We start from the raw sequence: 132,835 nt of genomic DNA, 5'->3' as shown, positions 1-132,835 counted from the left end.
ATGACAATATTTCAGCTGATAATATATGCAATAAAAATATTTTATGCCAACAACTGCCTGGGGTGAACTTATATAACTTTGTAGGTTAAATTTAATCTCTTAAATTTATTACTTGAAAAATTGAATGTTCTGAACTAGTATTTAAGGGAGATCAATTGCTTTACAAAAGAATATTACCTGAGATTCTTTAGTACATTTAACGTAAAGTATGGTTCACTGAAATTGAGATGTATGCCCAATTTTTGACCATGTTATTTTATAAAATGTCTCTTTGTTGTTTTATGTTGTTTTGAGTCTCCTCAAACATTCATCTGCTAATTGTTTACAAAGGAAAAATGAGATGTAGAGAGAAGCAGTGAGTTTATTCAGTATCACACAGTAGGAACTTAGAAGGTATCATCTACTCTTCTGAGTTATAAAAATTCATGTTATCAGTATCAAACAGCTATAGTTATTTCACAATAAGGCAATAGTATATAATAATAAATAAAATCAAAAGTGGCCATTTTTACATGATCTGATGCTAGACTCAGCATATGTGATTGCTGCTGAAAAAACCTATCAGTTCTACTGACCACTGATAAAGTTGGTACTGGCAGCACATACAGCATCCCACGTGTGATGTGGTTGAAATAGGTTTAATAACAGATGGAAGGAGACACTTTTGTTTTACTCCTATGTCTCTGATTTGTTTAATGTCAAGTTACATCAGTGGCATGAAGAATCAAGAACACTTCACCCTGGGACTTGGTGCTTAACTAAGTCATAGAGTGCTTGCCAGTATGAATGAGGTCCTCGATCCATCCCCAGCACCCTTTTTCACTCACTTTCCATCATTGTTTGGATAGTAAATTGAGCCACAGAGCTGGGATTCCTAGAGCATTAAGTACAAAAACTCAGGTATCTTTGCAAACTTACTCTGCAACCTAGGCTGGAAGACCGAGATCATATTTTCCCTAGGGCTGCTGTTATTTAAATTACAGAGCAATTACTGAGCTTCCCCTGGCATGCCCATTAGATGCATGTTGCTCTCTTTCTTTTCACTGCTCAGATTGAGTATCTGGGTCCCAGAGAAAAGCAGAAAAATCTAGGAAAATCCTAATGGAGAGGTGGTCTATTTTAGATATGAATAGTAGAAGTGCCCCGAACAGTTGTCTTCAGGGCTGTAAATCACGATTTACTATCCGAAGTTGCATTTCAATATCACATGACTTAGCTGCAGAAAGAGGATGGGGAGGAATGTGAAAAGATTTGGATAACAAAGAACCATAAATCATCTCTGGTACAGTGGCCCCCATCACTCAGCCTGTGGGCTTTGTCAGAGGAGCTTCAGGGAGAAAGATGAGAGGGAAAGGGGTCTTTAAGCTTTGGGGCTGCAGCAATCTCAAGTCCCTTCAGAGAGATTGTTTACTTACTCATTTTGGAAATATCTGTCAAGAGCCTACTATGTGCCAGGCACCATTCTGGAGCTCTTAGGGTAGGAGGAGAAAGGGGAAGGAGGTAGCACCAGGTGAGTAAGATACAGTACCTGCCTTACTGTTTATTAGGCATGTCCATGACAAGAAGCTGACTTCATTAGCACCACCACAGGTACATAACAAAGGTGTGCCTAACTTTATTAAACAAATGTATTTCTGAGCCTTTATGGCATTAAAATAAATTTTCATCAAGTGAGTTTCTGTTTTCCATAAAGCTGTCCCTGTTATCATCAATTGGAATGAATTTCTTCTGTCCCTCTGTTTCTGTTACCCTTTCTTTGCGTGTATACCATCTTCCTGGGTAGGTCTTTTTGAGGCAATTGTCATGGAGTAGGAAGTGGAAAGATCATGGGCTCTGGAGTCAAACAGGTTCAAATTAGAATCCCAGTTATTTCCTCAACTTCTAATCCTTTTCCTTCTCTGTAAAATGGGGATCATAGTTCCTATTTACTAGGATTTTGTGAGGATTAAATGAAATAAGGCATGTCAGTGTCCAGAAAAATGCTCAGAATAAGTAAGCATTCAGTTGTTCGTCATTGATGTTATGTGCTTTAAAGATGATCATTTCACAGGGAAGGAAACCAAAGCTCATAAAGGTTAATTAGCTTCAGTACTTTAAGTCGGAGGAAGCAGAGCTCTGGACTTAAGAACTCAGGAGTCGCACATGCCTTGTTCACGTTCCTTTCTGCCCTTTACCTCTTATATAACCCTAAGCCAATAACAATTTCATTTCTCTTGGCCTTCATTCCTTTATGTGTAAAATGAAGATGAAAATCGATCATAACATCTAACACACTGCTTATTATGAGGATGAAGTGAGGATGTGTATAAAGTGCTCGGCACATAGGACACACTCAAAAAATGGGAGCCACTATTATTACCAGAAGACACCCACTTGACAAGTGGCAGGTCTTGGATTTAAGCCCAGTGGGTCTGATGCCAAAGCACTTTCCTTTTCTGTTAAAAGGGGACCACCAACTCCTTTTCTCTCCAAGCTGGCACTCCAAAGAATTAGCTAATGCTATCAACACTTGAAAGGCTTTTCTTTCAAGTATAGTAAAATTAATGAGTAGATTTCTTTTCTTCTTTGGATGATTGCTTTAATATTTGTACACAAATATATACTCACCCATAGTCTTGAACTAGCTTTTCCCCCTTAATCAACAGACTATATATGCATATATATATTTACATATGTATGTGTGCATGTGTTTCCCACCTCACAGAGAACTAGCCAACATCTTAAATGAACATACTGATGATGTCACCCGCGTGGACTTTTCAAAACACTTGTTTTTCAAAGAAGTCATAATCCCAGGGAAAGCATTCCAGGACATTCTTGCAGAAGGATCGATGCTTGTTTGTGGAATGAAACCCAAGTGGAAAGGGAAAGCAGAGCTTGCCTTCTTCCTCCCAGCAAGCCCTGCCTTGGAGTACTGACCCTCCCCAACCCCAGGAGGGGCAAGAGCAGTAGGGTCAAGGAGTGGTGATCAGGTTAGCAACAAGGGCAACAGAGGGAGGAGACAAAAGAGCAAAAGTGGAAGCTGCTGGCCCAGTGCCTGAGCATGTCTCTTTACTGAAAGAGAATGGCAGGACAACAGCTTAAACGCAGAGAGAGGAGGGTGGAAGGGATGAAGACAGCTAATAGATGAGGTGGCCCAGCAGGGGTCAGAGGTCATAAGGGCACCACAGTGAACTAATTGGCCACTCTGCATATTCACTTTCTGCTTCCAGCCTACAGCTGGGTCCAGAGAGGAAAGTGTGGGACAACGCTGGCTTTATTTATGTTTGCCCCAGATTTAAGGCCAAATCAACTGGTGTATAGCAACTGAAACTGAAAAAGGTGACAGGAACCCTCTTTGCTCCTTTCAGAACATCTAACCAGGGGCAGCTATCTGTGAGGGTAATATTAAAGATTCTACTTCTTTCATTCATTCATCCAAGCATTCATCCATCATCCTCATTATCATCTCCACATACTAATTAGATGCCCACAGAAATGTGGGTGAGGCACACTCCAGATAGAGGAGGATGATTGACAACTTTAGCTTGGAACATAGATCCCCAAAGTTAGACTTGGGCCTTGTAACTGTCTAGTTCAGCTCTCTTGTTTCCTACTTAGGGATATGAGAAAAGCAGTTTGAGCTCACAGAGAAAGTAATAGAAGAGGAATCAGAACTCAGCTTTTCTCCCAGGACAAAGTTGTTTTATTTTATTTTATTTATTTTTTGTTTTTCCCTATAAAACACTTCTCAGAAACACATTGACTTTGAAAACTTGTGCAGAATGCTATGGCTAACAGCTCAGCCTCTGGGTCAGACACCCTGGGCTAGAAAGCTATCCACTATCTCTGTGACCTTAGCATAGTTACTTAATCTTTGGAAGTGCCTCACTGTTGCCGGGGCTGGCTTTGGACTCTCAATTCTCCTGCCTCAACCTCCCAGCCACTGGGATTACAGGCCTGTGCCACTGTGCCTGGCTTATCTGGCTTCTTTTGTTAAACATGTTTTTGAGAAAAGATTCATTCATATTGTTGCAGATACAACAGTAGTTTTTCCTTTTTATTCAGTTCTGTGAGGAATAAATGCTTATTGATAAAGGCACTCAATCTATGGTATTTTTTTTTTTTTTTGGTAGCAACCTGACCTGAGACAGAACAACCTGTGACTTCCCAGCTGTTCCCACTTCTAGGCTGGATCTAGCTTTCTTAGGTTTATTGGGTCAGTAGCTTTCAAAATTTTGTTGCTATACACTTCTCTCTCTTTCTCTTTAGTCATTATGAGTTTATGATTTTCATAAAAATAATCACTAAAATATGAGGTCTTTAGAAGAGAAAGCTATATGTACGATCTGCTATTTTCCTAGGAATCTCTCTAGTGATTTTTTTGTTTTTGTTTTGTACAACTGGGGGCTCTTTACCACTGAGCCACATCCCCAGCCTTGTATTTTTTATTTTTTGAGACAGGTCTCATTACGTTGCTGAGACTGGCCTCAAACTTGCGTCCTTCTGACTAAGGCCTCGGAGTCGCTGGGATTGTAGGTGTGCACCTCCACATCCAGCTCCCTTTTGTGGTTTGAAGTTGTAATTCTTTAAATAGTGGTGAGGCCAAGTATTTTTAAAAGATACATTTTTTGGCCATTGGTTTTGCTTTCCTGTTCATACTCTTTTCACATTTTTCTCTTATTTATTTACTGGCACTCCTTTTTATTAAAGTTTAAAATTTAGGAATTGTTTATTTCTGGAATTTGAAATTTAATGTTTCTGAACTGCAGTTGACCATAGGTAACTCAAGCTATGGAAAGCAAAACCACAGATCAAGGCGGGGCTACTTATATCTCAGGTATGACTTCAAAGCCCAATCTTAACTATAGAACTGAAGTGTCTGCTTCTCCTCTCCCCAATTTGACATAGCTTCAGCATTTGCAAGAACATTAACAGTAATAGATACACCATGATTTATTTCCCTATTCTCCCATTATTAGTTAGATATGTATGTGAACTGCTGTTATAAATAACTCCATTTTATATGTATGTGTATGTATATATTATTATTGAAGATGATTGAACCCAGGGTTTCACATATGCTAAACACATGCTTTACCACTGGGCCATAACCTCCATCCCATAATTTATTTTTTAAATCTGTCCCTATTTGTTTTTTTGTTTTTGTGGGGCTGAGAACACATGTTAGGCAAACACTCTACCACTGAGCTACTTCCCCAGTCTTGTTTCTACTTTGGACAATCACCTTATTGCCAAAATTTATTTAAAAATAAGTAGGGAAAATGGGCTTGCACATACAAAACTTATGAGTAGCAGATAAATATTTCAATGCAGCTTTTATCTACATTTCTTACTTTTTTTTGGAGATAGGCTAGCCTTGAACTTGAAATCTTCCTGGCTCAGCCTCCTGGGTAGCATGCACCACTCTATCTGGCTTTCTTTCACACAGAATGAACAGTTATTGGTTGGGGTTGTGGCTCAGTGGTAGAGCACTCACTTACCATGTGTGAGGCACTGGGTTCTATTCTCAGCACCTCATGTTAATTAATTAATCAAAGGTCCATTGACAACTAAAAAAAATTAAAAAGAAAAAGCATGAACAATTACAGGGCTAAAGATGTAGCTCAGTGGTAGAACACTCTTGCCCAGCATGCTGGCTCTGAGTTCAATCCCCAGTGCTGCAAAAACAAACAAAAACAATTACAAACATAGGCAGAAAGGGAACAAAGGGATTACTCAAATACCACAGGGACAGCCAAAAACCGCATTTGAAGACAAGCTTGTGTTTCTCAACTTTAGCAGGCAGAAGGAATAGGGGGAAAAAATAAATAAAAGTGAGGCCACCACAGAATAGCTAGGTTTTATGAGAGATTACACATCATATATCAATGGTCTTGCCAATAATGATTCCCATCTGTAATCAACACTTCCAAAACTGAAAGTTATATATATGTATGTATGCATATATGTGTAAATATGAATTATATAATACAAATATTTTGCCTGTTCTTTAATTTCTAAAGCATACTCACTCATTCAGACAGTGACTGAAATACATAGAAACATTTTTTTATGACAGGCCAGAGTATCTACATTATCTCAACTATAAAAAAAGAAATCAGGTCCAAAATAGTGTTAAGGGACTTCCTTAACAAAATAACTACAAAATTAAGTGTATATATTTTTAAATCCCTTCATTCTCATTTCATTCTTTTGGCTAAATTTTATAAAGATAATATCTGCTTTTATGTTTTCCATTCATATTAAAGGTATCACTACCCAGTCACTCAAGCCAAACCTCCTTGTCCTTTACCAGCCCCACTCCTGTAATCATCAAGTGATAACAAGCCATCTTCTTAAATTTCTTAGGAACTTATCTCTTCATTAGAGCTCCCTCTTGCCAGTCCATTTCTTCATGAGTCTGGCATGTGAGATTTTAATTGCTCTGTCACAGTTTTCTCCTCTTGAGTCAGTGTTGACAGCTCCAGGCCTGTTTGCTTTTGTAGTTCTTGTATCATGGTCATAGTCTTATTCAAAGTAGCATAAGTGTGACTCTTAGTCTCTTTCTGCTCAACAACATCTGGTTTAAAACATGCATATAGAGCTGGGGTTGTGGCTCAAGTGGTAGAGCACTTGCCTAGCATGCATGAGGCACTGGGTTTGATCCTCAGCACCACATAAAGATAAAATAAGGATACTGTGTCCACCTAAAACTAAAAAGTAAATACTTAAAAAAAAGTGCATATAAAGACTTTATCACTGATAGTTCCTTTAAGACTGTAACTGGATTTTTCATCAGTGTGAGCTTATTGACCTCTGCCTCCATGTTGACTAGTTGACCTAGCACTCCTTTTATAATTTGGAACTTAACCATTTTTTAGTAATACTCATTGTAAAGATTTCCTCCTATTTGGTGGTTTGACTTTGAAGTTTGTTTGTGGTGACTTTTTTCCATTTTAATGTAGTTAGCATATTTAATAATGTATTGAATTTTTGTTTAAATACAGTGAAATTTATTCTTTCTGATATTGTACTTTTTGGATCTTATCTAAGAAATCCTACCCTACCTGAGGGGAACAAAACTATTCTCCAAATTTTTCTTTTAGAGCACTAAATTTTTCATGCCATGCTATCTGTACATATAAGCCATATGAAGTAGGATTCTGATTTTATTTTCTTATATTGATAATCAGGAGTTCTAGCACCATTTATTAAACTGTCCATCCTTTCTCTGGTGATCTGTGATGCCATCTCTGTAATAACATTAATTTCTATTTTATTTTATTGGGGTAAGAACACGTAACATGAGATCTACCTTTTGAACAAAATTTTAAGTGTACAATATATTATATTGACTGTAGGTACAATGTTGTACTGCAGATATCAAGGGCTTATTCATCTTGCTTGAGTGAATGAAACTGTATGCCTGTTGATTATGACTACCCGTTTGTAGTATGTAGTTTATATGAATGACCACATTGTGAATGAATGGGACCTATGTGACAGTGTAGCAGCATTGGAAGATACTGGTTCTTGATATTCTCTTAAGGAGAAAAGTTGCCTTCAAATTTGAACCTGGAAAGTCACTGAAATAACTGAAAAAGAATCACACTATAAGATTGTTTAGATTTTTGGTACATGCATTAAGAATTGTTTATAAAGTGAAATGTCTGTGTACCGATCCTCAATGCGACCAATAAAATATCGATTATGAAACAAAAAAAATCCATTCCTTTTACCCGTTTTTACTATAGCGCTTGGGAGCTCTCTAGGTCAGGATGAGGTCTGTGGGGAAGCAACCAAAACAGTGGTAGCATCTATTCTGGGGTAGTGTCTATAGTTTGGTGGCTGCCAACAGGTTACAGGAAATATCTGCTTGATCAGGGGGCAGGGATGAGGTTAGTAGGACTGCTGTTCCAAGACAGGATGAAACACTGTCCTCGAATTTTAGAACACTGGTACTGTGGAATTTTTGCTGTAGAGTTGAAATTAAATGTTTTACATGAAACCAAAAATGTCATGATTTCTTTTTAAACCTTAATTGATGATGGAAGAGTCACAGGTAGGGAAGGAGCATCAGGAGAAAAAAGCTCTGTTCAGCTTAGCTCTAGACCCCCTCATTTAGGAATTTAGTAGGATTGCCTTTTGCCCTTCACTGGACTAGCACAAATCCACTTCAGGGGATATCTTTGAGACTGAAATTCTAGTTACCCAATCTCCCTCGCCCCTGCCCTTCTCACAAATCCACACTTGCAGATGCATCAAGATGCCCTCACCCCAACAAGTCCTCATATTCACCCTGTATAGTATCTACAAGGACGGTGTTAGGTGTATCTAGTACTGGAAATGTAATAAGTTACAAACATGCATGTGCTACTGTGTGCTGCCCATTGTTCTAGGTACTTTATATACATTCATTCATTTCATTCTATCCACAGTTCTTTGGGTAGATACTATTGTAATCTTTGTTTTACAGATAATTAAGAAACCAAGGCACAGAGATTAATGCTTACTGAAAGTTACAAGTGACAGAGTGTGATTGGACCCCTGATAGTCCAGCTCTACCATCTGGGCTCTTAACCACTGTGCTACACTTTCTCTCTATGCTGGAAAGGGAATAGCATTGGGCATGTACAGTCTGCAGCCCTGGACCTGGGTTACTGCCTAAGAGCTATTTTTTTTTTTTTTTTACAAATTATTTCACCTTATAATCACCAAGAGTATTACTTTCTTTCATTGTTGTTTTGTTTTCAGGACTAGAAAATTGAACATTATGCTCAGCTTTCTTTCTTTTTTTAAGTCTCACTAAGTTACCCAACCTGGTCTCAAACTCATGATCATCCTGTTTCAGCCTCCCAATAGATGGAATCACAGATGTGTGCCAGTATGCCTGGTAAAGAACTTTACTTTCTTTTTTTTTTAATTTTTAATATTTATTTTTTAGTTTTCGGCGGACACAACATCTTTGTATGTGGTGCTGAGAATTGAACCCGGGCCACACGCATGCCGGGTGAGCGCGCTACCGCTTGAGCCACATCCCCAGCCCCAGAACTTTACTTTCTTAAGGCAGGATCTTCCAGAAGATTTTAAACCTTTACAGATGAAGACATACAATATTCTCAGGAAAATAATGTTCTCGGGGTCATATAGAGAATAAGTGGCAGCTTTGGGTGATCTTTGGGTCCATATACCTCTCCCTACTCTACACTGCATCTGTTGCAGGGCCTTGTCTTCATAAAGAGCAGGGACTCTCTCCATACTGTTTTTTTGCATGGGGTGGAGAATGCACAGGGGCTCTTCTATACGGAAAAATCATTATTGTAACTATTACTCCCAAATCCTGTGGAAGGTCTGATTGGTTGCAGGATGCTGCAATTGGGAGCACTTTTCAAATCTCAAAGTGAGTCCCAAAAGGATGTGTGTTGCAGAAGTAAGCTGAAGGGAAACTAAGGCTCCAGCCCTGAGAGAGGTTCCTCTGACTCTTGAGCTGACAGGTTGTACTGCTTTCCTATACTGTTCTTTGGCCCTTGCTTTTAGATCAAGCATAAATATTTGCTTTCAGAATGAGTCAAGGGTGTAGTTCTGAGAGCTCCAAGTGGTGGTGATAGGGATCACTGGGATATGCACACTCCTGTGCAGACACACAAATATGACACACATATTTCTGGCATAGACAAGCATCACACGATCACATTTGTGATGAGAGGTCCCTGCACACAAAGAGGAGCAAAAAGTGCCTGGTGTTGTGGTCTCCATTCCTAGTGCATGGATGTGGCCAGTCATGCCCTGCTTTGGGGTGGGACTGTGGAGGAGCCTATCTTCTCTATCCTGAGACCTGATCAGTCTTTTTTTTTTTTTTTTGGTACTAGGAATTGAACTCAGCAACACTTTACCACTGAGCTACATCCCCAGTCCTTTTAAATGTTTTTGTTTGTTTGTTTGTTTAAACAGGGTATCACTAAGTTGCTTAAGGTATCACTAAGTTTTGAAGCTGACCTCAAACTTGTGATCCTCCTGCCTTAGCCTCTAGGGTCACTGGGATTTCAGGTGTGTGCCACTGCACCCAGTTGAGAAAGTCTTTATAGAGTTGTGGGGACACAATTCCTATTAGGCCTGCTCAACACATTCCGCTGGTCTTAGATCAACCATGCAGGCTGGCAGGAATACCCACATCAGAGCCTGAGCAGGATTCCATGCATAGGTAGGCCTCCTGGCCAGTAGTTGTCTAGCAATGATGCCAGGGATGCTTTCTTAGGTCAAAAGGGAAAGCATTGTTGCTGCCCTGTGTTCCCTAAGCATTGTTGTTCCTCAGGCAAACAAGCTGCTGGCTTTGAAGTCACAGGGGGGATTTGCTCAGGCTGGAGTTGGGAGTCTGAGGGAGAGGACTGGGAACCTCCCCCAGCCTTGCTGTGTTTGTTAACTCCTCCCTGCCTGCCCAGGCCTGGTGTGTTTGATGTCTCTGGAGAAGCAGGAGGTGAGAGGTGCACCCTGGGGGTCCTCCAAGGACATCTCCCAAATCCTGCTGAGCCTGCAGTCCCACCTAGGAGCAGGACATATACTAGGTCCACATCCTGAAGGGCTGATGACAGGCCTGCTGTGGAAAGAACACTTGATCCCTTCCTTCAAGTGGTCTGCAGGGTATGATCCAGGGCACAAGGGGGGTTTGCTGCTTGCCTTGGATACTGCTTTTATTTAGGCAGCATCAGGTGAGAGTCAGGGGAAGACTTGAAGGAAGAAAGAGGCATCCAGAGGCAGCACTGGGGCCTTCAGGAGCCAAGGACAAGTATATGTGCTTTGCCTTGAGGTTGACTCACTCTCTTCTCCCTTCTTACCCTCCATCCGTTGTCTCCCTGACTCCAGCACGAGGCCCCACCCCTTTTCTTCCAAGCCAAAGCAGCATGGGCAAACAACTTGCCATTTCCCAGGGACAGCTCTGCTGAATTCCTGCCTCCAAAGCTTTAGATTATAACCAGAGATACTGCCACCTGCCTTCTACCCACAACCAATAAAATGAACTGGAGAGAAGTCCTGTAGGGGCCGGGGAGAAATTCTGTGAGAGGAGGGACCTAAGTGAGATCGTGTTCTCATGAGGCTGGCTCCTTGGGCTTGCTCCAGGATTTCACCATGTTCCAAAGCATGGTGACTGGACACAGGAATGGGACAAGTAAAACCTTATTATTAACCAGTTCAATGTCCCATACGACAGTGAGCCATGAACAGCTCTACTACCTCTCTTTCTTCTCTCTCTCTCTCTCTCTCTCTTTCTCTCTTTCTTCTGCCATATCCTACCCTGCACATGGTTACTAGATTCTCACCCCCACCCCCATCCCCTCTCTCCAGCTTTCCCTATCTATTTATTCCCCTTACCCAGACATGTTGCAATTGAGAAAGAGCTTGTTTATGATAAGACCTTGAAATCTGGAGTATAAATCCTGCTTAGGATGACTGCCTATCTCTGTGCTAATGCTTGTGGTGCCAAAAGGAGGCTCACCTGGTTGTGACCCATTCACTCTTACTGCCTGGAGCTCCTCGCTCCTCCTCTGCAAATACAGGACAATGGGCAAATAAGAGTTACCTGTCTCAACAGGTGTTAGCTGGGCCTCACTTTCCTACAGGGTGATGGGGAGGTCACCCTCAGCCCACCCACTCTGGGCATTCCTGTGATTGTGAAAACCCACCTTCAAAGTTGACCCTTCCTCTGCCCCCCATGACTTCAGCCACCTTGATGGCTTCTGGGTCCACCCACTATTAGGAGGCAGGACCTGCACTGTTTGGAAGGCCCTGGTGTTATCCCTTTTATTTTTGGACATGCCTCTGTTGTGGTACTTATACAATGGGCACTGGGTCATGTCCACTACACTGGGCATTTTCTGCATTAGTCTTCTCTACTAAGCTATAAGTTTCTTGAGGGAAGGAATATTTTTTTCCTTGCTTTCATTTTTTTTTTTTTTAATTTTTGGCAGCTCTGGGGATTAGACCCAGGACATCATACACAGGAGGCAAGTGCTCTACCACTGAGCCACATCCCCAGCCCCAAACTATTTCCTATTCTTATGCCCAGTGTAGACAGCACAGAATATAAATATTTGTTACGACTAGGTGAATGCAGTTGTCTCATATACCAGCAAATATTTATTGAGGGTATCTTATGTGTAGTGACTTCACTAAGAAGTAGGGGCACAGTGATTAATGAGACACCGTTCCCACTCTAAGGGGCTTGTGCTGGAGTCAAGGAGGTGTAGGGAAATTTCTCTTGCCTGGGGGCCCTGAGGGCCCTGGGGGCCAGAGGAGGGAGATAGGCTATGGGGACCCTAGGGAACCTGCTTTGACAAATTGGAAATCTGCGGTCTTAAGAAAGTTTGCCCAGGGGCTGAGGATGTGCCTCAAGCAGTAGCGTGCTCGCCTGGCATGTGTGCAGCCCGGGTTCGACCCTCAGCACCACATACAAACAAAGATGTTGTGTCCACCGAAAAACTAAAAATAAATAAATAAATATTTTAAAAAAACTTAAAAAAAAAAAAAGAAAGTTTGCCCAGAAGGAACTTAGAGATTACCAGATGCCCCAGACCCAGGTAGATACCCATTCATCCTCAACCTCAGTACATTCCAGAATTGCCCTGTTAACTCACCTACCTGCTGCAGGTCTAGCTGCTCCCTGTGATTTTAGTATCCTCTCAAAAATGTGGATCAAAGTTTTTTCTTGTGTCTCTACTTGGAAAAAATTTTTTCAGCCCATTAGCCCTGGGACAAAAAGAAGTGAAATTTGTCCCCACTGGGCCCCAGCTGGAGCTGCATTTGAGAGCTGTGCCCATGCTGCCCTGTGCGCTCCCTGTGGATTCAGTATCAGAGCTGCCTCTGACCTCAGGAGGAAGGAAGGAGGAGACTGTTGCATCTGCCCAGAACTCAGTTCATCCCCATACATGTTTATGGAGTGTCTCACCTGTGCCAAATGCTGTCATGGCCAACTGAAGCAGAGAGAATAATAACAGAGGCATACACGGGACTCGTATCTGAGAACCTGGGAGAAGAACAAGTTGATCTCTTGGAACCAAGGGTCAGACCAGGTGATAGAGAAGTTGTTGCAGTACCAATGTCATTGTTGCATGAAGGGGACCTTTACTGCATGGGATGAGGTTCAGCAACACGCATGGACAGTGCCCTGTATGCACAGTATTCCCTGCATGGTTCTCTCTGGAATTTCTTGATTGAAGTACCACTAGTGGCACAGAAGCAGGGATGAGTGTTTCTCAAAGGGGTCTGGATTTTAGAGCACTGCAAACAGGAAATTTCTTTGAAGCTTCATATTTTATCTTAAAATGCATTTAAATTATGTTTCCTACCGCAATGTATGAACTTGCTTTTATATATAAATGCAGTTAAGACAGGTGTTGGTGGTGCGCACCTATAATCCCAGTGATTTAGAGGCTGAGGCAGGAGGATAGTGAGTTCAAGGCCAGTCTTGGCAACTTAGGAAGACCCTAAGCCCTTCTCTTTTAGTGAGATCTTGTTTCAAAATTAAAAAATAAAAAGGACTGAGGATGTGGTTCAGTGGTTAGGCACCCCTGGGTTCCATTCCAGGTACCAGAAGCTGAGCTGTTTCTCCTGTGGCTTAATAAACTTGCCTTTTAGGATAGAGGGCCCAGATACATGTACCGCATTTCAGAGAGCCACCGCAATGTGGGCCTCTAATACAGTAACACAGCTCTTGCCCTTGATCCCAAATTACTCCTCCAAATTTGTCCTATGCCACCCTGGCCACACACTCCTCCAGTCTGATAACTGAATGATTGTCTCTCTACTTCTAGGCTTATCCTGGTCCCTCTAGAAGGGTTTAGAGTTTATGGATCCTGCAATCCTATTTCCCAAGTATCTGGGTCAGTGGCTCTAAACATTTTTCCAAGCCAAGTGTAGTGGTGCACACCTGCAATCCCAGCTTCTAAGGAGGCCGAGCAGGAAGATCACTTGAGGTAAGAGTTTGAGGCCAGTCTGAGTAACACAGGAAGATCCTGTCTTTACAGTTTTTCAGAGAAAAAGAGCAGGGCAGGGGTAGCAGTGAGTTTGGGACCCCGAGGGGAGTTTAAAACTAATAATCTGGACTAGGGATTGTCCTTGTATGACCTTTGGGATAATGCCCCACTTTGATTTTCCTGACAGGACTGCTTTATCTGTTCAAGGAAACTAGAAATCCAGACTGCCTGCTTATCTGATGATGTAGAAGTAAGGCCTTCCAAAGTCCATAGTAGGTTTGTTATGGAGTCACTATATCAGCATTTTTCACATTTTTAAAAGAAATGCAACCCAGTTATTGATTGATTGATGCTCTCATGCCCATGCTTATTCACTCAGCAAATCTTTTTAGAGAACTTACTATGTAGCGGACACTGTGTGAGGTGCTGATGAGAGGGTGGGGAGCCAGAATGGCGTAGTCTGAGTGCCCTTAGAGCTGGAAAATGGGCATTGAATCAAACAGCCTCTAGGGAATCAAACCAAACAAGCCCAGGTGGGGTAAGCCCAGGGTTTTCTGTCGATAATTTTCCTGCCTCTGGGTGTTCTGCCTGTGTAAAGATACAGCTGGTAGGTCTCAGACTAAATCAGAGGTAATGAAGAATTGTCTGTGATCTCTCATATGAAGGTTGAAAAATCATAAAATGAAATTCTCCTCCAAGCCCCTCCACCTGCTCCACAGCCACAGAGACCATCATCAAACCCTGCGCATAAACACTAGAGAATGAGGAAATCCATTGCTTCATTTCATTCTCACCTTAGAACTAGGAGGTTAGTGACCTGGTGCTGCCCATTGCACAGATCAAGAACCCAAGATCTAAGAGAAGTGAGGCAGCCTGCCAAAGCCCAGGGCCAGGCCAGGACTGAGATGAGGTTTGCGAATGAGACGGGAGGGAGTGGGCCCAGGGCATGACTTTTTTTTTTTTTTGCTACCAGAGATTGAACCCAAGGGTACTGAGCCACATCCCCAGCCCCACCCCATCCCACCTTTTTTTACTGTACTGGGGATTGAACTCAGGGGCACTTGCCCACTGAGCCACATTCCCCACTCTATTTTTTTGTGTTTTATTTAGAGACAGGGTCTCACTGAGTTGCTTAGTGCCTTGTTTTTGCTGAGGCTGGCTTTGAATTTATAATCCTCCTGTCTCAGCCTCCTGAGCTGCTGGGATTACAGGTATTCACCACTGCGCCTGCCTCCCCAGAACTTTTTTATTTTATTTTTTAATCTTTGCACACCTTTATCAGCCCTGCAAATGCAAGGCCTCAAAAATTTGGGTTAAGTCTCAGAATTGTTCCCCACAGAAATTGTTTCCCCACGGTAAAAGGTGAAAGAGTTATATGATCTGAAGAGAAACCAGACTATCCCTAGCTCTTTTTAAAAAATGTTTTATTAGAGACAGGGTTTCACTAAGTTGCTCGGGTCCTCACTAAATTGCTGTGGCTGGGCTTGAACTTGTGATCCTCTTTCCTCAGCCTCAGGAGTTGCTGGGATTACAAGTGTGGGCCACCACACCTGGCCAGGGTGTGACTCTTGATTCTTCTCAACAGTGCTGGGCAGGCAGCCGCCAATGACTTGCTAGACAGACCCCCATGGATCTGGAGACTCTAACCGCTGCCCTTTATCTCTCCTCCGGATGGTGCACACAGATTGGATGGCTCTAGGCAGCAAGATCTCTGGACTCTAGAACACAGCTAAGGACGTGCACAGCTGGTGGGACAATGGAAACACGGGCTTTGAAACATATTCAAACAAACCACACTCCACACCCTCCTCTGCCAAAACTGACCAATGACCCCAGAACCGGGACTGGATTGTTCCTGAGAAACCTGGCATGGCTTTGGCAATTGCCTGACAAAGGATTGCAGCTCTTTGCCACCATTCATCTTTAGAGTATCTTCATCTAAGCCTTTACTGCCATAAAGGAAAAGTCAGCTGCATTTGGAGTGAGTGGGATTGTTCAGCTAGTCATGTTTAGAGTCACCTTTCTATGACATTAAGATCTCGAGGAGAGTCACTGGAAAGTCTGTGAGGCCGGCTAATTCCACTGCAAGTGAGGAATGTGTTTATTCTTCCAAGGGGCAAAGATCCCCCACTCAAAGTGACGCTGCTGCATTGTGTAACCAGGAACACGGGTTGTTGCTGATGTAAACAAATAGCCAGGGCAGAGCTGCCAGGAGCCTGGGTCTCATTTTCCCAGAGGTGTTTCTTATGAATGGTTGTGCCCAGTGAAGCAATTTCCTGCCTTCTAAACTTCTGCCTACTAAACCACATCTCCTATCTATCACTGCCTGGCTCTGGGTCATAAAGCAATTCACCCCAAGCCAATCAGAGCCTGGGCAGAAGTCCTTGAGTAACAGGAAAATTACCCTCCACCTGCAGACACTTTGCAAGCTAGTGGCTTTGCAGTTTCTGAACGTAAATATCACGTGCCTTACCCCATGGCCTACCTCTGCTCATGGGAGATGTGGGGCCCACAGATTTGTTTCTCAGTCCCTGGTTCACTCTGTCCAGGTACTGGCTGGCTAGTGACCCATTACCTTGACCTGGGGACCCTACAGCCTGAAGAATATTTTTCACTGTGTCAGATACTAATTTATAGGGCCAGAGCCAGGGAAGTTCAGACAGGGTCCCAGGCATGCAGACCTGGTGGACAAAATCAGTGAGGACAGAAGAAAAAATTGGACGAAAACAATTCCAGGAACTCTTTGATTTAGACAGTCATTTTGAACTTGTGGCTCTTTCATCTGGAATGCCTTCTCCACCCACCCCTAACCCCTAATCTGCCTGGTTAACTGTCACTCCTTCTTCATGACAGCATTCATGTATCTACCAAGGAAGCTTCTCTGATTTCCACCCAAGCAGAATTTCCTCCGTTGTTCTACCACTATACTTTCTAACACATATATATTGTATTGAAATCACTTGCTAATTTGTTTGTCTCCCCAGCTGGGCTGGGATCCTCTTCAGGGCACTTTAGAATCTCCAGCTACCACCACAGTTCCTGGCCCAAAGTTGGTGTGTAAAAGAGGTACTTTTGAATAAGAAAAACTTTCCCGTTCCACACTAGGTGCTTTGCTTATTGAAAGTGAATGAAGTTTGAAGATCTAGTTAAGCTGGTAAATAAGGCATAACAGAGGATCTCTGCCTTAAAGTAGTTTGTAATCTGAAATCTGATGAATGGTAGGCATATTTGCAAATGGGGTATAGAGATTGGACCTATGGATAGATGGAAGTGGTTTTTAATTTTTCCTCCTTTCTTTGGGTGTCAACTTCGAAGCTGAATTGAATTAGAGAAGAGGCCTGTTTCTCATTTAGCTCTTTCGATCCTTTTAACTTTCACTTGTAGGAAAGCATTAAACAAGCTGCAGGTCTAACTCTCCAGAGTCCTCATGAGCTATAAAGTTCCACCCTGAATAGTCGTTTTTTTTTTTTTCCTCTCTGCTTTCTCTTCATCCCCATCTACAAAAGTAGTACCAGTGACTCACTCGTTTCTTTGAATCTCAGGGGTGCTCAGAGAACAGTGGGGGTAGTGGTGGGGATAGGTGTGTACTTGGGTCATTGTCCAAACATAAACTGGTGAAGTCCATAACGTGCATACATATATTCATTAAGAAAAACAATTACTGGGTGCTTCATATATGCCAAGTGCCAGATGGGGACAGACCAGCAAATAAAACGCTGTGTCCCTGCTCTAACAGAACTTACATTCTAGAAGAGGGAGACATTTGATGACCAAAGGAGGGAGACCATCTTGCTATATCATGTTGTCCTCCTTGTAGGGCTAGATCACATTTACCAGGCACTTTCTCATGTACAAGGCAAAGGACTTTATGCATTTTTTCTCATTTAATCCCCAGCCAACCCCATTTTCAGAGATGTTAAGAAGGCTTCCAGCTGGGCGAGGTGGTGCACATCTGTAATCCCAGTAACTCGGGAGATTGAAGTAGGAGGATCACAAATTCAAAGTCAGCCTCAGCAATTTAGCAAGGCCCTAAGCAACTTCGTGAGACCCTGTCTCTAAATAAAACACAAAATGGGCTGGGGAAGTGTCTCAGTGGTTGAGTGCCCTGAGTTTAATCCCTGGTACCAAAAAAAAAAAAAAAAAGCCAACTATCATATGGCTTGTAGGTGGTAGAGTCAGGATTTGAACTCAGATTCGAATGACTCCCTAGCTGAACTCTTAACCACAACTCTTTATGGCAGCAGTAAATATTTACTAAATGGACAAATGAGTAGATGAATGGTTAACCCTAATTACGGTGGCAACCTGTGGTTTTGTCACCGCGATACAAACATGAGCAACATGTTTATCATTTACTTATTGATTCGGGTTGTCCCAAATCATGGCTCCTGTTAAGATTTTTTATAAAGATTAAGGAACAAGTATCTTTCTTGTTACTAGCTATGTTACCTGGACAAGACAAGACAAGCTATTTTATAAAAATAATGATGAATTAGAATGGAAAGGGCTATAAAAAAATAAATGATCACCTTGTCTTTCTGGGTTTGAATTTCTGAGTTGGCTGTAAAGTCTCTGTACTAGGCTGAGCAATGACCCCCTAGAAGTGTCAGGTCCTACTCCCTTGAACCTGCAAACGTTACCTTAAAAGGAAAAAGGGTCTTTGCAGAGGTGTTTAAGGAAGAGAATTCCACAGAACACAGGCGAAAACTAAATACAATCTCATGTATTCTTATAAAAGGGAGGAAGAGAAAGGTTTGACACAGAAGAGAAAGCAAAATGACCACACAGGCAGAGATTGGAATTATGTGGCCAAAGGCCAAGGAATGCTGACAGCTACTAAAAATATTCTCCTTTTGAGCCTTGAGAGGAAGTATAATCCAACTGACAACCTGATTTGGGCCCAGCAATGATAATTTTGGATTTGTGGCTTCCAGAACTGGGAGAGAACACATATATTGTTGTAAGCCACCAAATTTTTGGTCATTTGGTCATTTGTTTTGTTTTTGGTACCAGGAATTGAATCCAGGGCTGCTTAACCACTGAGTCCTCTCCACTCCTTTTTATGTTTTATTTTGTGACAGGGTCTCGATAAATCCTTAGGCCTCACTAAGTTGCTGAGGTTGGCCTTGAACTTGCAATCCTCTGGCCTCAACCTTCTGAGGCACTGGTATTAGTAGGTGTGCACCACGGCACTCATTTGGTCATTTATTATAGCAGCTAAAGGGATACAATGGAGTCTCTCTCTCTCTCTCTCTCTTTTTTGATTTTTATTTATTTATTTTTTAAATATGTATCTCTTTTTTCTTTTAATTTTTTATTGTGGGTTGTTCAAAACATTACAAATTTCTTGACATATCATATTCCACACTTTGATTCAAGTGGGTTATGAACTCCCACTCTCTCTCTCTTTTTTATATTTATTTTTTAGTTGTAGTTGGACACAATATCTTTATTTATTTATTTTTATGTGGTGCTGAGGACGGAACCCAGGGCCTTGCCTGTGCTAGGCAAGTGCTCCACCGCTGAGCCACAACCCCAGTCTCAACTACCAGTGCACCCCCACCTCCCCTCTCCTCTTTCTCTTTTTTTTTTCCCTAGTATGTATTAACACCCAACACATTGGTTTATTTAGTACGTATTTAGTATATTGCTATTCAGTTATTGCTGACTCCTTCCCAGTAGAACGTAAGCTCCATGAAGAAGTGACCTTTCAAAAGCTGCATTTCTTTCCATGCTTAGAAGAGGAAGTAGCACATAGCTTCAGTAAACATTTGTTGAGTGAATGTCATGTTACTGGAGAACCTGACATCTTATAGATTCAGTAATCAGTCATCACAGCATGACGTACTGCAGGGCATTCCCTAAGGTGCCACTCTAGAGAATAACCAAGCTAGAGCCCATGCTCAGTTAACAGTTTTTCATTTCCTACTTTCTATTTCCTACTTTGTTTAGAGCCCAAACCAACCCTGAAATTAGTTTTGATGCCTCTTGTTATGACTTGGGATATGAGATATTCCCCAAATCTCCTGTTAATGCAGGAATGTTCAGAGGTAAAATGATTAGACTATGGGAGCTGGAACCCAATCAGTCCATTCCAGTTTAAATGGACTACTGGGCTGGGTGGTTACTCTGGGCCAGCAGGGTGTGGTCAGAGGAGGTGGATCACGGGGGTGGGGGGGCCTTGGAATGGTTTATCTTCCCTTTGGACCCCTCCCCTTTTTCTGCTTTCTGGCTGCCACAAGGTGAGCAGCTTCCCTCTGCTATACCCTTCCACCATGATGCTCTGCCTCATCTTGGGTGGGCCCAGAGCAATGGACTTGGCCGACCATGAACTAAACCTGTGAAACTGTGAACCAAAGAGAGGGGAGTAATGAAAACTTACCTTATTGCCACAAAGTTGTTCTTGTTGAGTGTTTTGGTTACAGCAATGAAAATTAACCTTCCTTCTTTCTTCATGTTTAAGCCATCAGGAAATCCTGGTATCTTCAAATACTCTTATCACCTCTATTACCTAGGTCTGGGGATGTAGCTCAGTGTTACATTGCCCTGGGTTCAATCCCCAGGACCAAGACAAAACAAAACCAAACCTTGAAAAAACAGCTTTATCTGTTTATCCCTTTCATAATTTATTTGGATTAACAATCTATCAGTTTATTAAGGATGTCAAGACAATAGAGTACAGGAAAGAAATCTTCCTTTTGGGATTACAACAGTATATATCTGATGAGAAAATAAAATAGGTGCAAAGGAAATATCTCGTATTTGTGTTGTGTGATCTGTTGACATAAATGTACACATAAGGCCACAAGAAACTTGCTTTGATGATTCCTGCCTTTGATATTGCTTGCTCCATGTTTGCTTTGCTTGGTCTCCATTAGAAAGTGTTTCTTCTATATACATACACCCAGGAAAAAGAAAGTTCATCCCAGTGTGTGTAAAGTCCTGCACACCCGAGATTCATTTATAAAATAGTCATGTTGTAAATCTCAGCAGGCAATCCAGTATTTGCCTAGCCACAATGACCTCTGCACCCAAGAGGGAAGGAGGGAGGGGAAGGGAGCAGGAGAGAGGAAGGGAGGGAGGGAAGGCAGAATCTTATAGGCACTTGGTTCAGCTCATTGCAATTTCTCATAAGTATTCAGCCTATGTGATGGGTAAGAAGTATAAATGCATGTCTTATTCCATTGCACCATCCATTTCTGACAATTGCCATTTTTTCCAGAGTAGTTATTGATGGGCATTTGTTTGAATTCATTCCTAATTCAAAGGGGACCCAAGGGCCCTGTTCATCCTTGGGCAAAAATTAGCTTCTGCCTTTTCCAGAACTTAACCTTCCTGGCTCCCCATATTCTAAACCAACCTTTGTAGGAGCAGGAAGCCAGTTTTAGCCCCAGCTTCAGGGTATGCTCTATGGCCCTCTACTCCTCATGCTGTGTCTTCTTCTTTCCCTGAGGAAGACAAGGCCTCACCCCAGTCAAGCCTCTCCCCTATCCTTGGGCCTCTCTGACTCAGCTTTGTTTGCCATAGAAACAAACAAAAGCATTTTACCAATTATTGGCAGTTTTCTTTACCAAAGCATCAAACTGGTGATGAGGTTATCTGGAAATATTGCCCAAGCCCAGAAGACTCCATGAAGGGGTGCTCTGGGATGAGAGAGTCCTCACTAACACGTGGTACTCATGGTACAGCCAGAATTCTAAGTATTTAACATGTATTCACTTTTTAACTCCTCAATGGTCTTTTTTTTTAAATTTTTTTTGTCAATGGATGTTTGTTTTTATTTATTTATATGTGGTGCTAAGAATTGAACCCAGTGCCTCATACATGCTAGGCAAGTGCTCTACCATTGTTCTAAGACCCCAGCCCACTTCAAGGGACTTTACGAAGTAGGTACTAGTATTACCATCCCAATTGTACACAGGGACCAGAAAGGTTAAGTGGTAGGGTTGTTGATTCTAATCAAGGCATTCTGGCTCCAAAAAGAATATCAAAGGACTGCCCCCAACTGTGGGCCAGGAGCTCAGACTCCTTGACTGTCTGCATTGTATTCTTATCTACCTGAATTCAGCACTGAACAGGGTGTTTATCTGTGTCTTTGGAGGGAATACCCCACAACTGTTTGGCATGAACCAATTTAATATGATTTAAAGTAGGTTTTTCATTACTGATTTCATTTCCTATCCATGGATGTTTGAAGGAAGTCTGACTCCCCCAGTGCTCACCCTAGAACATGACAGCGGGTCCTGGAACATCTATCTGTCTGTTAGCCTGGACTCAGTGTGTACAGACAGACACAGGACCCCCCATGTCTGGACAGAGTGGATACCCTTTCCTCTCTTTCAGTTAATTGATTGGTTTAGAAAGCTGCTGCTATGAGGCTACAGGTTGAGGCAGGGATGCTGCTTAGCAAAGGCTCTGGGTTCAAACCTCAGCACCACAAAGAAACCAAAACCAAAACCAAAACCTGCTGAATTTTCTAGGGATTCTCAATTGCCAGGGTCATCTTTTTACATGTCTTGGTTCAAATAGGGTTTGGTTAGGAAAAATCCCCACAGACTTCTATGACCTTCTGGGCTGTGAAGATTATTACACCAATGAAAGTTCTAGTTCTAAAATCTGCTAAATGTAGACACTTGTTGTTCCTGCAAAAATGTGATCCAGATATGGGGTTCTAATATGGGGTTCTAGGCTAGGGCTGATGCCTATATTCCCTTCCTCTTCCTGGAACTTGAGATGTTTTTTTGGATCATCTCAGTTCGTAAAATGGGTCTTGTCATCTTTCCACATAGAGTGCTTGGTGCTGTGCTTGGCCATGTCCTTAACCCTTTTTAACCCCACCCATGAACTTTCTCTCAATCACTTCATCCCAGGGGACCGAGGAACCAATGGAGGCCAGTATTCCATACCCATAAGTATGGAATATCAAAGTACTGCCTCCAACTGTGGGCCAGGAGCTCAGACTCCTTGACTGTCTGCATCGTATTCTTATCTACCTGAATTCAGCACTGAACAGGGTGTTTATTCCTTTGGAGGGAATACCTTACAACTGTTTGGCATGAAACAATTTAATAGGATTTAAGGTAGGTTTTCATTACTGATTTCATTTCCTATCCATGGATGTTCAAAGGTAGTCTGCCTGCCTGCCTGCCTGCTGTAGGTATTTCACTTCACTGGATTTTTTTTTCTGGTACCCAGAATTAAACCCAGGGGCAATTAACCACTGAGTCACATCCTAGCCCTTTTTATTTTGAGACAGGATGGCTAAGTTACCTAGGGCCTCACTAAGATGCTGAGGTTGGCTTTGTATCTGCGATCCTCCTGCCTCAGCCTCTTGAGTCTCTGGGATTATAGGAGTGTGCCATCATGTCTGGCTCCATTGGGATTTTGAAAAACCTGTCCTTCAGCGCCTGGTCAGGCCTGGTCAGCACAGTCTCCTTGCTCATACCTTCCTGGGAAATGCACCCTTAGAAGTAGAGAAAGCACAGGCCAGCAGGCCCAGTTATGCAGAAAAGGAGACAGCAAAGGAACGTGCCCCTCCCCCTTATCTTGGAGTTGGGTTCTTGGTAGTCAAGTCCTTGCTGAGCGTCTCCAGCCCTTTGGCTTTTCACCTTTTGGACTATTTGTGTTCATCAGCATCCTCACTTGGGGAGAGGATCTGGGTAAGTGGTGACATCCACAGGAGCCCGTTCTCCTAGTCCCTGGCAGCCCTACAGAAGGAAGAGAAGGTGGGAAGACTGGCTGGAATGAATGCTTAAAAGGAGGCTGGAACAAGTTACCCACTGCATTTTCAGTCTTCCTGCCTTTTGCCTGTTTCTATGCCCCCGAGAACCGGCTCCACAGCTTTGCCTCTGTGAGCTGCAGGGAAGGCGGCCATGCTGGCTCCTGCTCCAGCCAGACCCCTTCACAGGAGGAAGACTGGGGGAACCAAAGCTCCCCTACTTTGAATAGCAGGCAAGGTGACGCAAAGACTCCAGGGATAGGACAGCAGGTGCAGGCTCCTCCACATTCCAGGGGACACAGGCTTCGATCCATAGGGTAAGTGGAAAACCCCAAGGAGACCAGGGCCAGAGGCTCTGGGTGGAACCATGGCAGGGGAGGTGTCTGAGACAGAAATATGAGACTCTGGGCAGTGATAAAATAAACTGTTTTAATAGGAGGCTTCCTGAGATGGCCACTTTTTTTCTTTCTTCTTCTTCTTCTTTTTTTTTTTTTTTTTGCTATCAGCCAGTCAGTGTCCCTGCCCTGAGGTTTCTTGGGTGTGCCCTGGCTGAACTCCTGGCCCCACTGGAAGCCAGGATGTCACTCTGACATCTCCAGCCCCTCCAGGCATCCAGAGGTGTGTGTCTTAACATTGGGAGATGGATGTTAGCTGGTGGTCAGTCCAAAGGATGCTGTCCTTCTGTGTGTCCAGGCCAGAGGGAGGTGGGTGAAGGGCTTCACTTCCCATTTGGGGTGTTTCTCCATGGGGAAGAGAGAGGTGGCAAATCAGTTTTGAAAGTTCAGCTCTGACCTTTACAAAGAAAACTAATAGGCACTTTAGTATTATATACAGGGTAGAGGGAGACGATGCGGAGGGGAAATTGCACTTAATTACAGTAGTTTATAGTTTACACCCATTGGACAAATTTACTTCTTTAAAAGAAATCTCGAGATCATTTGGGCTGGGGGTGGGGAGAGGGATTTGCTGATATTTACAGTGGGTTTGGCTCAGTTCAACAGTGCGTGTCCTCCTCTCCTTGTTTCAGTAACAGATTCAAGTTTTCGCATCAGTTTGTTCAATGAAGGGTCACAACACGGGCTCTACCGTTTTCCCTCTGCCTCCTGCGCGGTTTCGTATGGCCCACCTCTAGGATGGACAGGAGCACTCGACATCTTGGGAGAGGCATCATGACAATACTGCATAGAAGGGAAGCTGGGCTTCAGGCTGCGCCTCCCGAGAGCGGATTGTCTGAGGTGCCAGCAGGATGTCAGCTAAGCAGGGACCTCTCACAGGTGCTTGTCAGGTCACTGGGCTTTTCCATGACAGCTGCCCAAAGGGTGACGATGTAGAAAACAGAGTCCTTGTTGCTGTGCACCAAGTAAGTGATATGTGGGCATCACCAGGCTTGCAGTGGACACTGCAGAGAGAGAGGAGAGAGAGCTCAGCTGTGTGCATTAGGCAGGGACATTAGTTTGGCTTCTCCAAGGGAGCTGACACCTGGCTTAGCTGGAGAGAGCTGGGGGTGGGGGACTGGGCATCTAGGGCTAGGCAGTTCTACATGTTGGTTCTGAAGCACACACTTCCTTGGAGCTGGCTTTTCTGGCCACTTCAGTGGAGAGAAGTAAATTGCTGGGGACCTTGTAATAGTCCTAACATGCTGACCTTAACCCTGAAATTGAGCTCCTCTTTTTGTGAGAGTGGTATTTATACAGCACTCAGGCCAGTGGCAAAGGCAATTGGGTGGGTTGCCTCTTATGGAAGTGTTTCTTCCTAAGATCTCTAAGCACAGGGGTGCCCTAGATCACTGCTTCTCAAACTTTAATGGCCCTACCAGTACAGAAAGCCCATTAGAACATAGACTCTGGTTCTATTCTGATTCTCAGACCGGGTGGGCCTAGGAATCTGCATTTCTAAGAATTTCCCAGGCTGTTCCCATGCGCTGATCTACGTGGAGCAGCGAGGCCATAAGTCATGTGAGAAAATGACCCCTTACTCAAACTTTCCGTCCAGGAAGGAACTTTAGAAATTGCAAAGTGCTTTCTCAAGATTTGTTACTATTAGGACAAGAAACTTGAAGGACTAGGGAAAGGATTCAAGGGATGAAGCCTCTGATGCTATGCTTCTTGGGGGCTGGAAAAGGAGACCCCAGAATGGTTGGAGCAGCCCTCTGAGAGGAGTTACTCCACCTGTGTGGGGCAGCTCCCCCTTCCAGAGCACTGGACCTCTTTTAATTAAACTGTTTGGCAACATCCTCCTCTCCTTTTCCTTTTCTATTTCTTCCTCCTCTTTCACTTTTATTGGCATCCAGGGTTCTGCCTTTTGGCTTAGTGGCTTATTCTCTCAAGACTCCCTGCCCACAGCGCACATGTGCATACACACACACACACACACACACACACACATATCTACCACAACTACCAGAGGCCTATCATTCCATTATTATCTCATAAATCAGTGTTCCTAACCACAACCCCATATGGGGTTACCATTTTTGTCTACTTTACAGATTAGAAAAACAAGGCTTAAAGAGAGCTAATGATTATGAAAATAGGAGAGTGTGCAGAGACTCAAATGGGTTTGGGATGATCTCCCAATGTGAGATTTTGTGTGTGTGTGTGTGTGTGTGTGTGTGTGCTGGGGATTGAACCCAGGGCCTTTGCATGCAAGGCAAGCACTCTACCAACTGAGCTATACCCCCAGTCCCAGTGTGAGATCTTTATGGGACTAGGAGTCTTTTATTTACTTATGCTGTGCTTTGGCCAAGTTACTCCCTCTCTGCCTCAATTTCTTCCCATATAAATGAAGGCTGTGGTGGGTTTGGATGGGTTGATATAGCTGAAGTCCTCTAAATGGTGCTTGGCACAATCCTGCACAGGGGGCTTCTCTCCATGCTGCTTTTGAGGGCTCTTAGAGTGGGCCTGAGTTGTGCATTCATGTAAGGAGACAGGTTTCTGTCCCTCCTACATTCTTGAGGGCGTGGTCAGGGTTCTCTTCATACCCTTTGCCTTCTCTTTCTCCCTCTGCCCACCCCCACTCTTGAGTTTCTTTACTTCCCACTATCAGCCTTTTTCCAAATTTCAGATTTCAGGTAGAGGAGAGGGAAAATGGCTTGTGACCCTGCAGGTTTCAATAGAAGAGCAAACAAGAAGGGCAGATAAGGAGACGCCAGTGAGATTCTATGACCTGTCATTAGGGATGGGCTTCCCAGCTATCAAATGTTTGCTCAAATAATAAAATGGTGGCAGAGCCCTAAATGTTGTCAAAGGAACTAGAGTTATTTGCCCCCTTCAGAGTCTAAACACAAACATCTGATAAGGGGTGCACTGTGGTCCCTTAGTACTAGAGGCCCAGCATACCCAGCCCCCCAGGAGCCTCCCCATAAGATCCCTGAGTGACTATCCATCTGGGATGGGGTAGCAGTGGCCCTCATCTTGAGAAGGTTCATTGCATGATGGTAACAGCTACACAGACTGTGGTCCTTCCTTGTGCCGGGAGCCACACTCAGGGCTTCATATACATTCTTGCAATTATTTCTTCCATCGTGGGCTGGGGGTGTTGCCCAAGGGTAGAATACTAGTCCAGCATGATTGAGCCCTAGGCTTGATTCCCAACATTGCAAAGTAGTTCTCCCATCAACCCTCTGAAGTAGGTGCTTGCCATTCATTCACTGGACACATTGTTGGGTGCCCGCCATGGACTTGCACTTTTAGGGGTAAGGTGATGCAGCTGTGGACAAGGTCTACCCACAACCTCACAGAGTTTCTGTTCTAATGGGAGTTTTGAATGACAAACAAGTAAATGTAAATACATATCTTCCTATATAATCAACTTTAAATGGAGATAAGTACTTTGTAGGAAAATAAGCACGGTTGAGTGCCTCTGAGTTCAATCCATGGTACCCTCCTCACCCCCCCAAAAAGAGAGAGATCACTCTGGCTACTGATGGGGCCTCTAAGGGGATTAGTTGGAGACAAGGAGTGCCTGAACTAGGACTAGAATAGTACCAATGGGAATGGCGGGAAGTGGCCAGATTTAGGATGCATTCTGAAGGATTCCCAGCAACACTTGTTGATGGACCAGATGTGTGGCATAGAGAAAAGAATCAACAGTATTCTCAGGTATCTTACGTAAACAAATGGTACAATTTTTGGAAATGGAGAAGCCCAAGGAGGAAGAAATTTGGGTGGGGACCAATAGGGGTAAAATGGAGAGTTCCTATTTTAGGTATGTTCAGTTTGAGAGGCATATCAGATATATTTGGCATGTTCATGTCCCTGTCAAAGGTATTGCATTTGTCAAGAGGCCCTCTGTGGGCAGAACTGAATTAAGGAACTGTCAGTGTGTGCACTTGATCCAAAGTTATGGGATTGGAGGACACTCAGGTGTGGGTATAGACAAGAAAAGGCTGAAGAAAGAGCCCTGTTCTCTCCAACACATGAGTTGCTAGTTAAGGAGATGAGAAGGGGCTGTAGGAGGAGAACCAGAAAGATGGCACCCTAAAATCCAGGGAAAAGGAGGGCAGTGAACAGCTGTGTCAAAGGTATTGAAAAGTAACTGCTGGAATTAGCAACATGGCAGTGTGAGCGCGCAGTACACAGGGGAACATGGGGTCAAAAGCCAGTCTGCAGTGGACTCTAGAGAGAATGGAGGGCGAGGAAGGAGAGAAGGCTAACACAGATAACCCACTTCTATCATTATTAACTTATAAGTGTTGCTCTATTAATTGAAAGTAAAAACTATAATTCCAATTTTACAGAGGTACAGCCCAAAGAGATTGTAAGTACCTGTGCCCAGATTCTCACGACAGCCAAGCTCGTGCTCCTAACGATTATATAAGACCATCTCCTTCTATCTTCCATGTGGCAACAGGGACAAAAATGCCCTTTGTCATTTAAAAACCTCCTTCCCAAGCTCTGGAAATCCTCAGGGTCACCATGTCGGGAATCCGAGTGTGACCCAGCTTCCATGAACTGGCTGTTTCCTTTGGGCCAGGCACCAAGTGACATGTGTTACAAGTCCTCTTACAACCAGTCCTTTCAATGATCCCATGAGAGAGGTGTCATTCCCTTCATTTTATAGGTGAGGTTCGGAGAGGCTAACCCATTTCCCTGAGGTCACACAAGTAGAAAGTGATAGAATTTGGAGCCTGGATCTGCTTAACTCTGGGGCTGGTGCCTAGCCCTCAGACCATTGTGCCCCGCCCCGCCCGCAGTGAAGAGAGTTGGGAGAGAGGGTACAGCCACAGAGGTTTTATGGTGAGGCTGCCACCTCTTTCTTGTCAGCACCCCTGACTAGTGACTGCTCTGGGGGCCTCTCTTGCCCTCCCTATAAAGTAGGAAGTGAAGCAGTGGGGTAGAGAAAGTTGTGGAAACAAGAGTCGGCTTACAGCCTGCCCACACTTGTCCTAACCAAGGTCAGTGCTTGCTGCGGTCTTATTTCCAGACCAGTGGGGCATTGTTATGCAAGAGCTCAGGCACAAACCCACTCAGAAAGCAACTTGCCAGCACCCACGACTTGAGGAGGAGGGGGAGACATATGCTCTGGGAAGGACAGATGGCAGTAGCTGCAGAAGGATTCTTGGCAGAAGAAAGTGCCAGCCTGGGGTTCCTGAAACGTGATCCCCAAGGCCCCTGAGGCATGCCTGTCTTCACAACAGGAAGTACTGGGGTCAGACAGACAAAAGTTCACAGACAGGTTTTAGCCTTATACTTGCATAATCTTGGGTCTTGAGTATGGGTGCTTAAAAATGGACATTGGAAAGTGAATGTTGTTAATGGATTTGGAATGAGAAGTCCAACTCTGGAATTTATCATCTGTGTAAACTTGTCCAGAACCCTCCCCATCTCAGAACCTCAATTTTCTGCTCTGTAAATCAGGCATACAAATATTTACTCTGCAGGATGAGTAGGGGGTTAGCCAGACAAGGTAAGATAGAAAAGTGCCTGGAGGGATGCTTAGAAAGTGGAAGGTATTCAAAATATACTAATTCAGAATCCATCCACCCATCCATCCACCCATCCACCCATCCATCCATCCATCCATCCATCCATCCATCCATCATCCATCATCCATCCATATATACTGAATATCTACTTTAGCCCAGGCAGTTAGGTGAACACAAAGGGCTTGGGTGCTTTGAGTAGTCCTTGGACTACTTGCTGTTTTTCCAGGAGCTGGTGGAGAGGGGACCTGTGTGTCAGCAGAATGGGAAACAGGGATCAGGAGCTCAGGTCCAGGATCTGGGTTACTGTCAGAACTCCTCTGACCACGTAGACCAGGCACTGAGTGCAATATTGAAGGCATCGGCACAAGGGAAGACACCAGTCTTCAGAAAGGATCTCAGACAGGAGAGGAATTGGGAAGGAGCTCCACTTTGAATATTTTGTGAGATGGGAATAGGATTTCCTCCCATTTATACATGAGGAAATTGAGTCTTACACTGGGCAATTAACTGCCCAAGGTCACATAGCAGACTTAGGTCTCTCAGCTTTTCCTACCACTGCACATGCCTCTAAAATAGCATTGCCCAGAGTGTGTCCCTGTGACCTGAGCACAGTGCACACTAATGACCCACTTCTACACTCAAGTGAAATGTTCCAAGAAGCCCTGCCTGAGGTGTTTAACTATGTTTAATCCAGAAGTTCTCCCAACACATTTTTAACAAGAAAAACTTCTCTCCCCTCACCTCATATGCCTCCTGACACTTAGCAATGGTTTTAAAATCCCTCTTGGAAAAAAAATAGTTTAAAAAAAAGAAAAATTGCTACCAGGACTCTTTGGCAACTCACTTGTGACTTTTTGCCCTAGGAACAGAGTTTGTAAAAACTGTCTTCACCTTGGATATTTTGTGCTGTCCGGAGATAGCACTTGAACCTCATTTTATTTCATTCTGCTTTTCTATTCTTCCTTGTCCTTTGGTTTGAAAGAAGAAATTTATCTGATTGGAACTTAGCTTAATTTTTTACTTTGGTTCCTTACCACCACAGACAACAGAACAAGTAACAATTACCATGGGAATTTTAGAGGGATATTGGGTTGGGTGTGGTGGCACACACCTGTAATCCCAATGACTTGGGAGGCTGAGGAAGGAGGATTGCAAGTTCGAGGCCAGTCTCAGCAATTTAGCAAGCCCCCATTAAGCATCTTGGAGAAACCCTGTTTCAAAATAGAACATTAAAAGGGCTAGGGATATGGCTCAGTGGAAGAGCTGCACTGAGTTCAACAGGGCAGGTTAAAAAAAAAAAAGAAAATAAAAAGATGAGTATTGGAAGGCAAATGTTGTTTAAATGGAAGGAGTCCAGGATTTGGAGTCAAAGACCAAAGTCCAGAGGTCATGCTCTAGAATTTACAATCTGTGTGTGACCTTGGGCAGGTCACACTCTGTCTCTGAGCTTTGGTTTCTTTGTACTTAGATTGCAATAAAAAGAAAATGATGATATGGTGGTCATGAGAAATATAAACTATAAAGTTCTACATGAGGGTTTTTTTCCTCCTTACTGAGTATAATAATCATCTTCATAATTGCAAAACGAGTCTCTTGCCAGACTCCTGAACTATCTGAGGATGCAGAGACAAGTTCATAGTACATTAACAGGCGGCTCACACAATGTCAAGGTTGGCTGGCTACTGTGTCCAACAGAGGAGAGAAGCCACTTGGGCGCTGGTAGCAGCATGTTGGGGAGCATCTTAAAGCATTCTGATTAAGAGACCATTTCCTGGATTCATAGGACTCGTTTCAACAAGCAAGCATCAAAGTCAACTTGGGAAAGACAGGAATAATTAATCACGGTCCTGTCTAGGGCTGACCAAGTGGCAGATGGATTGATAAACCTTTCAAAGGGGAAGGTATTCCCAAGGAGGGCTGCTGTGCCTGGCTGCCCTCCTGATTGAGATTTGTGAGCACAGATAAATGTTTTCCCTGCTCACTACAAAGAGTGGGAAATTGCACGGGAGTCGAAGGGCAGGGCAACGGGGTGGGGTGGGGGTTGTCCTTTCATCTTCTATTGGGTGAGAGAAGAGTGGCAAAGCAGGTCCCACACCCCTCTCCCTCCACCCCCAATGCCAGAGCCCAGCTGCCCAGGTCATGTGTCTATTTCAGCACTTAAGATGTGCCAGGCACTTAATCTACGAGACCTCACTGAATCCTTGGAACAAGAGGATGTTACAATCATCATCATTTTAAAGATGAAGACTGAAGGCTCAGGGAGGTCAAGTTCACAGGAGTAGTTAATGGCAGAATGAGAAATAGAACCCACCTGCTCCACTTCACTCTAGGCCTAGAAGATGGGGGCACTGTAAAGAGCAAGGACTGCTGAGCCCATGAAAGAATCTCAGAAGCACAAGGTAGTGGATGAGGTATGATTTGCAGGGCTCAGATGGAAAAAGACCATCAACTAGACAATCCTGCAGAGCCCTCTGACATGAAGTTCAAGGTTGTCGCCTCCTTATCTAGTAATCAATAAAGGCCAAACAGTTCCCACACTTCTCAGACCCCAGGTACTAAAAGGCCTTATTGTGTTACTCTGGACTCATCATCTGTGTGCAGACATGGCGTCTTGTTTTTTAACCCACAGAGCCCTGCTGCAGTCCAGATATCTGAGCTGCAGCCATGAGCCTCGCTGTTGGTTGCTTGTCTTTACTAGTCGTCTCCTCTGTGGGGAAGTGGCAATTACTCATCAACTGGAGCAGTGACTAAGCCTCTGGATTCCCCACTTTTAGCACACCAGGAAGTAGATTCTAGGTTTCTCAATAAAACACCAACTGAATGCAGACCCCTGAAATGGCCACACTGTCTACTGGGGGAGTCTCCATGGGATGGCAGAATCGGGTCATTCCCTGGAGCTTCCAGTGTCTGTGTCTAACGTGGATCCTGGCCTGGGGGGATGAGCTTCAGGATTCTTGATGCACCACACACCTTCCCCACTGACCACTTTTGCAAAGTAAGAAACTCAACAAATGATCTGACCATCTCCCGAGTCCTGCATGGAAACACCTTTTCTATGACCCTCTGCCATTCCATTGCAGAGTGCTCAATCTCAAGGCCTAATGGCTCTGTGTGATTCAGGCTCCAGTGACCTGGCAAACTTCAGTCCTCATTTAGTGCTCTTGTTAGGGATGCTGGGGGAGCATAAGCCCCTTTGGCCTGTGACCTCAGAAATTCTTTTAGCAAGTAACTAAAGGAGCCTCGGAAGTGGCTGAATCCGCACCGCCCCATGCCTGCCCCATCCCGCAGGCATTACCTGTTTACTGGAAGACATGTTGGTGAGTGTACTGATGCTGCTGGTGTCTGTGACCACCATTGCAGATGGAAACCGGGAGGTGTGGGAATACTGGGGGGGCTCCTGCTTGTGTGCATACACTGCAGAGAGAGGGAAAACAAAATCAAAGTGTAGATGTAGTTACATATGCAGCTACAGACTTCCACATTCCATGGTATAGCTCCTGTTTCCCTGGGCAGATAAAAGAGGGTTATGGTTATGTTTGGAAAGAATGCAATGTGGCAAAGACCTGGCTCCTTCATTGAGTTATATAACCTCAGTTTCCTCACCTGTAAAATGGTGCTGATAGCTATTGTAGGTGAGGAGATATCACGAACAGCCTTGCACAGTGTCTTGTATACAGTAGTACTTTGGAACACTTCTGTTCCTCTGACTTTCGATAAAATAATAGGTGCCTGGCTATCAGCAAGTGATCCTTAATTATTTGTGGCACAACTAAGATTTTAAGTCAAAAAATGTTCTAGCCAGGTACATTGGCAGGAGGATCACAAGTTTGAGTCCAGCCTCAGCAACTCAGTGAAACTCTGTCTCAAAATAAAATAATAAAAAGGCCTGGCAATGTAGCTCAGTGGGAAATGTAGCTCAGTTCTCAAAAAAGAAAAAAAATTCTAAGTAGCCAGCCAACATGAAGTACACGGCCAAGCACAGGTTTGTTCTTTCAGCCATGACTCAAAACACCAGGTCTTCTGCCAGAGTTGTAGACTGATTGACAACTGCAATTAGACACATGTACAATTAATTGTATTATTCTGGGCTATTCTAGTTGGCACTGAAATGATGTCATAGCCTTATGACATCATAGACATAGAAAGGATAAACCAAAGGAGACCAGATTCAAATAAATCTTTCAGGAGCATGTGACTCAACGTTCTGTTTCACCAGTACTTGTCTACCACATCTGGAACATTTTGATTCAGGTTAGTTATCAATAAGAATAATCTAGGGGGGAGGGAAGAATAGAAGTTCATTGGATTAGACAAAGGGGGATGAAGGGAAGGGAGGGAGGATGAGAATAGGAAAGACAGTAGAATGAATCAGACATAACTTTCCTATGTTCATATAGGAACACACGACCAGTAAAACTATACCACATACAACTGCAAGAATGGGATACTAGTTAGAATAAGTTATACTCCCTGTCGGTATAATATGTCAAAATACACTCTACTGTCATGAATATCTAAAAATAACAAATACAAGTTTTTAAAAAAGAATAAATTCCAGGTCACATGATCAACTAATGAAAACATGCAGATGCTTGGCTATAAGGGAGGGACAAGCCTGTTCTCAGAACACGGAGCCTACCAAGGAGTCCTCCAGTGGGGAATGGGAGTGAAGGTCACATGCTGCCTCAATTTGCCCTTCTTATGCAGGGAGGTTGTTGTGTTCTCTCTTTGTGGCTAGCCAGGCCTGCTGGGCCTCAGCAACCCACAGGTCACCGATGACCACTCTGACTGTCCCAGGCTTGGCCATGAAAGGAGCCTGCCCAGACAAGGAAGGGGGTAGGAGCAAAGAAGGAGCATATCACCTAGCTCTGGGGGAGAGAAGTGAGCCACTTGTGGTCTGAGACTCTGCTACAGGATGTGGCAGATTTTTAGAAGTCACGAATATGTGATTGGAATGTGAGATGGTGCCCAGAAACCAGCTCTGCCGGCCCGAGTAGGGACTGAGCCCTGAGGATAGAAGGCTGAACTTGGCTGTTCTCTTTCAGACCTACAGCTTTGTTCAGGAGTTTCCAGGGGAGAAACTCAAATCCCCTTTTCCATCCTTGCCCTCTGAGAGTCCCTTAGTAAGCAATCACTTGCAGTTCTAATACTCTTTATGCTTAGTAGACTCTTTATGCAATTCATCCCTATTTTTATTTAATTTGCATAACCACGCTATAAAGCATACTATTCCCATTTTATCCAGGGAGAAACAGAATCGGCATAGGTAAGTAATCTGCCAGTTGCTGCACAGCTGTTAAGAGTCAGAGCCAGGATTCAAATCCAGGTCTGTCTGACTTAGGATGAGTCTACACTGGACACTTTCCTGGTATTTCTGAAGCAGGGACACCATCCATTCTTTCATGACTCCTCCCAAACTCAGAGTCCAGGAGCCATAGGCAGACCTGGCCAGAGGCCTGGAGGCCTGAAAGTCTGTCTCAGGATGCAAGACAGAGATAGGCAAACTTAGGGGAGGTATAGAAACTGGATGTGGGGTCTCCTCTGTGTGAAGGGTATAAACTCTGACACTCATTTGGGTTGGTGTGCAGGTAATAGTTTCCACCTGTTTGTGTTTTTTTGATTAGAAATATCTAGGGCCTATAAATTGAGAGTGTAGGGACTCCAGAAGATTCTTTTATTTCAGAGAGACAAACAAGATACACATTATATGCTTCCTTGAATTATTTGGTAATGGCTGCTTGGAATCTTGGATTGAAGAGCCTAAGTTGAGCCTCCCTGGGAAAGTGCCACAGCTGATCAGTGGTACCTTTCCCACAGGTACTGGAATGAGAAATTGTGCTGTGTGTTCCACATCCCATCTCCAACTCCCCTTTACATGGAGGCCTAAGCTGTTCTTCACACACTTGCCCCTGGGAATCTTGTGGGTAGGTAAGAGGACTAAAAAAGGAAGAGCAAGACATGACAAAGAGTTGTGCTTGATAAATCATTTTGATTGATTATGGGTAAGGAAAAGTGACCAAGCCAATAACCTTCCAAGAAAGTCACCACCCAAAGAGGAAAGTGATCGGGGTGCCTCCTCCCCCATCACTCTTGTGTCCTTACTGTGTGAGTTCTGCAGCTGAGTCACAGCAGCCATGAAAGGTTGCTGGGCCATGTGGCTGCCGGGGCTCTGTTGCATGAGGGGCTGCTGGTGAGGGCTGTGCAGCTGCTGGGAGAACTGGACGGGCTGCAGGGCTGCCAGGCTGCTGGCCACACTGTTGATGACTGGGACGCTCTGTGCTTGGGAGGTGTTGAGGCCTGTGGGGGCAAGAGAGAAAGGTCAGAGATGGCTTCAGGGATGAGAAGAGGTGACAACCATCATTGACAGAACTCCTGCTCAGTGTATGCAGGATGAGCCTGTTAGGTAAGAGACTGCATGGGAGGCGACTTGGTAGACAAGGAAGCTGAGACTTGGAGAGATGATTTTCCTTGTTCAAATTCCACAGTGGGTTGTGGAATGAAGACATTCATGGAAACAATCTGACTGGAGCTGGAGAAACTCCCAAAATCCTGTGAAACTCCCCAACTCAGCTCCCTTGAGGTTACCAGAAACCCGGGAAAGCTGACTCTACTTGCCTGCTCCCACCCACGCTGGACTGTGAAAAAAATGCTGGTCTTGGTGCCCTTGGCAGAGTTATAGGTGTTCATTCTAGGTCATGGATTATTGCCCAGATTTGTCTTTCCAGTAGAGGGCAGTGGTGTGTAGGGACCCACATTTTGATTCAAAACAAAATAAAGGTCTGAAGACCCTATATAGCAGACTATGCAAAGACCCAGAGGGAAGTCAAGTGACAACTCTCTTGATTATAGCAGAGCCGGAGGAAAGCACTGGAACTCAGTGGGTCTATGAAATAAGTGTATCATAACTGTCTGCACAGGGCTTGTGGTATCAAAAGTTCCAGGTTTGGGAAGGAGGAAGTAGTAAGTCAAAGGTCAGCCCTCACAGTGGCAGTGGATCTTGCCATCTTTCTGTTCTGGGGGTATGAGGGCCTCTGTGGCTTGGGATTGTATCTATATCCTGAGACCTCTTTTAGGACCTGGAGTAGGACTAGGTCCCCTGGTATGCACTCTGTAGCTTACTCCCTGGGCAGGACTCTGGGGAAGACACCTGAGGCAGGGCTGGAGTGGGGACAAGAGAAGACACACAAACCTTTTACTTGGATTAAAGTTCCTTTGTTCATGCTTTCAGCGAAGTAAGGGGAAGAATGGGATTGAAGAAAGAAATCCAGAAAGAAGATCTAGATTCAGAAAGGACACCTAGAGAGCCTTTCCTGAATCAGAGATGGTTTCATAAGTAGCCTTGTGGGAAGTCCTCCGTGGAGATAGCACAAAGTCCTCAACAATTGCTTACTCACAGAGCTTTAGCTGATATTGTTATCAGAAACCTAAAAGCTAAGACCCCTGAACAGAAAGGAAGGGGGAGTAATCTTCCTCTTGACTCTCCTGGGTGGAGGTGGGGGTAGGACCCTCTGATCATCATCAGAATAGCACCATCTCCAATTGACTGGGGCGGGGTCGGTTTCTCCCCAAGCCAGCCTATCACCTGAAACTCTGATATCTTTTTTCACTATGCCACCCCCTACTTGTGGTCTCAGTCTCCTAGGAAGCCCCACAGATTGGCTATTTTTCCAGGAGTCCATGGTCACTGCTCTTGTGGGAGGAAATCTCTGGCCAGAAAAAGCAAATTCATCTGTTTACTATGGTTGATATTTGAGGGCATAGTTCTAAAACTTTCCTGAGCTTCAGAGCCTTTTGGGGGCACTCTTTTAAGAAATATACCTTCCAGGAGTTGGAGAAGTAGGTCAATGGTACAGCACTTGCTTAGCATGTGTGAGGCGCCCCCCACCCCCCTGCCAGAACTCCAAAAGGAAAAAAAAAAAAAGAAAAAAAAAAACGGGGAAAAAAAAAGAAATATACATTCCTGAGCCCTGCCCAAGCTTAATGACTCAGAACCTTCAGAGGTGGGGCCTAGGAATCTTATTTTCCACAGAGTCTGCGATCCTGATGTGCCTTAGTTCCAGGATGGAGAGCCTCTGATGTCATTCTAGTTCCTGCAGTGTGACTCTTGATATTTTCATCCATTTTCTGGGCACAGATTCCTGCTTAAGCAGCTTCTGCTGGAAGCAGTCCAGTGGACGAATAGAGAATGAGGAGTTGGCATGGACAGATCCTGTATCCTGAGTCCTCTTATCCCCAGACACAGCCTCCGTACGCAACAACATTTGAGTCTTGGCTCAATGAGAATTTCTGCAACTGGCTCTTCATCTGATACTCCTTGGGGTGGGACCATTGTGTCTCTGCAGAAGTCTGCAGCTGATCCTCGCCATTCTTCACACTGAGTGCCCCAAGTACACATGCACACCCACCCATCTAATGTACCTTCCAGTGCTGCCCACCTGCTATCAGAGGCCACTGTGGGAAGACAGAGAAGTATGGCAGAGGAGATTTAGAAGAACAAAATTGAAAAATATGCAATGGCTCTATAGAAAACTTTAGTTCAGATTGTACCCAAAATAATATATACAACTGTGTATGTCAGCCAAAGCCTGACATGGGAAGAAGGAAGGCAAATGGAACACTGGTGTATTATTTTGGTTATAGAAGTATGGAAGTGCCTATCTTACCCATGGGTTTTTTTAGTTTAATCTTTTAGAGGGCAAGCAAGCTGGTTTCAGGTATCCTATCTCATTCTCAATCCAAACCCTGCTATTAATTAGGTTATCATTGTCCACACACATACCAGAGGGTTTGTGAAAAGAGAGTAAATTTTAAATAATTTTTTAGTTTGCAAGTTTTCTAAAGGCTTCTCCATTCCCACTCTCCTTCTGCATAAATCAATGCAGAATGTGTTAATTTCCCAGCAGTCAAACTCAGTCAATAAATCTATGTGCCTTCAGTGGGCCCAGCCCTGTTCTGCCCTCAAATGACACGTAAGTCATTCCCTTAGGAAGTGATCCCAGTTCCGAGTGATCCTAAAATCTGAGAGCCAGTTTAGGGAGAGATGAGGGAAGGAAAGAAAAATTCAGGAAGCAAACAAAGAGGTGGTTCACATGGACAATAGACACAAGAATGGCCAAGAGGACACAGGGCAATACAGAGTGAAGTAAAAGATGACCAATGTGTCACCCTTAGATCTCTCCTGAGTCATCTCAGAATACTTCTGAGGGTCACCATGGTGGTTCTGAGAATCAGTGACTTTCCCTGAGTTGTCCCAGTGAGTCTACGAATACACAGAACACTTGTCAACATGAAAACTCTTCAGAGATATCCACAGCCACAGCCTGCTTCTGGCTTCCTATGGGCTGGAATGGCCGGTCTGTGATGGGAAGCAGCCTGTATTGGAACGGGAGCCTCCTGGTGCCGAAAGGAACTGGTACATTTCTCTGTCTTTAGGCATGTGCCTAAATTACCTATTTCTCCTTAAAGTTTCCAAAGCTCAGACACACTGTGACAGTGTCCCTCTGGATCCTCCCCATGTATTTTCACCTTTAGTTATAAAGAGGTCTTGGCTCCACATAAAATTTCCTATTCAGAAGGAAACCCAACATGTCTTGCTCCATCCTCACCAACACAAAGAACTGCCTGAAAAATATGCCACATACATAAGCTGTGACATTATACATATTCATGCTTTATAGATTTACAAGCATGTCTGCATTCACTGCCATTTGATGGCTTCAACAACTCACTTTATAGATGAGGAAATTGAACCTCATAAAGTGCAATGATTTGACCTGTGCCGTCCAGCTAGTGATCAGGATTCAAATCCATTCCAAAATTTTCCTCTCGCTTTGAACTAAACAATATGAATATTGTTAAGGAGAGAGAAAAGGAACTAAAGAAGTTAGATACAAAGCGGAGTGCCTATGGTCCTTTTTAAAAATCATGTTGATTTGCTTCCCATTTTTCTTCTCCCTGGCCCCAAGTGTTCTGACCAAGAAGAGAACTTACTTTGTGCAATGGCCATGACTCCGGACAGGGGGGTCATGATGAGGTTTTGAGATTGCTGGGGATTGTGGTGGGACAGGCTGTGGATGTTCGTCAAGGTGCTGACGGGGGGCAAACCTCCTCCTGAGACTGCTATCTGCTGGAGAGGATAAACAAGAGTAACATGAGTGCAACTGGAAATACAGAGGGCAGTTTCCAGAATGACAGGACTTAGCAATTCCTTGGCACAGCTAACTCGCTAATTCATCCATTCACTCAATGAGTATGAAGCACCTACTGTGGGACAAATACTCTAGGGGCTGAGAATAGGGCAGCAAGTAAAACCGGCAAGGCTGCTGCCCTAGTGGGGCTTGCATTTGTTGATCCTCTTTGCACGTTACCTTTGCTTCAGAAATCCTGCTTATGTGTCCCCAGGTCATTTTGTATGCACCCTCTGTTCTGCCTTCTGCCTTCTACATTATGGGTGTAGAGACACAACTATGAAAAACATAGCTCAAGAAATGCCCTGGGGTTTCCTGGAGAGAGTATTTAGGAACCAGGCAGGAGCACAGGGAAACTGTCCCTGAGTCCTGCTCATGGGTTAACTCACAGACCCCACTACAATCCCAGGAGGATACTTCTGTCCTTCCCATTTCATGGATGAAAAATCGAGATTCAGAGTAGATATTTATTTTGCTTAAGATTCTCTAACTAGTAAACAGCACCCCTTTTATTCAAGCCCAGGTCTGTCTGACCCTAAAGCCCAAGTTCTTATCTGTTATGTGGGGCACCCCTCCCCCTCCCCCCATAATTGTTACTAAGGATTGGGGGAGCTAAAACATTATTGGATAATTCTGGGTTTTTTTTCTCCTCCCAACTCTTCACTATACATTTTTTTCTTCCTTCCTTTCTTCCTTCCCTCCTGTCAAGCAGCTAATATTGTAATGACAAGCTACTAAGCAAGCTCCCCATTTTGTTTCTCCATTATATTCTGATGACAGATTAGTAAGGAAAATCTACTCTGATTCTTGGGTGTTTACTTTAATCTCAGCCACTTAATTGAATCCTTTTACTTGTTCCTACCAATATTTTTCCCTCATATATTTTTTTTCCAAGTGTATAATTGCATCACAAGCACAAAATGTTAACAGAGAGGGCTGGGGTTGTAGCTCTAGTGGTAGAGCATTTGCCTAGCATCTGTGAGGCACTGGGTTCAATCCTCAGCACCATATAAAAATAAATAAATAAGTAAAGAAAGAAAGAAAGAAAGGCATTGTTTCATCTACAAGTAAAACAACAACAACAACAACAAAAAGAAAAAAGCAATAAAAAATGTTAACAGAGGCTCTTGCTTGCTAGAACAAACGCGTCTACATGTCTGTCGGTTAGAACTTCCTGAAAAGTATTAATCAAAAACAACTGTAATAGGTGTGCTTGTTTTGATCCTGATGTTATCAGATATGTTTTTAATGTTCCCATTAATTATAATTAGAATGGAGTTATCAGTTTAACACACATACTTTTTTCACGATAGTTTGCTATTTATAGTTTTAAAATAATTTCTAAATTTGTTATTAGGAAAGGACTGTTTCCCCTCATTCTGAACAAGCTCAGATGTTGTGAAGAGCGTCAGGAACCCTGGGAGATGCTTTAGGGTTAGGATACATCATGTGTCTGAGCAATTTAGCTTCCCTTCTTCCTTCTTTTTCTACCCAGAGCTCTTCAGATTATGGGTCTCAAATCAGTGCTCGGGTAAGACGCTATCTCTGGCCCTGCCCTTCTGGTCAAATCCATAGTTTCCAAGGTTAATTTTAAAAAAGAATGAAAAAACCCAAACAGGTTTGTTTGTGTTTTTAAAATGAGCATCCAGAAATGAGTTAGAAGTCACATGACCAAGAAGGAATTCCAACCACATCAAACAGGAGAGAACCAGCCTGTTTGCTGGACTTGTTTTTCAAAATGTCAGAGTCATAAAAAAAAAAAAAAAAAAAATTGGTAACCTGCTCTTAGACTCAATCTCTTGGGTAATATAGTCCATTGGAGAAAGTCAATGAAGTGACAGTCATCTTACTGCCATTTCAACATTTGGTTTAGATGGTGCAACAGATGAGTGGATGCCAATGATTAAAAACAATTTAAATATGTATAGCTTTAGAGCTTGTTAATTGCTTTCACTTGTTGTTCTCAATAGATAGTGACCCAGGCATTATTATTATTATTGTTCCTGCCTTACAGATCAAGAAACAGATCCTCAGAAGAGTTGAGACTAATTCTATGTCACCTGATAAGTAAGAGAGGAAGCCAGAATTCAAACCTAGTTTTGCTGGAGTTTGAATCCTTTCCACTCACTATTGTTTGGGTAACCTTGGACAAGTTACTTCTTCTTACTCTAAAAGGTGACTACTACTTTTCATTTGCTCAAAGACTGAGAGAAGCCAGAGAACTGCCAAGGATATCATGGTGACCCTAACATGACAATTTGGAGAGCTGAGTTATATAATGCTGCCAATGACAGTCCTTTCCCTGAGCCAATTTCTTCACATGCCTACCACCTATGTGGGTGGTATTATTACCCCTATTTTGTAGACAAGGAATTGAGGTTTAGAGAAGTTAAGAAATGTGCCCAAGTGGGTAGAATGGGGTTGAAAGTAGATAATCTGCCTCTCGGGCCTGACCTTTTCAACCTTGGGCCATATTGCCTTGATACTGTGAAAGTATCCAGTGTATGCTTTTTTTTTTTTTTTTTTTTTAAGTTCAACACACACAGATTTCAACCCTAAACCTGGCCAGCTTTTTGTCAGTGCATATCATTTTGGTAAGAAGGTGTGGGGGGCCAACAATGCAAAAGAAAGTCAAATAGATCACATTATTTCTAAAACCGATCCCTGGGGGCAGATTTGAAAGGCGTGTCCTATTGAAAGTTAGCACACAGAAACTGTCATTCCTAGAACAGAGCTGTAAGCAATCTTTGCACCAACCCTATGACGTAGGCCCTTTTATCCCACATTTAACAGATGAAGAAACTGAGGTTAAGCACTTTTCCACCCTTCTGCTGGTACATGAGAGACAAGACTTGGACATGTGGGTCCCCTTACCTGTGTTCCTTTTAAACCATATTCTACTCTTGCTTTGGTGGGCCAAGATCTGTGATGGACTTGTTATATATTAACAGGGAACAGGCTCTTGATTTGGGGTGTCCAGTGATAGTGACATAGCATAAGAGCCAGAGTGCTGGAGACAGGGGAAAATCTGGTCCCTGCCAACAAGCTTCCAGATGTTTGCTAACAGTGTGGAGCGCTATCTTAGTCAATCATCAATCCAATAATACACTGCCCAGTGGGGCACCATGGAACAGAAAGGGAAGAAAAAGTGTCTGCAGGCTGCATTTGGAGCAGCCTGGACCTGGGCGAGGCAGCTGGACTCTTAGAAGGAAGAGTGGAGAGTGGGAGAGCTCCAAGGGAAACCCCAAGGACTTTTAAGCTGTAAGAGCCAAGACTTGTTTTTTTTTTTTTTTTCTTTTAGTGGTGCTGGGGATTGATGGAGCCCCAGGCTTCTCACCACCAAGCAAGCGCTATACCCCAGAACTGCATCCCCAGCCTGGGCCTTGGAAGAGTTTATCCACTGAAAAGTGAAGACCTCTTCCTTTTTCTAGGGAAGCCTGGGTAATGCTTAACTCTAATTTGTTTGGGTCTTGACGTGACTCTTGAGAAATCATAAAGACTTTCCCGTGTCTCTCATGAGGTGGCCAACACGAATTGTTCTTCAGGAAGAAGGATCTTTCTTAAGGGATGGGGGAAGGGCAAGAGAGCTGCAAAATGCCTCCCACTTGGGTGTCCTTTCCTTTTTTGGTTTGCAAGGATCCCATCCCCTCCCCACTGCCCTTCACCAGGGAGACCAGCTCAGGTCCCTTGAAACTGGAGTTGGCTGGGCCAGCTCTCCCCCAGAAACTACACTTTGTTTTTCCTCCAGGGAGCTGGGACTTGGTCACCTGTGACTCACTATTCCTGTGTTGCCTACACAGCACCCACGTCAAGGTCTAAAATGGCATCTGCTCCCTGTTGCCCTCTCCCCATTCAGGCCCCCACTGGCCTCCAGGTCAGATGCCTTGCGGGAATGTGTGCAGCTCCACCTCCCCCGGGGAAGTCAGGAACCTGCAGCTCCTCCCTCCCCGAAACACAGAGCATGACCCAAAGAATAGAGTTTTCCACTTCCTACTCTCACTAGTGTCGAAATACCTCTGTTGTCTCACAAGTTGCTCTCCCCTGCCCTGTGTTGCCACAGGATTAGAACCTTGAAAAATTCAAATTATCCATTCCTTTATCAAGTAGGCTGGCTGAACTTACATCTGGGTGTGGGGCTCTGGGTCTAGTTATAGAAAATTTCATTTAATGAGAATAACATCAACCTTAACATAACAGAAACACTGCCACTTATTAAATCTAGACTGTGTTGAATGCTGTTGCTAAATATTGCACGTGTTGTTATGCTCCCCACAACAACCCTATTGCCATCGCCCCCATTTTATAGATGAGGAAAAGAGACTGAAGGTATAATTCAGTTAACCTGCCCAAGGCTACGCCACTATTAAGTGCTGGAACTAAATGCAGGTAATTGTAACTTCAAAGTCCGCCTTTCTTGCTCCAAGTGACCGCCCCACCCCACCTGCCATTTTGTGCTCCCATCTTCATGGACACGACATGCGTGTCCTTCAGAATCTCAGTTCCAGAAACTTCTTCCATCTCCTGCTATTCACTAAATCCTGATTTGCCAATGATTCTTCTCACCAGTACCAAGGAGGTTGGTAAAGAGAGGGCTTGTTTCAAAGTGAGGTGCTTTCTGGGTTAAAACACTGGCTTTGGAGGCCTTGGAGGGGAGGGATGAATGAACATTTTATCAACACAAATGTCATTGGCAGCCCCAAAACAAACAGCGTCCCACCCGGCTTGCTCCTTTATGAGGCATTCAATCAATAAAATGAGAGCAGAGCTCTGTCAGATTTATTGGCTAGGTTCAAACCGAACACCTCTTCTACCCGCCAAAGGCTAGGTCACCAGCTCTACCTTTCCGTTCCAGCTCTGGACAGCCCCCATTTTCCCCTGTGGGGTTACAATGGTTCATTGTTTGAGGCAGGCCTTGTGAGAAGTTGTGTTTGTTTTGCCTCTTATCTTATCAGCTCCAGAGCTACAATGGCCCAGGTGTACTCACCATTTTACCATCAGGTGAGAGGAGATTGTGGCTGGGGTCCAGGCTGGCTGGGGAGACTTGCTGTAAAACTGACTGGCTGGTCACCATGGCACTGTTGCCATGGTGACTGATTGTTGAAGAGGAAGTGACCTCATTGCTTCCCTGCTGGCTGTAGCGTACTCCTGCAAAACAACAACAGACCCAATAGGGAACATTAGTGTCACCAGGGGCCCCAGAATACTGACTCAGCTCCCCTTGTTTTCAGGGGTGGATGACAAGATGCCTTTTCCTCTCCTGTACACACACACACACACACACACATCTACCAGTTGTCTTTGGAACAAGAATAGCATGCCTCTACTTTAATTCTAGAATGTAAGCTCCATGAGAATAGGATGTATACCCAGAGTCTTGCTACTTGGTAGCCATCTGTAAACTTCTGCTGAATGAATCAAAGACTGAATGAATCCTGCTTGTTATTGCTTTAGCATAGTTTTTTGGTTTTTTTGTTTTGTTTGGATTTGGAGGCTGAGATCAGCCTTCTCATCCTGGCTGGAATATTTCTTCTATTCTTCAATATACCTTCTAGAAATGCTTTCCTGGTGTCTTTTGGCTATATGGAATTGCAAAGTATGAGTAGACCATTTGGCAAAGAAGAGGCACTTGTCCAGTGACCTCTATAGGAGCCACAGCTCAGGCATTGGTCTCTGTCTACCACTTTTTGGCTGAGACCTAGAGACCAGGGGACACAGGAAGAGCAGGGAATGGATGGGGTTATAATTAGTCGTCTTTGGCCCTGGATCCCACATTCCTTTGATGGGTCCCCTTTGTCTGACTTCCAGGGCCCAGGGAAAGGTTTGTCTGCAGAGGTGAGGCAGGCAACACACATGGGCAGGAGGTGAACGCTTAGGAAACCACGGGAGAGTCAAGCGTATCTAACCCTCACTGCTCTGACCCTCCTTAGGAATCAAAAAGGAGGTCTGCTCTCAGGAAAGGGCAAGTGCTGGACAGAGACCAGGCAACTGAAGGAAGCTGAAGAACAAAGAACCCAGGGCCAGTTTGCAGAAGCAAGTCCTGCTTGAAGTCTCCATAAAATAGCCAAGGACAAGGTTGGGGGGTCCTTGAGGGCATCTCTCCTCCAATGTCTCCCTCCTAGACAATGTACTTTGTATTTTGCTTTGGATTTGATGAAAAGGTTTGGGAGGGGGGGGTCCTGTCTTGCAAGGGAGGGAGACCAAATGCTTTAGGCTTGGAATCATTTGAAGAAGCGGGCCGACTCTTAGGCCATCCTTTTCCTTGCCCAGTGTTCCAAGATGAACCATCCCTGTATACAAATTCTGTGGCTGTTGACCCTGCCCTGCCTCCTGCCCTAAGCAGAGTCCCACCTTCCAGGGGAGGCTACTGAGTCCCCTCTGGCAAACTGTCATAGCCAGTAGCCTTGATCTAAAACTTAAGAAGAGACTCAAGCCAGTTTTCCCTGGATCCTCCTAAGGATATGACCCAAGGCTATTTTGACCTAGAGTTTAAGAGGACTAGGGCAAAAAAACAAAAACAAATGCTAAAGCAGGTTCTAACCTTCTAGAGCAACTTGTTTGACTAGGAAGTGGCTTGATGCTTTGTTCTGCAGGCTTTTCCTATTGTTTTTTTCCCCCCTCATCCTTCAATTCAAAGGCTGCTATGGGGGTGAGTTTGGCACTGGAATGGCTTCTGGTCCAGGGCACTACACTTTTTTACCCCCCTAAGAACAGGAGCCCTGAAGTTAAAAGAGGAAAGACCTCTATCTCTCCACATCAACAGACCCTGCCCAGTCCTGTCTGTCTTCTTCTGTACCTGTCTGCAGTCCTCTAAGGACTCACCACCTTTGACTCCATCCCATTGGATTAAATTGGGTCCTTTTTCTCCACTTACACTGGCCACCCAGTTACCAGCAGGATTTGCCAACAGTTCAAAGAGTCATAGATAGAAAAAGAAAGAAATGTGAACCTCGTGAACACTGAAGATTTCCAATCCATAAAAAGACAGATTTTCTGGCAAGAAGGGTCAGTGGGAAGACTGTAGGTTCTGGCACTAGACCAACTCAGGTTCGAATCTTGCCTTTGCTCTTAATCACACATGTGTGTGATCATAGGAACATTGCTTTCCCTCTCTGTGTCTTAGCTTCCTTTCCTAAAATGAAGAGAATACTGCCTCAACAGAACTATTAAAATAAAATTTTTTAGATGTTGATGGACTTTTGTTTTCTTTCTTTATTTTACATGTGGTTCTGAGAATCGAACCCAGTGCCTCTCATAGGCTAGGCAAGTGCTCTACCACTGAGCCACAACACCCCACCCCCACGAACAGGGATATTTTGGGATTAGAGATAACATTTCTACAGCTCCTAGCTTAATCTCCAATTCATGGCAACTGGGGGTACCGATGCTGGGGGGAGAGAATGGATAGACCTGACATTTGTCCTAAGAATCTAGAATTCTAGACAACATGGGGGCAGATTCTAAATAGTGAATGCAACTGTCTCCCCCAAGGATCATGCTTAGGCAGAACCACTGATGTCCTGCCCTGGAAGCAACTTGGGAGGAGGCCTGGCCTCTGCCCTGTTGTTCTTTTCTCTCAGAGGAACTGGAATTCACTGTGTTTCTCTCCTGACTCCCTGACCAGCTATTTACCTCCCCAAGATGCTCTGCTTCCGAGAGAATGGTGATAACGCTGGGAGTCAGGTGTGCGTTCACCTCCCAGCCTGTCCCCGCCATCGATTTGGTCTCAAGTCAAACAGTCTCTGGATTTAGCCTATTTAATTTGGCTGAAGGAAAATGGTCAGTCCTCTGATGATCAAATATGGGTCAGAGTGAGGCTTCTCCCCTGCCACCATCTACACAATTATTTATTTAAAAATAATTAACCAAGAATATCTAGAGGAAACAAAAGCCTTCTTTAGAAGGGAGCATGGCAGGAGAGAGTCCAGAGCCATTTGTTAAGAGTCCAGGCAGCTCGGCCAAGGCTGCTTCAGTCTACATACTTTTTCTTCCCCAGTGGAATTTTGTTACACAAGCTACACAACCTGGGAGCGGCTCTGGGAGACTGATGTGCCTCTGAACCTTCATTTGAAAATTTCTGGCTCAGGGATAGAGTCTTGGCTGGGAGTTAGGGGGATCCCTGTGTGGATCACAGCTTTGCCACTTGTTCTGTGGGTAAGCTCCAGCTTCCTCACCTACAAGCCAAGGGAATGCCCACTGCAGGAAGGGGGCCACTGTCACTGCAGTATGGTGGGAGATACGTGGTGGGGGCAGTAGAGGGGCTGCTCCTCAACTCCAGATCTACCTGCATCCTTTTCTACTGATGCTCCTCTTACAGGGATCTGGACCCTCACTGGACTCTGAAAGTGCTGCTGCACCCAGCCAGCCATCTTTTTCTTAGGGTGACGTAATAGAAATAGGTGCTCATTACAGGAAGGAGAAGCCAAGTAAAGTTTCACAAATTCAGAAGAACACTTGAAATGAGAATAAAAGTGGAGTGCACAGTGGAGCCAGGTGACCTGGGTTTAAATCCTGGCTCCATCATGTAATAGCTATGTGACCTTGGGAAGGTTATTTAGCCTTCCTGAGCTTCAGTTTCATTACTGTCAACAACATGCACCCATGAGATCAACTGGGAAGAAGACAGAATTAATGGATGTGAAAGCACCCAGGCCATACTTGGCATATAATTGTTGCTGAAAACACAACAGATCCTCCTACTGTCAGATTGTCTTTAAGACACTTTTTGGAATGCTGGGATCACAAAAGCTTACTGAGTGCCTGTCATGCAGGCACGTTGCTAAGAAGGGGAATGCCTCTTCCCTTCACCACGGCAAGCTCTGAAATTGAAGATATGACAGGGCTCTGGACCAGCCTTGACTTGCCAAAAATGCCAGGTAATCAGCCACAGAGCACCCGAAGGAAAAATGACCATGCCAGAGGGTGGCCTACACCCTTCATTCCCTCACTCAAGCCTTTAATTGACCATGTCCCCAGTGAACCACAGCAAGTGTGTCCAGAATGAAAAGGCATCCTGGGTGGAGTAGAGAGACTTTCCTGAGGCACTGCTGAGGTCATCCGCTTTCCCCTATTCCTGAGCCTCAGCTCCATGGGGGTTGGGTGGTTGCTAAATTCCTAATAGCATAGGGGACAGACCCAGATTGTCCAGTTTCTATCCAATATGACTGATCAGAAGTGTCAAAAGCACAGACCAAGCCTATGGTTCCAAAGAGCCAGCTTTCCCTGCATTGCCCTCCTGGGCCAGTACACATCTCTAGGATGTCCTTCACCCCACTATGGCCTGGGATTTCTTTCTAAAACAAAACCATACCAAGTCGCTGCTCTGCTTAGAAATCTAAAACTGGTGAAATCGGGACTTCACAACTTGTCTTATGTGCATCATCTCTTGCCACATCCCATACAGCCAAGAGAGATCACCGGCCCCGCTTCAAATAGCCCTGCCTGCCCTGCCTGCCCTGCCTCTGTGCTTTGCTTACACTCTTTGCTCTGCCTGAAAAGCTCTTCCCTTCTCCACGTCTCATCCTAGAGAGGACTAACTGTCGGCTCTCTGGGAAGCCCTTCTTGATTGGTCCTGGTGATTGTCTGCTCCATCCTTTGTATTTACTTGTGCTGGTGACTCGTCCCCCAGGACTGTGTTATCCTGAACCCTGATGTGTTTATTCCCCTTTCCTTAAAGGAGGAGAATGGCTTTTACTCCTTGCCTCATCCTCAGCCTCACACAGCACCTGCACTGTGATTATCTACTGAATGAAGGAATGAGACCCCAGCTGCTTTGAGAACCCAGGTCCCAGAAAAAGGGGCATCGCTTCTAGCAGGAGAAAATATGATCAGTTCTAATGTAGCAATTGTATTAAAAGTGTGAATCTGTTTCAATCCATTGTTGTTTTAGGGAATACTTTGAGAGTCACGTGAAATTCATTCGAAAAACACCAAGTAAATTCAGAAATTTGCATCCAGATGAATGGGGCCGTGCAGGACTAAACCAAATCCACCTTTGTGTGCATGCGTGTGCAAACACACACACGCACACATACATCCTGAACATCTGCGAGCCATCTCAGTCACTCTGAGATGAATGTTGCCACAAGCTACATTCATGACCATCAAGAGTAACAACATGGGGCTAGGGATATAGCTCAGTTGGTAGAGTGCTTGCCTTACATGCACAAGGCCCTGGGTTCAATCCCTAGCACCCCCTCTCCCCCCAAAAAGAGTAACAGTGTTCTTCTGATTTCAGACATCCCTCTGTCTCTGACACCCATTTCCTTAAGCAAACATCAGGAGTTTTTCAAGCTCAAGTACATATTTATGGCTGCATAGCATTTATGTACTTCTTAACTATCAGGTGTAAAACTCTGCTAAAGTTTTTATTGGATTCTTATCTTTTTAAAATGTGTCACTGATAAAGTTTTCAAAAATTGTGCCTTTAAACTTTATTTTTCCAACAGTGCTGTGGTTTTCCTTAGCAAAGCATGGTGATTTTTAGGTTATGTAGAACCAACTGTGCACATGTATTCAAAGACAGACACAACTGTCTTACAGGGGGACCCCAGGGAGCAGATGCTCAGGGTGTCATTAACCATAGAAACCTGTACTTCAGGGTTTATAACTGTAGCTCATAGAGCCCTAGATATATGATTCTCTAAGATCTTGGAAAAATGGTTGCAATCCCTATTCCACAATTCCAGAGATCAACAAGACACCTCTTGACACTTTAAATCAGTTCTCTCTCTCTCAAAGATGTGATGATTCTGGGTCAGCCAATCTGTAAAATGGGCCTACAGATTTCCTCTCCTCAGATGCTAGAATGATGAATAATATCAAAGAAGCTCTGGATTCTGCTGAGAGACAAAATGTTAGGCTAATCAAAGAGCAACATCAGCCAGGATCTCACATCCAGAATTGTTCTTTTATAAGAAGAGAGGAGGAAGTACGGACTCTCCTGCAATGTGGGGGCTCAGATTGTCCTCAAGTGGTCCTTGGCACTGAAGCCTGGGGGTTCCCTTCACTGAAGTCTGCCAGCTGCACCCAGAACCTGGTGGGATGCCTTTCCCCCTTGACATTTCAAGCCAACCTCCCATCCCTGATAATGCAGGAATGTTCCTCTGGCTGGTGGACCTCTGCCAACAAGTGAGCGTCCCCGCCACCAACAGAGTAAACATTACTCAACTGGCCAGGGCTCTATCACACACATTCTTCCCCTGTGTTCCTAACCTCATGCAGAGTGTGGCCCAGCCCCATTGGGTCTGGAAACTGGGAATTTAAACTCAGGCAGGAGAGAGCATGTGAAGGAGAAACTCTCCCAAAAGGAAATGTCCATGTCCATAAATTATGTGCAGACAGCTGTCTTTCCCACGAAACCACAACTTTGTGTAGGGGAGAGAAGGGGGGGCAGGGGTTAGGCTAGTCTTGATGGCCTTTTACTGTGTGCTGATAACTCTAACCTCCCCCTACTCCAAGCACGAGTTGCTTCTCTTGAGGGCAGAGGCAGAGAGACAAATGATCCAGTCTGGTGAACTTGTGAGACACTCATCTGAGGTTAGAAGAATGTGAACAAATTCCCTGGCTTGAAACCCAGGAACCCTAGAAATGAAAGCTTTCAAATGAATTCGCATTGCTGCCTCGGTTTCCTCCTTTGTAACAGCACTTTTTGCCAATTCTTAATAATATTTCCTTCTAAGGAAAAAGATTAATGTTTGCAAAGAGTTTAGGAGATTAAAAATCTGAGAGCCTAGGAGGAAAAAAAGCTGGTGCGAGATGAAAGCAATTTAAACACTGGGCTAGTTTCCATTCCAGATCCTAAGGTGGCTTAGGTAGGAGCCCAATTCATAAGAGAAGAAACACAGACAGACCCGTGGGGACGGTAAACATTCTTGACTCAAGGAGTAAAAAGTTGAGTGACACTTCAGGGAAGCCCACAAACTGGTTTTCTTATAAAAAAATCAAAGCAAATGTAACCAAGAAAAAAAAAATCTTCCACTAAAAACATCTTGGCTGAGATCAGGAGCTAGAAGTGCCCCGTGCACCTGAAAACATCACACAGGGAGGAGGCAGAAGAACAACAGAAACCTCGAGTGTCTTCCCACTGGGTCTACCTGAGGTGCCCCGCCTCGTCCTTGCAGCATTTGGCAGGCAAACATCAGGCAGCTTGCAATGATTACTTCAGCCTGGAGATGGCTGCTCCAGGCCCTTGAGAATTTGAGCAGTCTTCATCCTTGTGAGTATTTCCCACTGTCTGCTTCTCAATGTGTCACAGATGCCCACTTGGCAGAGTGAATAGCTGAGGCTCAGAGAGGACAAGGTCATTTCCACTGCCTTTTCTCAGGGGACACTCAGCAAGTCTGTTATTTTGAACTTGACACTTTCCCCCCTTCCCCATAAGCCCCACATCAGTTTTAGATAAGTGGAGCCACCCATCATGACCCACTAATAGTTTGAACTGATTTTATAGATTTGTTCCTTGGCTGCACCCTTCAGGGGAATGTAGGCCCCATGAGGGCAGGACCTTGTCTGTTTTCTCCTTAGCACCTTGGCCAGCCTGTGCCAGGCACTCAAATATGTGTTGAATGAACAAATTAGGAATGAATGACCTATGCTTCAAATCTGATGGAGGGCTCCCACCTCCCTCAACTTGGCTTGGAGGAGTTGAGTGGTGGAGAAGCTACAGTGGTATACATCTGTCCTCTCAAACTCCTGGTTTTTCTGTGGTAAGGAGAGGCAAATATTTTTTTGAGGAGGAAGAATGGGAGAAAGAAAGGAGAGATTAAAATACAATCAAAATTGGAGAAATAGTACTGTCAGTTTTGAGTGATTTCATGTCTGAAGGCACCAGAGAGGTCCATCAAGGGTGAGTGTGATGTGTTGTGTTAGAACCCATTTTGGGGGTCCATTAGGTTGATTTCAGAAGTAAGGAGTCAAGTCATCTAATGGGGATTTATTATGGCAACCTGAGTAACTTAAATGCCTTTTTCTGCAAAAAAAAAAAAAAAAAAAAAAAAAAAACCAAAACAAAACCTGGGGCAAAATTAAGAAGGCTTAACCATGGGTGTTGTTAGGTGTAAAGACTGTGGGGACAGACAGTGACCTGCTGCAGTCTGGCTCCTGGGGTCTGGTCTTTCTGAGGCTGCCTTTGCAGGCAGGGATAATATGGCTGCAACAAAGGCTCCTAGGCTTGGCTGTTGAGGAGAATGGTGATGCTCCTAGTGGGAGTGGGCAATGGGAGAAAGGCTATAAAGCTATCAGCAGACTGAGCCACTGGGTGTCCATACAAAGTAAGGTCCTATAAACAGACATCTGTATTGTGACTGAAGGGCTAATAAAATTGCCTTAGAAAAGAGAGATTTTCCACTGCAACCCATTCAGAAGCAATATCCTACTGGGAGGTGATACCCAGAGAGAAGGTCCTTTGAGGCCTGGCAAGTGTCAGAGCTGCCTCATTATGTGGGTTTGCCTGGCCAGACCCCAGCCTCTTCATCACCATCACCATCAGCAGCATCATCAGCATCATCATCATGACAGATAGCCACTGATCACCCAGCAGGCTTGTGGATGCTGGCCCCAAGGAGTACCAGGTGTTGGGTACAAAGACCTTGGAAGGTGGATAATGACTAGTTTCCCTTCAGCTGGGAGAACAGAAACACCAGTCAAGTGCTCAGGGAGCACCCTCAGAGAACTGATGTCTGCCCAGAGCCAGGCACTTTGGCTTCTGTCTCTCCAGATGGTTTCCACTCAGTGGAAACTCAGAAAGAGTAGTTCTCAGTCTCTTCTTGCCCTGGGGCTACTGGTAACAGATTATAAAAGGAACTTAACTGGGAGAACATTAAACTAACTAGTAGAATGAAACTAAATGGATTGACTAAACTAGCAAACTAGACTAGAGGAAATTAAGCTTCTGGAACATTAGGGAGAAAGTCATATTATATTCTTTGAAAACTTCCTGGTAGCATTAATGGTGATATTATTTTGTGAACTGTATACTTTAGGTAAACAGTGTTAATAGGGGTGAAGCTGGTTGACACTGTCTTTTGAAAAGGGAAGAGATTAAACTTGCAAAATAGAGCATTTATGCATCATGCTTTTGGACAGAAAGCTCTCTGACAGATATCTTCATTCCACAAATATGTGGAGCATCTGCTATGTGCCAGGCCTGGCTGAAGAAATCCAGCTTTGGCTTTGATGTCAGTATAACCCACAATTCTCCCACCCAGAAAGCACACAGTGAGGTAGGTGTTTACAAACTCCAGGGGCCTTCTTCATGGTAAGAATAAGGCTTATTTGTTTTTGGTTTTCTTTGGCAGGTAGGGATGCAAACCCTATAATTCACCTGGCAGTAGGATTCTAGACAGCAAAGAGGATGGGCTGTTCATTTCTATTTCCATCTATAAAACACCTAGAGATAAATGAAGCACTAACTTGGTGTCCAGTGTGTAAACTGATGTCACATAAAAAGGATATGTTGTTTAGAGGGCTTCCACCCTTGCTGAACAAGGACTTGCTTGGATTTCACTATCAACCCAGTTCAGCAGATGTTGACCTTGTGGTAGACAGGGCCAAAAAGCATGGGCACGCAGGCTGCCACTCAGGGGGCCTTGAAAGTGTTAACCTCCAGCAGTTATAGATGTCTCATTTATACCCAGTATAAATCTGTTTATTGTGACTGGCCCCACCCGATATGCTGGTGCTTGTAAAGCTCTAATGATCCCTAATAAAGGTGGAAGGCTTCTAACAGCACACAGTTCCTGAACTGGGGACAGAATGAGAGAGTGAGGGAGAGAAGGAGGAGGGAGGCAGATGTTGAGCTCAATTCTAAAGTACCACAATGGCAAACCTCCCTCTGCACTTCATGCATCAGAGCTGCGGGCCCCAAGTCTAGAAGCTACACACAATCTCCAAAATAACCCATCAGAGAAGAAAGGTCCTCATGCAACACCTTCATTTGCCAGAATCCTCAAGAAGTCATAGGATTTGCCCAAGGTCACCCCTGCTCATTAGTGGCTCTGGTCTCCTGAATCCTCATTCAGGGCTTTTGATTCCAGCTGCCTCTCCTCTCCCACTTGAGCAAGGCACTATGAGGGTTATTGTCAACTCCTTCCAGAACTTTCCTGCTCTCTCTAGACTAGTAATCCTGGCTGTGCATCCAACTCTCAAGACATTTGTTGCAACTTCCTATGCTGAAACAACCAATTCTGATCCTAAAGTAGGTGGGTGGAACTTTTAAGAGTTCCCTGGATGACCTTTATGTGGTCTGGGAGAGACTTGAGAATCACAGATCTTGACAATACTTGGTTTTCATGGTTTCTGATATCTCAAATGACAAAGTACATGGGAAGGAAAATCCTTCCAGAGTGAAACTGCAAAACCACATTCTTGCCAAGAACCCAGTGCTATCCACAGCCCCTCCCTGCTCTCAACACCCCAAAGGTTCCTGAGTCAGCCTTACTGCTCACCAAGGGCATCCAACCTTCCTTGTCAGGCACTGTGCTTGGCTCTAGGTGTGTTTTATCATATTTAAGCCTTACAACAGCCCTTAGAAGATAGGTGTCATGATTCCTATTTCCTAGACAAAGAAACTGAGGCTCAAAAATGCTAAAGAACTTGTTCAAGATGACACTGTCAGATAATGACAGAAGCACAATTCAAGCCAAGTCTATTTTGAATGCTACTCCTGGCTTCCTGGATGCACACGCTCAGTCTGATCTTGAAAGAGGCAACCTGTGAGCAGCTCATCCCAGGTCATACAGACATCCCAGGTCACTAAATGCTAAAGACCATGTCCATTGTGTTCCCCCAACATGCAGAGTATGACTCCTGAGAGGACTCAGCTCTTGATCTCCCAAAAGTGTTAGAAAGGTGGCGGCCTCCCTTGCTGATTGACTGCTTGGTGGCTGAAGTCACACAAGTGTGCTATTGCTGAGGCTGCTGAGTCAGTGCAGAGGGTAAGGCAAAGCATGCTACAGGGTGAAGCAAGTGGCTTCCAGAACATGAGCCCTCAGGAGCTTCTGAGGTTTCCTGGGCTCATTGCAGGTCTATATTCACCTCCTCTTCTTACAGCTCCTTTGCCTGAAGTTTGAGGGAACTTCCCTTCTAAGAACAAAGAGCACTAAGCTCTTCAGAGGTGGCCTCCACCAGGAAAGAACCACACCCCCTCTAATTGGCAGGTTCCCAGGGCTAATTACTAACAAGCAATACACATAAGTGGGGTACTCACACCTCCATCCATTCACAGAGGAAAATTCCCTATTAGGTATAGGAAATTCATGGTCATCTTATGAACCTGACCTCCTGCTCCATGTTTGTGAGCCCTCACCCCCAATGCCAATTCATGACCCTTTCCAACTTCCTTTTACTCTGTCTTGTATTTGCACTAAAGGCCTCATGACCCTGGATATGCCTTATGGTATCACAGAGCAGTTCTCTCAGGAGGAGTGGGAAATTGCCAAGGTGCTACAAGAAGCTAGGCACAGTCTGTTGCAAACACCAAGATGAGTATCTAGTTGGAAATACTCAAGTTCCATAAAAATCCAGATTGAAAACTAGGGATGCAGCTCTGTGTGAGGTGCTAGCCTGCCATGTTCAAGGCTGTGGCTTCAATCTTCAGCATCATCAAAAAAACAAAACAAAACAACAACAACAACAACAAAAACCGGGATTGAATGAAATCTTGAAGAGAGATGGGGAAAGGGAAAAACCCCAAATAACAAAACAAAACATGAGCCTCAGCAAGAAATGATAATAGCTATCATCTATGATGGTCTGCTATGTCTGGGGTACTTTACATATACATATACACATGCTTCATCCTATTAATCCTTTCAGCATATGCCCAGGTAGGTATTCCCACTTTATACATCAATAAACTGAGTCACAGAGATTTTGGAGACTTGTCCAGGGTCACACAGAAGTAGCCAAAGTAAGGTTGGATTTCAGGTCTGCCTCCATAGCTCACGAATTTGCCATGCCTACTGTATTTTTTAAGAGTCTTTCCCCAGAGTATCTTCAGTGCATATTAAATGTCAGAGTTGGTGATCATTTGGCAATGGTAGGCTGGGAGACAAAGGGAGCTTAGTTGTTAATTGCGTACCTCCAAGATACTCACTACTAAAAGTGTGGACCCTGGAACACCCTCTTCAACAGCACCAAGATGCAGAAACTCAGACCTCACCCAATACCTACAGAATCAAAATCTGCATTTGAACACATGCCCATTTGATAAGCAATGCATTGTAACACTGTGGGTTAAACTTGACTGCACACTGGGCTCACCTGGAAAATTTCAACAACTACTGATGCCTAGTCCTACTTCCCAGAGACTGTGATTTCACAGGGCTGGGTTGCAACCTGGGTACTGGGACTTTTAGAAGCTCCCCAAGTGGTTCTAAAGATTGTCAAAGTGTATGAACCATTGTCCCAGAGTGGGCATGTGTTGGGGGGGCGGGGAGGGTGTCAGCAAACTGATAGTCTGCTGGTCAAAGCAGCCTGTTTTTATATGATGCATAAGCTAAGAATGGTTTTTCCATTTTTAAATGGATGAAAAAAAATCAAAAGAAGAATGTATCATGACAGATGAAAACTACATGCAATTCAAATTTTAGCTCCACAAAGTTGTACTAGAAGACAGCCACACTCATTTTTTTACATACAGTCTGTGGCTGCTTTTGTGCCACAAAGTCAGCTGAGTGGCTGTGACAGAGATAGCATGGCTTGAAAAGTCTAAAATATTTACTTTATGGCTCTTTCCAAAGAAGTTTGCTGATCCCTATTCTAGAGTACTTGTGAACAGCCAGGATAATTACCAGGATTGAGAGCTTCACTGGACTTTATTTTATTTGGGGGATATGTTTTATATGTAACTATATATTTACACACACACATGCATGTGTGTACATTATGTACACATTTATATACATATATGTACACACACACATATTCCCTCTCCTTCCTCATTTGTGTTTTTACTTCCCTTTGAAAAGTGAGTGGAGGCAAAAGGCCAGATCTTGTGCCTTCCCATTAAGCAGGTGGCTTCAAAGGCTTGCACAGATCTCTGCCTCTCTCTGCACCTCTAGTGCTTAATTCTCTCTAAGTTCCTGTCACTTCCCATCACACCTTTTACAAACAGGTCCTAAGAGCACTTCTGCCATAAGCTGCAGGCTGGAGCTCTGTGCTTGCAGGAAGTTTCCTTCCTCCTCAGAGCAGACTGGGGTTGGTAAGAAGTCCTTGAATCCTCTAAGGATCCTTCAGGGGGATTAGACATGGCCAGTGGGGTTGCCTTCAGTGATAGGAGTCCAGTATCTGCCGGCTTCTGTACAGAGGTCAGAGCTCCACCAGCCCGGCAGCCTGGCTTCTTTGTATGCAGACCAGAGATAGTCCCCTATCAGGGGAGGCTGACAGCAGAATACATTGAAAGCTGGGCCTCTTAATCTCATTAATATCCCGATTGTCTTCTCCAATCTAGTGGGAGCCAATGGGGTGGCACCCGCAAGATAAAATGACCTTGGAATTCAAGAGATAAAATGGCAATCAGATAAAGTCCCTTAGCCGGAAAACACTGAAGCCATGTCCACCATGGAACCCCAAGTCAATATGAAAGTGTCTCCTACAGCAGCATGACCCACGACAGGATGTGTCCCTCTTCCAAACTAAAATAATCTGCAACTTAGGGACAATGGGTCTCATTTACTCTGAGAACCTTTGCTGCTGAATGAATATTTTTACAACTACCCTCATAAACTCCCTCCCCTTGTCTGCTGTCCAGGGAGGGGGCGGAGCTCCCAGAGGTGAGCTGGAGTGCCTGCACTGTCTCAGAGGCCCCATTAAGTTGTTAAGACATTTAGTGCCCCAGACAGGCCCGAATGCAAGGGCAGTTCAAATCTCCACACATGTGGGGATGAGCTGTGGAAGAGGGGGCTTCAATTTCTTCCCACAGAATCCCCCAGGGGCAACAGTTGGGGAGGAAATAGTAAACTAGCCAGGCTGGGGATCCCTACCATCTCTTTGGCCATATTCTCCCACAGCCCCTGTCATTCAAAGCAAAGAAAGATGGACAGTGTATAACAGCTCAACACCTGCCTCCACCACTTACTAACTCTCTGAACTTGGGGAATTACACCCTAATCATCTTACTTCCCTTGAGTGAGAAATAGGGATACCAGTGCAGATAGTCTCTGCCCTTCAAGGCTGTGTGAAGCTTAAATAAGATGATGCATGTAGGTGCTCAGCCAGGGCCTGGTACCCAGGAAGCACTCAATCAACACTAGCTGATGGAATTCTTTACCATCTTGCCACGGTGCTTTTGAGGTTTCCCTGGGTCCTGTATATTTCTGTGTTAGGGAGGACAACAGCATCCTCACAGGCAACCTGGCCCAGAGTCAGGGTTGTCTAAGACCCAAGGTCAGATTCCTGCAGGTCACTTGAGAGGAGGTATGAAGGAGGACGAGGGGAGGCAGGCACTGTTTTGCAAGTTCTGATTTCAAATCAGGGAAGTCAAGTTGGTTGGGCTGGGAATGGGACAAATAGAGGTCAAAGGGAGGGAGAAGCAGCTGCAGAAACACCATCTCCTCTTAGGGAAAGAGGCTGAGACTCAGGATACCTCAGAGCTACCCTGGAGAGGTTCTGTCTTTTCCCTGTGCCTCATTTTCTTTCCAGGAGAATGGGCCCTCACCTCTCTACCCAAAGGTGAGGATAGGATGTATGGGTGAGTGAAGGATGATGATTTGTCCCACCCTTGTCTCCTTGAGGCAGTGGCCAGGTGACTTATCTGGGGACTGGAGCGAAATGTACAGTGAGCAAGGACACCCCAGATCATGCAGCAGATATTGCGGTTTGGGCCAAGGCTAGCCCAGCCTCCATCCCACCCCAACTTCCTCCTCCTCCTCCTCCTTCTCCTCAAGCCAATCAATACCAGCACCAGTCTCCAACCAGTCCTTTTTCTTGCCGCCGCCCTGCCCTCTGACCTTTTGGGGGCCTTTCTCTTGATTCAGCTCCAGAATGGAGGTAGAGGCCATCACTCCGAGCCTGCTCAATGGCCTCAGAATAGGCTGTCATGGGGCCTATAACCAGGGACAGCTCCTGCTGGCGAGAGCTGGGATGAGGGGGAAGCAGATAAAGGCCTTCCAGGCTCAAGATAAATGGCTGCCTGCAGCCTGCTACAGTAACTTCAGGCCCCCAAGAAGAGTAGACAAAGGGTGCCCCTGTGACACTCCCTGGAAAGATGAAGGCCCATCAGCGGCAGCCAGGCTGGTTCAAAGCCCCAACTTAATTGTCAATTAAGCATGCATAAGGGAGACAAAGCCATGACAACCCCTGGCTGCATGCTGGTGTGTGATTGTAAAGCTGAGGAGGGCCAACGCTGAAAACAGCTGATTCTGCTGACAATGTGTTTGTAGGGCACCTTGTAACCAATCAGCCGCTGACAGAGGCAAAGTGCTCCTCCTGCCACCCCTATTGTGCCGGACATTCCAGGACCAGGGTCACACTGTGGTCATCTTGGGCAAGTGGGCCACAAGGCAGTAAGCGTGGCTGGGAAAGAAGGGCTCAGTAAGGGAAAGGATGCTCTGCCTCCCTAGGGGAAAGGTTTGTCTCCCGGCTCAGGTGCTAGTGTTTGCAGAGGAGACAGGGTGGGGAGTCAGGGGCATGAGACTGGGGGACTTGTTTCCCCCACCCAGCTCAGCCTTAGAGCTTGCTAATACTGACTCTGGGTGTTGGTCTTGCCTCAGGAACATAGAGTTCTTTTGGGATTCTGCATTCAGTTTATGTTTTGGGCTTAGTTAGAGATCATGCCCTAGCTGTGGGCACTGCCAAAGCCTTCTCTGAGAGCTGGGCTCCAACCTGCTGGCCACCTACCCTGGGTCTATTACCCAGGAGCCCCATCGCAGCTCATGTGCCATCCCGGCAGCCTGATATGGGGACACAGTGCTCTGATCCTGCACCATAGGCACTAGCATGGCAGTTGCCTCTGCTTCCAGTCCAGGGGCAGGATATATCTCATACATCTCGTTATTAGAAATAATGTCTCAGAGTATTAAAGTAAAAAAAAAAAGAGTTCTGCTGCCTGTCATTCTTTCTATGACTGCCTGTTTAACTTTCTAGGAGTGATGATGAAAATTGTGTGGTCTTTTGGGGAAGGTGGTGTTCACACACTTGAAAACATTTAATCCTCATGCGGACTGTGAAGTACTACTTCTCTATTTTAAAGAGAGGAAACTCAGAGAAGTTACGTGAATTAGCCACATTCATAACCTGAGATTCAAAATTATACCTAGAGAATCCAGTCCCTGGACTGGGGAAAATGACTTTTGTGATAAGCCCTAAGTAAGAATTATGGCAGAGGAGAAGCAGCCATTGAAAATAGGAACAAAGTCCCAAAAATGCTGCTCCAGAAATAGCTGGAGGCTAGGTACGGTAGCACAAGCCTATAATCCCAGCGGCTCGGAAGGTTGAGGCAGGAGGACTGTGAGTTCAAAGCCAGCCTCAGCAAAAGCAAGGTGCTGAGCAACTCAGTGAGACCCTGTCTGTAAATAAAATACAAAATAGGGCTGGGGAGGTGGCTCAGTGGTTGAGTGCTCCTGAGTTCAATCCCTGGTATCCAAAAGAAAAGAAAAGAAATAGCAATAGGATTTTGTTCCCCTAGAAAGAATCAGGAAGCCACCAAAGATAATACTGATCCCCAGCTGGTTGTGGGGGTGCCATGCTGGTGTGATATCTTCCCTATGAACAAGTTCTGAGAGGGCAGGGCTGTGAGTTCCTGGCATTGCTGTGGGGACATGGTAACGTGTGTGTTAAAGGGAAAGTATAGCATGAGGATCCGCAGACCTAAGATCCAGTCCTTGTTTGCTCTCATTGCTTGGTGGCTTGTCAAATCACTACCTCTTTCTGGGCCTTGGTTTCTCTCTTTTAAGTCCCTCTTGTTTCTATCATTCCATGATTTATATAAAAGGTCCAGACTTCTGGGACATCCCAGAGAATCAGATTCCTGTCCATGGGGTATCCAGGCTGTGTTTCCTGCGCACCTCCATCCCCCCATTCTGCTTCCAGTACCTGCTCTCTGTCCCTCCAGCCCTAGTTCTCCGTATCTCTCCTCAGGATACAGAAAGCCTAAGCTAACGACCCTATGGTGACCTCAGCACAACCCCAGCTTGTCAAAAAGCTGCTGGCCTTTGTTTGGCTTGCAGGCTCCCTGACTTTGGTGTGGAGATCACAGGTCCCAGCACAATGGCCATTGTCTTCTCAACAATGCTCCTCGCCCCAGCCACGCCCCCTGCAGCTCCCAGGCAGCCCTGTGGATCACCATAGTGGGCAAGTACTCCCATCCCTCTCCATGCAGGCCACACGCCATCTACCTGCCCTTTGAACCCTGCTTTAAACTGCCTTAAAGAAGCTAAGTTTCTTTGCCATGAGGCTGGCATTTTCCTGAGGGCTTCCCTGCCTCTCAAGAATAACCCACTTTCTTCTTCTGTATACTTGAGCCCTTCCTTTCTGTGGACGCAGGAGCCAGAGAAACTCCAGATGAGGCTCCTATTTCACGCTGAGAACTATCAGGTTCTCAGAGACCACTGAAGAGTCCACGCTATGGGTGTGGCACGCTCAGAACAAATGTTTGCATACTGCATATACTGCCTAGGTGGTGACTCTGAACCTGTCCTGGTGACATGGTCACCCCAACACTTGGGTCAGATCTCAGTTCTTAAGCCTTTCCCATCAGAAGGCAACTAGCAAGCAAGAGAAGGAACAGGTTTCAGAACCACCTGAGTTACAATCAGTTGCTGGCTTCCCTTCACAAGACTTCACCAAGAGAAGTAGGCTGTACCACACTTGGTCAACATGTGTACCAAACAGACCCAAATAAGCCCATCAATTCTGGGAAGCCAGCTTTCCTGGAAGAATTAAGGTGCAGAAGTACTGAACCCCTAGCTTGTGTCCAAGATAGCACTCACAGTATAGGGGTGCTTACCATACCATAGGCTGTAAGGTTCCACTCTGACAAACCCAAACCCCACAGCACGGACATCTTAATCCAGGCCTGGGCCTGGCACACCGTAGGAAGTCTGTCAGTTTGGGCCAACTCATCACTGAATAGATTTCAAGTGACTGACTCTGCCCTAACCATGACAGAGATTAAAAGCCTATAAGCAGAGGCTGCCACTAAGAGGTCCTTCCCTAAAAGCCACTGGGCTTCTCCTGCTGGAGCTAGAGAGAGTTCCAGTGTAGGACATGACCGGGGATGGCAGAGGGTATCTAGGATGCCATCCTCCATCACAGGGATTGGTGATGCACGTCTGCAAACCCTCTGCCTGCAGTTTGGACCTGATACCAACAATGCAGCCTTTGGGGGGCAGAATCTGACCAGCTGAGTCAGCGGCCACACAGGGAGAAGAACGGGAATGGCAAATCGAGCAAAGGACTATCCCTTACACCCAAAGCCTGATAAGGGTTTGGAAGAAATCCAAACAGAGCCACACACCCTTTTCACAAGAATATTCTGGCAATGGGAGTCTAAAGGCCATCCTCAAAATTTACTTCTTGGGAAAAAAATCTCGAACAAGATAAGACCAGTGGGGAAGACGGTGAGGTCCGGTGCAGTGAGGCCCAAACCCTGCTTACCTGGCAGCTTGTTTGGAGGAGACGTGCTGGGTTGGTGGTGGGGGGAGCTGTGCGTGAGCAGGGGGTTCAGGCTGTGCGTCTGGTTGGAGCTATAGGCATCCATGGCCAGCTTTTGCCGGAATGCCTCCTCTTTCCTACGGTTTGCAAACCAGTTGTAGACACGGACCTCAGTGACCAAGTTGGAGCCCAGGCCATGGGCTTTAGACGGGGAGACGCCTCGCTGCAAACATTCTGCCCTGGAATGGACAGAGTGGGGATGGTGAGAATGGAGGGGGTGGGAGGAAGGAGGGTTCCTAGTGTTTGCCAGACATACAACTGTAGGAGTCTTGGTTAGGAGTGTGCAGAGGTGGATGGCTGAGTGGGGAGCTGGGAAAACCCTGTCCTGAAAAAAGGTAGATCCATGTAGTTATCTGATAGGATGACCAGGGGGAGGCCTTAGCACACACAGAGTAGGCTGTGCTGCCCCGGAAAACAGGGGCTTGGGTCTTTGGTGTGGCTCTTAATGAGAAGGGAGCTAGTTCAGGGAGGGGGGCCATGTAAGGTTTCCTGACACCTCCTTGTTCTGCCATTCTTCCCATGACACAAAACGCAAAGTCCCTTGGTGGCTCTGACTAAGTCTCTTCATAGAACTATGAGAGAACTTCTGGGCTTTTAGGGTTTGGACACCCCAAAAGGGTGTCAGGAAAGTCAGATTCCTTATTCATACCCAAGAACTTCCTGCAGAGGGAAGATTGGGCGGGATATAAAGGAGAGCAGCTGGAGATGGCCAGTCTCTAGTTTTATTAGTGATGATTAAACCCCAAACCCAGGTGTGAGTAATATTTTTATATACCACTAGATGCCAGGGGAATTCTCAGCAGCACACCCGAGGAACCGGTGGCATGCACAGGTCCATTTCTCTGCCTCCCTGCTTCCAGCCTGGGCTTCCTGGCCTCATCCTACCATTGCCAAAGCCAACCCAGCCCAGGGACAAAGAAAGGGCCCACAGGCCCTGGCCAGAGTCAAGAGAAGCTGTTTTAGAAAGTCAGTACTGGAGCCAGGGCGACTAGGGCAGGGATGAAACAAAAAGATATTCCAAGGATTTCTATAAGTTCTTTCTTAAAAATACACATAGTTATTAAGACACACAAAAAAAGAACTCTATTAGAGTCAATGTAGGCAGAGTGGAAAGAACACGTCCGACTAATTCTTAGGCTCCGGCCAAGTTTCCTTTTGGACCAATGGGTATACAACAACTGGTAGAGGCCAGAGACGGAATCTGTGGCTCAGAAATAGTTTTGCCCTGGCCTGTAAAAAGGTCAAAGAAACATTTTTTTTCACTTCACTGGCATCATATTTTATACCAGAATTCTCCAGCGTATCTTCTAGAATAAGAATTGATGGGAGTGTTGGAAAGTATGTCATAGAAGATGCCACGTGGGTTTCTTGGCTGGAGGACTTCTCAGAGCTATTCATATATTAACATATGTTGTGACTCTCTAAGTATCCAGATGATGTTTCTCAAACTTATTTCTCAATACATTGAAATGGGGGTTCTGGGAAATCCCGCTTAGCCACACTTCTCTGGACCATCAGGGTCTCAACATCCCAGGACTGAGGGGGATGGATCTTGGGTCCACAGGTGGGCTTCTGGTGGGGTTACCTGTTGCACTCCTCCACTAAGGCCTCCCTCTCTTCCTTGCTGGGGTTCTTTTGCCGGTCGTAGGCCTGGTACAAGATTTGCTGGGACGCGGGCCCCCATTTGAACCGGTTGCGTCGCATCTTCTTGTTGGTGGGCTCAGAGCAGGCGTCGTCGGACTGCCCAGGCCCCTGGCTCTGTTGACTGAACTCTGGAAAGAGAAACAGCAGCTGATCCTGACTGCTTTTGTCTGTCATATTTCCAGAGCTCTGGACTGTCTGGTTGAACTCTGAAAAGAGAAAGGAGTAGATTTGATAGGGCCGGTAGCCTTCACCCAGCAGACAGACAGACGGACGGACAGACAGACGGACAGACAGACGGACGGATGGACAAAGACCCCATAATTCCTCTCCCTTCTGCTTTGCAAGCTGCTGTGACTCCACGTGGGGCTCCTGAGGGGAGGCCTCGAGCCAGGCCGCTCACTACCCACCTCAGTTGCTCCAGCAAAACCACTCGGTTCCTTTTTTCCCTGAAGGAGCTCAAACGTAGCCAGCCATTGTTTTGAGATTAATTTTTTTCCTCTGGTTCCCTGGCCCTCCGACAGGAAGCAACACTCTGCATCCTGAACTCTTGTATATGGATGGCAAGGGGTTGAACCCAGCCCAGTCTCAGGCCCAGGGGGAAACTGCTCAAAGGTGCAATTTACACTGACATAACACATTCAGAGACTACAGATAGCTCTCCCCACCTTTCCTGTCTCCTCACATATCCTAGGCATTTGCATTCTATAAGTTCTTGGAAAAATACCAAGCCCAAAACCTTTTAAATGATGCTTTGAAATAAACATTCCTGGAGCTTTGTATTAAGAAGAGAAGATGCACTTTAGATTTCAAGTGTAATTTCAAAAGCAAAGGTATGTGTGTGCATGTACGTGTACATGTGGGTGCCAGGGGTCAATTTAAGACAAACCAAGATGGAAAAGTCTTACAGATTTGCTAATAAATCTAAAAGATGGCAAGTGCAGAGACTGAAATATAGGACCTTTCTAGGAATGAGGTTCAACGAGTTGGAGAAAGATATACACAGATGGAACGGTGTTCCCTGTCTGCTTCCAGGGTCCAGGCATACATATTTTTGTTGAGTGAATGAAAAAGATGGCAATTTGGTCCAGATTATGAAATTTTATATTCACTTTATGACAGCTTAAATAAGATTCGATATCTACTTTATTAAAGAGGTTTATGATGTCCTCTTCCTCGCTTCTGCATGAAGCAGAGTTCATCAGGGGTAATTGATTCCTTTTTACAGATGAATAGACATAGAGGCCAAGCACTCTGTTGAGCAAGGACATATAATAAATTCATTTTTTAGCTCCTGATCCCCATGTTCTGGACCTTGATGTTTTTCTTTCTCAATTCCGAGTAACTCCTGCAGGTCTCAGAGCATTGGTGGCCACAACCTCCAGAGCCCTATGGTAATGACTCAATGTACCATCATTTCTTTTTTCAGTACTGGAGAATGAACCTAGAGGCCTTCTGCCACTGAACTACACCCTCAGCCCTTTTTAAATTTTGAGACAGGATCTCACTAGGTTGTGCTGACCAGCCTTGAACTTGTGGTCCTTCTGTCTCACTCTCCTGAGTCGCTGGGATTACAGGCTTGTGATACCACACCTGGCTGTGCCATCATTTTAAAATGTTCTCTTTCCTGTTCCTCTGGACAACTGGACCCCAAATCCTTAAGGTTCAAAGATCACTACTTCATAGCTGAACCCCCTCTACTGGGAGGACCCCCTTCCCAGTGTGGTCCTTCAGTCCACTTTCCTCCAGCAGTTGTGAACTCATTGCCTAAGAATCCATTTCCATCCCAGGGAAACAGTGGACTTCTAACCAACCTGGACCCAGTATCCCAGCTGCAGGTGGGTCGGCCTTGGCTTAAGCAGTAGCCAGATCATGAACTCTCCCCCTGGCAGACGGACTGAACTATCACTGGTGCCTTTGATTTGGGGCTCACCCACTTTTGGATGATTCTCAGGCCATCTTAGGACGGTTTTCTCTGGTGCCCAACAATGCCCTTAGAGATCTAAAATAGTCTCTGGTAAATTTAGAAGGAAGAAGTCACTGACTCCTTGTGATAATGTGGTATACCAGATGAGTTGCTTAACTTCCTGGTCACTCGGCCTCCCCACTTATGGAATGGGACTGGGCTGAAAGCCAAAGGGGCACTAAACAGTCTTTAAGAACATTAACCCCTGGTCAGGACAACGATGATGACCCAAATTCCTATGGTGGTCATACTTTCCAAAGTGCTTTCACGCTGCTTGTGTTATTTGGTCTTCACGGCGCTCTCTGTGTGCAATTGCCTAAGGGATGATCAAAAAGGGGAAAGAGAAGTTGCCTGCACAAGACCAGGGTGTCTGCTCCATATTTTCTCTCCTTTCTGTGGTCTGGCAAAGCACCTGTTGAGTCACTCTTGAGACATAGCCAAAGCCCATGTAGATAATCCCAAGGACCTGGGATCAATGTAAGATTTTTCATTTGAAGCGAACAGATGTTGTCATGGTTGACATGTAGTGAGCTATTTCTATGGTGAGGTTTTGTACAACATCTTCTCACTGTATCCCTTCATCCCACCCATTGTCACAGCACTCTCTATGTGAGAATTCTTACTCTTTCCATTTTATAGATGAAGAAACTGAGGTTCAGAGTGGGTAAACAACTTGTCCCAAATCACATGGGCGAGGGGCAGGGACCAAGATGCAAACTCAGCCTGGAAACTCTAGGGCTTCTAACCACCAGTTTATAAATCACATATGGCTAAAAAGAAAACCTAAATAATACACCCCCAAACTCCTCAAGTCTGACTTCTGTGCAGGTGATAAAACTGACTTCGGAAGCTTTGTCTGTGGTCGGAGAGACACAGCCTCCACTAGTGTGGGGGCTGCCTCAGTCACCTGCCCTCAGGAGGCTGCAGCCTGAATGGTGTTTGGCCCAGAGCATGCCTGGATCAGCTAGGGGGATTTGCCTGCATGTGCAAGATCTACTGACCTCAGGGGCTTGAGGAACTAGATTCCCACTAGATTGCCTTCCAGCCACCTCCAATCCCCTATTTCCTTTTGGATTCATTGGGAGGGGGAGGGAGGTAGAAAATGTTCTTTGCCCATAAAATTAACTTAGAGAGGTTGGTTTAAGCAATCTCTTTATAGGCTTGGGGGGTAGTTTAGACAAGGAGACTCTGTGTGCAGACAGGCCCATGAATATTACCATTTATTAGTTTTGATTTTTTTATGAAAATCTGTTCTCGTGTACCATCTTTTTAAAAAAAATTTTCCCTCTCTCTTTCTCTTTCCACTCACTCCGTTCACTTGTGTTCTTCTTTTATTCATCTCCCTTCCTAATTCTGATCCCATGCTATGTGTCTTGCCTTCATCCTTCAAGATTTGATTCAAATGTCACCTCCACTAGGAAGCCCTCCATGATGTCTCCAGGTGATTTAGTAATTTCCCTGCTGCCCCTTGTGTACACCTTTATAACAGCTCTTAGAGAGCAGCTGTCATTATTTACCCAAACACCTCAACTCCCTCAGTGGATTGTAAGTCCCTGCAGAAAAGGACCTGTGTGTCCACAGCCTGGCATAGTGTTGGGCACATATTAGGTGTGTGTATGATATTAACAGAGGAAAGAAATGTTTCTTAAGCTTTATGTCTCCTGTGACTTAAAAACAATAACAATGACAAACAAAAAGTCCCTTGCAAACACTACCATCAGCTTTTGTAAATCATTCCTTCTCGAGCATCTTAAGAATCTGGAACCTCTGCCATTTTAGAAGGCCCAGCCACCCTTTCCTGCCCCCTTGTCCTTTCTGAAGGAAACTCCCAGTGAACACAGAGAGGCAGAAAACCAGAGATGGTGCAGAGTGGGCCCCCAACAGTTCTCGGGCCTCTGGAGACTGTGGCTCCTGAGATTTTTCTTGGACTTTGTAAGAACTATTGAGTTGCTTCATGTCAGGAACACAAATTCTTCCAGAGCTAGTCATCGTGGATGGGGGTCAACCCATAGTTTAAAAGGCCTCCCCTGCCAAGCCACAAATGGTTCTCAATTGGCTTCTTCCCATCACTTCATGTAATGCTTCCAACAAGAGAGCAAATCACCATGCACATGAGATAAATACCTAGAACCTTTCCTTCCACAGTGAAGGGCTTTCCAGCAGACACTGAGATCACAAAGACGGTCACCATTACTTCAGAGCAGTGTGTAGCATAAAAAAACTAGTGATTTTTCAAAGTGACTATCCAGCAAGGGGGCGAGGGAGAATGCCCTACCCAGAAAGCGGTGGAAATAAACATCTTGACAAGGAGATACAGCCATGGCCCAGAGAATGGTGTGCTGCGAGAGACAAGTGTCAAAAAATTTTCCTAGGAGTAGTCCAGGTCAAGCTCTATGAAAGTATGATGTCAAGGTTACTGTCCTAAAATTAAAAGACAATGTGCTATTTGTACCCCCATCATTCCAACGCAGTGCAAGCTTCCCTAGAATTTAAACCAAAGACCTTCCTTCCAGTATCATTCCATAAAAGAAATCTTGAGACAGAAAGAAAATCTGGGGATAAGGGTGGGAATAACATGAATGGATGGGTCAAAGTTCCAAGCATAGAAACTTTTATTGTGCCCTTCCTCAGTCATAAGTATAATCTTCATTAGACAGTCACCAGCTGAGGTCCCCAAACTACTGATGTTTGTAAATGTGCATAAGTACTTTAAATTGCTTCAGGATTCAATCCTACTACTCCCCCTCCCAAAGAACAGGGTCAGGTTCTGCATATATTTATCTACACAAACACCTTTACTTTTAAATACCTTTTCCAGTAGGGAGGAAAAGAATAGTTATTATGAATGATTGGAAGTTATTGACAGCTATGAAATATCTTCTCTGGAAACTCTGGCCTGGGGCCATATATCAATGGGGGATGCTGGGTGTACTTGGTGGAAGATATTCCACTCTTTTATCATTTGGTGTCAAAGAAAAGGAAATTGGAAAGAAGGACCAAATTATTCAAGGTACAAGGCACACGGTGAAGGACCTGTCAGAGCAACTAGCTGGATGGTAAGGGGCTGGGAGAGATGAAAATGATACAAGTGAACCCACTGTGTTATCAACTATGAAGGTCAAATGCACCTGCCATCTTCCTTATATTTGCCAAGTGCTCACGATGGATCTCATGACGAAGGGGAAACCGAGGCAGCCCACAGAAGTCAGAGTGAGGACACAGATCACTCCAGATTGAGGCAGAGGCAGGCAAAGAACACTTACGTCGGAGGATCTCCCGTTGCTTCCTGACGTACCAGGTATACAGGGCAGCTCGCTTCTGGGTCTTCATAGGGGTGCCTTTGTTGAGGTGCTGAGAGAGGTGTGATTGGTTCAGACCGGTGATGTCAACCACTTCCCTCTGGGGGATGTTGTGTTGCTGCATGTAGCCTTTGATCATTTTGGCAGCCCTCCAAGGGTCCTCACTAGACAGACAAGCAGATGGTTAGGGTGCTGTGGGAGATGTCTGGGGAGAAATATGCTCTTGCTAGGGCTCTACCTACACTCTATACAAAACCTGTCTTCATGGCCTTCTCCACCTGTTCAAGCTACAACCTTGAGAGAGGTGTGAGGTTAAATCAAATCTAATCAGAAGAGGAACTACAGGCCCCTGAACGGTACACTCTTTTCCTTCTGATGTTAGCAGAGAACAGATGACTGCTCATTTTCAGGAAAGAGCAAGGACCACCAGCACTCTCTCTCATTAAGCAGAAAGCAAACTCATGTTTTATTGTGCTTTCTCTCATTTTGCTGTAATTCAAGAGACTTAAAAAGTGAGAGGCCCACTAGGAAGCTTGAGGTGGGGCGGGCTGATCCTACAATGATAGGAGATCCTGTCAGTTTCTAAATTCACTTAATTTCTGTCTAAACCTCCTTCTAGAAGTCGGTCTTGGTCTCTTATGAAATAGGCGTGGATTGTAAGGGTCCAGCTCCTGAGAAGCAAGGAGGACTTCTTAGCCAAATATCAAATAACTTTCAGAGTTTTGGAAAAAATTTCACAAAATACCATGATTGAAGAATCACACCACTTGCAAGGCAAGCAAAGTTTAAAAAAAAAAAATATCCACAGCTGCACTTCCCAAATAAAACTTAATGGGGAGGAATGATTTCAATTTTGGAGTAAAACATTAATGATCCCAAGTGCCTTGCTTTCCTGTATTTTTACATTTCTCTTCTGAGAGGGGAAGGGAACCTGGAAGGTAATGTTTCTCACAAATTTCAAGCCTGAGCTAGGAATGTAGTCATACATTTCATTTCTCATAAACATAAGTGTGCAAAAAACTCGTATTTGACTTTGAGGTTTATTTATTTAAAATGTTTTCAAAATAAAATAAAATATTTTCAACTTTTCTAATATATTTTCTTGTTTATTGAATAGAAGATGTAAAAAGAGAAGATAATGCAGAAAATTATTCAAGAAGCAACAAATTCACATAGGTAATTTTAAAAATTGCAGCTACACAGTTAACTTAAAAATTCCTTTAGTATATGTTGATATATATACATATCCTTTTGAGAGGACATAAAAATAAAGGGAAAAAGTAGTTTCAGATGAATCTACAAAAATAGGAGTTAAAGCAGAAGCCAAAATAGATACACTACTGTAATGCATAATCATTGGTGCCTCTATGTCAAATAAATCTTGTTTAATGAATTAAAAGATCTCCAGTCATCAAATGGAAATATTTTATAAGTATTTGCATAGTTGTGATTATTTTAGCAAGACCTTGATATTAAATATATGAGAATCCAGGCTTTGAAAGAGATGTTTCTGAGAAATGCAAACTTTCAGATTAATTATATATTAGTTAATAACGAATTTCTCAAGTATTTACAAAAGAATTTCCAAAGACTACAACATAATGAAGAAACAAGAACAAAAACAAATAAAATGAGTTACAGTTTCAAACGTGGAGAATTCACTTTGAGTAAGAGAAAAACAAGGTAATAAGCAAAATTTTGGACACTCATGTAAAACATCAGAGATCACTTAAAAACTTATTTCTGGCGAATATTTCCACAGATATTTTTAGGGTGGAAAACACTTTCAGCAGACAGGAACAATAGCTTCAAAACTTAGGGGAAAAAATATTTGGGTTTTAAAAGTTAATACTGTATCGCTTTAACAGATTCTTTTGGCTGTTTTCCTTTTGTTTAAATTTCTTTACCTGTGCTCATTTTTGCGTGCCTAAGAAATCTATCGAAATAGCCTAACGTTCTAACAAATGCGAATGTTTCTGTGAAAAGAGGGAATTAGCTCAACGATGGAGATGATTAGATAAATAATAGTATTTCAAAGCTCACAATAAACCTTATAAACTGAGGCCCAACCTTTAAGCACGAATTAAAAGACTAGAGTTGGGGGTAAGATGGCGTAGTTATTATACCTTTACACCTCTCTGAGCCGAGAATTCACGTGCATTCACTGGGAAGAGCTCAGAGAGCTGGTTACTTTTTTTTTTTTTAATTTGAAAAATAGAGCTCACTTTCAGGTGTTCCGCACCCGGATAAATGCTCTGTTCCCTAGGAGCGCTCACTCGCAGCCATTGTGTTCCAAGCGCAGGTGTCAAACGCCAGACTCGGCGCCCGCTTTGTCCGCGCGACACACCTCTCAAACAATGACTTTGTTGCCCAGGAGCAGAAAAGACCTGGGGGGCCCCACTCCTGGTCGCCAAGCTTTCGTTCAGAAGCCCAGACTCCATTTCCTAGCCAGCACCCGATTTCCCTAACGCAGCCCGCTCGGCTGGGACCCGGGGACGCGGGAAGCGCGCAATCCCCAACCTTTCCTTTCTGGCCTATCTCCTTTGTGGAGCGTCCAAGCTCCCCAAGCATCCAACCGCTCCCCCAAAGTGATCTTTTCTTTTCCTTCTTTTTTTTTTTTTCCGCCTTAGATAACAGGGTGGGAGGAAAAATGCATTCGCCTGGCGCTCTGGAGCCAACTGTGCAATCACCTGGGAACCGCTAGCAATTTCTTGAAAAATTGCTTTAATAAAGTCGGCCACTCCCGGGGGCGGTGGAGAGAAAGGCAGCGCTCGCCTGGGAAAGGGAGGCAAGCCTCGGGGTCTGTCCTGCGTCCCTACCTCAGCGAGAATCTCGGCCTCCCTAGCCCTCCTCCCCAACCCACTTTGGGGAGGAAAGCGGGCTGAGTCCCACGACCCCGGACCGGGCCTTGGCTCTCGGTCGGCAGGGCCCTGCTGGTGTCCGCGGCCTTGGAGTTCCGCGGGCTGCTGCAGAGATCAAGCCGCGCTGCTGCGGCGCTGGGGCGGCGCCGAGGCCTGGGGGGGCGCGCCCCGCAGCGCTGTGCGTGTGTCCTGGGGAGCAAGCCCGCGTCGGCGTTTTTATTTCCTTTCCTTTCTAAGCCGCGTTTACAACTTCACCAATGAATAACCCGCCTCTCGTTTCAACCTAATCACGGCTCTTTGTGTATCTTTCTGTTGATGATTTATAGAAATAAATTAATAACACCCCAACTCCACGTGCTACAGTTTATGTTACATCTCAGCCGCGTCCAGCCCCAAAAGAGACCGCGTGCGGAGGGGCGCCCCAGTTCTCCTCTGGTTTCCACTGTTCCTCCCGGAGCCACGATAAGCAGCGGCCGCCTGAGGCCGGGCACAAACGGCCTAGGCCGGGATGGCAGGCGGCGGCAGCCCGGTTGGTCCACCAGGCCCTAAACACCTTCTGATCGCTCTGGCACCCCAGACTCTCCAAGGGTCTCCTCCTTCGTCTCAGCCTTCTCGACTCGCACCTTCCTACTCCCTAACCCGGGTCGGGGAGAAATTACCACCAAGCGGGGGAAAAGGCGAGGGAAGAACCTCCAGTCTACAAATTATAGCAAAACACTTTTTTTTTTTTTTTTTGGGAGGGGGATCTGGAAGTCCCCTGGATATCCTTGGCTAGAGGGCAAGTCGCCAGATTCTCAGAGCACAAATTCAAATGCAAGTTCCATATCCCACCCCAAACTGGCGTTGCGGGAGTGCGACCGAGGCCGCTTGAGTCCGGGCGCGATTTCTGCACTGGCCCCGGAAACCTTGGAACCCGCCGTGGCGGTTAAGTGTCTGAGGCCAAGCAAGGGGTTTCTTCCTAAAGCTGAGTGGCCGGGGAGCGACGTGCAATCTAAGGGAACCGCTTGGCTCCTTGGATAATTAGTAACTAGCTGTCAAAGCGTAGGCCGGTTGGGGAAGACCAGCAAACGTCCCCGGGCCTCCGGAGAGACCTCCAACCTGCCTGACTTCTCCTAGCGGCAGAACTGGTGGCGAGATGTGTGCAAGCCCTGCTTTCTCTGATTGAGACCAAATCTTTGTGAAAGGGGTCTTATCTGAATTTACCCCACCCCATCTCGGCTTGCTTAGATTTGTGGTTTCTTATGCCCGGTGCGGGTCCAGTTTCATCCTACAAGCAAAAGTTCCCCTTTACAAATCTGAACAGGCGTGGGGATTCGAGAAAATCCCGACCCTTGCATAGTTGCTGTGGAGGGGACTGCCCACCAGAGAGCTGGCCTCCCAGATCCTAGCTCCAGTGCTGCCAGTCCCTTGGTAAAGAATGGCAGATTGCTGCTCTTCCAGAGGCCGGCCTGGCCGAGCTGGGGGAAAAATGAGTGGCCTGAGGTTTGTGAGGTCGCAAGCCTCTGCTCCTGAGAAAATCACTGCATCTACCTGCACCTTCAGTTTCAGGGTCAAACCTCCAGTCAAAAGGTTTCATACCTTGGGTTGTTTCAGGCCGAGTCCCAGTCCCACTGGGAAGGCCCGTGGGTCTTTCCACTCTAGCCTGGGGGCCAAGAGAGATGAAGCCTTTGGCCCTAGGGTCACCTGGCTAAGGGACTGGGAAGGGTCCAGGTGTTGGAAGAGAAGCGGAGCATCCACCCCCCCCGGGGGGGGGCGGTTTCTCTGGTAGAAAACCGACGGACAGAGTGGTCGACCCAGGCTCCTTCAAAGCACCAGGCACCAGGAGCCGGGGACGCCAGGGACGCTGGCAGGTACTCTGCACCTAGGTTGCTGCCTACCTGAGCATTCGGTCCACCTCTGCCCGCTGCTCCGCTGCTTCCTCGGTGTTGAGAGCCTGCAGCTCCTTGAGGATGGGAGGGGTGTCATAGTCGTCACCGTCTTCGGAGCCCTCATCCCCGGACAAGCGGCCCTTGGTGTGACCGTTGGTGAGGGTATGGAAGACCGGCTTGGTGTCCGGATCTGTCCCGCTTCCAGGGGACAGGGGCAGCGTCTCCAGTTTCACCCCAAAGCTCGGAGATGGCAGCAACTCCTCCAAGGCCTGGATCAGCACCTCCTTGGTGACCCCGGAGCTCAGCAGGGCGTTCAGGAGTTCTTGCTGGAGCGATGTGAGCTTGGACACCATTTTCCAAGGACGGAAAAGAAGGGGGTTAGGGGGTGGGTGGGTGCAAGTGAGGAGGGTGGAGGGGAGTTCCACAAGCAAGCCCCAAGTTCTGGAACCCCTCCACCCTTCAGCCTCCAGACACCTGTTACTCCCCCGGGGTCCCGGAGTCTCCTCTGAGAGGAGTCAGAAAACTTCTAACTTGCCATGATCGCCACCATTAGGCCATATAAGATATGCAAATTAGTGGGAAGGGCCCAGCTTTCGGCAAGATGCAAATGGTGGTGGGGAGGGGGGGAAGCGAGAGAGAGGGAGAGACTCAGGGGCAGTCGTGGGGAGCCGGAGACCTGGACCAGGAGCTCGGTTTGCCAGAGCCCATTGTACTCACGCTGGGGGTCTGAAGACCTTCTTTTACTGGTTCTGTTTATCAGCCACACTTTAGTTGACCTTTGGACTTGTTAAACAAGTGGCCTGCAACCTAGGCGCGGGGGCTTTTCCACTGGCGCCAGGCTCTGCTTCAGCCCAGAAAGAAGAAACTGAGCTTCGGGGGTTTCAGGTGAGAGCTGGATAAAATTGGGGGACCCTTGGAAGAAGTGGATGGAGAGGATGCGAAGAGTACACAGCCTCCGCGATCTCTGGTGGTTTACCAGGAGAGCCAGCTGGTGGAGGAGGAACTGACCCCTTGGGAATGGGCGCAGAGACCCGGGGGAAGTGGAGTGGCGTTAGGTCGGGGGGAGCGTGCCCCGGAGCGACCCCATTTATTTCTACCTCTGTTACTGCTCTCCAGGCCCCAGGCCCTCACCGGCCGGGTTTGGCCGTTTGGATTTGTAGGACTGCCGGCCAGGACAACGTAGGGAAGGGGTGAAGGAAGCCGGGAGGAGGCTTGGAAAGCGGCACGGACTAATTTATGGCCAAGAGGGAGTAGCCAAAATGGAGCTTCCCCAGCAGCAGGCGCCCAGCCTGGTCAGGCCTGGGGGAGCTGGATGCGTGGGTGGTGCTGCCTGTTTAAAAGCGAAATATCAAAGTGCCTCGGCTTTGGAGGCAAAAATAGGACTGTGGGGACTCCTTTCTAGTAGTGAAAGCAAAGCTCGGCCTGCCGCTGGATGGACAGATGGAGCAGCGTTTTCTCCCCATCCACTCATTTCTGGTTTGTTCTGTTCCAGGACAACCTCGGTGCCCGGGGCCAGAGACGCTCTCTGCAAATGCAAGGTCATTGTGGCAGCATGCCAAGTAGAGAAGGCACCCACAAGCCACTGAAAGAAGTTTTTTTCCACCCAGGCCTGGCCAGGAAGGAAGCCAACGGCCTTTCATTATTACAGGAGTTTCTGCCACATCTCCCTGAAAGGCTGAGGGGGAAAAGAGGGCCAAAGTAAAGGCTCCCAAATCTACAGGCTTGGACCTGACTTGCAGAAGAACAGGGGAGGGGCTTCTTATAATCCCACCTACCCTGGGAGCTTCAGTTTCCTGTCTGTGAAAAGGGATACCTATTGGTATCCTGCTAAGGTGCAGGGCAACTGTGCCATTGAATGAGACCACCTGTGTAAACCCTTGGTCTAACAATGGTGCTCACACTTTCCTGACTGGGAAGGCAGGAGGCCTGTTCCCAGTAGTAAAATCTAGCCCTTCTGGAAGCTTAGAGTTCTCAGAATCAGGGACTTGCAGTGCTGGGTTTGGAGCAGCAAGGACATTAGGGACAAAAATTCAGAATCAGCAGGAAATTTGCAAAGAAACTTCTAAATACAGTCTCCTACCTCTCCCTCCTTTGAGACAAGTAGGAGGAAATTAGGCTTGGGCTAGGGATAGAGAAGAATTTCAGGATGAGGGGAAGGGTCTACCCGCTTTCATCTGCTAGGTACAGGCTCAGATCTGGGAAGGCTGGTGATGTGAGTGACCAAGGACAAGCTATTAGGGAGCTAGGATGCCACTTTCGAATACAGGCTGGGCTACGGGTGCTTGGGTTTCTGTACTGGGAGTCAGAAAGAAGAGAAAAGCTTGTATACATGGAACCCCGAAGAAGGTTTATCCCTATCTCTGACCTTTCTCTGAGAAAAGGGGTAAGAAATTTATAGACATCAGGGCCTTTCATGTCATCTCCTTGTCTTCTAGTTTGTTGTGACATATGGCATATTCTTGAAATTCTTTCCACCCAGTAAAACTTTCTCTGCCTCCCCAACTCCCTTTAAGCGGGATAATGAAGTGGTCAAAGTCAATGTCCCTGGAGAGCAATCGTTTTTTTCTGTTTGTTACAATCATGACAGAATCATCAAGTTTTTGTGTTAACCTGGGAAACCCCATTGAAAAGCCAGTCATCACTTCCCTCTGACAGCACAGCTTTGTATTTCCAACTGCTGTGTGCGCCATCAGACTGCCAGCCAGGCCTCCTTCTCTCTCAAAATTCAGGTGCCTGCAAACCCGAACCCCAGTCACCTTAGCTGGATGCACAGGAAGTTGCACACAGAGTACAGGGAGAACTTCCTCTGAGTGTCCAGGTCTGTCTTCCAGGTAATCTGGCTACTCATATCTAGCAACTTCCCGCAGTCCTCTTGCCCACACCCACCTTGTATATGCCCCTTGGTGCAGTGTAGGTGCTCACCAAGGCATCACGTCTAGAGATCTGTAAAGATTCAATACCTATTCCTTCCTATGGAGATTTAAAAAGAAAAGTATAAATAGGACAGCAAATAGTTCTTCAGGATTCAGGTTGTAGATGCTAATTAAATGAGCTATCTCCTGAAATCCTTCAGTGAAACTTCCCTCCTATAGAGGAAGACACAGTATGATTTGAATAATCTCTGCTTATGTTTCACATGGTATAATGTAGTGATAGACTCAGATAGTGACTCCAAAATAAGACATGGGAGAGTCTAAGGAGGTTGCTTGTAGCCACTGGAGTAAGTTAGTGGAAGGGCTGGGACTGGGGCTCAGGACTTCAGTGCAGGACTTTAGGGTGAAAGAGGAGGGTCTATGGCTTTCACTGTTTTGGGAGAAGGAAAGTTGAAAGGGAGATTCTATGGGAGTGAGGTGGAGGATACACAGAAAGAACTTTGGAGTCAAAGATACCTACACATGCAAAAGGATAATGATTCTGTAATAAGTTTTTCAATATGCCTTTATTTTATTTATTTATTTATATGTGGTGCTGAGGATTGAACCCAGCACCTCGCACTGCTGAGCCACAACCCCAGCCCTGTGTTGTGTTTTTTTAAAGATGAAATGAATTAACAACTGCATGCTCCTGGATTATGGCAGGCTTTCACATATTCAGAAAAAAGAGATATACCATGAAAATATGCTTAAGTGAGGCAACTGACCTCTTTGGTTCCAGATTTCTTTCTTTTTTTCTTTTTGTTTGTTTTTTGGTACCAGGGATTGAACCCAGAGATGATTAACTTCTGAGCCACATCCCCATCCCTTTTTAATTTTTATTTTGAGACAGGGTCTTGCTTGCTTGCTTGCTTAGGGCTTTGCTAAGTTTCTGAGGCTGGCCTTGAACTTGCAATCATCCTGTCTCAGCCTTCCAAGTTTCTGGGATTTCAGCACGGTGTGCCACTGTGCCAGGCCTCCCAGATTGTTTTCTTAAGAGTTACCAAATTTAGAGGAACCATATTAGGTTCTTTTACCAAATAATAAATTTGTAGTTCAAATCCCAAGGTTTTCTATGGGAGATGGAATTCCTAGAGTAAAATCATTTAAAATCTAGTTAGTGGGTTATTCTGTGAAATTTTTGACTAAATGAACAGATGATTGTCTCTGAATGATCCTGCTAAGGATGACTTTTGTTCCTTATTTATTCAGATTTTCCCAACTGTCAGCAAGGAAACTATAGTCTAAAAATAACTTTCCCAGACACAAAAGTGTCTATGCTACGTGATTCCATTTATATGAATTTAAAAAGTAGGAACATTAACCCATAGAGGTAGAAGTTTCTGGGGTGGTAAAAGATTCTGTGTGTGTGTGTGTGTTAATATTTATTTTTTAGTTTTTTTGGGTGGACACAACATCTCTATTTGTATGTGGTGCTGAGGATGGAATCCAGTGCCTCACGTGTGCTAGGCGAGTGCTCTACCACTTGAGCCACAACCCCAGCCCAAGATTCTGTGTTTTGATCAGGATAGTGGATACATCATCAGGTTACACCTGCAGGATTTGTGCATATTGCCATTATGTATGTTTGCAATATGTAAATTATAATTCAGTAAAAAAATAAAGCCAATTTCAAAGTATAAAATGTAAACAGTGGAAGTCACCTCCTTATCCTCTTCAAGTGTTTACAGGTAATGTGTGGCCCCTCCAGGATCTCTTCTGTTCACCAAGTATAGTCCCTCATCTTTAAAATATATAGACTAACATATTCTAGGAGTGGGCAAACTTCTTCCATAAAGGAATAGATAGTAAATATTTTAGGTTTTGTGAGCCACACAATCTTTGTCACAACTACTGAACTCTGCTGCTACAGACAATACAAACAAGAATATGTGCGACTATGTTCTAATAAAACTTTATTTGAAAAAAATATTTGGCTGGCTGGATTTGACCCATGGACCAAAGTTCATCAACTCATGCAGGTCAAAATCTGTTGAGCTGAAAGCAACCTTAGAAGTCATCTCACTTGAATTCTTCATGATGAGGAAGCAGATTTCTCATTTGGGAGGAGAAATTACTTTCTCAAGAAATATGACCTGGAGCCCAGCATGGTGACACATGCCTGTAATCTCAGTGACTCGGAGGAGGCGAGGGAGGCAGGACGATCATGAGTTCGGCCCTAAGCAACTCAGTGAGACCTTGTCTCCTCTAGTAAAATATAGAAAAGGGCTGGGGGTGTGACTCAGGGGTTAAGCGTCCCTGGGTTCAATCCCTGGTACCAAAAAAAAAAGAAAAGAAAAGAAAAGAAATATGACATGGAGCACTAAGGAAATCCTGGCTTTGTAGTCAGGTAGATCAGCTGCTGTCTGGGGATGAGGAGCATGACTTTGGGCACGTTACTTTATTTCTTTCGGTCTTTATATTATGACCGTGTACAAATCTTGACAACAGTGGAATTTATGCCTCATGTGGTGGTTGGAAGAATGAATTGAAGTGACACAGAGAAACACTTTGCATGGGGCTGGCACCGCAGAGCACAAATCAAGTGCTTGCTCGGTTACAGAGCCTGGCTCAGGGGCCCTCTCCCTTCCACCCTTCTCCCTCCCTTCCTTCTAAAATGCACAGCTGACAGGGTAACACTACCAAGTGTTCAGTGTGGAACGCCTTTGGAGAGTGCTGTAAGAGAATAGCAAATTAGATGCAGGAAGATTCCAAATCCCACCAATCCCAGTCACTGGTTTTCTTTTTAGAAATTCCTTCCAGGCCTGAGCTTTTACTTCCCAAACATGCTGCGAATAGGTCAGCCTTGCCAGGGAAACTCCTAAGGGTAGAGGCAATTTATCTTTTTTTGATTCAACAATGCACATATTTTTGCTGGGTCATTTTTTAGAAATAAGGTGTTCCCAGGAGCTTGTAAAAGATTAAATTAAAAACCAGTGAGCTGGTATGATATTAAACTAATAAATACTACACTTAATGTCAAGAGGCTTCACTCCAATAACCTACTCCTCCTTTTCATTCTGCAACACCCTTGAAAAACAAGGTTGACAGTGGGCCCAGCACACACAGTAGGGGCTCTGTGAATAAATGTGGGTCCAGCACATAGTAGGAATTTTATGAATGTTTATTAGATAGACAATATGGGCTAGGCTGTAGCGATTAGGGGGAAAAAAGCCATAATCTTTATTAAAAGTTCTTGGAATCTGGTTTTTTGTTTGTTTTATTTTTTTTTTTAACCAGGGATTGAGCCTAGGGATGCTTTCCACTGAGGCACATCCCCAGCATTTTTTTAATATTTTCAGTCAGCGTCTCACTGAGTTGCTTAGGGCCTCACTAAGTTGCTGAGGCTAGCTTTGAACTCACAATCCTCCTGCCTCAGCCTCCCAAGACGCTGTGTTTACACCTAATTTGGAATCAGTTTCCACATGAATATTCAGATAAGTGTAACTGATGTGCTTTCTTGCCCCTTTCCCTCCTCACAAACCTTCAGGGTAGGAAGTGTCATATGAGGAAATAGAAGTTCCGGAAGAGTAAGGACTGGCACAAAAACACAAATGGTTGGGATTGGAGCCTTCGTCTTGGGCTGAGGGCCCCCAATCTCTTGTTAAGAAGTGCCTCACATCTGCATTTTCATACCTTTCAAGCCTTCTACCTAGTCAAACAGAGGAGACACCCATAAGTACCCTGCTTGGTCAGCACAGAGAGGAATCTGATACAGACAAAGAGACCTCAAGATCTTTCCCATCAAAGGAGGCACCTGACATGTGGAGAATCCTAATATTTACACACTGGTTTGTGACATACAAAGAGCTTTCTCCTTTCATTGAATCCTCCGAAGAGTCCCATGAAGAAGGTAAGGCAGGTATTACTATCCACAATTAACAGATGAGGAAACCGAGGCTCAGAGAGGAAGAATGACCTCTGATGGTTCCAGGATCACCACCTCCTGACTTTTTGCATCTAAAATCCGTGTTTTCCCCACGATGTTGGTTGGGTCATGGTAATATTGGCACAAAGCAGCCCAGGTACAGGCCTAAGACACAATAAGACACTCTAATTTCCACTCCCCAGGTCATGCTTGGGTGATAGAGAAGCTCTTTTCTCTTGGACCTCGTCCCCATCGCCCCACTCCTCCTTATGAAAAGGTGCCCAGAAAGAGCCCACTCTAGAGTTAGGAACCTCCACCCACTTAATATTACCTTGTGTCTCCCCCACCGATATCTCCTCTCCTCCAGTCCAAGGGTTAGAACAGTAGACTCTGCCCCAGCTCTGTGTGGTGTGCCTGGTCAGGAGTGCTATCCAGGCCTTGGGCACAAGAGTGGCCCCCTCAGCTTCACACTAAGAGATGACCAAGGTATCCTTTTATGCCCTGGTGACCAGACACAGGCTGCATACAGGGATGCTGAGGCAATAGCCAAGATTTATTGAGCATGCACTGTGTGCTGGGCCCTATGGGGGGTTTCTGGCCCTGCTGGGATGAACGAGCTCAATTCCTGCTCTAAAGGAGTTGGTTAGATGAGGGGAGATACAGACACGTGTGCACTTACCTCTCTTGCTAGATAGAACCGAGTAGGCTTTGTAGTAAGTGATGTGCTAATTGCCTTACATAGCATCTCATTCGCTCCTCGTGATTGTCCATGAGACAGGATTTTTTCCCCCAACATTCTAGTTTTCATAGCTGATGCTCAGAGAGCTTGTTGCTGCTCATCCTGGGTTGAGATTCAAATGCAAATATTTTCTATACCAGCCAAGAGAGAGGTGCCACAGGGATGTCAGGAGTCTGATCTGCTTCTGAAATCTGCCTCTGCTGCTTTCTAAACGTAACCTCGGGCAAGTTGCTGCTCTGAACCACGGTTTCTTCATCTGTAAAAAGGAAGACTGTCTAGAAATTGGCAGGACAGATAACATGCAAGGCCCCTGGCACACTTAATAAATAGGAGCAAATCTTAATAGAAATAGAGGGACCAACCAAGTTCTTTGGGAGCCCAGGGCCCTTGAAGGGTAAGTAGAATTTTTTTGTTGAGGAAAAATCAGAGAGCATTTTAGACTGAAAGAATAGCTGAGCAAAAGCTATTCCATGTGGGTGGAGGGCAAGCTGGGCTGTGTGGACTATTGAGGGATCTTACTGGCAATGACGTTAGAAAGCAGAGTCGGGGCTGATGGCGACAGATGTTCAATGCCAGGCCTAGACCTCTGAACTTGTCTCCTTAGGTCAGGAGGAATCATCTCTGAAAGTTTTCAAGGAGGTGTATACCATTATTTAACTTAATTTTTCAAAAGAATACTTATAACTCCAATGACTATAGGGTGCCTGTTTATTCGGTGCTTATATCCACTGCTAAGATTTACAGCATTTTATTTGATCCTTAAATTACCTGAAGTTACTCTTATTGTCTGCATTTTACAACACAGAGTGAAATGATTAACTGGTTAAACACTACCTGACTTTTCATCTTTGGGATGTCTGCATTCAGATTGTGTGTACGCAATAGATTAAAACTTTCTGTGTCTCGGTGTTCCTATCTTTAAAATGGGAATAGAGATCGAATCTATCTAACAGGGAAGTTGTAAAGAATAAATGAGTAAATATGAAAATCAATTAGAAGATAAGCTGACAATAAGCTCTTCATGATTTCTAGCTATGAGGATGGTGACTTCCCCAAGAGGCATAGTTAGAGAGAAAGTGACCCAGTGGTTTTTTTGGTGGAGACCCCACTGGTGGAGACCCCACTGGTGGAGACTCTTGCATTCTGCAGACAGGATGTGGGGGAAGGTCTGTTAGTAGGTCAGGAGCAGTTTAAAAAGAACAGAAGTTTGAGCACCTCATTTCTATGATTTGCATTAATTATGACATGCATGTACCCTCGTAGTAATATTCTATGTGTATTATAAAACTAATAAAAACTAATAAAAAGAGGGCATTAACATAGATATGAAAACTAGACCTAAGGTTTTCCTTCTTTCTTTCCATGTATCATCTTGTGCACCCCCACCCGGAGACCCCTATTCTCAAGGATAAAAGTACTACATTTTATTTTATTTTTAGATAAAAAAAAAAAAAAACCTGGTTAGAAGTAGCAGATAGCTGTCTCTCGCGAATTTTTTAAGGTTCAGAAAAAAAAAAATAAGGGGAAATTGATTAGAGGTGTAGGATGAGGGCAAGGGGAAAAGGAAGACAAGAAGAGGAAGAGAATGAGAGAGATAAGAGAAACAAGCTTTTGTAAAGGGTGAGAGATAAAAGGGAGGGAGAGAAGAAAGGAAAAAGAAATAAGTAAAAGGAAAGAAGAAAGACAGGAGGGGGAGGGAGGGAGGGAAGGAGAGAGGGAGATAGAGGCAGAAGGTGAGAGTGAAGTGTCTCCAGATGCCACCGAGTCTGGTGGTGCCTGTGTCTCCAGCCGGCCTTTGCTCTGGACCCCTGTAAGCTGGAGGAATGTTCTGTCACAGTCTATAGGCTGGACCTTGGCCTCTTTCCACACGTTCAGAACCAGCGGCTAATGAAGTGGCTGTGGCTTTTTGGTCCATGTCTCTTAGCCTATAGCGGGTTCCCCTCCGAGGCCTCTCTTCCTGTCCCGAGTGATGTAGAGCCTGACCTTTTCCCATCACCGTCCTGCACACCTCATTAACTTCTCCTTGCAGCTGGAGGTGGCCATGATGGAGCAGAAGAACTGCCAAGTTCTTCAGAGAGCGGAGCTGTGCCTGGTTTCCCAGAAGCTCCTGACCCAGAGTTCTCCCCTGCAGGGCATGGGAGGTGACCTGGTTTACTGAGCCTTCAGAGGAAGTGGAGAAAATCGTGTTCCAAGGTCTTAGAGAACCCTGAGCACTATTTTCTTTTTAGATCCTTGCTATTAAAAGAAAAGACTGAGAGCTGAGGCTAGGGGCTTCAATGTAGACCAAATCAAAGGTTGCAAAATAAAGTAGTACCCAAATATGATAAAAAAAATAACACAAAATAAAAACGAAAGCGATACTTAACACTTCAAAATTTTTATTTTGCATTTGAACCAGACCTGGACCAAGAGGCACGGTGATATTGGTTGTTATTGGATGAATGAATGGTGACTTTTCACAATGATCTCATGAAAAGTGGGCAGGGGCTAGGATTGTGGCTCAGCCGTAGAGCGCTCGCCTAGCACGGGCGGGACCCGGGTTCGATCCTCAGCACCACATAAAAATAAAGGCATTCATTGTGTTGTGTCCCTCTACACCTAAAAAATAAATATTAAAAAAAAAAAGAAAAGTGGGCAGGGACTTCATGGAACTAAGGACAACAAGAAGTGAAGGGCCGAAGGTCATGCAGAGAGTGAGTGGCGCTAACTCCTGTCCCCTGTGGTCATCCGGGCACTGCTTCCATGAGTCCTTTGGTTTCCTGAGGGAAGATCTGTCACTTGCCTGGGTGTTCTGGTGAAGTCATTCCTTTAGAACAGCGGAGTTTAGTTCAAATACCCTGAGCACCCGCAAGAAGATAGACCCGGTGTTGGGTGTGAGGTGGGTTGCAAACCACAAAGCTGGCCCCTGCCTCTGGAAACACACAACCTGACAGGCACCCTCCAGAACTGTGACAGCTGCGGTGACCTGCAAGCCAGTTGTTTTTATCATTTGTTTCCTTGTCTCCTTGATGAATATTTTTCTAATCTATATAAGCATTCACCTAAAGAAAAAAGACATTGTTTTTTTAAGTTACAAAACTAACAAACATAGAAGAGACGTTGACACATCCTTGTTTATAGCAACTTCATCCACAATAGCCAAAATGTGGAAGCCACCCTGATGTTCATTTTCTGAAGAAAGGATGAACAAGATGTGGCCTACACACGCATTGGAATATTACTCAGCTTTATAGGGAGTGAAATTCCCACACATGCTACAACACAGATGCACTGTAAGAACATTATGCTAAGTGAAATAAATCCAAAAGGACAAACATTCTAAGATCCTACTCAGATTGGGGTAAGGCAAGGCAAAGTTACCCAAGTTTCTAATCTCTGGTTCCTGGCTACGTTTTTTTTTTTTGGTATAGAGTTGAATGACTATTGCCAAGATTTCATATGCCTTTCTTCCTTTCCTTGAAGAAATCTTTAGTGCTCCTGCCAGATGTGTGGGTAGATCATGCTTTCCTTTTTTTTCTTCTCTGCCACGGTTGGGAAACTTTTATAAACCATCTCATAATTCTGCAGCAAAAAATTCTTTTTCCATTTAATCCAATTCCAAAGTCTTTCTCCTGCCCCTTACTAAAATTACAATGTCGTCCATGCAACCTGGGCCCGAACAAGAGGCACACAATTTTTTGAAGTTTAAAAGTTATTTTTAAGACAACACTTACTACTGGGGAGAATTTCTTCTGTGTCTTGGAAAAGATGTACACACACGCACACACACAAACCTTCCCAACTTTCAATGAATTGTATAAATAACAAGTATGACTTTAATCATGAAAGTGGGCCACTTTTTAGGTTGTCTTTAAGGTTTTTTTCTAAAAAACTATCTCTGGGAGGCCAGTTTTGGTTTTGTTTTTCCTCCCGATCCCTGCTGACTGACCAAGGCCTTCAAGCTGTTTACACGGGAGAGCTTTAGATATGGTTATTTGTATGGCATTGTATCAAGGCCTTCAAATATTTGCCGGGAGGTTTGGTGGAAAATGTCTAGACCAGGGTAAACACTGCAGGCCCCAGAGGAATCCCAGCAGCTCAAGCGACCATTCAAGAACCCTGCTCTATCCTGTGGTCATCACAAGGAAACCCTCTGGACTTTTGTCAGCTAGATGAACCCATCCAAGGGTCCAAGTCCACAAAAGATCTTGATCTCACTAAGATCAGTTCCTTCATTCTGTGTCTCGGAGAGATAGATGGGAAAGCCATTGACCCAAGAGTCTAGGGCTTTAATACCAACCCTAGATCTGCTACTTGCTGGGTCACTTTGGCAAGTGAATGGTTCTCTCTGGGCTCTGATTTTCTTAGTTTTAATTGAAGATGGTTGAGCAAAATGATCTCTGAGATTCCTTTCTTGGATAGTTTGTCTGTACCTTAAGTGAATCTCAGGTAGTTGTGGAATCAAGTCTGCAGCAGAAGGCACCAAAGAAAAGTTAAGATGAAGAGTCTCATTTCGGGGTTGGGGATATGGCTCAAGGGGTAGCATGCTTGCCTGGCATGCCTGCGGCCCAGGTTCCATCCTCAGCACCACATACAAAGATGTTGTGTCCGCCGATAACTAAAAAATAAATATTAAAAAATTCTCTCTCTCTTAAAAAAAAAAGGGAATTATAAAAGAGTCTCATTTCAGGAAAGCTCGATTGCATGTTTAAACCTCATTATATTTCCAGCTCCTAGAAGTTTCCCAGGAGTTCATAATCTCTTGGAGTATGTAGGATGACTGCAGGCAAATGGATGATAAATCCTTCATTGATAATACGTTATAGCCCATGATGAAATAACATCACCTGTGTTTCCAGACTTGGAGGCCACCCTAAGTTTTTGTATAGGTGACCACACACTTCAAATAAATACACCATAATAAACCAGTTACTTTTATGTCTGATAAGAACTATAACATACTGACCTCCTACTGTATACTGAAACCTTTGCTAGATGATCTAAAAACCTTGAGAAGCCCCAGGGCAATCTTGTGAGGTAGACAGTGGTGTCTCCATTTGACACATGAAGGAACCAGATTCTAAGAGGCTGAGAAACATGCTCAATATCATGAAGCTCTTAAGAGTTTCCAAACTCAGCTTTTTTGTTTTCGACTTTGTTTTGTTCCGGAGCCTGGTCTTTCCCTGGACATCCCGCCTCTGGGTGTGATGGTCTGCATTTTTCCAAAGCCTGTTAATACACCCAGAGTTTGAAGTTGAGTAGGTGGATGCACAGAGGGTGTAAGGGCTGAAGAAGGAGGCGTGGGACTTGAAGCCAGGCGTCCCACCAGGGCACCAGGGCTTTTCCTGATTTTGCCACCATGCTCATGCCACATGCTTTGGCTGACACAGTTTTGTTTGTTTGTGGTGCTGGGGATCCAACCCAGGGACTCTGTCACATCCTCAGCCCTGCTGACCTGGTTTTGTAAGATGTTTGGACGCCCCGTGGGGCAGACGGGCCAACCCACTCCTGGCCCATTCTTTATATACAGCTTCCTATTTTCTTCTTAACATACCTGCTTCTCCTGCCATCTCTCCTATAAGGGGCAATTACATCTTTCCACATGTTCGTGCCTCCAAACAAGGACTCATGCTTTTCTCTTATACCTTCATCAACTTCTCTCGGTGCCTTCTTCAAGATAAATGCAGGATCTGCCCACTTCTTGGCACCTCCATTGGCGTCCCCTCAGGCCCGTCTTTCCTATCTTCACATCTCATCCTTCAGTTTCTTCTCTCGAGCCTCGCAGTCTATTCTCCCCAGAGGGATCCTGTTAATTCAAAAGTCAGATCATGCTCTTCTCTGCTGATAAATACTCCAAAGGCTTCCCACCTCACTCAGCGCAAAAGCCCTATGTGGGGGCTTCACTGACTTCAGCCACATGGCCTTCTTGATATTCTTAGACCACTCCAGACCCATTCCTGCCCCAAGGCCTTTGCACTTGCTGTTTCCCTGCCCTGGGACTCTCTTCCCCAGATATCTGCATGGCTTGTTTCTCACCTCTCTCAAGTCTCTACTAATTTGTCATCTTCTCAGTGAGGATTTTCCTGCTTACCCAGCTTATCTCCTACTTGATGTCCCTTAGTCCCTGGCCTTTTTTTTTTTTTTTTTGTCATCTCTTGACAAACTATGTATTGAACCAATTAATTTTGTTTGTCATTTGTCTCCCCAACTGGAATGTAAGCCCCACAAAGGCAGGGGTTATTTTGGGGGAGAAGAGCCTGCAGTTCATTCACTGCTGTAACTCTAACACCTGGTGCTTTGGTGCTTAGTAGCTATCCACAATTTTTTTTTTTTTTTTGGTAATGAGGATTGAACCCAGGGGCACTTAATCACTGACCCACATCCCCAGCCCCTCCCCTTTTTTTGGTGGTGCTGGGGATCGAAACCAGGGCCTTGTGCATGCGAGGCAAGTACTCTACCAACTGAGCTATATCCCCAGCCCCTCCCCAGCCCTTTAAAAAAAATTTTAGTTTGAAACTGGGTCTCACGAAGTTGCTTAGGGCCTTGCTAAGTTGCTGAGGCTAGCTTTGAACTCATGGTCCTCCTGCCTTGGCCTCCAGAGCTGCTGGGATTAGAGGCGTGCACCACCAGGCCTGGCCACAAGTGAATTTTATGAATGAATGATGAATGAAACTACCTTGTTCCCTGACAGGTGCCTATCTCAGCCCTGAAGCGCCTCATCTCTTCCTGATCTGCAGAGCAGATCATTTTTATCTCAGTCACATGATCACTCTTCCCAAGCATGGTACCACCCCTCATTCATCACAGCTCTTCACCTGAGCCCAGTTTCCACCTAAGAAGTTCCCCCCACAGCCAAAAGCTTGTGTGATGAGCTGTGGTTGAGCTCATCCTGTAATCTATGAATTAACAGGGACTTTCATGCAGGCACCACCCCCACTCCCCCTTAAGCCCCTGCCCTCAGAGACAACCCACACTCAGCCTTAGGAGTTCGTCAGCAGTTCAGCTTATTGAATATTAATTATTCAAATGCATCTTGTTGTACAGGAAATTTTCAACCAGCAATGAAATGAAGGTGAATTGGGATGAACAGAAAGCCTGCAAATGACCTTACGGGGCAAATGACCTCGAAAGATCCCCCAAGTTTCTGGGTTGAAGAGAGCACAGAAGCACAATGTGCAATTTGCAAAGGAGTCATGTATCCAAGTTTCTTCATGAGTTATTGAATAATTGAATTGTCCTTCACAATTTCTTTAGGGAAAATGTTGTTGATCCAAAAAGAAGCGTGGTAGGCTGGGGTTGTGGCTCAGTGGTGGAGCGCTCGCCTAGCATGTGCGAGGCCCTGGGTTCGATCCTCAGCACCACATAAAAATAAATAAACAAAATAAAGGTATTGTGTCCAACTACAACTAAAAAATACATATTAGAAAAAATAAAAGAAGCGTGATCTTGCAGTGGAGGAAATAGCCCCATGGAGAGGGTTGGTGATTGTCCAGAGACAGCGGCACCACAATCAGTTCTTCTCTTTGTATCAAGGAATGTTCACCTGTGTCTTACCTGAAATGTCTCAGATAGTCTGTGGCAGGGTATGTCATCACGGAAGTTCCCACCACTGAGAACAAGAAAGAGAAGTGAAACTCACCCACTCTGCTCCAACCCCAAACAGTGTTGAGTCAAGGTGAGAGCAGAGCACACAGAACTGGGAAGAAGTTCAGAAGTGACATTGGTGCCCCAGCTGAAATGGTCCTTAGAGGTCATCCAGAGCAACCTTTGAGGTCGTCGGCACTTGGGTAGTTTGAGGGGTAGAGAGGACACCTGACTCTGGAGCCCCAGACACATCGGGAGCTAGTGACCCGGAAGGAGCCAGAATTCTCCCAGCTGGAGTCTCCACAAGGTGGTATGTCCAGGGCCCTCAGTAAAGCTGGGGGAGGTGTAATCCCACCTGTAATCCCACCTACTTGGAGGACAAGGCAGGAGGATCGCCAGTCCAAGGCCAGCCTGGGCAACTTAGAGAGACCCTGTCTCAGAATAAAATGAAAGAGCCTGGGATGTGGCTCAGTGGTGTGACCCTGGGTTCAATCCCCCACACTGAAAGAAAAACAAGGACAGCAGCAACACAAAAAAGCCCTCAGTGACATGCTGGTATCACACCCTCGTGTTCCAGATGAGAAAACAGAGACTCAGAAGGTAGAAAGAGCAGTGAGGCCAAGGAAGACTTAGGAGGCCAAAGAATATACTTAAAAATGGACCTTCGTTCCTTTGGCTTCTCTTGAGTTTACTTAAGCAGGGCCTTTGGTTCTTTTTCTTGGAGTAACTTATACATTGATTTCGTCTAGTCCCTCAGGAAGTGGCCCTTGTGAACTTGAACAAATGCCTAAATTCACTGAACCAAGTTAGTTTCTTGTACTGTCCCTTCTGTTCCATGCCAGTTTTCTGTGCAGACTGATGGTCAGTGGGGGACAGAGGTGCAATGAACTCCCCCAGAGCCACAGCTTAGCAGTAAAGAAAAGAGGACCCTTTGACCCAGGACAGCCGCCTCAAAGCAGACTATCCCAGTGACCTTGACACACAGCAGGTACTCAGCAATCCTGTGTGGGACTCCCCCTTAGCTGCCATCCTGGGAACCTCATATGGAGTTATGCTTGAAATTGTGCAAAAGTCAAGACACATGCCTGTGATTTTTTTCAGGGGTTGAACTCAGGGGTGCTCAACCACTGAGCCACATTCCCCACATTCCCTATTTTGTATTTTATTTAGAGACAGGGTCTCATTGAGTTGCTTAGCTTCACCATTGCTGAGGCTGGCTTTGAACTCGCGATCCTCCTGCCTCAGCCTCCCAAGCCGCTGAAATTACAGGCGTGTGCCACAGCACCCGGCTCATGCCTGAGATTTTTACTCTTACCCTGGAGGGCCTTGACATCTCACCAGGAAGCCAGATCTGTCACACAGGACACATAATGGACAAAATTCAAGACCCTTCCCTGTAAGACTCTGTGACATTAGTAGGATTGCAAGGAGGGGATGTAGAAGCAGCCTCTTTTCATCATCATGACAATGTAATAACAACAATATAACAACAACAACAACTGCCTTTCTTTGAGCAGTTACTGTGGTTACTCCTGGGAACATGCTAAGCACGTCACAGGTATTGTCTCATTTAATCTTCAAAATGACCCTATCAGGTTGGCACCCATATGATCTCCTTGCCCAAGGTCATATACCTCTCGGCAAAGAGCCAGAATTTGAACCCAGGCTCTTCTTACTCTAAAGCTGTGTGTTGAGTGTTGACCCCCAGCCCATGCTCAGCCTCTGCCCTACCCCGGCCTCTGTGGGTACATGGTTTCTTCAATTTAGGACTCCATCTATTAAGTTTTCTCTCCTCATGCTCTGGTCACCACGTTCTGGACCAGATCAGGAGTTCTCAGGAACAGCCTCCACAGAACAGAGTCTAGATGAATGGAAGAGAAAGGGGAATCCCTCAGTCTCTGGGCCGGCTTGCTTCCACCCCACTGCAAATGAAGGACTCAAGTGAAGCCTGCCCCGACATCATCAGTGAGTTGGAAAACTTGAGAACCTGCTATTCCCACTTTGCATATGTCACACATGCTTTCCCGTGGCTGACCTTGCTTTCCTGACATCTGTCTTAAGCGCTAGGGATAAATCATTTCTGAAGCTCGGGTTGACAACTCTCCTTGATTGATCAGGAGACTCCCAGTTCCTGAAGGAATCATTTTTCCCCCCAGGACTGGTTAGACATTACTGCTCCTCCTTGTGGCCCTGCTGGGGAATTGCAGCTTTCTTGCTCAAAATGACTGCAGGGCTCCCAGCATAGAAATTGCAATTTCATCGTGCTCCCTGGGGATGGATTCTAACCCAGGTCCCACTTCAATTCTCATTCCATCGTCTCCCAGAGTGGAAGAATGTAAACTGACATGCCAACTTGATTCCTTCAAGTCAGCACCATCCATTGAAAGTAAGATCCCCCTGGTATCATTCCTGCTACCACTAACAACTACTACCAAAGACTTACTGTGTGCCTGGTTCAGGGTATTTTACGTATATTAGCTCATTTAATCCCTACAACCATCCTTGAAGTTAGAAAGAATATCATCCCTGTCTTTCAGATAAGATAATGAAGACTTGGAAAATCCTGTGAATTGTCAGGGTTCACACTGCTGGTAAGAGGTGAAGTGGGATATGAATCCAAACTGTCGGGTGCCAGAGCCCCGTGCACTTCACCACAATGTTAAATGGCCTTCCCGTGGGAGAACTGACAATGGCTTTGGTGTAAGGGAGACTTGGAATCCACACTTAGTGAGGTCATCAGGCAAGTTAGTGTTAGTCTTATCTGGGTTTTTTCGCTTGCATGTACAGGTTCTTTTGAGGATTAAATGATATGATGTCTATAAAACATGTAATAGCTGGGTTCAATCCCCAGCAGAGCAAACAAAGCAAAACCAAACTAGATCAAAACAGAAACTAAACCAAAATAAATCAAAAACAGAAACTAAACCAAAATAAATCAAAACCAAAAACCAAGCAAACATAACAGAAAGACTACACACAGTCTACCCTGGCTCCTGTGGAGCCTAAGAGACATTCTATTTTGTGACTTTCCTCCCCCAGCCAATAATGCGTCCTTGAAGGATGAGCCACTTCCCACTGAGGCCACACAAACTCCTCATTAATCACTCAAGTATTTATTCATACAATCACTGATTGAGCACCTATTATAGGCTAAGCATAGTGCTTGGGCCTGGGGATAAGGAAAGCAGATTTGGTCACTGTCCTGGTGGAGGGGACCCTCCTGGAGTTTTCTCCAGGAAGAAATGGGCAGTCAAAGCACCCAGCACCTGGTGCATTTGGAAAGGGAGGTGAGACAAGGACATCAATGACTAGACCCAATGAAGATTGGACAGGTGATGAGTACTGTAATCCCAGCCACTGAGGAGGCTGAGGCAGGAGAAATGGAAGCTTCAGTCCAGGCTAGCAATTTAGAGATACCCTGTCTCAACTATTATTATTATTAGTAGTAGTGTTTGGATTCCTGGGATGAAACCAAAGGGAGCTTAACCTCTAAGCCACATCTTCAACCATTTTTTTCTTTTTATGTTTTATTTTGAGACAGGGTCTCATGAGGTTGCTTACAGCCTCACTAAGTTGAGGCTGACTTTGAACCTTTGATCCTCCTGCCTCAGCCTCCCAAGCCGTTGGGATTACAGGCATGCGCCACCACCCCTGGCATCCTGTCTCAAAAGTATAAAAAATTATTTAAAAATAAATGTCTAAGAGATAGAGGAATGGATAGTCAAAAGAGAGAAAGCTCCTATCAAAAGAAAGAGAAACCCCATTGGTAGACAGATCAAGCTAAGTGTGGTGGTGCCTTATCAGTGGGAAGCCATTGACCCTCCTGCTCGTACTTTACAACTTAGTACTTCGGATAACAGTTATTTTCTCAAAGAAGCTTCATGAGAGAGGGCGAGCCCTGGATTTTAGAGGTTCTTCTAGAACTGGTAACCAAGTAAAAGAGCTCCCAGGTTAGCCAAAGGCTGTGCTGGACTCCAGTTCTCACCACTGAGAGAGGGGTCCCCATTTCACACACAAAAATGTTGAAGTTCAAGGACACTCAGTGACTTCCTCAGTTACTGAATGCAGAAATCTAAATGCGAAACTGGATTCACTGTGTTCCAAAGGCTGCATTTGATCCACAGGCCATGTTACCTCTTTCTTATACTGAAAAGGCAGGAGGCCCAGTGAACTTTCACTCAGGCCTGATCACGCGGGTGGGGGGCTGTGTCCTCCACGTGAAGGAGGCAGCACCTAATGTCACCTAATGTTGAGAGAAACAGACCAAACAAAGAGCTTCTGTGTGGCAATGTGGGAGCAGGCAGAGCACAGGCGGATCTGAGCCTGAATCTCTGTTGGGCAAGTTTTTAATCCTCTTTGAGCCTCAGTTTCCTTATCTGCAAACCAGTAGCATCTATCATCAGGCTGTATACTAAATCCATAGGGTTGTCTTAAATCAGTACAGGAGGAGCTCCCCTAGGGACAGATATACAGTAAGCACTCAATGCATGTTGATAACTATCAATATCTTTTTTGCTAGGAGAAGGGCCTATGGCATTTAAGGTTCTTTTCTTCTAGAGTCTGACAGAATCTTGGCCATGGTGCCCCTAACCTGTACAGTCAAGTGGGTGTTTCATGAGCTTTTGAATCTTTATAAGGTTCTATTTTTGCAATTTCATGCAGTGCTTCAGTGCCTTGGAAGTGTCAGCTTCTGACCTGTCAGCTGGCCAGGCACTTCCCCTAGTCACCGGTTGGTTTTCTCCTGAGGGTTGAGGTGGTTTGGTTCTCTCCCCCTCTCCTCCGCCATTTGCATTGTGATGCAATTATCCTAACATCCTCTTACCTCGACTGAAAAAGACCTACCAGGGATTCCCTCCTGGGTGCTCAGCAACCCCCAGGGGAACTTGTGGTTTCAGCAAGGTGCAGACATCACGAAACTGAAACCGAGAGAGAAGAACCAGCAGGGTGGAGAAGTTACTCAAAGGTAGGAGAGAGAGAAACATTCACGTGCTTGTGTTAAGCTCAAGTCAGTGGGCAGATCAATCTTTTTTCTTCTTTCTCTCTGTTTTTTTTCTTTTTTTTTTTTGGTACTGGGGATTGAACTCAGGGCACTCAACCACTGAGCCACATCTCCAGTCCTTTTTTATATTTTATTTAGAGGCAGAGTCTCACTAAGTTGCTGAGGTTGCCTTTGAACTCATGATCCTACTGCCTCAGCTTCCTGAACTGCTGAGATTACAGACTTGCACCTGGCCTCTCTCTCTTTTTAACGCTTGTTCTTAAGACACTGGTGTAACAACATTTAAGGAAATACAAATAGAATAAATCCCCTTCTCCTTCCCTGGCCACCAAATGTTTCTCTATGATTTCCCTCTGTGATCATCTTCAGTTTTAAAAAAAAATATATATATATAATATGCATATATAATATATAAAAAATATATATTGTTAATTGATATCAGAGATTGAATCCAGGGGTGCTTTACCATTGATCCACATTCCCAGCCCTTTTTATTTCTTATTTTGAGACAGGGTCTCCAAATGTTGCTTAGAGCCCTGCTAAGTTGCTGAGGCTGACCTTGAACTTGCAATTCTCCTGCCTCAGCCTCCCAAACACTAAGATTATAGGCGTGCACAACCATGCCTGGCTTTTAAAGATGGCAATTCTAATCATAGTAGGTTTCATTTGGGCTCCTTCCCTCTTCCCAAATGATATTTCAGGAAGGCTATTTGGACATTGTTGCACCTTCTGCATGCTCGTCATAGAAGACTCACTTTTCCAGGGTCTTGGTCCCAAGCAACCACTGAGATGAGTGGAACAGGCAGGTATGCAGGGATATCACAGTCACAAAGCCTCAGGTTCCAGCCTTGCTTTTGCCACTGACTACACATGTGACCTTGACTTGGTTACTGCCTTGTGCTTCAAGCCTCAGTTTGCACATCTGTGAAGCCAGGGTAAAGCGAGGTGGCAGAGCTGCTGGGAGGTTGAGAGGTGCTAAGTATATAAAGAACTGGCCCAGAATTTCTCCAGCAAATGGTGGCTGTTATAGAGATGTGATATCAGTCACCTTGTTGATGGGTTGTTGGGTAGTTCTCAGGAGTATCATAGTGAATGTCTTTTACAACTTTTCTTCTCCTTTTGTTTAATAATAACTTCCCAGGAATAAGATTATTTAGTCCAAGGAGATGAACTTTTTTTTTTTTAAGGAAAAGGAGAAAGAAGTTTTATTGCTTTGTTAGCAAAAGAGAAATACAGGAGACTAGAGTCCAGAGACGCTGATCCTGCCCATCAGGGGGAACAGGGTGTTTTTTCGTTTTTTGTTTTATTTTGTTTTTAAAAGATGCTTCAAAAGCTACATCCTAGGTGTTCTCTGTCCGGAGTTCTGTTCACTTGTTAATTTGGGGGATAGTCATTTCTTAGATCTCCTGGTGCCATTCCTTCTGGTGTCTGAATTACTTTGTTCTTGCATACAGACATTTCTGTGGGTTTGGATATGCATTGCCAATTTGCTTTCTGGAAAAAGAATGCAAATTCACCCAGTCATTGCCAAAGTAACTGATTTGTGATCCTAAGCTCCTGGCCAAGGAAAGTGTGGGACTAGTATTGCTAGCATTATAGTTCAGTATTAAGCATGTTCTTTAGGATCCAAGATCCAGCAGTTTGCATAGTCAGGGATTTGAAGACACTATGGAAATAAAGGAACTGAGGCGGGGTAGACTTCCAGAGCAGCTAAAGGAAGACATTCACCCTCTGGGTATACTCCATCGGGGCTCAAGTACTTGATGGGAAAACATGACTCTTCCCAGATTTATTTCTGGCTTAAAGACTAAAATGAAATTTCTGCCTAGAACTTGCATTTACAGTCAACTCTTTCTCTTTATTCACTGCTTCTCCCCCACCTGCCTTGGGAATTTATTAAATTGTTAAAAACAGTTCCTCTACTCATCTAATCTTGCTTTTTAAACACATTGAAGCTTGCTTTTTATAACACATGGTTGGTTTGTGTATCTCATTTAGCCAATCAGTAAACTCTGGAGCACAGATTCCATTTTCTTATTTGGGAGGCTGTGGAGGTCAGTGCTGTGGTATTTTCGTATATATTGTGTGGGGTTTTTGTTTGTTTGTTTGTTTGTTTCCAGGATTGAACAACTCAGGGACACTTGACCACTGAGCCGCATCCCCAGCCCTATTTTGTATTTTATTTAGAGACAGGGTCTCACTGAGTTGCTTAGTGCCTGGCTTTTGCTGAGGCTGGCTTTGAACTCATGATCCTCCTGCCTCAGCCTCCGGAGCCACTGGGATTACAGGCATGTGCTGCTGTGCCTGGCTACACTGTATGTTTCATCTCACATCTCGGCAGTGGAGTGAAGCAAACACTGAGTTAGGATTGGCCTGACCTGGGATGCAGGGACTGGATCTCTCATTACCTCACAATGTGAGGGTGGCAAATCCCTACTCCTTTCCCAAATTCTGATGCTTTCCATCAGCCGTGGTGACCATGTGGTTGGTGATTGTTGGTTTGCAGCTCTTGAGCTTTGATGAATCTGTTCTGAAGTTCTGGTGACAATACGCCAAGGGGATTCTAATGAAAGAATCCATCTCCACATTTAAAAAAAAAAAAAAGCTTCTAAAATACCCTATGGGTAATTGCAGGTAAGGCATCCCTTCCCCTTGCCGGGCCTGAGTTGATTTAGACAACTGCTCGGGTCCCTTGCCCTATGAAAAGCCGTCCCTTGCCCTCACCCCATGCTAAAGTCAAGGGTTGTTATAATTCTGCTGCACTGACCACTGTTCTGCTCTGACCTTGCACTTGGGTACCTGTGGATTTTATTGTCTTCCTCTGTCCATCTTCTAGAAAGAAAAGATTAAATATTCAGAGTTGGGGAGCTGGGCCCCCATCAACACAATTTGTATGGCCTTCAGGAGGACTTCTTTCTCATGTTTATTCTCTTTCTCAGTCTATTTCAAAGAACCATTTGGGGAGCTCATGGTCAAATTGGGTGTGTGCATCCCACTGGGGACCAGTGCAGGCCCCAGCACCTGTGCAGCTCTGGGCTCTCAGGGGACTCCATCTGAGTTTCTCTCGTAGGAAGTGACTGTGATCTAAAGGCCCTAGATACTGTTTCTAGGTCACATTCATTGCCAGTAAGAGAAAAATACCCAGGGCGATCTACTTAAATGTACGAAAAGTTAGTATTTGTTTTTCCTCATTAAGAAAAAGTAACACCACCACCAGGTGCATGGTTTCAGAGTAGCACAGTGAAGGTCTGACACTAAGCAGTGCCAGCCACAGGCATGAAGATTCCTAGGCAGATGGCCAGCCCTTGTCCTTGCAATTCCCCCTCTCCCAACACCATTCCAAGAATTCAGGCATTCACAGCCTTTCCAGGGTAGATTCCCCAGGGCAGGTGGGCATGGAGGGGCCGGGGAAACTGAAGCATGGGCCAATGTAATCTGATTAAGTGATCTGGTCCAGTTATGGCCCCAAATGCTGTAGCATCATTTGTGGGTACGTGAGAGGATGGATTCCCCCAGGCCATGATTGCAGGAGACTGCCTTGAGGATGCAGAAATAGCATTGTTCTGGAATCTTCCGGTTAATGAAACAAACTGACATGAGCTGATATAAAAATATAGATTAAGTAAAACAACAACTTGTTTTCTTTTTTCCAAATACATCATTGAACTTGAAAGAAAAAAAGAAAGAGAGGTCTCAGATTCAGATTTGATCTGGGTGCTGGAAAGTAAATTTTTGGTACCCAGTGAAGGCATACAAGAGAAACTTTGAGAGCAGAGAGAAATGGGAATATGGAGTGGGTTCCAGGGGTTACCCTGCTAAAGAATGGTAACTGGAAAATTGCCTACCAGCCTAGGGAATTTACAAAGAGCACAATACCCACTGGGATTCTGGGTGGAAAAATAGACATTCATGCAAAACTGTAAGCCCCACCTACCTATAACATGTAGGTGTGAAGTCTGGATTAAGATATACTCAGATGGGGCTGTTTATGGAACTAGTTTAAATTAACAAAATCACTAATACCATTCAAGAGGCCTGTGTGAAACTGCACAAAAGATAATCCCTATGGAAGATGAGCCCACAATAACAGTTATAAACTAGGCTGGGTGTAGCTCAGTGGTAGAGCAAATTCTTAGCAAGGTCTGGATTCAATGCCCAGCACCACAAAAGAAAATAAAAAGTTACAAACTTTAATGAGAAACAAGCACCCAAAGGAGAGTTAACAGAAACAACGAATAGTATTAGTGTCCACAAACTTCAAATAATAGAACATTCTGAAAGAGATTACAAAGTGCATGTTTAAAATATTTAGAGAGGTAAAAACAGGCCAAGAATGAAATAGTAAATAAGAATAAATATATCTACAAAGGTTAATTTTTGTGTTGGTGGTGTTAGGGATTGAACCCAGGGCCTCACGCATGCCAGGCAAGTACTCTACCACTGAATTACAAGCTTTTTTTTTTTAAGAAAAAAAAATCTTATTTTGAGATAGAGTTTCTGAGGCTGGCCTTAAACTTGATCCCCCTGCCTCAGCCCTGCTCCCACTCAAGTGGCAAGCACCTCTGCACCCAGATTCCAACATACTTTTAATAGATATCCTTAGAGATTGCCTATAGAAAATGTACAGAGTGCAATATTGAAAAAAATATCTTGGCTTCTAAAATTGAAAAAATTATGAGACCTTAGGTGAAAGTAGTATATCAAGACCCATTAAGCTATATACTTAAATATATCATAATGAAGCTGATGAAACACCTGAGAGAGAGAGAAAGAGAGAGAGAGAAGCTACTACAGATAAATACAAACACATTAGTTATACAGGAATCTGTTAGACTGACAGAAGATCTCTTATCAACAACCCAAAGTTCCAGAACACAGTGGAAGTAATCTTTAAAGTGCAGAAGAATAATTATCAATGTAGAAATTTGTACCCAGCTAAGATATTATTCTAGAGCCATGGGGAAATAATGATATTTTCATGCAAAGTGTTTTTTTGTTACAAACTCTCAATGAATGATCTAATGAAAGATGCACTAATGAAATATACATCTAATGAAAGATGCTCTTCAGGAAGAAGGGAATTAAACTTAGAGGGAAGGAATAGTTTTGCAAGAAGCAAGATGCAAAAATAAAATAAAATAAAGCATTTTATTAAATGTATATGCTAGTGGTTGGGGTCTGGCTCAGTGGTAGAGTATCTGCCTAGCTTGTGCCAGGACCTGGTTCTATTTCCAGCACCACACAACACACACACACACACACACAAAAGACAAAAAACCCAACAAAATGAAACAAAAGATACTCCCCCAAATAACAAAAAAGCAAACAACAACAGCAACAGGAAAAAAAAATCCTGCTCTATCTAAGTCATCATTGACTATAAAATTTTACAATTTAGCAGGTATAAAAATAAGATGGAACTAAAAGTTTTGGGATACAATAGGGACTTGGGAAGGACTCAAGTATTCTAAGGTTTTTATATTCTGAGGAAAGAGGATGAACATACTAATTAACTTTAGACTCATCAAGACAGATCTTTATATTAAAATGTCAAGGGCTCCTATTAAAAAAATAGAAATAGAATGTAAGACTTCCAAGTGGAAGGAAAATAAAATAGGATCACTTTGCTAGAAGGGCGGGTAGGAGGAGGAGGGAGAGAAAGAGGAAGAGGAAGAAGGAGGAGGAGGAAGAGGAGGGGAAGAGGCACAGAATAAAATTATAGAAACAAGTCCACAAATATCACTAACTGCAAATATCTAATTGGATGAAACTAAATTTCTGAGCTCACACTTGATACCAGGCACTGTACTATGTACTGAGGATACAAAAATAGATGAATGATAACTTCTGACTTCAGGAAGTTCGTGGTCTAGTAGGGGGTAGGTCAGCGTGGGGATGGGGACAAGCAAAGCAATGATGATGATGGCCAAGTGTCATGACAGCACTGTGAGTCTGAGATGAGGGACATCTAACAGCCCACGGAGGGTCAGACATGGATTTCCAACTGTGCATCCTGAGGGATGGGCAAGAAGACAAAAAAAGATAGGAAGGGTGTCCCAGACAAGGGTGACAGCTTGTGCACACGCATGGAACATGGCACATCCTGGTCCCAATCTTCTTTTGTTAAGGATGAGGGACTCGAAGTTCAGAAAAGGAAAGGAGACAATTGTAAGGTCACCTGGCTAATCAGTAGCAGGGCCAGGATCTGTGCCCAAGACTCCCATCTCCTTCACACCCTGCTTCTTACTCTGGACCACAGGGCCCTCGGTTTGCAGCAGGAGGTGCGGTGAGACTCCAGCCTTTGAAAATGAGCTTCGAGGGTGCGGGGGTGGGATCTGCCTCTGGCCTCTCCCAGGCTGGAGCAGAGCCAGGAGCCGGGCAGTTTCCAGGACTGAGCTGCCCAGCTCACCCCAAGGAAGCCTCGGCCTCCAGCCTCAGCACCGACGCTGGGTTTAATCATTAACTCCAAGTTCACAGGGCTGGAGCTGGAATGCGCAGGAGCCAGGGAGCCAAGGAAACGATGATGGTAGAGGTGGGAAGGAACCAAAGTTTAGAATGGGCTTTTTTTTTTTTTTTTTTTTTTGTTTGTTTCTGAATGGATCTATACTCTGGACTCAGGAATAAGGGCTCTTGCTGTTACTCTCAATTTTGTTGAGGTTCACACAACATTTTGTTAGCTTGATTTCAGGACTTCCCTTCATGTCCAGAGCAGATTGCGATCTGCTATAGCCCTCTCTCTGTAGGGTAAGTAGCTGTCCATCGATTGATCCTACTAAATTCATCCAATGAACTTAACCCTGCTTCCCAGGGAGGGAAGGACTCTGGTTTTCATTCTGTCATCCTTGGTCCCTGAAGCCTGAAACATGGTTGGTGCTCATTGAGTAAATGAGATCCTAACTTTGTCTGAAGGTATTCTAAAGCACATGTCACACACACACACACCCTTTTTTAAATTAAAAGAAATGTAAACTGATTATGGTTTTAAAAATTTATTTATTTATTTATTCATTTATTTTTGTGTGGTGCTGAGAATTGAACCCAGGGCCTCACACCTGCAAGGCAAATACTCTACCACTAAGCTACAGCTCCAATCCCACTGATTGTGTTTTAAAAGCTCAACAGAAGTTCACAAACCTCTTGAGATACTCTGTGGTATCATAAAATATAGAGTCATGATGAGGTCCCCTGGTCTAAAAGAGATGGAATATTCCTAAAGAGTATACTATTCTCTACTTTATCCCGCCCCCGCCCCCCACCTTTGGATGCCCACAGAGCTTATTTAAGGTGGCTTTGGCATTCCCAGGAGAGAGAGAGATACCATTCAAGCATGAGGCAACATTTTATTGAGGAAACCCAAGCCCCACAGAGGGCAAATTCCACCGGCATAATAAAGGTAACTGCCCCTTACAATTTCTGAAATCTGTAGCCTGCAACTGGAAAGACTGTTAGCAATAGTGGTGGTAAGTTTGGGAGTGCATCTTAAAATGGACTTCTGGATTCCATAGAAGAAAACTTCAAATTGGAGCTGAGTGTAGTGGCACATGCCTATCATCCCAGCAACCTGGGAGTCTGAGGCTGGAGGATTGCAAGTTTGAGGCCAGCCAGGAAAGATTAGTGAGATCCCGTCTCAAAATAAAAATTACACCTGGGGATGGAGCTCAGTGGTAAGTGTCCCTGGATTCAATCTCCAGTACCACACACACAAAAGAAAAAGAAGGAGAAGGAGAAGGAGAAAAGAAAAGAAAAGAAAACAGAAAACTTCTATTTGGAAGGTGAGGAGGAGCAGGTGGGCAGGGGGCATCAATGCCTCTGCCTCTTGCTGGTGAGCCCATTTTCTAATCTGTAGAGAAAGTCGTGTCTTTTTCACAAGGTACTTGTAAGGATTCGGCATGACAGCATAAAGCAGCTAGGAGATGCTCTATCACAATGCAAATATCTTCTCTTTCTCAAAAGTAGGAATCCTGGGCCTCTGAAGAGCCAGAGATGTGGAGATATATTCTGCTCTTAGAAATCACATGAGTGGTGCCCAGTGATTCAGAGCCCCATCTGGAAGGGAAAGAATCACTCTATCCATACTGGCTTAAAATGTGAACATTTGCTTATACTGTTGGTATAGCTAGTGCTGGAGGATGCTGGCAGAACAAACTTCCCTTGCAGGAATAGTTGCTCTCCTGGAAAAGCCAGCTCGCCTGGTTGGAGCTGAGCCAAAATGGTCGACTCTCACCCTGGCAAATTCTACATCATCCCATGGTCCCAAACATCAGGGAAACTGGCTAATGTCAGGGAAATTTTCATTTGCAGGTTGGTGGTATATTCAACCAGTTTGCATTCATCTCATGTTAACACCTGTAGTTCTCAGAGTTCTGTATGTTCTTTAAGGTCCTGGCACTTGGTGTTTGTTATGTTAGGAGATGTATCACTCCAGGGAGGATCCCAGGCTTGGATTCCTCTAGCTACCCACCCACTGTCAGTCTCAGCACCAATTTAGAGCAAATTGCTTTTGCGAAGGATCAGAAGACTGAGCTGTTCTGGACATGTGATTTCTTTCCCTTTTCCTTTTTAATCTCTCTCCTCAGCCCTAAAAACTAAGATGAAATGAGAAGTCAATTGCCAAGGGAGATCCTCTCCTGGGGCAAATTTCCTGTCTTTGCTTATGGGCACGGAGACCCTGAGGGGAGAGGCCAGTTGCAGGGCACTCTCCCAGAACCAGCCCTGGGGTGACAGGTGCAGGCAGGATGGATTTGTGCATGGGTGGGGGCAGGGAATGAAAAAAAAGAGGAGGAGGAGGAGGAAGAAGAAGAAAGACCATGTAAGGGAACCCAAGAGCTTCCCCTCTTCCTCCACCCCACCCAAACCCGAAACTGTCTTCTCCACCAAGCCAGAGAGAAAGAGAGAGAGTGGGAGAAAGAGATGGGGAGGGGGAAATCAAAGAAAATTGCAAAAGTCAATGGCCTGGAACGAGAGGCAGCTCAGCAACTGCAGTGTGACTTTGATTCCCCTATCATAACCCTGAATTAAAAATTCAGGCAATTATCTGCATGGCTTCCTTCTGATTAGAACGAGCCAGAGCCTCATTAATGCGCTGGCACAGAGGAAAGCCATTAGGGTCTGTGAAATGGAATGTTTCTCTGAGAACAGGTTCCGCTTGATGTAGAATACCCAGCAAAAAGAAATTTCACACATTTTTGAGCTCAGAGTCACAGGACGGCACCCTGCTTTGGGGCTTACAGTCTGCGCCTCAGTTGTCCCCTCTCGGCAGACTCTGGGTGAAAGCCACCTTTGTTTCCCAGCCTCCCTCTGCCACCTCTACCCACGGCTGTCATGTGGAAGAAAGTTGAGGGAGTCGAGGGGCTGCCCCCTTGCTTGGTCTTAAGACATGGAGTCAGCCTGGAGGCTCAGCCTCAAAGCCTCTGAGCCACGAGGAGCACGGGAACTTCCTGGGAATTTATTGTCCTTTTTTTGCTAGAAGAACTAGAAACAAACTTGTTGAGGATAGTGAAGGCTCTAGGTTTCAGAAAAGATCAAAGTATCTGCATATTCCCAGCCATCTTGGTTCCTTCTTGACTCTTGTGGTGACTTGGGCATCTTAGAGTGTTCACATAGGATCTGGTCAAATTAAGCCAGAAGTGTGGGTTTGTTGCTTAAAGAGAGGATAAAGGATTGGGGATAAAGAAGGCATTATTTATTTATGGTCCAGGGTTCCCTTTATCTATCCCTTATTCTGTAGGCTCTGAGCTTCCAGAAATGCAAATCTACTGCCCAATGCCTACGTGGGTAAGCATTCCTACAGCATAGGACCTTTGGATACTCTCATGTACCCAGCTATGGGTCTTCAAGGAGTAGCTTTCTTCCTTTGAATTACTCATAGGGGAACCAAGAGCAGTTTCCCAATTACCTTTGAAGTCCTAGTAAGTTTATCTTCGGAGAGAGTTGAGCTTCACCCTACTTTGTCTGGATTTCCTTCAAGCCAGCAGGAGGGATTTGAGTTCCCTCATTTCAGATAGCTCAACCTTCCTCTCATACAGAGATTCTCAGGACACCAAACATTAATCCTTGGAATAAACTGCATCAATAGTCTCTTTAAGAGAAAAAACAATCTTCTATGGCAAGAATTGAAAAATGGGGAAAGAATTCTTTTTGGAGGAAGAGAGCTAGTTATAGTCAATAGGATGCCAACCAGGAAAATGTTATCCTTCCGACTGAGTCATCGTTCTTCTTCTGGCACACCTGCTTTGTAAGAATGAGGGCCAAGCACCTGTGCAATACTGCAAATACAGTGGTTAATGTCCCCGAGTCAATGTATTACTAAAATAATTTATATCAACAGCGCCCCCTACCGCACATGAGCAAAACAGGGCACCCTGCAGTAGGGTTTTCAGAAGTGTTTTCAGTCACCTCCCACATTAGAAGGGTACATTCCTGATCACCAGGGAGGTATTTATGAAACATGTTTTCAATGCTGCAGAAGGTTTCATGGGTGAAGACTCCTAGAGTTTACCTCACCCTCCAACACAAACAAGATGCTTGGTGGTTCACCCATGCTGCTTTGAGGGCTCTGAGCACCCCTGCTCTCTAACACTTTGCTGGACCAACCCTCAAAAGTTGGATGCTCTTGAGAATCACTTGTGGCTTCAGATGGCAGGGGCTGAGCTCAAGGCACCCAAAGTCTTGAGTGGGTGGTAGTTGTCTCCCTGGGCTCACCAGCTGGGATGAGAGTAATAGGACCCATCAAGGGTCAGGAATGTGGGTCTTCTAAAGAGGGCTGCTCCTCCACGGCTCCACAGAAGACGTCTTCTTTCCACCATCTGAAATGGTCAAATCCCAGCCTTTGATACCTTACCACCTTCAAATATATAATCTCTCTTTCTGTTCTCATCATTCTTTTCTTCCCAAGATAACTCTGTTTCTACCTTTGCAACTTGGCCTTCCTTATTCACTCAACAAAAAGTTTTCTTTAGATTTATTTTTCACAGTGGTAGATGGACATCATACCTTTATTTTATTTATTTTCATATGCAGTTCTAAGGATCGAACCCAGAGCCTCACACATGCTAGGTGAGCGCTCTGCCACTGAGCCACAACCCCAGCCCCAATAAAATTTTTCGAGCAATTATTCTGTGCTCAAGATGTTGTTCTAGGGACAGGGGCACCGAATGAAAAGCAGATGAAGCTCCTGTTCTCATGGAGTGAACACTGGGGACACAGAAGACAGCAAGACAAATGAGTAGGCCGGTATGCTTGGGGTCTGATGCAGTGAATGAATACAGCTGGGCATGGTGGTAGTGATGGTGGAGGCTGGGCTGCCTCTTTTCCAATTTGACATGGCAGTCTATCCTCCTCCTCTCCTTCAGAAATGGGGCTGCCTCTTCCACTAAATATCTCCCACTACTTTCTCCCCATCTTTGATGTTCCCTTCAGCTCATCTCTGCTTAATCTCCATTTTACAAAAATATACAATCATGTCTTTAATTCTGATCTCCTTGAGGACTAGGGCCCATCCTCTGCTTCTCTGGTTTGCCTCCAGAGTGGAGGGGAAGGGAACAGCATTTCTTCTGTGCTAGAAACATGACACGCTACTTCATTTAATCCCCACAAAACTGCTGCAGATTCTGTATTATTGTCCCATTTTGTAAATGAGCAATGTGAGGCTCAATTTATCCAGGGATATGCAGTGTGAAGTGGCAGAACTGGGATTTGAACCCTGGTCTATTTGGCATCAGAGCCTATACTTTTCCCACAGGTGAGCGTACATTAAAGTTGTCAATGTATAATGAGTATGAGGAAGAGATGAGCTCTGTTTCTCAGAGGACAACCATGCAAAAGAAGTGGTTAAACTACCCCCTCCAGCAGGACGCGGTGGCACATGCTTGTAATCCCAGGGGTTCAGGAGGCTGAGGCAGGAGGATCACGAGTTCAAAGCCAGCCTCAGCAAAATTAAGGCACTAAGCAACTCAGTGAGACCCTGTCTCTAAATAAAATACAAAATAAGGCTAGGAATGTGGCTCAGTATTTGAGTGCCCCTGAGTGTAATCCCCAGTATCCCCACTCAAAAAAATACCCACCCCCTTGCTGGATTATAAATCCTTTCCTTGTACTAACCAGGTGATCATAGGCACTTCACTCCCCCCTTCCTGGGGCTCATCATCCCTGTTTGTAAACCAAGGTTAGAACAGATGATCTCTCAGCTCTTTCCTGACATTCCAAGGAATATAATCTGCTAAGGTTAGAAGTGGGTGGCAAAGTAATTTTCCTGCATCAAAGGTCTGATTTTTTTTTTTTTTTGGTACTAAGGATTAAACCCAGGGGCACTCTACCACTGATCTACATCCCCAAGCCCTTTTATTTTTTTTTTAAGATAGCGTCTTACTGGGCTGAGGTTGTAGCTCAGCGGTACAGCGCTTGCCTCTCACATGTGAGGCCCTGGGTTCAATCCTCAGCACCACATAAAAATAAATAAAAATAAAGGTATTGTGTCCATCTGCAACTAATAAATTTTTTTTAAAGGGTCTTACTAAATTGATAAGGGTCTCACTAAATTTCTGAGGATGAACTCAAATTTGTGTCCTTTTTTGGGGGGGCGGGTGCAAGGGATTGAACTCAAGGGCAGTCAACCATTGGGCCACATTCCTAACCCTATTTTGTATTTTATTTGGAGACAGGGTCTAATTGAGTTGCTTAGTGCCTCACTTTTTGCTGAGGCTGGCTTTGAACTCATGATCTCAGCCTCCCAAGCTGCTGGGATTATAGGCATGTGCCACCGTGCCTGGTCTTGCACAGGACGAGACAGCAGGGCTCTAGGCTTGAGAGCAGATAGAAGTAGGAAAGTGTTGGACATGAAGTTTCCCTCTGGCAGTATGGTGCAGGTAGTAGAATGAATGTCCACCTTCCTAGGAAGGTGTGGGAGTAGAGTCACCAGACCTGAAGGGTGCCCTAAAATTGGAGCAAGTGGGCTGGGTACAGTGGCATATGCCCATAATTCCAGTGGCTCAGGAGGCTGAGGCAGGAGGATTGAGAGTTCAAAGCCAGCTTCAGCAAATTAGCAAGGCCCTAAGCAACTCAGGAAGACCCTGTCTCAAAATAAAAAATAAAAAAAGAGGGCTGGGGATGTGCCTCAGTGGTTAAGCTCATCTGAGTTCAATCTCCGATACAAAAAAAAAAAAAAAAGATTGGGAGCAAGGGGAAATGCAACCAGGAGGAGGTGGTACCCCAGGACCAGGATATAGAGTGGAGGTCTTGAGGCAGGAAGTGGTGGCAAGTGGCCAGAATGGAAACTCTGCTTCATTCACTGCTCAATCCTGCAGCTAGGTCAGGAGATGGGCAGTTAATCAACGGTTGGTAAATGAACGCCATTAGGTGGGCAGCTCTAGAACGAGGTCTTTGGTTTCAGATCTCAGCTCTGCCTCTTATTAGCTATATAATGCTTGGGTAAATCTCTCACCTTTTCTATGCCTCATCTATAAAGTAGGAATTAAAATAGTACAGATCAATACTGATCTGAGTTTAAAAAAAAAAGAGAGAGAGAGAGAGAGCAAATACAGATGTAGCACTTTGTATCTGGCCCAGCAGAAGTTCTCCATAAATATTTGCTTTTAGCAGTAGGAGATGACACTGCCCAGACCCTGACCCTGCACCCCACTGCATTAAGTAATCCCTCCTCAATCCCTCCAAAACTAGCTATTAACCCTGAAGAAAATATGGGGCGGGGGGGAGGGAGACTCCAGAATTGATTAAGATCAACTTCGTATCACCTCAGTACAGTGGAGACTCCTAACAGAATATACTAAGAGCTTTTTAAAAAGAAACATTTACTTTTCTTGCAAAATCAATTTTGTTTGCTGATATCCATTTTTGAGAACAGTACAAGGGAAATCGGGTGTCCCCGGGAGAGCCTTTCTAGCATTTTAAGTGAAAGAGCTTAGTCCCTAGCAGACATACTCACACACAGAACAACTTGTTTCTCACCATGCTTTCTTTCTAGAAAACCACATTCCTCCAGGTGAGTTATCACTTGCAAGTCTTCTAATAGAACTCTACTTTAAGGTGAAGAGGGAGGAGGTAAGCAGATATCTGTCCTTCCCCCTTCTCTTACTCCCTCCCCCACAAAGACTTCTGGGCTGTTCTGAGGAAGTTCAGTACAGAGAGTTTGATTTCTTGTTAGGATTTGCTCTCCTGAAGGTGAGTGATAATGTTTATATATTCTCTTGTTGTAGTTGTTGTTGTTAAATGACCATCTGGATTTACCTGGCTTCCCACTTATCTAAATGCCAATTGGACAACCAGCTAACCTATTTGCCTGGGATTGACCCCATGTAAACACTCAAAACTCCACATCCTGGGAAACCTGTTGTTCCTGGACAAACAAAAAATGCCCCAGGGGTCCTGGATAAACCCTAAAATGCCAATGACAAATCCCGTAGACTCCTTAGTCCAAGGGCTCACTGGGAGTTTTTTGATGGAAAATGAAATTTATTCCTTGGAAATCAGAAAAGCTCACCAGTTAGGGAGGAAGGACTAAAGGATTCCTCTCAATGCATGTCCCACTCTGCACAGATTGGCCGGCCTGGCTCTGAAGCCCCTGCATGGGACCATACCCACTGCCAGGAAATGCCTTACTTGACAATGAGGAAATGGGAGGACAGGGTCAAGGAGGGTCGCGTGATAAACCTATCACATCCGTTCCAAGAGACTCTCTTGCTTTGAAGTCAGTTTCGTTGGACCCCACAAGCCCCAGTGGGATGCACCAGGCCTTCACTTCACCCCGCCTGCCTGCCTGCACAGAGCCCTGGGATTTGTCCCCTTGCAAAGAAGTTCTTCTCTGGACACACGGCCGTTCAAACCTGTGTGCCCCTTTCCTTCAGTGTCCTGACACTTTGTGGTGTCCTCAGACCTTGCAAATTGGCTTGCTGCTCACAAAAGGAGTTTCTGGTCACTGAGAATGTGGCATGGCCTATTCTACACCTCTTGGGTGAGTGGGAGGGCCTAGCTGAGCTGTGGACTGGGACCCATTGAGGCTGGATGGAGTCTCTCCACCACATCCTCACTTCTGTCCCTGGGCCTCAGTGTGGCCATAGCAGAGAAGAAAGCTCCTTAGCCTCTCTTTTTCTGAAAGCCACGGTAGGGATTCCATTCAGACCTAGGGGTCAGAAAAATTTCCTTAGCCCATAGGAAGGTACAATAAACAGGCCTTGGTCAAATCATTTGTGGAGCCGAGTATAAAATGAAAATCTAGGGTCCTGGCCGGGGCTAGGGAAGCCAGTGTCTCTTTCCACAGACCCACTGTACCAGCCTACAGTGGATGGGCAGCCCCCAGGGATTGCGAGCTCTGTGACAGGATGTGCTTGGCACCTGAATCAGGGGTGGGTGGAAGGCCCCCTGCCAAGTCTGTAGTCTAGTGCCAGCCAGGATTAGGGACAGCTACCACCTTGCCCCTAGACACCGTGGTATGTGTACCTGACCTCTACCCCACCTGGGTCTATACCCCTGTTCCTGCAGAGAGGGAAGGCAAAATTCTGCCATCCCTCTGCTAGTGTGATCCAGTCACCCCTGGAGCCAGGGTGGGCTAAGAAAGGGAAGCCTGGACAGGAAGAGGCCACCAGGGGTTAGAGGAACAGGCAACCAAGAACCTGTACAAGGAGGCGGGGAGGCAGCAGGAAGCAGAACCTCCAGTGAAATGATCTCTAAGCTCCTGGAGCATGCTCTGTTGATCTGTCAGATGCCACTTACAAAACAAATTCAGAAAAATATTAAGCATTTTGAATGGCAGACTCATAGTATTGGGACTTCTAAGCACAGAGCCTTGTATGACGGTGCCAATTACAGACACAAGAAACTAGCCCTGACAATGGGGGTGGGCGCAGGAATTGAGCTTAGGGGCACTCGACCACTGAGCCACACCCCCAGCCCTATTTTATATTTTATTTAGAGATAGGGTCTCACTGAGTTGCTTAATGCCTTACTTTTGCTGAGGCTGGCTTTGAACTCACAATCCTCCTGCTTCAGCCTCCCCAGATGCTGGGATTACAGGAAATGGCTTGTTTGTAATCATTGTGGAAGACCTGAGATTTGGGTGGCACGTGTCAACTTTACTCTTGATCTTCAGCTCTCTCAGCATTTTGCTAGTTTTGACTTCTCCTTCCCATTTTCATATGCTATAAGGATATTCATTTGTCCCTTGATATCAGCAGGGACTGATTCCAGTCTTCTCCAAGGATATAAAAATCTGCAATGCTTAAGTCCCTCATATAAAATGGGATGATGTTTGCAAATCACATGTGTACATCCTTTCATATATTTTAAATTGTCCCTAAAGTGCTTCAAATACCTGACACAGTGCATCATTCAAATGGATAGTACTTGGAATGTAGCAATTTCAAGTTGTGCTTTGTGGAACTTTCTGGCATTTTTTCCAAATATTTTCAACCCATGGTTGGTTGAATCCTCATATACAGAATCACAGAGAGGGCAGACTGAAATATTATAAATAGCTTCAAATAAATAGTATAAATATTTTATCAAATGAGGCAGGTTATAAATTAAGAAAGAAAATATTTTCCTCTAAACCCTGACTTTGATCCTCAATTGAAACAGACTTTTTTTGGTGATGCTAGTACAGCTGGAGTACGTGCACTCCACCGCTCCTCTGTTGCACTAAATGTTTGAAAATGCAGTATGAAGTATGTGATTGATCCACTGGTAGCAAAATGTGTGTGAGGCTGGTTTCCAGGGGTGACAGTTTTTCACGGAGTCTAAGTGGAAACAGCTGACCAGTCTCCACTTCAAAAGCACTAAGCAGTTCCCATACTAGTTCTCTGTTGCTGCGTCACAAATGACCACAGTTGAAAACAACCCACATTTATAGCATTCAAGGGTCAGGAATCCAGGAACAGGTCAGTGCAGGGTGGTTTGGGCTCAGACTCCCTCACGAGGTTGCTGGTAAGGTGCTCTTAGGGCTGCAGACATCGGAAGGCCCAACTAAGGCTGGCAGGTTGTGATGGCTTCTTACATGGCTGTTGGCTGGAGGCCTCAGTTCCTCACAATAAGGGCCTCTTTCCAGGCTGCCTGAGAACCCTCATGGCATGTTAGACAGCTTCCCCCAAAGTGAGTGATCCAAGAAAAGAGCAAAAATGAAGCCACAGTTGCTGCCATTGTCTTCATCTTCTGCTTGTCGGGAGCGAATCATTCAATCCAGCCTGCATGGAAGGCCATGAGTTAGAGTCTGCCTTCTGGGAGGAAGAGTGTCAAAGGGTTTGTGGAAATGTTTTAAAACCAGTTTCCCAGCAGATTAAGTGGTTGGGCCTGAGATGCAGTTCCACAAAAGTTCATGGTAATAATAGCATAGCAGGAAAAGCTGGGACTTTGGGTCAAATCTGAGTTTGAAATCAAGTTTTGCTCTTTGCCAGTTTATGGAATCTGGAGCAAAAACAATCATCTCTGAACTTTAGTTTCTTCATCTGTAAAATGAAGATGATAATAGCAGTTCTTTCATAGAGTTATTATAATATTTAAATGAGATGACCCATACAGGGTCAGGTCTAACTTGTATGGGACCTGATGCTTTTACAATTTGATCAAGCTTTCTTTTAAAATAAGGAATACAAAAATGCAGGTTAGGCACAAGATAAACATTTATTTATAAGAAATGGCAAAAATAATACACGTTAAAAACAAATGCCATGAATACCACAAAATCCAGAGAAGTGAGAAGCTTTAAACATTAGCCACTTGAGCCTATCACTCTAAGATACTTTCTTTTCTATCCTTTGACTACATACTTTTAGTGGTGGAAGAGGGTACCAGGGAATTGAACTCAAGGGCACTTGACCAAGGATCCATATCCCCAGCCCTATTTTTTTTTTTTTAATTTTATTTAGAGACAGGTTCTGAGTTGCTTAGCGCCTCGCTTTTGCTGAGGCTGGCTTTGAACTTGCAATCCTCCTGCCTTAGCCTCCTGAGCTGCTGGGATTACAGGTGTGTGTCACCGTACCTGGCTCCAATTTCGGTTTTGATCATTGAGAGCTGCTTGTTCAGCTTCACAACTTATTGTTCACAATGTCATGCACACCTTGAGGGTTGTCAAATTTGAGAACACCTTTATAAGGTAGTGATATCCATCATCCATGTCCATAGGAGGGGCCTAGGTAGGAGAGGAGCTTTAAGCTCCAGCTCTCTTGCAAATTCTCCTCTGAAAGGAGGTAAGGTACAGCACTGGTTGAGTGCCCCTGAGTTCACTGGCCCAGCATGTAGTAGGTGGTAAGGAAATGGGAGAAGCATGGAGACGACCCTTCTCTTCCTGCTCCATTGCCTCAGGCAGAATCAGGGATTTCCCATCCCTAATTTCATCTCCTTCAGATCCCTGAGAGGGCAGTGGCAAAATATATCCCTTGTTATATGCAGTGCAAAGAGCTCTGGACTCAGAGTAAAAAGATCTGGGTTTGAGTCTTTTGTTACTTAGCTGTGTGACTTTGGGCGAATTACCCAACCCTTCTGTATCTCAGTTTCCTTAACTCTGAAATGGGCCTAGCTCATTTCATAGTCATAGAGATGAATAGCAGGATATAAGAACAAGGGCTTTGTACATGTCAAGCAATATTACTAAAGTAAAGTATTTTTATTTTAGTTACTGGCAGAGTTACCAAGGGATCAGATTGGACACTATCCAGTGTCTATGAGCATCTTGTGTTCTTTGGTCTATGTAGCCTGAAGGAATTGCAAATTTAAATTGGACTTGAATCAAATTTGGCCTAAAAATCCAGATAGCAAAAATAGTCCCATGATTTCCACAAAAACCTATTGAGCTCAAGTCCTTTGCCGTGATTGGCATTAGAGATGGGGATTCAAAGGTTGATAAGACACAGTCCTGTCCCTTTGGGGATGGTAGCTCTGGCAGATGGAACCTTTTGGGGGATGGCTTCAGCTCCGGGGCCTGCTAAGTTTACAACCCAGGCCTCTCTGAGCCTCAGTGTCTCCTTTTGCAGAGGACATGGAGACCAACGAGTTAAAAAAAATCTGCAAATCTTGACGAATCTATGGACAGGTGTCTGGCAAAGCCATCAGAGGGTTTGAGGGAACCCCACTGTGACTGGTCACTCTCCTTGGAGAATTTTCAGGAAGCTTTGAAATACCGCCAGGACAAGGGAGGCTGCCCCATCCTGGAGGCTCTTTCACTTGTAATTGACTCCTCCACGTGGGTCCTGGAGCTCGGCTCTCATAAATACATCACCCACTCAGCCCCTCCCTGCAGAAAAGGAAGACTAACAGAGGAAGGGGGGGCCAGAGGGAGGAATCGCTGAATCAAGAAGGTCCGCGGGAGTCAGTGGCCTACGGACTCGACCGAGACTCCCGAGGTTCTCTCCTTAAAGCATAAATAATTCCATCTAAGATCACAGACTCCCTCGCCATAAAATCAATGAAACCACAAGGGAAAATGATCTCCTGCATGACTGCCTCCCAGATATCTCCAACAGTCCTTTCCCCCTCCCGCAGAAGCCACCGGTCCTGGGGCTCGCAATGCAAAAGCCAAGCACTGCTGCTGAGAATTGGAGGCTAAGAGGACATCCAATGGGAGATGTGTGGCTCTCATTTTACTTGCAGAATTTAGAGCAGAAGCTACGGTCTATGATGGGTGAGTCTTGGCAGCTACTGAAGCTCCAGACCGGCTGGGAGTCAGGGGTCCTGGGCTCAGGCTCCAGCCCCTCTGGTTGAGTGTCGGTAGGCAAAGACCCTTTCAGAGCCTGGTTTCCTCATCTAGTAAAAGGAGAATAATGATGTAAACTCTGCCTGCCCTACTGGGGAGGTGACAAGATCAAAAGAGATCTGTCCATGCAAATGTTTTATAAACCATAAAGCTCTTGATAAACAACAGGTTTTATTATTATAAGATAAAAAGCACCAGTAGTGTTAATGTACCTGTTGAAACTCCTTAGTAAGTGACAGGGACCCTGACTCAAATTGGCTTAAACACGGGATTTTTTTTTTTTTGTTTATTTTTTAGTTCTAAGTAGACATAATATCTTTATTTTATATTTATGTGGTGCTGAGGATCGAACCCAGTGCCTCATGCATGCTAGGTGAGTACTCTATCACTGAGCCACAACCCCAGACCTAGGGGATTATTTTTTACTTCTGTAATTGAGAAGGGCAGAAGTAGGACCCATTCAGGTGAAGTCTAGACTCAATGTCATTAAGGGCTTCTCCCCATATCCTTGTTCTGTCTTCTGTGGTGCCAGGTTTGGCTTCATCCCCTGGTTTTATGAAATCATTATAGTCACAAATGCCCATGGTGATGGCAAGTCTCGTGTCTTCACATGATGCCATCCAGGGAGAGAGAAATCTAATTCCCTGTCCCTTCCATTGAAGAGAGAAGTGAGGAAATCTTCTTTCCCCAGACTTAGCATATATGTACCAAAGAGAACATATATTCACCAGTTCTCGTTACATAATTGGGGATATGATGTGCTCGTTGGCTTAAGAGAATCAAAACCCACCTCTAGATTTGCAGGCAGGACTGGGATGCCAACCAAACCACATATGAAGACTATTTTTATCGGAAGAACGTGTGGATGCTGGGTTACACAGAACAACACATATTTAGTATAGTCCACCCTTTGAGCTGCCCAATATCCACACTTACCCACATTCCTATAAATATTCCTTCAAAAAAAAAATCCACCTTCTATAGAAAACACAGTCGACTCCTTTCCCCCAGAGACAATCCACCATGTCATGAGGCTGGGGTTCTTTGGGTGGATGTGCAGGCTTCAAACATGGTGTGGACCATGGAGGCTAAATGGTAAATTTAATAGCCCCAGAGACACTCAGAAAACAATAGTGCAGAGAGAACAAGGTAATGGCCATAAGAATTCTCCTTTGGAAAGTGAAACAACTCACACTGGTCACTGGTTCACTGTCCCCTTCATACACTACCAGAAAACACATGGATGTCACGTGGAAGTGAGAATGGGGCCTCCCCTAGTTCTGCCCCTTGAGAGGGTCTCCTTGCCCATTTCCTTCTGTGGCCCCTGCTTTTCTCTCTGGGAGAATCTCCCCTGGGTGTTGTCCTTGCTGGGACTGCACAACGCATATGTCTAGAGGAATGTCCCTTCTGGGATCTGTACCCATTGGGCCACTCTCTTTCTGCTGATGATTTTGGGAGCCTGGAAATCACTAACACAGAACACTGTGGGCCAGGCTTGAGATCTCTCTGGGGAAAAAATGACATCCTTGAACAGTTGATAAGATTCTGGTCTGGTTCTGACTGATGTCATGGATAGTACCCGGAGCTGTAGATCTTATCATGTCCTATTCTTTAAAACAAGAACCTACCTGAGACGATTGCCCTCCTCACTTTGGGCCCAGGTGCTCTGACCATGCCCTTATCTGTTCAGTTTCTGTCATGGCCTCTACTCAAAAACATCCCAAACAACAGGCTGAGTGGGGGTGGCTCACCAAACTACCACAAAATATTACAGGTAACATTTATTATCGGGGCAGGGACTCTACTAAAGGTTGTGGGTATTAGCTTTCTTAACCCTCATAGCAACCTATGAGACAGGAACCATTGACCTTGGCACTTTGGGAATGGAGCAATAAAGAAATTTACTCTGAGGTGACAGAGCAGGAGTCAAACCCTGGCAGCCTGGACCCACAGTCTCTGTGGAGCCCCAACCACCATGGCACATGGCTCACAGGCCACATCCAGGACTTCTCTGTTCAAGGCCTAAGAGGAAGTGCCAGGAGGGGTCTCTCCCAGGCTTTACTCTGATTTCCTGTTTGGGCCCCATGTTCCCTTCTTTCTTCTGCTCACTGGAATTTGAGAGTGGAAAATGGAACTTTTCCCATATTCCCAGACAACTGTAGCTATAGGTCAATGACCCAAAAGGCAACTCTTCAGCCTTTGCTTTGGGTGAGCTGGTTTCAATCTATGCTTTTTCCTTCCTTGGAAGAACATACTGAGAAGTCATCAGCACATTCCCAAACCCTAAACCCCAAACTTTCCCTGCAGTATCCTTTCCTGTTAAAGCCTCAGGAAGCACACAGAGCGAATCACAAGGCTCCTTAACCAACAGTTTAACTCTCTGTTGACCACACTGTGACAAAGGCTGACAAAATTCTCAGCTATCAATTCTTTCCCTTCACTCAAGTGCTTCTACGGCTAGCCTTGCAACATCTCACTTCTGGTAAGAGATTCCGTATCAGTGAGAATCTTTTAGTTGCTGTTCTAACTTAGGCAAATAAATAAATAAAAATTTAAAATAGCCGGGTGTTGTGGTGCACACCTATAATCCAGTTACTTGGGAGGCAGAAGCAGGGATGTGGCTTGAGAGGAAGGAAGGAAGGAAGGAAGGAAGGAAATTTGTTAAAAACTACCAGGGGTTCAAAGAATCAACTGGAAGTTGAAGGGCATGACTGGGAAATCTGAAGGGTGACTCCCAGGAGGCGCTGCATGGTCAGTGCTGGACACGGTGGGATAGTGCTGCAGTCAGTTCCTGCCTATTTGCTCTCTCCTCAAGATTCCAGTTCTAAGGAAGGATCCTCAGATTGGCCAACCTTGGGTCACCTGCCACATCTCGGCTAGGAGTAGGTAGGACCCGTCAGACCACATGCCTGGTTCAGAAAATGTCTTTCCAAAACAGGAAACTGGGATGCCGTCAGAGAGAGAAAGTGTGTCGCGGGCCAGCCATGGGCTGTGTGTGGGAGCTATGAGCATTTGAGCATGTGAGAGGACTGGCCTGATGTCCAATGCTCTTTGGGCCATGCAACACACATGTGCACTTTCCTCTCGCTCTGCCCGTGTTTCCACACAGCACCTGAGATGGGTGTGACTTGCCAAGATGTCAATCAATCTACTGACCACAAGACATCAGGAAGCTAGACTCAACTCCCTGAAACCTGACCCTGTGCTTTATTTGGAAAGAACATTCCATTGAACCTTCCTTTCGTGTGTCCCCCTGTATAAGAATGAAGAATTCAGGTGGCTCTCTCTGTTTCCAACAGACCCCTAAGGTCAAGAGCTGTCACTGGACCCTAAGAAAAAGGTACTTTCAGTCTGTGTGTGTGATTATTTTGTGCCAAACCCAATTCACCTGGAATGACCCTGAATGATTTAGTCGTGTGTCAAGATAAAAGTGGACCCCAGGACCGTCTAAATCCAGTGAAATTGGGTCATACTCATGGCTCTGGTCATATGGCACTGTGGTTGCTATTCCAAGTCAGTGGTGACAGAAGGTGAGTTGGACAGAGGCCTAGAGGAAATCAGATGATAACTGGGTGGTAAGACTGAGGTGCTGAGGGGTTTAAATCTAACAAAACAAAGTCTGACCTTAATGAATGTTGGCTTTGTTGTTTGGGCATTCATATCTCAGAGACACATACAGGTGCCTTGAGCTGCCAGTGTGGTGTATGTCCTCAGAAGCTCTTCATTCACCAATTGAACCATTTAACCAACCTCTCAAACTTTGAATAGTTTTCTAATCCTGGGCATTGTCTAGGATGATACCTTTCCCTAGGTAGCAAGGGGTGACAGTAGCTCTAGAACTATTTCAGTCTACCTGGAAGGAATCGTTCAATAAGAAGCCTCTGAAATCAGACACGAAGTGAAGAGTGTAGTGTGGGTTCATATCCTGGCTCTGTGGCCTTGGACAAGTTCCTTAATCTCTCTGAACCTCAGTTTTCTCTTTCCTATAATAGAGATAATTCCAAATTTGAAGCATAATAGTTCTTCTCAAATTGATTTGCAGAGCCAGTTTATTTCCAATCAGAATCCCAGGTTGTTATTTTAAACAGAAGCCAATAGGCACAGAGAGTCTAAAATATACATAGAAAGGCAAATTGCCATAGCAATCTTGAAGCAGAACTGGAAAGGTCACACTACCATATGTCATGCCTTACTGTAACGCTACAGGAAATAAGATCGCATGGTATTTTGGCCTAAGGGTAAACAAATAGATTAATAGGATAGTGAGTCTAGAAGCAGGCCAACTTCTATGTAGTCACTTGATTTATGGCAAAGACAATACTGCAGAGCAGTGGGGGAAAGGATTTTTTCAACAATATTTGTCCTTTTGGGCCTGACATATTGTACTTAGCATCCTGTCCTCAAGGTTCATAGAAGTTACAGCAAGTGTCAAAATCTCATGCCTTTTTAAGACTGAGCAATATTCTGCTGTATGAATGTACCATATTTTTGTTATACATTCATTTGTTGATGCACATTTGGGCTGTTCTCACACTTTGGCTATAGTGAAATGCTATTGCTACAAATGTGGGTGTGCAAATATCTCTTTAAGCCCCTGCTTTAAATTCCTCTGGTTACATACACAGAAAAGGGATTGCTGGATCAAGTGGTCATTCCATGTTAATTTTTTTAAAGGAGTGACATGCCCTTTTTCTGCAGAGGCAATGCCATTTTATTTTCCCATCAGCAATGTGCAGGTTTCTAATATCCACATCCTTGCCAGTGATTTTTCTCTTCTTTCTTTCCTTTTATAATAGCCATCCTAATGGGTATGACTTGGGTTTTTAAAATTTATGTTTTGTGGGGCTGGGGCTGTAGCTCAGTGGCAGAGTGCTTGCCTAGCATATGTGAGGCACTGGGTTTGATCCTCAGCACCACATAAAAATAACAGATAAAATAAAGGTATGCTGTCCATCTACAACTACAAAAAAAATTAAAAAAAAATAAATAAAATTTATGTTTTGTGCTTCTAAATGAGCATTTTTCACTTTGGCTTATTATGGTCACTATTACTACTATGAAATTTAACAATTAGCATTTGATAGGTGCTTGCCTTGTGCTAGCTAAGCACTGGACTGAGTTCTTCAATTTATTATTTTGTTTAATCTTCACAACACAATTTTTGGCAATTTTTTAATTGAAATATAACATACATATATACAGAGAAGCACACAAATTACACATTTGTAGATTGAGGACTTCTCACAATGTGAATTTACTCATGTAACTAGCACCCAGATCAAGCTAAAATAGAGCCAGGCCTGGTGACACCACCAGGCCTGTCATCCCAGCTACTCAGGAGACTGAGGCAGGATGGTAATCCCAAGCCTCAGCAATATACCCAGACCCTGTCTCAAAAAAAAAAAAAAAGTACTGGGGATGTAGCTCAGTGGTTAAGCACCTCTGGGTTCAATCCCCAGTACAAAAAAAAAAAAAAAAAAAACTAAAGTATTACTGCCACTTCAGAAATTTCCTAGTGTGCTCTCCTGGTTCTCCCCAATTCTCTACTACCCACCCACCCCAATAGAAAGCAAAGACAATATCTTAATTCTAAACACAGATTGTTTTTGACTGATTTTACTTTTACATAAATGGAATCATGGAATAGAAAATATTTTGTGTCTTGCTTCTTTTACTGAGAATATATTTATGTTGTTTCATTCATGTCATTTCATGTAATGATAGTTCATTCATCCTCATTGCCAAATGCTATTCCATTTTATGACTATACCACAACTGTTTATTTACTGAACCCAGGGGATTGTGCCTGTGAGGAAAGCGCTCTACTAACCAAGCTATATCCCCAGCCCTATTTATTTATTTTTATTTTTTGGTACTGGGGATTGAGCCCAGGGGCTCTTAACCATGAGCCACATCCCAGTCACTTTTTATGTTTTATTTTGAGATAGGGTTTTACTAAGTTGCTGAGGCAAGCTTTGAACTTGTGATCCTCCTGTCTCAGCCTCCCGAGTTGCTGGGATTATAGGCATGTGCCACAGAGCCTGGCACTGCAGTTTATTTATCCATTCTACTATTGAGGGATATTTGGGTAGTATTCCATTTTAGACTATTATTCATAGTACTCCTGTGAACAATCTTTTGGTAAATCTGTTGATGTACACCGTTCTAGTGGGTAGTTATATAGGAGTGAAATTGCTAAAGTCAGAGGATATGCATATATTTAGATTAAATGGCTATTCCCAAAAGGATGTGTATAACACACACACACACACACACACACACACATTTTCATACCACAAAATATGAGAGTCCTAGAAGCTCCAAGAACCCAAGAACTTGCTGATGTTTGCTGTTACTTTTCTTTTTAGCCATTTTAGTGAATTTGTAATAATATGTGTAATGTGTAATGCTTGTAATGATTGAAATTTCAACTTGCATTTCTTTGATGTATAGTGAAATCGAGCAATATTTTCACATTTCTTGGCCACTGAATATGGTCTCTTGTACAGTGTCTGTTCAAGTATTTTGCTCTCTTTTCTACTGGGACATTTTGGTTGTATTTCTTTTTCTTATTAATTATGAAAATGATTCACTCACTCTAAAAATGCAAACTTTGTGCATTATACATTGCAAATGTATTTTATCACTTGCCTTTTATTCACTTAACAATGTCTTTTGATCAACAGAATTTTAAAATTTTAATCTAGTCCAATTAAGTTTTGACTGATGGTTAATATTGTGTGTTGCTTAATAGTATAGCATCCTACAATGCCATGATGAGATCTTATATTTGATTCCAGTTTTTCTTTTATATTTCGGTCTGTAAGGCACACAAATTGATTTTTATGGGTAATATGAAGTATGTATTTGAGTTTTTTTCACATAAATTGCCAATTGAAAAATAAATCAGATTGTTAATTTGGCTCAGTCCAAATTCTTTTTAAAAAATTTCCCACAGAATCCCAATTGGATTTAACTAATTAACTTACTATCTTCAATTAATTTAGAAACATTTTTCACACATTTAGTAATTGCTAGTTTAGATAAGTTTGCAAGGGAAGGCCTCTCAGAGACCTGATATTTGAACTCAGTTCTAATTTTGGAAAGGAAGCTGGCCATAAGAGGATTTGGAGGATAAACAGTCCAGGAAGAGGCAATAGGTAGGTAGGTGGTAAAGTTTGACATGTTCAGAAAACAACAAAAAATCCAGTATAGATAAAGTGCAATGCCCAAAGTGATGCAAGGGAAAAACTAATTCTTATAAATGTGCAATCAAGGACAAAGAACTAGACTTCGATGCTCAGAGGGAAGATGGTTTTCCAAGATAGAATTCTATACCCAGCCAAACTATCCACCAAGAGTAAGGGCAGAATAAAGACAGTTGACTACCTCGAAATTTTACCTATAAAGCAACTTTTCTTAGGACTTTTGCATAGGCATTTCCCTGGAGAACAACTGGTTTAGACTGGAGGAGGTTTGGAAGATGTTTTTGAATATTTTTGGCTCTACGCATATCTCCTCCAATCCATTTTCCACAGTGTTGCTGAAGTGAACTTGGTAAAGTTTTAGAACACTTTGCTTACTCAGTTTAGAACCCTTAAGTGGCTTTTTATTGGTTTCAGAATAAAATCTTAACCTTCAGCGTGTTATAAAAGGCTCTTTGTTACTGGTCCCTACCTACCTCGTCAGCTTTACCTCTCACTTTTGTGGTCCACTTAAATGATCTGCTCCAATCATTGATCTTCTATAGACATTTTTTTTTTCGGGGATGGGGATGGAATCCAGGCTTTACAGATTCTGAACAAGCTTTCTGTCACTGAGCTACCTCTTCAGCCCTTACAGACTTCTTAAAGCTACTTACCACACAGAAATTTTGTACCTGCTCTTCTTGGCAAGGAAACATTCCTTCCTCTCCTTCCCTGGTGGATCCTTCCTTGTCTTACAAACTTCATTATCTCAGGAGACCTCCCTTGACCACCTTGTACTCACCTCCCATCTGTCACTGGTTGTAACTCCACAGATTTCCTGTGTTACTCATCTCTAGTTCCGATACATCTGTACCTAATTATTGCTTTATTTATCTGCTCTCCTCATTTGGTTAACATTTCCTTCAGAACAGTTGTTGTTTCAGTTGTTGTTGAAGTTCCTATGAGGGTTAAACCCTCCAGCTACTCTGCCGTCTGACTATTAGGTTCACATCGCAGCTGCATCACTTGCTAGTTATCTTGGGAACTCTGAATCTCAGTTTTCTCACTTGCAAAATGATATGATGTTTTTATCTGCCACACCTGGCACCAAAAACATGCTCAATAATTAACCCATGAGAATTAATCCATGCAGATTGGCAGCTTTCCCAGAGAGAGGAACTTCTCAGCAGGAGAGTAAAGGTGATTCACTTTAACCCATTTTGATTTCTACCCTCCCTTCCCAAGTAGAGGTGCTCAGCTTCCTCTAGAACCGTTATGCCTTGAGGGTTGTGAGGAAGAGCTGAAAAATGCAGGCTCTTTGCCTTCTTGAGTTTATCCATGTGTTTTTTTTTTGGGGGGGGTGGGGAGGGGGGGAAGAACAATACAGGAAGAATTCAGGATATCTCACAGAACAAAAATGTCCAAATCATGTCATTGCCAGACCCTCATTTTTTATGGTACTGGGACTTGAACCAAGGGTGCTCTTCCACTGAGCTACATCTCTAGTCACTTTTATTTTTCATTTTGAAACAGGGTCTTGCTAAGTTGGTTGGTTCTTGCTAAATTACTGAGGCTGGCCTCCAACTAGCGATCTCCTGCCTCAGCCTCCCAAGTGGCTGGGATTATGGACATGTGCCCTCATGCCCAGCTTCCTGACATTTTTTTATGGGGCTGTCAAACAGGGTATTAATTTAGGTCTGCGTTTTTCTAGGCATGGGCATATTAATTAAGATGCTAAAAGGAGATGGAAGGTCCAACATGGTAGAAGAATGCTTCCCTAGCATATGTAAGGCCCTGGGTTTGATCCCCATCATAAAAAAGGAAAAAGAAAAAAAAATCACTGAGCCAAAGCAAAGGGATCATGTACCCATTCTGTAGATGGAAATCTCATGATCCTCTCCAAATGCCCCAAAGACCAGGAATTCACATAGTTTGTCAGGAATCTACCAGGAAGAGGTCACTGGCCCCCCACTCTTCTTCCTCCTCTGCTAGGTGAATATTCTGGTTTTGTTCTTATGATGGAGCCTACATCCCCTGGAGTTGTTCTACTTTGGAGGGCTTTCAGGAAGCAAGAAAGGGTTGAGCCTTCCTAACATGATCACAAGCTCTGAATTAGAGCAAGAAATGGATGGAACCAGGTAGGGGTTCTGCCCCTGCCATATATCTATTGTGGGGAGAAAGAAACAGAATCCTAACAGTGGATTTGAGACTGAGATTTCTGACCCTCAGACCTTCCTCTCCCCTCAGAATGGAGCAGTCAGATATCAGAGTGGGCTCTGAGTGGCCTTCAATGCTAACTTTTCCAAACTGAGCTTTTTCAATTTCCTTCTCTGTCTTCTCCCCATCCTAGCCTCAGGGACCCCTATTGTCACACAGGTAGATCCATGGACCACAGCTTGGGTTACAAAACCAGGACAACTGGTTGTCTAGACAGTACATTGAGCATAACACAGATTTGGGTGTGGTGCCATGGATTCCAGGTTGTGCTATAGATTTTCTCTATTCAAGGTGCAGTAAAGATGGTCTTTACTCCTGTCCAGAGCTTGTGGTCAAGCAGAGAAATTGGCCAGTGTGTGGCCAAAAAGAGCTCTAAAGGCAGATAAGTTTTCTCTTTAGTTTTTTTTTTTTTCTCCAGGAAATATTAAACTTGAGACTGGCTAAGGGATGTCAGCTAGGGACAGGAGGTGTGACACCAAGCTTTACAGAGAGGCCATTAAATTTTGATCACTTGTAAACCTTTTCTTCCACATGCCTGACTATATACTGTTTACTGTCAGGTTGAACATTGAGGTTGTATACCTCAAAGCAGAGTGGCTCCAACTTTCTGTAAGAGCTAGGAGGCATCAATCCATTGCCAAAGAAAGCAAGGGAGCTTGCTGGAGCATTCAAAAACTTTGTCTTGATTACACAAGCCATGCAATCAGGGCGGGAACACAATGACATGGGCAAACCCGGGAGCAGAGGTTAGAGGGTACTCAGAATTTTTGGACCCTGAAGGCATCATTGCAATAGTTTCCTTTTTGTGGAATAATCATAATAATTTTCCAGCTTTGTTCATGTTGGCTTGCATCTTCTGATGACACCCAACATTCTAGTATTTGAAAAAGCTGATAGCTACCGTATACTCTAAAATTCCCTCTCATCAGAGTTGCCAGATAAAATAGAATTTTAGATAAATGAAGAGTAATTATTTTTTAGCAGAGGTGTGTCCCATGCAATATTTTATCTGAAGTTCAAATTTAGCTGCAAGTTACATGTTTTTATTTTGCTCAATCTGGCAGCTCGCCCTCTGATTTACTTTTAGTCATTGCAAAGTGACAAAATCAGCAGGCTTGGGGTTAATGTTTTGTACTGTGCACCACCTAGTGGTTACACAGGAAAGGGGGAACCAAGAAGCCTCTGAGGAGCACCCTAAAACAATTATGCTTCAGTTCTTAAAAGTTCTTTAATTAATTTTTTTTATTCTTTTACTGTCTTCTTTGGGTGTAGCATCTGCCATCGGAGCAAAAATTTAGATTGTCCAGTGACTTTTTGAAATCCCTTGTGAATCATCAGGTGTTTGAACAGGGACATCCACAGACATGGCTGAGGCCTGGGACTGTCCTGTCAACACATAAATGCTAATATATAACCTCGCCCTTGAACTATTGTGGTTCCTTGTGTTCCTGCTGATTATTTTACAATACGCACGTGGCACCCCACAGTATCTATCAAGTATATTAAGTATAATATGTGTCGGGCTGGCCTGACTAAATCCAAGGAGGCCTGGCGGGAGACAATTCTGTTTACTATCCCACTTGGGGTTTTGTGGGGTAAAATGCCAAAGGAATTCGCACCATCCATCTCTGGCTACTCATTGGAATTACCTAGGGTGTTAAATATACCATGCCTGAGCCTTAGTCCCAGTGATTATGATTTAATTGATTTGCAGAGGCGATAAGACTTGCTCCTCTCCTCCTCCTCCTCCTCCTCCTCCTCCTCCTCCTCCTCCTCCTCCAGTTCCCCCAGAAGGCATTAAAATGAGGCCAGGGTTGAAAACTACTAGTTGAAGTGCTATATATGGAAAAAAGTGTGATCTTTGGACAAGTTGCTCAATTCTTTTGATTTTCGGTTTTCTCATTTGTTAAATAAGGATGGATTTATTCAACTTGCTAGGATCCTCAGGGCAATTTAATGTGATAATGTGTGCAGAGCATTTAGCCAGTAGTTAGCACCTGGGAGGTAAATGTTATTGCTTTCCTTCTCTAAACCAGAGGCTAAAGGAGTAGATTCCTTCCATTCTGAAGGAGAGGATTCAGATCTGGGATAAGCTCCATCATCAAGACACATGTACCAAGTATTATCCTTAGGAGAGGAAAGGGACATGCCAGATACTTGACCTGGTGTGCATGGACCTTCATGGCCTTGACCTGGAAGGCAGGACCTTGGTGAATTATAATCATCTATCATAAAGCTTTGCCCATAAAAGTGGAAAGTGTTGATAATATGAAGCAACATAAGAAAAACAAAATAAAAACCACTTTCATCCCAGAGAGCGTCAGTATTCATATGTTATAGCAGTTATTTCTAGTCTTTCTCTGCAGTTTCTGCCCACCATCCCACTGGCATAATTTTGTATATCATTCTGTACACTGATTTGCCCCAAAGTGGATTGTTCTCCAATGTTATTAAATATCTTTTGAAATATCATTTAAATGACTGCATAGTATTGCATAGTATCAGGGGTTCTCAAACTTGAGCAGTGCATGAGAATCAGCTGGTGAGCCTGTTAAAACTCAGATTGGGGCCCACTTCCAGCATTTCCAGTTCAGCAGGTCTGGGGTGGAGCCTGGAGATTTTTCTTTCTCTGAAAAGTTCCCAGGTGCTGCTGCTGGTCCAGGGATTGCACTTTGAGAACCTCTTGTTTATGATGTATCTGATTACTTGTCTGCCACCCCTTCCAGACAGGGGGCAGCCACCGTGATTTCTACACCCCTGAACACTCTGCAGTTAAAGCAGAGCCTATCCTAAAGAGGCCCTCCTAGGTCCTGGGCAACTGCATAGGTTGTAGGCCATGAGTTCAGCCCTGCTGAGGAGGAGGAGTTAGATTTGCCCTCTGTAGCCCCTGAGGCTGAGTTGGACCCTTGGCCTGGAAGCAGCAGGGAAAGTGAGTTTGGCCACGTGTCTTGTCAGTCAAGAGGGGAATCTGTGAATGCCACAATTCCGTAATGCACTCTCTGTCACCAGAGATATTTCAGCGGCAGGCTGGTGATGGCTTGGGAATCCTGCAGAATTTGAGGGGGGGTAAGAAGCCTTTGTCATTTAAGTGAACCTTAAGGTTTGTGAATTTGAGTTCAGCAAAGCTAAAGAATGGAGAGTGGTCTCTGGAGGCCTCATGGGGAGGAGGTTGGTTCCTAAGGTTTAGAAGGCATAGGAGAAGATGATCTCCAAATACTTTTTGGTCAGTAGTAGAGAAGCAGAAGCTAATTGGTAGAAAGTTAGACAAAAGAGACTTGGGAGGCCTGGTTTCTAGAACATTGCACACGAAGCGTTGCCCTTGCTTTTCCAGAGAAAACTCAATGTAGACTAGATGCTCATCTTGAGGACGAACCCCTATTCACCAAAGTCAAGGTGCTAGCTAGGATCAGGGCTTGGTACAGAGCATTGACCATTGCTGTTGCTTCCTCCTCATCCTCCTCCTATTTAGACCATGTGCACTGTGGCATATTTAAGGTGTTCGTTGAAAGTATTGCATTGCACAATGCTGAAGACTTATGAGAAATCAATATTGAGATGAGATTTCACTTTGAAGCTTGAGATTTTTGCAAATCAAAATCTCACCATCTCTGCATGGCTGCTGAGGCCAATAGGCTCTTCCTTTTGTTTTGTTTTGTTTTATAGACAAGTCTGAGAGGCAGAACTGCTGCTGTACCTGAGATTCAGCTTTGGTACTTCTGGGGTCTTCTCACAGCATACCCATTACAAAACAGTCTAGAAATGCCATCTGCAAAATATCCCAGGATGAAACTCTAGAGCTCAATTTCTTCTTTGAATGGGTTTTGGAATCAATTGGAGGGTGAGAAGGAGGTGTTTGGATGAAAATTTATTTCCAAACACCCTGAAAATTTAAAGATATCTTCATAATTATAATAATAATAGTAACCACGAGGATAAGGAAGAGTGATGCCTGCTATTTATTGAGTACCCTTACTTGCCAGCATTGATCAGAATGCTTTATATACATTGTAATTTTTACTTTTCAAAGTGACCTGGTGAGTGGGGACTATAGACCCATGTTACACATTGAAGAAACTGAGTCTCAGAATTTTTATTTCCTAAAATGACACAGTTCCAAATTGCAGGGCTGTTTTTACATCCAGGCTTGTCTAATTGCATGTCCTTTGTCCTCCCAGCTCCATGTTCTGCCCCTACTACTTAATTCTGTAGATTTCTTTCTCCTTAAAGCTCATACTTGTGATGGACAGTTCTTTGCCAAGTCCAATACATGTCAATGACACTCCAGTTCCAGCCATTATTGCCTAGTATTTTGAGGCACTTGAACCCAGATTAAAACATCACTCACTTCCTGCTATCTAGCTTAGGAAGTAAAAAGTCAGTTTTTATTTTTATTTTTTAATAGCAATTACCTCTGAGTAGCTGAGTCACTTGGTGAGGGGTCTTGCTGAGATCATGATCATGATATTGAAGGCTATCTCTAAGTATCTATACAGCTCCCATTGAACAGAGAAACAAACTGATGCTGATTTATGGGAGGAATAACAGAGATATAGCAGCCTAGATGCTGTATTTGAGAATCAATCTCTTCCTCCTGTCTTAAGACCTCTTAGGCTGAATGAGGTCACCTCCTATGGGCGGCCTTCTGTGACCTACCTCTTCCCTGGCCTATAAATGGCTCACTCCAGGCTCCCATAATTTTGTTTGTTTGCTGTGCTGGAGATCTGGGACCTTAAGTGTGCTAGTCAAGTGCTCCACCGTGTGCCCCATCCCCAGATCTTTCTCACTCCCTCTGCCATAGACCTCTGCCCTCCATCTCAGCACAGTGTGTCAAGGCAGGGCTTGGCATTTGTGAGTATGCATGTCACCTTCTCCAGACCAGGAGCTCCCAGGACAGCATGGAGTGGGTGGGTCTGGACTGCAACAAGCTTCCTCAGTGAGTTTGTGAGTATCCAAGAGGAAGTGCCCATGTTGGGTGGGCTGGAAGGAGCCATCCTTGTAGGCTTTCCATGGGGACTCAGGATTATAGGGATTAGTCACCAGCTTTGGAAGAGCTTTGAAAGCCTTTGCGGTGTCATGATGAGGTAGGTCTTGTCCACATTACAGCCTGTGATTTTTTTTTAAATTTTTTATTCTAATTTGTTATTTATGACAGCAGAATGCATTACAATTCATATTACACATATAGAGCACATTTTTCATGTCTCTGGTTGTAAACAAAGTATATTCACACCATTGGTGTCTTTATACATGTATTTAGGGTAGTGATTTCCATCTCATTCCACCATCTTTTTTACCCCCTTGTCTCCTCCCTTCCTCTCCCTCCCCTTTGCCCTATCTAGAGTTCGTCTATTCCTCCCATGCGCCTCCTCCAAACCCCACTATGAATCAGCCTTCTTATGTCAGAAAAAACATTCAGCATTTGGTTTTTTGGAATTGGCTAACTTCACTTAGCATGATATTCTCCAACTCCATCCAATTATCTGCAAATGCCATGATTTTATTCTCTTTTGGTGCTGAGTAAAATTCCATTGTGTGTATATATACTACATTTTTTATCCATTTATCCACTGAAGGGCATCTAGGTTGGCTTCATAGTTCAGCTATTGTGAATTGTGCTGCTATAAACATTGATGTGGCTGTAGTATGCTGTAGTATGCTACTATAAACATTGATGTCCCTGTAGTATGCTGTTTTTAAGTCCTTTGGGTATAGACCGAGGTGTGGGATAGCTGGGTCAAATGGTGGTTCCATTCCCAGTTTTCCAAGGAATCTCCATACTGCTTTCCATATTAGCTGCACCATTTTGCAGTACCACCAGCAATATAGGAGTGTGTCTTCCCCCACATCCTCGCCAACATTTATTATTGTTTGTCTTTATAATAGCTGCCATTCTGACTGGAGTGAGATGAAATCTTAAGAATAGTTTTGGTTTGCATTTCTCTAATTGCCAGAGATGTAAACATTTTTTTATATATTTGTTTATTGATTGTATATCACCTTCTGAGAAGTGTCTGTTCATTTCCTTGGCCCATTTATTACAAATCCTCTGAAAGGGAAACAAGGAAAACTACCCTCTTTACAATAGCCTAAAAAAAAAAAAAAACATTGGGAATCAACCTAACAAAAGATGTGAAAGACCTCTACAATGAAAACCATAGAATGCTAAAGAAAGAAATTAAAGAAGACCTTAGAATATGGAAAGATCTCCCTTGTTCTTGGATAGGCAGAATTAATATTGTCAAAATGACCATACTACCAAAAGCATTATGCAGATTTAATGTAATTCCAATCAAAATCCCAATGACATTCCTCATAGAAATAGAAAAAGCAGTCATAAAATTTATCTGGAAAAATCAGAATAGCTAAAGCAATCCTTAGCAAGAAGAGTGAAGCAGGTAGCATCACTATATCAGACTTTAAACTACACTGCAGAGCAATAGTAACAAAAACAGCATGGTATTGGCACCAAAATAGGCTGATAGACCAATGGTACAGAATAGAGGACACAGAGACTAACCCACATAATTATAGTTACCTTATATTAGACAAAGGCGCCAAAAACACACATTAAAGAAAAGATAGCCTCTTCAACAAATGGTGCTGGAAAAACTGGAAATCCATATGCAACAAAATGAAATTAAATCACCATGCACAAAACTCAATTCTAACTGGATCAAGGACCGAGGAATTAAACCAGAGATCCTGTGTCTAGTAGAAGAAAAAGTAGGCCCAAATCTCCATCATATCAGATTAGGCCCCTACTTCCTTAATAAGACTCCTATAGTGCAAGAATTAAAATCAAGAATTAATTTTAATATAATATAAAATAAGTATTTTATATTATATTAAAATTATAATATAATATATAATATAAAATAAATATTTCCATCCCAATATAAATAAATGGGACGGATTCAAACTAAAAAGCTTATTCTCGAGCAAAAGAAACAATCAGAGAGGTGAATAGAGAGCCTACAGCTTGTGAGCAAATTTTTACCACTTATACATCAGATAGAGCACTAATCTCTAGGGTATATAAAGAACTAAAAAAGCTGAACACCAAAAAAAAAAAAACCAAAAATAACCGCAACAACAAATAAACCAATCAATAAATGGACCAAGGAACTGAACAGCCTGTGATTTTTAGGAACACTCAGAAAGTTAATCTCTTCTTGGTGACCCCACAGCTTCGTACATATACCCATCTCAGGACTTAACACTCTCACTACTTCATTTAGTGAGTAATTCTTGAGAGTCTGCTGGGGACCAAGCCTTGTGCCAGGTGCTGGAGACACAATGGTGAACAGAACAGTCCTGGTCCCTGGTCCCAAGGAGCTTACAGAGGAGAGGCATGGCTTATAATCATGGGACCGGAATGATTTTCCCCAGTACACTCTGAGCTTCTTGAAGGTAGAGATTGGGGTACATTTGATTTTCAAAAGTTTTATTTTAAAATTTCTTTTATGATTCATGTACTTTAATATTCACCCTTTTAATGTATACAGTTCTGTGGTTGCAGTACATTCATGAGGTTCCACATCAACACCATCTAATTCCAATACTTCATCACCACAGAGGAGACACGGTATCCATGAATGTCACTCCTTCCCCACCCATGCTAACTCCTCGCCTACCTTCTGTTGTACAGATTCGCCTTTTGGACATTTCTTATTTGCATGGGGACATTTCATGTAAACAGAATCATGCGATATGTGGCCTTTCGCATCTCCCTTCCTCCACTGAGCTTGTTCCTAAGTTCTTCCACATCATAGTATGCATCAGAACTTAATTTCTTGTTGTGACCAAATTCTATCCCATTGAATGGACGTACCATAGTTTATCCATTCATCAGTCAAATGATGGTGACATTGACTCTTGTGTTTTGTACCTCAGTGTTTTCTTCCCTTCTTCTTGCCCTTCTTTCCCACCTTTCTCTCTTCTCCATCCATCCTTCCTTTCTCCTCTTACTCCTTCTTTCCCATCCACCATGCTATGGCATTGTAAGGTAACATACATTAAACTTCCAGACTGAGAGAAATTGAAGGGCACTATCTTTTAAAGTTTTTAAATTATTTTTTAAAAGTTTTAAAATAATCTTAGATTTATAGAAATGGTGCAGAGTTAGTACAGAGTTCCTGTATCCCATTCCCAATTTTGCCTTCTAACATCTCCTATTACCACAGCACATTTGTTCCAATAAGGAACCAGCACTGTTACCACATTATTCACTCTATACTTTATTCAGATTCTACTAGTTTCCCCCTAGTGACCCTTTTCCCATTCTAGGCCTCATCCCTTATGCCACTAGGCACTGAGACCCCACCTCTCCTTAGCCTTCTCTTCTCGGTGACAGTTTCAGAGGCTCTCTTTGTTCTTGGTAACCTTCACAGTTTTGAGCAGTATTGGTCAGGTTCTTTTCAAATAAATATCCTTCAGGTGGGATTAGTCTGCTGTCTTTCGCCTGGTTAGATAGGAGCTATGATTTTTCTGGGGATGGCCAGAGAGTTGAAAAAAGGTACCATTCATAAATTGCTGTGAAGTGTCCTGAATTAAGAAGTGAGACTCAAACTGCCAGGGTGTTCAAGGAACTCAA

General features: G+C 44.5%; 1 protein-coding gene, 1 long non-coding RNA gene and 1 other non-coding gene across 9 annotated transcripts; 1 reads left to right on the top strand and 2 right to left on the bottom strand.

The window, feature by feature from the left end:
- Nucleotides 1-15,230: 15,230 nt before the first annotated feature.
- LOC124078470 (U5 spliceosomal RNA) lies at nt 15,231-15,349 on the bottom strand. Its single transcript, XR_006846907.1, has one exon. It is a non-coding gene; the product is annotated as a U5 spliceosomal RNA (small nuclear RNA).
- An 8,733-nt stretch (nt 15,350-24,082) lies between these two features.
- On the bottom strand, nt 24,083-75,739 carry Hnf1b (HNF1 homeobox B). Of its 7 annotated transcripts, none has more exons than XM_046423178.2 (9): nt 75,074-75,739; nt 70,300-70,499; nt 65,015-65,279; nt 63,373-63,608; nt 44,765-44,925; nt 39,584-39,719; nt 35,696-35,890; nt 32,889-33,007; nt 24,083-25,066 (listed from the first exon to the last, which is right to left on the bottom strand). In XM_046423178.2, exons 1-9 carry the CDS (start codon nt 75,415-75,417, stop codon nt 25,046-25,048), a joined length of 1,677 nt encoding a protein of 558 aa, XP_046279134.1. In that variant the 5' UTR covers nt 75,418-75,739; the 3' UTR covers nt 24,083-25,045. The 7 variants fall into 7 exon arrangements, with proteins under 7 accessions (XP_046279134.1, XP_046279135.1, XP_046279136.1 ...); XM_046423179.2 differs by having other exon boundaries at nt 39,584-39,716; XM_046423180.2 differs by having other exon boundaries at nt 65,015-65,201.
- LOC124078413 (uncharacterized) lies at nt 75,711-79,627 on the top strand. The gene is made up of 2 exons (XR_006846896.2): nt 75,711-75,949; nt 76,557-79,627. It is a non-coding gene; the product is annotated as an uncharacterized LOC124078413 (long non-coding RNA).
- Nucleotides 79,628-132,835: the final 53,208 nt, after the last annotated feature.

This window comes from Marmota monax, unplaced genomic scaffold (assembly GCF_021218885.2).
Source record: "Marmota monax isolate L192 unplaced genomic scaffold, Marmota_monax_Labrador192_F-V1.1 WCK01_AAM20220418_F8-fsc00171, whole genome shotgun sequence".
NCBI classification, from domain to species: Eukaryota; Metazoa; Chordata; class Mammalia; order Rodentia; family Sciuridae; genus Marmota; species Marmota monax.
This window is presented reverse-complemented; position numbering and strand designations above follow the sequence as displayed.

What these genes read in the sequence shown, in the direction of transcription:
- Hnf1b (XM_046423178.2), bottom strand. Translation starts at nt 75,417, where the DNA reads ATGGTGTCCAAGCTCACATCGCTCCAGCAAGAACTCCTGAACGCCCTG. An exon ending in GCAACGGGAGATCCTCCGAC is followed by an intron (nt 65,280 to 70,299) that starts GTAAGTGTTCTT and finishes TTCTCTTTTCAG; the next exon opens with AGTTCAACCAGACAGTCCAG. An exon ending in TCAGCTGCAGAACTCACACA is followed by an intron (nt 33,008 to 35,695) that starts GTAAGGACACAA and finishes CTCTCTCTGCAG; the next exon opens with TGTATGCACACAAGCAGGAG.